General features: G+C 47.8%; 7 protein-coding genes across 12 annotated transcripts in view; 3 read left to right on the plus strand and 4 right to left on the minus strand.

The window, feature by feature from the left end:
- Nucleotides 1-13721, minus strand: part of RHCG (Rh family C glycoprotein) — a 16992-nt gene extending 3271 nt beyond the window's left edge. Inside the window, exons 1-7 of the mRNA XM_020781671.3 lie at nucleotides 13200-13721; nucleotides 8453-8639; nucleotides 7586-7736; nucleotides 5264-5411; nucleotides 4123-4289; nucleotides 1289-1426; nucleotides 429-565 (exon numbers count right to left, since the gene is read on the minus strand). Coding sequence (XP_020637330.3) covers nucleotides 429-565; nucleotides 1289-1426; nucleotides 4123-4289; nucleotides 5264-5411; nucleotides 7586-7736; nucleotides 8453-8639; nucleotides 13200-13389 — 1118 coding nt within the window. The 5' untranslated portion in view covers nucleotides 13390-13721. The remainder of the gene's footprint in view (nucleotides 1-428; nucleotides 566-1288; nucleotides 1427-4122; nucleotides 4290-5263; nucleotides 5412-7585; nucleotides 7737-8452; nucleotides 8640-13199) is intronic.
- A 7231-nt stretch (nucleotides 13722-20952) lies between these two features.
- TICRR (TOPBP1 interacting checkpoint and replication regulator) lies at nucleotides 20953-43655 on the plus strand. Of its 3 annotated transcripts, none has more exons than XM_078381116.1 (23): nucleotides 20953-21048; nucleotides 21863-22671; nucleotides 24078-24366; nucleotides 25449-25690; nucleotides 26342-26588; nucleotides 27132-27261; nucleotides 28092-28234; nucleotides 28419-28628; nucleotides 29082-29215; nucleotides 31111-31211; nucleotides 31797-31890; nucleotides 32083-32162; nucleotides 33563-33802; nucleotides 34540-34636; nucleotides 35251-35314; nucleotides 36603-36749; nucleotides 37500-37590; nucleotides 37716-37777; nucleotides 38264-38413; nucleotides 38910-39055; nucleotides 39255-41469; nucleotides 42064-42183; nucleotides 43271-43655. In XM_078381116.1, the coding sequence occupies exons 2-23, from the start codon at nucleotides 22015-22017 to the stop codon at nucleotides 43384-43386; spliced, it is 5775 nt and encodes a 1924-aa protein (XP_078237242.1). In that variant the 5' UTR covers nucleotides 20953-21048; nucleotides 21863-22014; the 3' UTR covers nucleotides 43387-43655. The 3 variants fall into 3 exon arrangements, with proteins under 3 accessions (XP_078237242.1, XP_020637365.3, XP_072838404.2); XM_020781706.3 differs by lacking the exon at nucleotides 20953-21048 and adding an exon at nucleotides 21104-21171; XM_072982303.2 differs by lacking the exon at nucleotides 20953-21048 and adding an exon at nucleotides 21153-21233.
- Nucleotides 43656-44061: 406 nt separating this feature from the next.
- KIF7 (kinesin family member 7) lies at nucleotides 44062-59954 on the minus strand. Of its 2 annotated transcripts, none has more exons than XM_072982305.2 (19): nucleotides 59811-59954; nucleotides 57812-58195; nucleotides 57396-57596; nucleotides 56406-56814; nucleotides 55331-55868; nucleotides 53415-53549; nucleotides 52873-53070; nucleotides 51683-51858; nucleotides 50824-50927; nucleotides 50120-50272; nucleotides 49668-49870; nucleotides 49311-49508; nucleotides 48597-48722; nucleotides 47879-48055; nucleotides 46844-47059; nucleotides 45786-45992; nucleotides 45423-45621; nucleotides 45190-45336; nucleotides 44062-44842 (listed from the first exon to the last, which is right to left on the minus strand). In XM_072982305.2, exons 2-19 carry the CDS (start codon nucleotides 58137-58139, stop codon nucleotides 44445-44447), a joined length of 4113 nt encoding a protein of 1370 aa, XP_072838406.2. In that variant the 5' UTR covers nucleotides 58140-58195; nucleotides 59811-59954; the 3' UTR covers nucleotides 44062-44444. The 2 variants fall into 2 exon arrangements, with proteins under 2 accessions (XP_072838406.2, XP_072838405.2); XM_072982304.2 differs by having other exon boundaries at nucleotides 53415-53552.
- Nucleotides 59955-60016: 62 nt separating this feature from the next.
- Nucleotides 60017-67452, plus strand: LOC110072952 (ras-related and estrogen-regulated growth inhibitor-like protein). The gene is made up of 4 exons (XM_020781694.3): nucleotides 60017-61580; nucleotides 62946-62999; nucleotides 64052-64128; nucleotides 64553-67452. The coding sequence occupies exons 1-4, from the start codon at nucleotides 61439-61441 to the stop codon at nucleotides 64976-64978; spliced, it is 699 nt and encodes a 232-aa protein (XP_020637353.1). The 5' UTR covers nucleotides 60017-61438; the 3' UTR covers nucleotides 64979-67452.
- Nucleotides 67453-71222: 3770 nt separating this feature from the next.
- On the minus strand, nucleotides 71223-77678 carry PLIN1 (perilipin 1). The gene is made up of 5 exons (XM_020781682.3): nucleotides 76776-77678; nucleotides 76409-76661; nucleotides 74748-74914; nucleotides 72469-72708; nucleotides 71223-71888 (listed from the first exon to the last, which is right to left on the minus strand). Exons 2-5 carry the CDS (start codon nucleotides 76602-76604, stop codon nucleotides 71541-71543), a joined length of 951 nt encoding a protein of 316 aa, XP_020637341.3. The 5' UTR covers nucleotides 76605-76661; nucleotides 76776-77678; the 3' UTR covers nucleotides 71223-71540.
- Nucleotides 77679-83939: 6261 nt separating this feature from the next.
- Nucleotides 83940-89423, minus strand: PEX11A (peroxisomal biogenesis factor 11 alpha). The gene is made up of 3 exons (XM_020781691.3): nucleotides 89288-89423; nucleotides 86106-86221; nucleotides 83940-85052 (listed from the first exon to the last, which is right to left on the minus strand). Exons 1-3 carry the CDS (start codon nucleotides 89410-89412, stop codon nucleotides 84484-84486), a joined length of 810 nt encoding a protein of 269 aa, XP_020637350.3. The 5' UTR covers nucleotides 89413-89423; the 3' UTR covers nucleotides 83940-84483.
- Nucleotides 89424-89466: 43 nt separating this feature from the next.
- Nucleotides 89467-106917, plus strand: WDR93 (WD repeat domain 93). Of its 3 annotated transcripts, none has more exons than XM_072981681.2 (17): nucleotides 89467-89565; nucleotides 90192-90486; nucleotides 91258-91453; nucleotides 91960-92024; nucleotides 92633-92711; nucleotides 93781-93914; nucleotides 94324-94365; nucleotides 95062-95149; nucleotides 95415-95598; nucleotides 96972-97042; nucleotides 97282-97374; nucleotides 98094-98225; nucleotides 98348-98549; nucleotides 99505-99565; nucleotides 99907-100063; nucleotides 101084-101249; nucleotides 103919-106917. In XM_072981681.2, the coding sequence occupies exons 2-17, from the start codon at nucleotides 90226-90228 to the stop codon at nucleotides 104040-104042; spliced, it is 2055 nt and encodes a 684-aa protein (XP_072837782.2). In that variant the 5' UTR covers nucleotides 89467-89565; nucleotides 90192-90225; the 3' UTR covers nucleotides 104043-106917. The 3 variants fall into 3 exon arrangements, with proteins under 3 accessions (XP_072837782.2, XP_072837783.2, XP_072837784.2); XM_072981682.2 differs by having other exon boundaries at nucleotides 89493-89729; XM_072981683.2 differs by having other exon boundaries at nucleotides 89519-89586.
- Nucleotides 106918-139079: the final 32162 nt, after the last annotated feature.

A 139079-nucleotide genomic window follows, 5' to 3' on the forward strand; every position in this document is an offset into this window, starting at 1 on the left:
AAATATAACCCAGTGCTCTTTCGTTGGGTCATTCCTGGTTTGCCCGCGGCTTGGAAAAGTTACTTTTCAAACCGCCAGTCCCAAGGGCCATGTTGGTCAGTTGGAGGAATGGTAGAGCAGTAGTAATTATTATATTACATAACATTAAATTAGCAGTTAACTTGTCTAATCTTCAGCTTTGCCAAGGCAAATCAGGAGTCGCAATGGATTCAGATGGTTTGCTTTTTCTTTTTCCGAACCAAGAAGTTTCGGAATACGCACATTCCTTTGTCAAGGAGTTTCTTTTCCTTCAACAATGGGAACTATGGCCCCACAAAATCCGGAGCGTCCGGGGGCTGACCCCCTGTGTCACCCTAAGCCAACAACAGCAACAAAACACAGCATCCCACAACCACCCTTGAAAAGGGCACCAACCCTCCTTAACTCACCCTTTTTTCCCATACTCTCCTTCCGTGGCAGCGGCGGCCGTGGATGCTCCCACAATGCCTCCGATCAGCCCGGGCATGGCGTGTAGGTTGTGGATGCCACAGGTGTCTTGGATGTGCAGTTTGGATGCCAGGAAAGGCTGGCAGGGAGGAAGGAAGAACAAAGCGGAGCTGTTGAGGAGTGACGGATGGGATTGGCAACCCCCTCTTGTCCCGTGGGGCTTCCCTAGGAAGAGTTCTAGCCTGCCAATGGGTCCGATGCCCTTTTCCAGGATGCTTGATGGTGGCCCTCCGCCAGCCGCCCACCCCATCTTCTAGACCCTCCTTGGCCCTTCTAGCAGTCGGCTGTCCTTTGTCACTTGAAGAGGTACAGAGAGTTGTAGCGTTGTAGTGGGCGGGGGGCTCACTAGAGCTCTCCAGCCAAGAATCCCCAGGGCCTTACAGGACTACAAATCCTAAGAACTATGGGACAGAGCTATGAAAAACTAAAACCTTGTCCAGCTGCAGTCCTTGAGTAGCAGACACACCTACTCGATCTATCATGCACAGAAAACCAGAAGCAAGTTTCCAATGGGTGCATGTTAGTTGAACAGTCAGACATGGTGCTTTTTTGCGAATAAGAAGAACTTGAAAGATTAACCAAGGCAAAAAAAAAAAAACACTGTTTCTTCTGCATTTCTTGCCCTGGGGGTTGGTGACTCTTTAAAGCTGGCCTCCCCCCCAACCTGGACTCATCCAGACAGAACTACAGATCCCATCATCCTCACTAGCCCTGCTGGCTACTGACAGCACAAGCTTCATCTTCATCTCAGGAGGGTCCCGGGAGGAGGCCATGGCTTTCAAAGGCCCAGAGCGCCCCTTACCGTGATATAGACAAACCCCACGGTCGTGACAATGCCACAGATGGCGCCGACAATGAGGGAACCGTAGGGGGTCAGCATCATCTCGGCTGCTGTCCCCACAGCAACCCCGCCGGCCAGGGTGGCGTTCTGGATGTGGACCTGTGCAAAAAAACCACAACCTTCTAAGCATTGAACCACCTTAGGGATGACCTATGGCCCTGATATGTGCATCCTTGCGCATAGTGGGGCAGTCAAGATAACCTTTTTCCCCCATGGGGGAAAAACACTAAATAAGAAATAATAAAGGGGAAAAATAATAAAGAGGTTGGGGCAATAGAGTGACACAGCACAGTAAAACTGGGATGGCAGGATACCTCCCTGAGGAATTTAAAAACCCTGAGGGATGCTTCGCCTCTGCCTGAGAGTGAGACAAGGAAACCTTCCACTCAGCTCCCAAGGTTGGTGCAAGGTTTGTAAAAATGTCTCTAGCCTCCTTTAAGGAGCCCAGCACTCCTACAGAAGGAGGGCAGAAAGGGTGGCTGGTTGCTAAGAACCCATCCAGGGCTTCCAATCCTGAAACAACAACACCGTCCTCCTAAATTGGGGAGACTCATCAAGTGCAATTAGGCAACTGGTTGTGTAACACTGGATAGAGGTTGGGAGTACGATTCCCCACTCTGCCTCCTTGATGGGGGGGGTGGACTCCGTGGTCCATAAAGTCTCTTTCAGCTCTGTAGTTCTAAGATGACAATGATATGAAACATTCCAAATTAGGGGTCAGTCATTTAGCTGGTTGGGACGTGGTGGCGCTGTGGGCTAAACCACAGAAGCCTGTGCTGCAGGGTCAGAAGACCAAGCAGTTGTAAGATCGAATCCACGCGACGGAGTGAGCGCCCATTGCTTGTCCCAGCTCCCGCCAACCTAGCGGTTCGAAAGCATGCAAATGCGAGTAGATTAATAGGTACCATCTCGGTGGGAAGGTAACAGCGTTCCGTGTCTAAATCACACTGGCCATGTGACCACGGAAAGATTGTCTTCGGACAAATGCTGGCTCTATGGCTTGAAGAGTGGGATGAGCGCCGCCCCCTAGAGTCGGACACGACTGGACAAAAATTGTCAAGGGGAACCTTTACCTTTTACCATTTAGCTGGTTAGATCGCTCTGTGGTTTCGATCTCCAGCTGCAGAGCTGGGGGTTGGGAGTTTGATGCCTCATTGAGCCTCCTTGACAAGGGCTGAACTCCATGATCCAGAGGGTCCAACCCAGCTCTGCCCTTCAAAGATGATTATTAATTGGTGCAAAACCTGGCAAATTTGCACACCAGTGCAATGGAAGATTGTTCGCAATGGAAGAAGTCTCTTAAAAACAAGAAACCGGGCCTTCTCGGCAGTGGCTCCTCGCCTTTGGAATAGCCTCCCTTCTGCGATTCGTATGGCCCCTTCGCTGGGCATTTTCAAAGGCCAACTGAAAACCTGGCTATTTAGGCAAGCCTTCCCACCAGCCACCTCTTGATTTATTTTTTTCTTTTTTTCATCTCGAGTCCTTGTCTATTGTTGTCTTGCTTGTTTTATATTTTAAATGATTTATTTTTATATGTTGCTAGCCGCCCAGAGTAGTCAGTGGACTAAATGGGTGGGGCACAAATTCAATAAATAAATAAATAAATAAATAAATAAATAAATAAATAAATAAATAAATAAATAAAGAAAGAAAGAAAGAAAGAAAGAAAGAAAGAAAGAAAGAAAGAAAGAAAGAAAGAAAGAAAGAAAGAAAGAAAGAAAGAAAGAAAGAAAGAAAGAAAGGAAGGAATTTCCTCACCATCCTCCCCCCAGCCAGAAGAAAAATGTTGCATCTCCTCCTCCTCATAGGTGATACGTTACAAGACAAAGCAACATAAATTTTTGGCAGAAAGCAGACAATAGAGACACTGTGGAATTTTTACAGGGCCCATTGATCAAAGAGAAAGTCTTATCCTTTCCCCTTCACAAACCAGGGGTGGCATGCTTAAGCCCAAAGACCTGTCCTCAGTTTTTATGGAGCCCTCGAGGGGCCATTCCTTAATAAGTGTTCTACCTATTAACCTTTTGAGTCAAAAAGTTTTCCCATAACCTTTCAGATACACCACTTGTCCCAGAGAGCTGTGGCCAGACTGGGATTCACAACAGCCAATGTAGACCTTTTTAGCGAAAGACCTAGCTGCCAGTCTGTTTCTGGGCACCCTTGAAAGGGGCTGGCTAAGATCTGACTTGTCTAAAGGACCACATCCTCCAAAATCAGCTTGCCCGAGCTCTGAGATCTTCCTGGGCCGGCCCTTCTTTCAGATCTGCCCTCATTTGGGCCATATTGGCTGGAGACAAAGACAGGGCCTCCTTAGTAGTTGCTCCTGTCCTGTGGAACTCCCTTCCAAGAGAGACGAGCCTGGCCTATTCCCTGCTGTCCTTTTGCCGGCAGGCTAAAAAACCCTTCCGTTCCAACCAGTGCTCAGCAGTTGACCAGCTGTTGAGAAAAGTGCTTTTCATAGGTCGCTGTTCTACTCTTTTTTGATTTGATGCCCATCGGAAAGGTCTTTCACCCTATCGTTTGTCGAGTTGTGTATTCACGGGGTAGACACCCTTTCAGATACCAACAGACAGTTTCACGCTCTTCCAACTTCGGACGTTTAATTGGAAAAACTCTGGGTAAAAGACCCAGGTTCTGCTCTCGTTCCGGAAGACAAGGGATTGTGCACCTATCGGTACATCAGTTGTGACCCTGGACAATGCAACCGCCTGTACAGCAATGGGAGGAGGGCACCTGGAAGCCAAGGGCCACTAACCACCTGGGGAGGACATGACAGCCCCCAGCCTTTTCCTCACCATGTTCAGACTGCCTTTCTTCTGCAACAGGCTGGAGGTGGCCACCGTGGTCAGGACACAAGCCGCGAGGGAGCAGTACGTGTTGATGACGGCGCGGTGCTGGGCATCCCCGTGGTTGGAAATGGCCGAGTTAAAACTGGGCCAGTACATCCAGAGAAACAAGGTGCCTGCAAAAGGAAGCAAGGAGGAGCTTAGGGGTGGCCTCGCAAGAGAGCTTGGAAATGTTCTTTTCTTGAACTACGAGACCCAGAATGCCCTTGCCAGAAACGGCGTGGAGCGCAGGAGACAGAGACCTTGCGGCAGAAGGTGGAGCTGAATCTTTGGGGAGAAAGAAAATTTCTGTACCAGGTACATCAGTCCAGACTTTAACGACACAGATCTAAATAGGATGAACACAAAGCTCTGTTCGTACTAGCATACGATTGCTGACAATCTGGCATGAGCGTGCTTTGTTGTCGTTGTTGTTTTCTGGACTGCCAATCCCAGAATTCTTCCAGAACTCCTCAGGATGAATTATGGGATCCTCATCCCCACAAACACAAATCTGCAGACGTCTAAATGTTGGCCCCCAAAGAGAACGTTATGGACCCCCAGCACTGAATTTGTTTCATTTCGCTTCCTGGTTCCTGCTGCAGTGCTTTCCGGGACTCCTAGTTCTTTAGGAGGTGTCACCCATGGCAGTGGTTCTCCATCTGGGGGGCCCAGATGTTCTTGGGCTGCAGTTCCCATAAGCCTTCCCCGCTTGCTCTGCTGGCCAGGATTTCCGGGAGTTGCAGTCCAAGGACACCTTGGGTTACCCAAAGTTGGGAAGCACCGGTCTACGGAGTCTAATGGGTAGCAAGACTACAACTCCCAGCATCCTCTGGACCCAAAAGGTTATAGACGCCCGACTAGTTCTGTGATGACAGAGGGTTGGCACTCAACCATGCCCAGCTGTGTAACATTGCTTAGGCTTATGTACGTGGCTTTTATAGATGTTACTTGTTCACACACAACACCTCCCCAAAAACCCAGCCATGTTGTCTGGGAAACGCTGGAAGCTGTAGTCCAACAGGAATGTTTTTCCAAGCTGTGTCTCCCACCACCACCACGGAACCAGAAGTCACCTTTTCTTTAAAGAAAGCACAAAACTGACACTGACCAATCATAGAGAAGAGGTCCGAGTGATAGACCGACCCCTGCTTGTCTTTGGTCTGCTCAAGGTTTGGACGGTACAAGACGGCGGTCACGGTTAGCCCAAAGTAAGCACCGAAGGTGTGGATGGTCATGGATCCCCCGGCATCTTTAACCTGCAGGAACAAGGAAGCAAGTGGGTCACTGGTCTACACAAAGGGTCTCTCTCCACATGAGGGATGGGGATGGGGCTCTCCATGACGCTCTCCCAAGCAGAGAAACTGCTCAAGATTCCTCAAAGCCAGAGAATTGAAGGTAAGGAGGAGCTCGGGCACTTAGGAGGTGGTTTACGGACCATCAGGCAAGAATGAGGATGATCAGACAAAAGTTAGGGTGATGTAGGAACCCAAGATACAGATCACTGTTTCCACTGAGAGGAATGTCATTCACACGATGGTCTTTGGCTAATTATCCTTTCTCTCTCTCCAATCTTAACCTACAGGCTCCTTGTGATGATACAGGAGGAGAGAGGATGCTGAGCTCCTTCAAGGAAAAGCTGGATAGATAATGATAACCCTAAGGTGATAACCCTAAGGTTCATCTAATCCAATCAGCTTCCCACCGCCATCATCCAACTCTACAAAGCTGACCAGGGGACACAATCTTAGATCTTAGAACTGCACAGCTGGAAGAGACCCTCTAGAAGATCATCAAGTCCAGCCTTCATTAAGGCGGCACAGCGGGGAATTGAACTCTCAACTCCTTTCCTCCACAACCGGATGCTTAAACCAAAGAGCTACCCAATGGTTCCTGGGCAGAGCTCCGAGGTTGTGAATTGACCGCTGTCTCCTCCTCAGCGTGTCAGTTTTCACGAGAGTTCATTCGTTCGTTTTATTTAAGCAGAGCTCTCTTGCACAAATTGTTTAAAAAAACAAAATGTGAGAACTGCATAATTCCACAACTTGCACAAATAACACAGATTGTGTCACTGAACGAGAACGGCTGCTGTTTTGTTGTGTGGACTCTCAACCGCACTGGGTGGGTTGTTTTTCCTTCTTTTCCTCTGCCAGCCAGGCCTTGCTCTGCGTTCTCTCGGTGCGCGAGTGCCCTTGTGCGTGGGCACACTTGGCCAAGAGACACTTGTTTTGCTTAGAGATATTTTTGTATAAATTGCAGGAATCTCAGCCAAAATACACACACACACAAAAACCTATTCACTGTCTTGTTCTCCTAACATCTTTTTTTAAAAATTGATTCCTTGGTAGGTAGCAACATGTGCAAAACATGTTGGTCAAGGCTGGCGAGAGTTAGAGTCGTATCAGAGGGCCTCAGGCTGGGAGTTGAAGGTGGGGATGATGTGCCTTGGTGTACAAGCCCAGTGCCCAGAACTCCATTCAAAAGCTGTCCTTCCATCCATGCACTAGGAAAATTTATTTTGAGCTTGACTGTTCTATTCAAGCCCTCAAGTCAATGTCTTATCTGGTTCCCTTATCAGATAAAGCGTGTTATTATCTGGCACTCTGAGGCATTTCTTCCTCTCAGACCTTTTGCTCTTCCCCTACCATCAAAGCACAGTCTGCTTGTGAAGCCACATTCCACAAAGACCAGGTTTAGCTGGCAGGGGAGTAGGGTTTGGGGCTGGCAGGCAACCAACCCACCTTGGGCCCTTTCCCCCGCTTCAACCAATCTCTCTTATCTCTTGTTCCCACACACAACGTGCCTTTGTGGCAACCTCTTCCTCCTCCACACACAGCATGAACTGCACCTGAAGAGCTCCGGCCTGCTAGAAGTGAGAAGAGAACCCACAGTTTTCTCCATCAGGTGTTGGGACTACACCAGCCATGCTGCCGGGGACATAGAGATGGGCACGAACTGCCGGTTCGGCTATTCGTGCCGGTTCGGTGGCCGAACAAGTGTTCAAAGCCCCGCCTCCTCCAGCAGCCACCCACTCAGGGGCTTCTCTGCCCTGCCTCCTTCGGGCGCTGCCTCTGAGTGGGTGCCTGTCAGAGGAAGTGGGGTTCTGAAGCACCAGGCACCTGTACAGCCCATAAACAAACTTGCACGAACCCCTGAAACAGGGATTCATGCCCATCTCCAGATGGGAACCATAGTCCAACCCAACAGGACTTTCCTGGATTCCGGAAAGGGTGTGGGGAATCACTCACTCTTTCTCAGTGTTGCCCACCTCACAGGGGTGTTTTGATGATCTAAATGGGAGAACGCCAGCCCTCTGAGATTATTTCAAAGAGGAGGGAGGTAGAAATTTGACAAAAGAAGCTTGATTGTGGCCAAGAAGGCAAGACACGGAAGCCTCTTCTGGTGGTTAACAGTGGAAATGAATAGAACTTACATGGAGGAGGTCCAGCAGGATGTATTCATTCACGGAAAAAAGGGTCACTTGGAACAAGGTCATGATGAGCAACTGCACGGGGCTGACTTTGCCCAGGAGGGCACCGAAGGCGATGCAGACGGAACCCACACAGAAATCTGCTCCAATCATGCTGGAAGGAGGAGGGAGAGCAAAGTACATAGTAGAGATGGGCATGAACCGGTTCGTCCTGGTTCGTCCCAGTTCATCAAGGTGGCAGCACAGGTGCTGCTGCTCCACCTCCTCTGGCTCAATCAGCCCCTCGCCAGGCCCAGAGTGGTCACTTCCGGCACCTCCTCAACTGATCTTCCAGTCCCGGCATCAGCTCAGGCTTCTTTGCCCCGCCCTCTTGGCTGATCTGCCACTCAGAGAAAAGGGGCGGGACAGAGAAGTCTGTGCTCCTGCTCGTGACTGGGAGATCAGCCGAGGAGGTGGGAAAAGCAAGCAAGCTGGTCCTGGGGAATGGCTAGATCAACTGAGGAGTTGTTGTAACTCCAAAAATTAACTTTTCCAAACTTTGTTCTATGTCCATTAGCCTTTGAGTCATCCAGTCCTAAGAGAAGCTCTACTGGCAGGTTAATCTTCTAAGTTCTTCAGAGTTGGCTGTTAGCGTTCATTCTGCCTGTCTAAGAGATCTGTGAAATGCTAAAGCTCGCCTCTCTAACTGCCTCCATAAAAGCCAAAAAAAAAAAAAAAAATCCCTTTACCTCCAACCTCCACATTTGCATGTTAACCTTCAAAATATGTTTTCATCCTTATCTTGCGCTAATCTTATAATCCGATCCAGAAATGGGCTCCTCAATTCTTTCCTTTTCTCTCTTTCTTTGCATTCTGAATGTGGCAACTTACCTTTCCACCCCAATGAGGATCTTCCCGTGCTCAAACGTATGGAACCAGCCTTGCATCAGAAGGGCCCACTGCACGCCAAAGGCGGCAAGGAGGAAGTTGAACCCCACCGCTCCAAAGCCGTAGCGTTGGAGGAAGGTCATGAGAAAGCCAAAGCCCACAAAAATCATCACGTGGACGTCCTGGAAAGCTGTGCGAGAGAAAGAAAGAAAAGTTCGGTCTCAAATTGGCATGTACACCAACATTCTCTCCAACTCACACCTACTTCCATGTTCAACAAACAATTCAGTGTATGCTTGGAACTGGGGCAGACACGAATGTTCATCATCTGGTATCTGCAGAATCACAAGGTGCCTTAAGGACAAGAATGATAAATAATCATGTCCCCCTCAAGTCAATTCTGATTTATGGGGACCCTTTTCAGGGATTTTCCAGGTAGAGAGTACTCAGAAGTGTATTGCCATTCCTTTCCTCTAGGGGCGCCCTGGGGCTGTGCAGCCGGCCCAAGGCCACCCAGGCTGCCTTCACTTGTAAGAGGTTCGGGGGGGGGAGGAATCGAACTCCCAACCCCTAGCACCACAGCGAAAGAGCAAGGAAATGCAGAAAGCCCCCTTGGTTCAAACCAACGGTCCATTTTGTCCCTTTTCCCCACCAAGGACTAACGAGGAGCAAATTAGGAGGAACTCTATCTGTCCTAAGACTTTTTATTTTTCCTTTAAGAAACTATCAGGAAACGTTGCATCCTGGTGGAACCCTTTTTTCTTGTTGCTATGAACTGCAAACGACCCTGGCAAACTTTATTTATGTATTTGAAATATTTTACTTATTTATTTATTTATTTATTTTGGTGTGCCAAAATATTGTAGGTGTTTCCAGAAGATGGGAAAGAAGAAAGAAAAGAAGGAGAAAAGGCAGGAAGGCAGGAAGAAAAAAGGAAGGAGGGCGTGATGCTCAGATCCTCTCTCTTTATTCTTCTTCTGAAAGCATTTTGAGAGCACTCAAGTCTTGGTTTGCCCTTCACGGCCTCCTCTCCATTTTCAAACCACTTGTTTTCGATGAGAGGGACAGTAACTGTCCTTCTGCCAAAAAAAAATTATTCCTCTGTTACTAGGGGAATTTTGTAATCGCTCCTTAAAACGCACTGTTAAAAAGGTCCGGTGCAGAGAGCTTTGTTTTGGAACAAATTGACACTTGCTTATTTTTTTTCTGTCCTCACTTTTGTCTAACTTCACTTTGCAAAGTCTCCTTGAAAAAGAGAAGGGTGTTCTGTTATCACTATTTCTTCCTTGTTCCTCTTGACAAAATGGCATGCTTATCGCCCTCGAGATTCGTTTGACCCGTGGACATTTACATCCAGGTGTGAAAAACACACGGATGTAATGCGAGCATGTTGAGGTGGACAAGCCAGGCTGTGTGGAACCGGGCAGAGGGCCACGGAAATCGCCCGGGGCCCCTGAAGGAGCCTTTTTGATCTCAAGAGGGCTGCTTGATGCATGAAGCAGTTGAGATCAGGGGCAGGCCAAAGGTGCTTTTCAGCGGCTGCAGGACTACAACACCCAGCATCCGTAGCCCATGCTGACTAAGGCTGACGGGAGCTGCAGCGCACCAAAATCTGGAAAGTTGCATTTTGCCAACCTCTGACCTCCCACCTCCTGCCAGTTTCACCCTAGAATCTGCATTACTCTCTTAGACAGTTGAAATTCTACTTTTAAAAATAAGCTTACAGTCATGATGTGTCTTCTGTTTCCTCCCTTTAAACATCCAGGGTTAAGAACAACAGTATTCTTGCATTAACACAAAACCAAGGAGTTAACATTTTTCCCTTGGCCTTGAACAACGAGTTCCTGATTCAGAAGACTAAAGTATTACCACTCTTTTTGGTGAGGGTACTGCAGAAGTTTGGGCAAATAATACACACCCACAGATGCAGTTGTCAGATCAATACACAGCATCGTTCGCTGCCTCTTCGGTATGTCACTGAAGCAGCCGCTTCCCATAATGTTGTCAGATCAACTTTAATTTAATCTCGTCTTAGAAATGAGTTTTGGTACGTGTTTTTGTATGTGCGTGTGCGTGTTTTTTTTAAAAGATACCTCAACTTTAGAACCACTTGCCCGAGCCGTACAATAAAATTCCTGCAATAAAGGTCACAGAGCAAGAACTTTTTGCCTGCCACAAGATTTTTGACTCCAGCACCCAGAATCCCCACCCAGCATAGCCAGTGGTAGAGAATTACAGGTGTTATAACTCCAAGAGTCATGGAGAGCCAAAGGCCTCCCACTCCTGAACATAATATTAATCTTTGTTCCCATGACATGGCCATGAAAAATCTCATAAATTCTTGACACACAGCGCTTCTAAGGGTATTTCAAGTCCCATGATCCCCAGTAAGAAGTCGTAGATGGGTAAAGCCAAAGAAAGATGAAGGGTATCTGCTTATCGATGTTCTCCAGAAACACAACATTTCTGATTCTTTGAATGTATTTTATAACAGGCCAGGCAACCTCTGAGGGGCTTTGTTTCCCACCCACCCCCAAAAAAAGTTTTATGGGTTGCCCCACAGCCTCTCAACATTTCACCTTTCCCTGAAACCTTGGGAGAACTATTTGCCATTTAAATGCAACACATGCGCTCTGGCTAGTCAGAAAGAGGGAGTGGCAGGCTGGTCACTTCCAGATTTTTTTAAAAAAAGAGTCTCCCTCTGGATTAAATGAGGCCTGAAGGCAAAATTACATTTACATAGTATATTTCCTCCCTTCTAAATTCTAGGGTGAAATTGACAGGAGGTGAGGGGGGGGGTGACCACACACCGGCGAGAGAAGGGCCTCTTGGAAGATCTGAAAAAGCAGATGGGAGTTGGGTGTCCTCAACGAACTGGTGGTATTCCAGACCACAAAATCCTGAACAGACTCTTTCAGGTTTTTCATACGGATGTGAAATAGCGTGGGGAATCATGGAACCCTGAGATATACCACAGGCTAATAGTCAAGGGGTTGAACAGGAGTCCCCCAGCACCATGATCACTCACAAAGTGACACTATGCAAGGGAAAACCTCAGAATCTGACTCCTTTTTCATCTGTTATTTGTTCGTGTGTTTTTCTTTGGGCTGCCAAATTTGTCTTCAGAAAGCCACTCACTCACCCGCCTTGACATCAAAGATCAAGCCGATCAATGTATTTCTCTACCCGTCCCTCAAGAGAGCATTTTTTTAATAAACAGCCCAGAGGGGGAGAGAGAAAAACAGAGCCCTGGAAACTCCAAATCCCATAATCCCCTAACCAGACAGCCAGGGGATTTGGGGACTTGTAGTCTCGGGGGTGGTGGAAACACCAACAACCCTTCTAAATTCAGGGTAGGAGGAAGTTTGATGCCAAAATACCACCGCTATCATCTGAAGACCTTTAATGATTAAACAAGATCTGGCTGAAGGCCGGACGTCTCTTGACGCGAGAGCCGAGCAGCAAAGCTTTTCCTGGGACTGATGGAATCAGCCGGTTCTCATCTCGGGCTCGTGTTTAATGGAGTGAACTGGTCTGTTTAGACAGCGGACGCCTGATTTTCCCATGCGTGAGGCTTTAGGACTCATAACACCGTGTGGTCAAAGTCATGGCCGAGGGTGAAAACATGGGATGGAATGGGGGGGAAGGGAATCAAAAAGTACAGCTTGTCCTTCCCCAGGTTCACAAAGCAGCCGTTCCCGAACAAAGTTCCCAAACAAAGCTGGAGCCGGCCCTACTGTTGAGGCTGCTGCTCCAGAAGATGATGACAGTCAAGAAAGGGCTACAGGGAGGCATCTGCTTTGTTATCACAGCGTTTTTCATCACCAGGGAAACGGAGAGGTACTCCCTCCTGGCGAGAATAATATTATTTTTTCCTCGCATGAGCTAAGATAACATTGTTAGCTTGGGATGCGATGCACGAAAGCGTGTTGAACTAGCAAGTGCAGCCGTTTGCGCATCGGCTTCAGGCAGCAAAATGTCTCGGGATGGTCCCAAAGGAAGCCAAAAGATCTGTATAGGCTTTGGAGTTGGGGGGATTGACCTCGTTAGGGGCCGTTTGAGGAATTAGCAAAATATATACCCGGTGCTTTGGATCAAACGCCTGTTGTGATCTGGATCTCTGCAAAAACTATTGTTAAGGCCAAACGGTAAAGATTGCCGGAGCACAGATTAGAGGTACAAAACAAGAGCCTGGGTGTGTGGCATGGGATTAAGGAGGCAGATGGCACTGGGAAGGACTGGGAATTTTTGATCAGCAGGGACAATGGGATCTTCAGAGCTCCCTCACCCCCCCCCTCAGATTTCCTGGCCCCTTCGAGCTCGCTGCCTGGATCGCTCAGTGAGTTAGGAGTTTGATTCCCCCACTGTGTGCCTCCTGGGAGAACAGCCAGCCTGGGTGGCCTTGGGCCAGCTGCACAGTCCCAGGAAGCCCCCAGAAGAACAGGGTGAGAAATCACTTCTGAGAAAACCCTGAAAACGGTTGCCGTAAGTCAGAATTGACTTGATTACTATTACTGAACTTAACTGCAATGTAACCCTCCTGGAAGCTGATGCCCATAAAAAAGTGGATTTTTTTTTTTTTGTAGTAATAATCCATCAGCAAGTTGCTCTCCATTCCTGTCTCCCTGTCCAATGCATCCCCCATTTCTGGCCCACACTTGGATCCCCCCACCCCACCCCGGAATAGGGTGAGCAAGTGAAGGAAGCCCCAGATTCCTGCCGCGCATGGGTGCCATTGGCGTGTACTCACACGGGTATCTGAAATAGAAGTCATTCTCGACATCGCTGGTGACGTTCCCCTGGGCTTTCTCCTTCTGCCAGCCGGCCGCGTCCGCTTCGGGGCTGAAGCGCACGAAGACGCCGAAAAGGACAATCATGGCCAGTTCCCAGAGGATGCACACCAGCGGCAGGCGCCAGCGCATATCCGTGTTTCGTGCCATGGGGCCAGTCCTCACCCTTGGTCTGTCTCCCTTGGCTGGCTGGAGATGGAAAGGAACAGGAGGTGCCCAGGTGGGGAAGGACAACCGTCCACTGATGCCTGTCTGCCACTGGGGCAGGAACAGTTCATCATTTTATGTCACCTTGGGCGAGGTAGGTGTGGCCATGCGGCTGTCAGTCATCCCAGCCGTGCCAGCTCGGGGAGCAACAAGTGGCTTGAACTGGCCAGGGGTGAGCCAACTCTGTCGGTCACACCAGTGGCCAGGGAGGGGAGGTGGGGCTCCTGCCTCCTGGAGCTGCTGAGGACATTCTGTGCGCACAGCATCACAGAAGGATGGGTTCCGCGCTCAGCGACGTGGCAGGAGAGAGAGAGATTCCGTGTTCCGCCTTGCAGCAGAGGGAAGCCTCCCTGGTGGTACCCGATAAGCCAAAGAGGTGGGAGTGTTTTGCGCTGAGCTGGAGGCAGCTCAGAAAAAAAAAATGGGCATGGATGTATCTATTGCACTGCACACTTTACAAGGCAATGTCACAGGGTGTACCAAGCTGGGTTGATGCTCTTTGAGTAACACCATTTCTGATCCTCCTTTCTTTCTTCGTCAGAACCTCACTCCTCCACCAGCGTGAGGAACGGCCTGTTTTTGATATCCGATTCGGTGGTTTCGGATCACGACATGCTTTCTGCCAAAAATAGGTCTGTTAGCCTTTAAGATGTGAAAAGTCTCCAGTTTTGTCTGTGTGCATGTGAGGTGCAAAAAGATTGTGTCTGGGAGGGTGCGCAGGCACCCTAAGAGCGATGCATGTTCATGTATTTGTTGTTGCTCATATGTGTCATCGCGTGGCCTCCAACTCATACATGAGCGATCTCCAAAATATCCCGAGACCTCAGCTCCCTGGATCAACTCCTCCAAACTCAAGCCAATGGCTTCCTTTAGGGAGCCAGTCCATCTCGTATTTGGTCCTCCTCTTTTCCTGCTGGCGCCCCCCAACTTTCCCAGCATGATTGTTTTTCCCAGAGAATCCTGCCTTTGATGTGTCAAAGTAGGTCAGTCTCGGCTTCAACATAAATAAATAAATCACAGCGTATCGGTTGACTCTGTTGTTTATTTATTGAACTGGTTTGTGATATTTTTACTATTTCAGCAGTTTCTTGGTATAACCCATAAAACCAGTTTCAGGCCGCCTGTACAACCAAAAACAATCAGAATGTTTTGAAGTACTTTAAAACAGTTTATAATGACGCGGAAAAACCTGAAGCAAAGTTAACAATGCAAACAGCACAGAACTCACCATCTGATAGCTGGAGGACCATTCATGTATGCGGTTGTTTGGATTATTTAGCTACGCTTGGAAAGTACATTTCAGTTTCCGGGACTGTGAAGTTTCAAAATGTAGGCCAACCTGGCTCCTTCAGGTGTTGTTGAACTACGGTGCCCATTATCCCCAGGCAGCAGGGCCAATGGTGAGAGATGGCGGTAGTTTGATCCAGCCGTGTCTAGTGGGTTCCGTGTCCTCCGGCTTGGATTCAACTGCACACGTTTCTATCAGGAAGAATCTCAAACTTTCTGCCAAGCACCCAGTAATCCCTCTAATTTTCCCACGCTCACCTGACCATTTTATGGGCTCCTACCTTGCAAACCAGCCCATCAGCTTTCCATTCAGGGAGATTTTCACGTCAGAGAGGCCATAGAGGCCTCAGGGCATTCTTTTTAGACCTCTGATCTATTTACCTATAGAGGCTCAAGAAGTGGCAAAGACAGGAACCATATACAGTGGTGCCTTGCTAGACGATGATAATCCGTTCCACTGAAATCGCTGTTTAGCGAAATCATTGTCTAGCGAAAAGCATTTCCCCATTGGAATGCATTGAAACCTGTTTAATGTGTTCCAATATGGAAGAATTGTCGTTGTCTAGCGAAGATCGGCCATAGGAAAGCCGCTTTGCGAACCGCCGATCAGCTGTTTAAATCGCTGTCTTGCGAAGCTTAGGTCCTGAAAATACCTGTTTGTGAGGGCGGAGGGAGCTGTCAAAATCGTTGTCTAGCGAAAATCGGTTTGCGAAGCAGGGACCAAACATTGTCCAGCGAAATTTCCCCACAGGAATCACTGTTTTGCGAATCGCTATAGCGATCGCAAAAAGCCAATGTCTAGCGAAAAAACTCTCATGTGGGGTAACTGTCTAGCGAGGCACCACTGTATATTGCATGCCATGTAGCCAATTCTGGCTACTGGCAACCTAGTTCCATCTAGCTTCATGTTCAGAAAAAAAAAGCTCCTAACTGTGCAAACTCTGACACCAGTTGCACAAATCCTGCTGGAAATAACCCACTAAGCTGGAACGGGAGCTGTCTACCTATAAAGGTCAAAATACAGGATTTTGTATTTTATCACCATTCTCAATGCACTTCTAAACTGTTGCATTCAGCTGCTGTTTTTACATTTAATTGCATTTGAATATTGCAGTTCTCCTGTTTTTAACCACAATTTGGCTTTTAAAGGTTTTGAACGCCCCCTTGGGTCCCCTTGCATGGAGAAGGAAAAGCTGTAAATAAAAACACTGAGTCAGTGACTGCATGAATGCATGCATGCATGAAGACCCGGCCTCTGAAGCAATAAGCTGCAGCAGTCAACAAAAGTGTGTGCCAGATAAAATGTCGTAGACTTTAAGATGCCACAAGACTGTTCGTCGGTCCTGCTATGGCGTCCGGTGTTGCCTCCCAGCCTTTGAAGGCCTCTCGCTACATTTGCAATTTTAAAAACAGCAACAGAAGAGAATCTCATAGCACTCAGGGCGATATGCTGCATTTTTCCCATGGTGTCACATAAAAAAAATAATATAGACATCCTTGGAACAAAAGCTCCTTTACCAACCGAGACAGCTTAACGGAAATGTGACCCTTTTTTTGCAGATAAGGCATGGGAAGGTAATCGCCCTGCTCTAAAAAGATACTTCGGAGGGCGCGAATGTTGCTTGGCGGTTTTTAAGACAATGGGGCGTCAGTTCGAAGAATACATCTGTTGCCATTTAGGTTGGGTTGCGGCAAACCAATAAAGGTTTCCAGATCATCTTCCCTCCTGCCAGTACTTAATTTTTCCTCTGGTTTTAAGCTTGTTTTAGTCTGTTTATTGATGATTTTAATTTTATTGCCTTTTTTTTTTGGACTGTAAACTGCCCAGAGAAGATTTGTCTAGATGGGCGGTATAAAAGCCAAATAAATGAATAAATATTAGGTTGTGTGCCCTGCTCAGTGCGATGGAAGACACTTTTCCATCTTTGGTCATGAAAATTCTTCTCAAAAATTCCTAAAAGTTTACCCCCAGAAAGTAACTTTTGAAAATATCTAGAAAATATCACTTGTTACACACACACACACACACACACACTGTAACCGTGATTTTTTTCAGCATGATTTCATTGAACCTCCGTTTCCCCAAAATAACTTGTTGTTGTTGTTTAGTCGTTAAGTTGTGTCTGACTCTTCGTGACTCCAATGGACCAGAGCACGCCAGGCCCTCTTATCTTCCACTGCCTTCCGGAGTTGGGTCAATTTCCTGTTGGTTGCTTCGCAGACACTGTCCAGCCATCTCGTCCTCTGCCATCCCCTTCTCCTCTTGCCTTCACTCTTTCCCAGCATCAGGGTCTTTTCTAGGGAGATTTCTCTTCTCATGAGATGGCCAGAATATTGGAGCCTCAGCTTCAGGATCTGTCCTTCCAGTGAGCACTCAGGGTTTATTTCCTTCTGAATGGATAGGTTTGTTCTCCTTGCAGTCCAGCGGATTCTCAAGAGCCTCCTCCAGCACCACAATTCAAACCAAAGTAACTAATTATAAGTAAATAGTTGCTTCTGGGCAGCAGATTTAATTGCTACTCTGGTCAGCTTCTCTACATGCAACTGGTGAAGGGTGCCCTAATTTCCCTTTACCTGCAAAATGTCTTGGGCAAAACCTGGGTGCTTTGGAGCATGAAAGATCACACCATGCTGCAGTGTCACCCCCTTCTCTGGTTTTCTTGTACTAGATCCCCCCCGTCCCCCGAAAAAACGCTTGGCCGTCCAGATACCCATGAATTCAAAAATTCTTTGCTCAAGAAAGATTGCCAAGCGTGAATGGTGACTTTCCGTAGCCAACTTTTTCCTGATAGCAAGAAGTAAGGAAAGAAGAAAGAACCACTGATGAATGAAAGAGCAACCGGGACTTGCCACCATCGGGAGAGTCCAGTCGGATCAGCTTCCAGCCCCCCCAGGCTCTGATGTTATCGGCTCTTAACCTAACAGCGTCAATCAACAGTTCTTTAGGGAGCCATATCTTTTCATCAGACGTAACTTAGAAAACAGCAGTAAGGGCCTTTCTTGTTTTCGGTTCCCATGCCTTCGCCAACAAGGTGAATCACCACCTTCTTCAACGTCTGTCTGGGGTCAGGTAGGCAAAGTCTGGTGTGGGCCCCAGATGTATCTGTAATTAAGGAAAGAGGCAACAGTGAGCCGATGCCCTTCATGCAGATGGATAGGGAGTACCCGTAGGTTGCGTGTTCATGAAAGCCGATCCTATAATACATCGATTAGCCCTAAATAGGGGTGATACGTCAGCCAAGGAAGAGAGGGGGTCTCACTGCAAAATTTTGGAAGATGGCATGCCTCTGGCTCCATTGTGGGTCATCTATAGTCCTGAGGACTGCACAACATAGTACAGCATGCACATGGCTTTACTTGGAAAACAAGCATTTGCAAAAACTCATGCTGGAGTAAATCTGTCATCAGTCTTTGTGATGGCATAGGATTCCCAGTTGTTTCTGCGGCGGGAGACTGGAAAATGATTGTGTGGCTTCGCCTAAAGCAGCGGGCAAATGGAGAGCACACACATTTTTGACCTGCAGACAGGGGAGGAATGGCTACGTTATTGGTGTATTTGCGAAGGCTTTCACAGGCCGGGATCTAATGGTTGTTGTGGGTTTTTTGGCCGTGTTCTGGAGGTTGTTCTTCCTAACGTTTCGCCAGTCTCTGTGGCCGGCATCTTCAGAGGACAGCACTCTGTGCTCTGGTGTAGTTGGCTTGGGCTGTCCTCTGAAGATGCTGGCCACAGAGACTGGCGAAAGGTTAGGAAGACCAACCTTCAGAACACGGCCAAAGAGCCCGAAAAACCCACAACAACCACTAGTTATTGGCTTTGTCACCTCTGCCTTATGGGACAACAAAACTCCATTTTGCTTTATTAGCCGCCTCACTTCTTTCCTGAGCCAAGGGAATAAACATTTGGCCCAGTTTTTGAATTAGTCTGTCTGGATCCCAAGTTCTGCACCATCTTTCCCAGAATTCTGTCTTATTTGTAACTTTTTGCTGATTCAATAAAAGTGTCACCCAACCTCAGAATCTGACTTAAAAATTACCCCAAAAACGGCTTGTAAAGAAAGCTAACAGTGGCATCTAGTGGCTAAAAAAAACATAAACAGTAAATTATCCACACTGGCAAATATGGTGGATAAAAATACCCCCGGAGTAAACTTTGTCTAAAAGGGCGGGATAGAAATCTAATAAATAAATAAATAAAATAAATGGTGAAAATGCCAAACATGAATAAAGAGGAAGAAGGTAGGAAATCAAGGACTCTTAGAGTGGATTTTAGAAACATCTTATTCATTTTCCAGCAGTATTAAATGTCCTGGATTTTATATCTATAACAAAAATTCTGGGAGCTGAGATTGGAAAATTTTTTATTTTGGGGTCATATTTGGCTATGATCCGTGGTCTCGATGATCCATAGGGTTCCTTCCTCCTCTGCAGCTCTGAGATAATGATGCTTGTGTGATCCTGCGCACCAACAGTCCAAGAAAATGCATTCTCCCAACTCTGAATCAGGATTTAGACCATGATCCAACCAGAAACTGTACATGGGTTCCAGGAACAAAGCAAGCAGCACCACGTAGCTTTGCTGACTTCTCTCTCTCAGGGTTCCCCGTCCCCCCAAAATAATAAAGAACACGAGGGTAATGGAGGAAAAGAGGCCTGCAGAAGAAATCCATGGATACACACACACGATCAACAAAGTGAAGGTGTGTGTGTGTGTGTGTGTGTGTGTGTGTGTGTGTGTGTGTGCGTGCTGTTGTATTATTGATAGTTGCTGTCAAGTTGCTTCCAACTTATGGTAACCCTATCATGGAGTGACCTCTAAATAACTGCATGCTGTCAAGTCCATTCCAACTTAGGGTGACCTTTTCCAAGGTTTTCTAGGAAAAGAGTACTCAGAGGTGTATTACCCTTCCCTTCCTCTAGGGGCCGCCCTGGGACTGTGCAGCTGGCCCAAGGCTCCCCAGGCTGGCTCTTTTCTGAGATGGCCGGTGGGGAATGGAAGCCCCAACCTCTGGCTCCCTCACCCACTGAGCTAACCAGCCAGCTATCCAAATAGTCCTGCCATTAACAGACCGACTCACTGTTGCAAAATCTAGGCTATAAGTTTCCTTCACCAAGACAATCCATTGAGTCCAGCATCCCCCCTTTTCCCCCCCTGCTGCTTTCAACTTTCCCCAGCATTATCGCCTCGCGTCTTGTCTCGATGGGCCCAAAAATTGGACTCGCTCACTTCTGTCATTTTCTCTTCTACAAAGAGTTCAGGCTTGATTTGTTCTAGGATCCACTTGTTTTTGTGTATGTTGGGGTTTTCCCCCCCCCCTTCCTTTCTAGAGGATGAAGGTATCTACAAACCCCTCCTCCAGCACGATATTTCAATTCCCCCCCCTTATCTTTCTTCACCGGCCTGCTTTCACATCCATACACAGTAAGCTGGAATACCATACCACGTCTAATTGTTATCTCTTGTTAGAGGTCATACGTCCTTTAATTATGTTATTAGTAGCAGTGTGGATAAAAACATCCCACACTATCATAATCAGTCGTGATAATAACAATAAAAATACCAATGCTAATATAATTATTAAAATATTTATAGCAACTATTATTAGTAATTGGTAGCTGTTCTTAATAATGATGATAATAATTATATTATTATCATTATTATTTATTTTTAATAATACTAATGTGGTGTTTTTATACTACATTATTATTATTATTATTATTATTATTATTATTATTATTATTATTATTATTATTATTATTATTATTATTATTATTATTATTCCAATAATAATGAAGTTATTGTAGCCACACTTCTATTCATGGAAGTCCTCCTATTCCACATCAGAAATCAATGAAAGGAAAACGTTACTTTTCGTGGCTTTTTTAACAAAAAAACTAACAAAATTGTGGCATTTTAAACATTTATTTCTTTGCAAGCTATTGTGGATGACAGTCCAATTCCTCAGATACATGAATCCCTCAAGCCCTATGGCCACCGAACGTGAAGGATTCTGGGAGTTGTGGTTCGTAAAAAGGAACTTCCCCCCCTTTCTCTGCCTGAGAGAGACATTCCTCTCTTTAAATTTTAAATTCGAAAGGGAGCCCCGCCCCCCTTGTCCAATCCAATCGCCGCCTTCGAGACGTCCTGGCCAATGAGAGCAAAGCAGGAAGAGACCGTCTATTAAAAACTGGGAGGAGTCTCACCATAGAGATGTAAAGAAGGGAAGGGAAGCGGGGCGCGTTCTTCCGCTTCGAGATCTCGCGGGTCCAAAGCTCCGGCGAATCAGAGGCCCCTGAGCTCTCTTGGGGCGGGAGAGGGTAAGTCTCGCGAGAGGAGGGGGGCCCCGTCGCGCCACCTTAGCCAATGGCAGCCCGGGCGGCGAGCCGCGCTGTAGCCAATGGGAGAGCGCGGAGCGGAGAGCGCCAGAAGTTGGATGGAAGGTTGTCTCTCCGAGGGATCATGGCGGCCGCGGGAGGAGACCCAGGAGGAGGAGGAGGAGGGGGTGGGTGAATGGGGGGCTCCTTTCTCCCCCCCCGATGGGGCTGTCAGATGAGGGTCCCTCAACCCCCCCCCGAGAATCAGGGGTGCAAAAGACCCCTCTGTGGGGGCCCTTTAGTCTTTAGCCCCCCCAGGCTTCCAAAAAGGAGGGGACCCCCGGGAAGGCCAGGGGTGTGTGTGTGTGTGGGGGGGGTAACCAGGGCAACAAGAGGGAGGGAGGGAGGGAGGGGGTGGCCACCCAAGGCAATGGGGGATAAGGAAGGGGGGGCAAGTAGCCAGGAGAAAGGGGGGCAGGTAGCCAGGGCAACAAAGGCAGAGGGGGGGTGCATATGAGAAGTGGCCAGCCACCCAAGGAACAAGAGGGGGGCAGTTGGCTGAGGCAAAGTGGAGGAAACGGGGGCAGCGAAGGACGAAGGAAGGCAGTTAGTAGCCAGTAGCTCCTCCCCGCCCCCCCCCCCGTGTGCTTTTCACCAGCATGAAGAGGGGCTGTGGTGAAAGGGGATGATGGTGAAAAGGCTGCGGAAGGAGATGTCCTTGTGAAGACACATGAAGAGTGTCTCTCCTTCCTTGAAGTGGTTCAAGTTTCAGTTTATATCAGAAAGGTTTTGATTTTTTTCTCTCTTCAAATTTTAGGCTTAGTTGTATCACACTCAGCTTGACCCTTGGATCTTGGACGAAATCGACCTGCTGGTTACCGAGTCTGCAGGGATACGCACGGGCTGCTCCACACGTGGTGCCCAAAGCATCAGCAGCTGGAATTGAGGGCAGTTGGCACCATCACCATCATGACTTGCTCCCACAATGTGGTGTTCTTGTTGGACACTGCTGGCTCTGTGGAGAAGAGCCGTCTTCATTTGTGCACCTTGAAAATCTTGAACTATTTGGGTTGCAGGTTCGGCCTGGCTAAGGTCCGGTGGGACTTTAAGTTCTTTGACTCTTTAGGTGCCCAGGGCAGAACTTCGCAGGTGAGAAGTTTCCGTGAGCTTGGCTCCCGCGCTTGGGAGGACTTTGAGGAAGAACTGGAGAACAGGCTCAGAAACCGAGGCTGCGTTGCACACTTACCTGGCCCGGCACCTCGAGCCACCCTCACTCAGAATATACTGAAAGAAACCTTGCTCGATTACCAGTGGGACCGGCCTGAAATAGCCTCTCCCACCAAACCGGTCTTGAGGAGCCAGAAAAACAAGGTCACTCTGACTGCGGAGAAACCACGAGAAAATTCCCTTTCTGGGGACTTTGTCAACACTGTTTTCCTTTTCTCTCCTTGCCCTCATTCCCAGAGGGAGCTGCTACAGTTTATCTCTGGAAGCCAGGCTCATAGATCTGATGCACTGCCTCCGTTGCATGGTATGGCAGAAAAATTCATTCCTAAGGGAATCCAGGACATGATGGCTAGACAGAAAATCACCCTGTATTGGCTGGACACCTCAGAATGGTTCAAGGTAAGAACATCCAATTATTGGGCGACCTTCCTGTGTATCATGCTGTCACATTTGCATTTCCTCCTATCCTAAACAAATACTGTGGAATTTCTATTTTTACCTCATTGCAGTTGTGAGAAATGTTGGACTGAAGCAGTGTGAAAGGAAAAGAGTTGATGGCTTCCTTGATTATCTTATGAATTTTGGGAATCTCTTCTGCTTTAAAACATGCTAATTTAAAGTATATTTCAACAATGAAATGGTTAATTATATTTAATATTCTTAATTTTATGTATTTTAGTGACATTTTCAATTACAATGTAAACCACTTTGAGAAAGTTCTGGGAGAGAACAGTAGTTAAGATTAAATAAATAAACAAGTACAGTGGTGCTTCGCATTACAACGTTAATTCGTTCCAGCGAAATCGCTGTAAAACAAAAACGTTGTAATGCGATTTTTAAAAGCCCATAGAAACATATTAAAACCCGATTAATGTGTTCCTAGGGGCTTGAAACTCACCGTCCAGCGAAGATCCTCCATAGCGTGGCCATTTTCACTGCCTGTGCAGCGAGGAATCCGTGCCAGAAAAGAGCGGGTGGCCATTTTGTTTACCCGGCGGCCATTTTGAAACCCCCGATCAGCTGGCCGAAAATCATCACTTTGCGATGATCGGTTCCCGAAGCAGGGAACCGATTATTGCAAAGCGAAATTCCCCCATAGGGAACATCGTTTTGCGATCGCAAACACATTAACGTCTAGCGATTTTGTCGTCAAACGGAGCGCCCGTTAAGCGAGGCACCACTGTACAATTATTATTTGAACAGATTTCAGCAATTTGAGGCATCTGTGGATGCAGGTGGCCATGTTTTAGGCAGGTTTTTTTCCCTGCGTTGGCAGGCTTGGGATCATGACCTGCCAAGGTCCAGAGCATCTCAAAAATGAATCCTGAGGCATCAGAACATAGCCAGCCCATACCTATAGGACCTGCTCATTGAGGTAATCTGGTGCTTTGTTGTCTACGTCATTTTGTATGAATCCAGCACCTTAAACCTGAACATGGGAAACTGGCTTCCACTGTATGATCCCTAGCTAAATCATGTTACTAGCTTGTTTGCAATGCATGCATATTAATTCTTAGCTGAAAACGACCAGAAGCAAATTTACAGCCAACGGTTTTAACCGTCCCCTTTAATTTATTTTTTATTATGCAATTTATGTGCAGCATGAAAGGGTTGAGATTTTTTTTAAAAAAGGCATGCAGAGTTGTCTTTATAATAACAGAAACAGTACAACAGGGATTCCTCAAACCCTAATAATTACTTGTATCACACCTTTTCCCTCCTGCCAAAGGGTTCAGGATACTCTGCTTTCAAGCGTTAATCCAGTCCTCTCACTGACATTGAGCTCTCCTGTTTTCTTCTTTCAGCTCCTGGAATCCCCAAATCACATTGGCTACTGGATGTTGGTTGAACTGGTGCGTCTCTTAGGGGGCTCCATTCTGCCCTTGGCCGCTTTAACTCAGAGTTTAAATCACCAAAGAGTAGACCCCGATCCTGCTTCTCCAGTGGAGTCCGGGTCTTCCCAGCCACCATTCAGACCTTGGAGTATTATGAATTTACCTTTTGAGTCCACTTTGGGCTGCCTATTCTCCTCGCCTTCTGGTCTACAGGCTTCCTTTCCTTCCCAAGAAGGCTCGCTGTTCCTCAAGACAGACGGTAATGAAAAGTAATATGTAATTATATCCAGTAAGGAATTCTGTCATGTATTATGTGCATGTTGAGGGGAAAGGAGATTTCATTTTGTTAAATACGTATGCCTTCAGGTTGGCCGCTGAAATGATTCCCGAATTGCAAAGTTTAATTTTCAGTGTAACAGTATTACATTAGTGCAAGCCAGTAATAGCGTTGGTTCCTTAAAGGGCTCACCAAAATCAAATAAAGAAATGCAACATTAAAAGACAGTATTCACTCAAGTAAAGGAAATCAATGGAGTACAGTCTGTTTAGTAGAACAAACGTACATCAGCTGCTGGGAGCCCAGATATTAAAACTACTAATTAAAAGATCTGAATGAACAGAGTGGACCATAAAAAAAGTATAAGGTACAGCTGTCCGGACAGAGAGTTCCATAGTTTGGGAGCTGCAGTCTGTTCTGATTGGAACCTTGTATATCTGGGCAACTCCCCAACTACTTATGACTCACTTGGATTCTTGTTTGTTACTCTGTCCCCAGACCCCAAGTACCACCAGGTAGCCTGCCCTAGGAATAATTTGATTTGGCTTCGGGGATTGTTGTTGGATAGTAGAGTGGACTCCTTGAAATGTTGCCTTAGCAGCCAGATAAATCTTATCAAGCCCTACTGACAAAGGAAGGGACTTGCTAAAGGATGTTACCCAAGGCTCTCTTCATCCTGCAGCTGGTCCTGGTTTCAGAATTGAGAAAAATGCCCTCTAAAACTCAGAGGAACCTTGAGTTCCTGGTGTAATTATTAGCCTGTTAAACAGCTTTATCTAAAACTTTTGAAGTTGCTGCTAGCAGCGTCGTCCTTTCAAGAAGACTGAAAGTTGCACACTCTTGTTGCACCGCCTTCTTTTAAAGCAGTTTGCGATGGCAGTAGAGCGGTACTAACATGTCCTTAGATCGCTGTTTGTGCGAATTTAGTCCTGGATAATGACAAATTTGTTGACTTCTGAACTTTTCAGCCAGAGAGTTCCTAGTTATCTCACCTGTGCTTATTGTCTAGTTTGTTTGTTCTTAGTTGCAAATGCTCATAAACCCCAACATTAATCTTTGAACAGGAGGAGAAGAGTCACGGAGCTGGGTGGTGACCTTAGAGCCTCTCACCTTGGGCCAATGGTGCTTCAAAAGTCCAGTGAACATTTTTCTTAAATGCACGGTGACAGGCTGGGATGCGCCACACGCTGGCTACTTTCGTACGGAGAACTGGGTTGTGCGGGGCAGACAAACAGGAGCATCGGGGCAAGAGGCATTGTTGTTCCAGCAGTTTGTAAAATGCATCCTGGCCCAAGGATTACATATGGTAAGTCTCCACTTCGATCTAAGGCTTAGCTAAGAGCTTCAGTGAGACAAAGGCAAGCTTTTCAGAACTCCTGTACAAGCTCTTGGCTCACCTTGTTTGGCATCAGGCATGGGTCTGGATGATGCCCTGGAATGTCATCTGGCAAGGAGGATCCTGTGGCCTTCCAAGCATTGCTGGGGTTCCTCACCCATCAACCAGTAGAGTCTGTGGTAAAGAGTGATGGGAGCTGTAGTTGAATGATATCTATTTCTACCATGGTTCCGCTCCCTCCATGCTAATCTGCCCCTTGCTTAATCTTTTCTGGGTTCAGATGTCACATTAAATCATTTTTAAACACAGTTTGGATCAGTTGTGGTGAGCCTTCAGCAGGGATTTTTTGGGGGGAGGGTGTCCCTGGTGGCCGGTGATAGTGTTATATTTGAGTTGCAACTGCTGTGAAATTCTGCGGCAATTCAGAAGTATTCAGAGTACGGTCATAAATTTGTACTAAGAAGTAAAGCTGAGCTGTAGTGGCTTCTGAGTGAACTCCCCCTGGATTGTCCCATTATTTCTTGAAGCTGCTGAATGACCCTAAGCAAACAGTGTCACTGTCCTTCAGGGGAATCGGTCTGCCTAACTCCCTTCTCCCACTCCCATCTTTTTCGTTTACAGGTTGCTGAAGTGTCTGCGTCTGGCATTTTTTCTCCCTGTACTGGGATCTTCTCCCCCATCTCGGACGCGACAGCCGTCCTTTCTCTTCTGCGTATTGAGCCAGATGTTGAAGCTGAGAGGTCCCTCCTTCAGGCAGCAGCAGGAGGGAGCATTTCCAAAGACTGTGACTCCAGCCTCCCAGAAATGGTGAACCGTGTGCTAAGTCACAGTTCCGATTGTTCAGAAGGAGGTTCTCCGGCCAGTCCAAGTAAGTTGGTTTGCTGGTTTCTTTCAAATGATGGTTTTCAAACTGGTTCAAGGAATTCCTTCCATGTGATATCCTTGGCTGAGAATCCGGCTATGGGGCATAATGCAGGCTTTGCCACTGTTAACGGGGTATAGAGACTTACAGAGCCTTTCCACTGTCCTGTCTGAACTGAGAGCATGGCCTAAAAGGTTCTGGCTTTAAGAAATCCATCCCCCACTGGCTTTCAAGGAACACATTGAATTGCCGAAATATAGCTTTAAAATCACCGACGGCCTGTCTTTTTAGAATGAAAGCCCTTTCATGTGAGGCAAGATGCACTGAATAGGTGTGATTCCTCTATCTGAACTTTTTCTGCCCTCCTGTTTGCAAGTGTAAGGCTTTGCACCTTTCTCGGGAACGAAATCTGTTGCGTTCAGTGAGATTTAGTTCAAAGCGAACAGGCAGGGACTTGGGGTGACTTTGTTAACAGTAGGAAGATCTATGGCTATTGATCATTAAGTACTTCTCTCTTCTCTTCTGTTTTGTTTGGTCCACATCGAGCAGAGGTTTTATTTCCTGAATGGGCCCATCAGGAGCTGTCCCATACACCCCACTGGAGCCCGGCAGTCCTGGAAAGCTGGTACTCGTTCTCCAACCTCTGTGGAGCCAGTTCCCACTTGATGGAAACGTTTGGGTAATCACTTTGTGCTTGATCGTCAGAGCCGCTCTTTAAGTTTGGGGAGAGCGGGTTTAGGATCCCGAGTGCTCCCTCAGTGGGCCCTGTTAAGATATTCAGTGTGTCCTAAAAGAACTGGTTGAATTTGTTGTCTCTTTCCACGTAGAGCAGATTGAAGGTTAGGCTTTTAAGAATGGAGATGTTTTTAAAAATCAGTTGTGTCTAGAAGTAGAGGTGAGATTTGTTGTTGTTTAGTCGTGTCCGACTCTTTGTGACCCCAATAGACCAGAGCACACGCCAGGCCCTCCTGTCTTCCACTGCCTCCCGGAGGTGGGTCAAATTCATGTTGGTCGCTTCAATGACCCTGTCCAACCATCTCGTCCTCTGTCGTCCCCTTCTCCTCTTGCCTTCACACTTTCCCAACATCAGGGTCTTTTCCAGGGAGTCTTCTCTTCTCATGAGAAGAGGTGAGATACCCTTGCAGTAATAACCTTGGAACCCAATGGAAATGGGAGGGGAAAGCCCCGAATCCCTATCCTTTCCTCTCCCTGACAGATTCTCCAATGCCATCCGGTTGGTGATTAAAACAGAGCGGTCGGAAGAACCTTGTCTGTATTTTCCTTCATGACTTTGGCCCCCACCTCTCCAGGCTGGAATCTAGCAGTAGGGAAATTACCTGTGAAAGAAAGCAGCCCCGTGTCAGCCACAGAAGCAGAAATAAAAAGTACAGGAAAGAGGAGTTTAGGCTCATGGCCACACTTGCCATATGACACAAGCACTGAAAAGGAGCAACTTGCTTTTTAATTGTTGTCCATCATGGTTATTCTGACGAGTCTTTCTCTGTCCAGGTTGCTTCAGGCAGGTTCTGCTAAAAAAGAAGAGGAAGACTCAAAATGCAAGATGGATCTGACACACGCTCTATCAGAATTCTATCAGAGGAAATCTTCTGATCTCTCCGCTCGATCCCATCAGCGAGAGCACAGAAAGAGACGTACGTCCACATTGTGATGATCTTTCTGATGTTCTGAGCGGCAGGACGAACTGTTCCGAAGACAAAGTCCTCTCGCTTTTGATAAATACCTTTGCTTTCTTCACACGTGCTTTTGGGATGATCTGCCGGTAGATTTCTAGGATTGGCCTAACTCCAGCCCTGCTTCTCTTTCTGATTTTTGCAGAAGGAGTTCCCCGGACCCCCGTTAGGCAGAAAATGAAAACAATGCCACGTTCTCTACAGATGCTGAATGCAGCAAGACTGAATGTAAAGGCTCAAAAGTCCCAGCCAGAGGGAGAGCAGCCGGCCGGCGAAAAGGTTCTCCAAAGGCTGTTTCCAAGAAGACCCAATGATAGCGTGGAAGAAAGAGGGAAAATGGCGAAAAGCAAGCTATGTATGTGCAAAATGGGGTCCCCCTGTCTGTCAAAAGTTTGGGGTTCATAAGAGGAGAAGAGAATTTGTAGGAATAGAAATGCTCAGTAAGGCCATCCAAAGAAAACAGGCAGTGTTGATTTGAGAAGCAGAAGGTACTGCTTTAAATAAGGATTTGGAGTTGTGTATCATGATTTGCTTTTATCACCACCGGAGATGAAAGGCAGTTCATGCATCAGCTGTTGGGCTGGAAGTGATCCCAAGGAATTGTTCACACTAAACCCTGAGCTAAGTTGTGTTTCATGCAAAATGTTACTCAGTTTTGGAAAAGCAAAAGTGTCAACAAATAATTTCTATATATTACAAAATTAAGGCATTGCTGTTTTGTGCTGTTCTTCAGCAGGAGGACTGCCTAAAGCATTTAGGCCAAATTCTTGTTTTTTAAACTCTTAATTGGTGTGTGCTTCTTTTACAGGCTTCAGAACTGAGGAAGAGATGCTTTCGTATGTGATTGCCCACTACCAGAAAGCTGTGACTGGTGGAGAAAATATGTTTGCATTCGCCCAGGAGATGGTGACAGCAGTTAACACATTTCAGAAATCAAATCAGGTGAGGCAGATCGAACTGGTTGGATAGGTCTGTGGTTTAGGTACCCGGCTGTGAAGCCAGAGGCTGGGAGATCGATTCCCCACTGGGCCTCTCGGGAGAAGAGCCAGCCTGGGTATCCTTGGGCCAGCTGCAGAGTCCCATGGATCCCCAGTAGAAGGGAATGGGAAATCCACTTCTGCGTAGTCCTTACCTGGAAAGGGTCACCATAAGTCATAATTGATGACATACAATTATTATTAAGGTAGATAGACAAGTGTCTGTTTGCTTTATAAGTCTTTCACTGATTTTAAAAATGCAATTTAACAAGGCACGTTCTTAAACCAAGAGCACTTTTTCCTTTATTTTCATTTCTTCCTCTTGCATTCCCTTTTTCACCTTTCCCAAAACTCAGGAAAAGCCACTCATTTTTCTAGAAGTGAAAGAGAGAGCCTAGTCTTGACTTAGTCCCAGAATGTGCCTCCGGAGGCATTGAATATCAGAGTTACAAACACAAGCGGCCATGTTACTGCTGGGTTTTGTGTACATTTTTGTGTTTCGTCTCTCCTGAGAATTGGTGCCATTTAAAAGGGCCCAGCTAAATGATACATTAAGTGTGTGTTGTGTTTAATGTATCCTTTTGTTTCCTGCCTAATCTTGCTGACAGGGTATTGTTTCTGTCATAAAATGCAAACAAGGAAGTGAGATATTTAGATAATGTTTTTACATGTTGAGATAATAGAGTTGCTATAACTGGTGTAAGAAATTAGGCTTGCAACAAAATGGTGCAGCCAGTTATGCCCTGATTTAGGCTGATCCATTCTGTGTTATGTGGGACGTGCGTGGTGCTGCGGGTTAAAACGCAGAAGCCTCCGTGCTGCAAGGTCAGAAGACCAAGCAGCCATAAGATCGAATCCACGCGACGGAGGGAGCTCCCGTCACTTGTCCCAGCTCCCGCCAACCTAGCAGTTTGAAAGCATGTAAAAATGTGAGTAGATAAATAGGTACCACCTCGGTGGGAAGGTAATGGTGTTCTGTGTCTAGTCGCGTTGGCCACGTGACCACAGAAACTGTCTATGGACAAACGCCGGCTCTACGGCTTGGAGACGGGGATGCGCAGTGCACCCTAGAATCAGACACAACTAGACTAAATATGAAGGGGAACCTTTACCTTTTATTCTGTGTTATGTTCCCTGTTTTCTATTCCCCCCTTGCTCACAAACTCAGCTTTCTGTGGCTACTCAGCATAGACCCCCTTAACAGATTTCTGTTGGTTCCCATCTCACAGAGTTTATTTTTGTTTCTGCTTGATTGCTCCCTCTCTCTGGTTTATATTGCCTCTTCCCCCCTCCCCCATTTCCCTGTTTTGGCCATAATCCCATCAGTATTCATCACCTCAGTCCACTGCTAGAATGAGTGTTTCATAAAGATTTCTTTTTAAAAAGCATGTACCCTTTGAAAAACCGTGTAGTTCTAAATCTCAGCTGCCGAGGCAAGACCAGGCACTTGTTCTCTCTACCGAAGCAGGATACCAACCGCTAATATTTACTTGTTTCAAAAAACTGCCAGTTTCTCTGACAAAAAGTTAAAGTGATGAACAGCATGTAGCACAATTGGGACTTAAATAGAATTTCACTCATAGCATCAAAATGTGATTCCCTGCAGGGAAAAACATGTTTGTGTATTACATGGAGCTTGGTGTGTTTTTCTGATCAAATACCTACCCTTTTGTGTCCCAGAGAAAGAGAAATATTTTTGGTTTCCATCCTTTTGTTTAACATACTGTATTCTCTGCATGGGTCATCTTGGCAAACATGTAGCTTTTCCCTAGCGAAGTGCTACAATTGTGTGTTGGGCAATTATTTCCTGAGCTAGACAGCAAACAGCCTGTGACACTCCTTCCAATTTTATGTCTGCAGGAAGCCGCTGTGAATGCAATCCGAAACAGCCTCTTGAAGACCAGCCAAGCCCTTCGTCAACAACTCGGCGGTCACACTGACAAAGAAATCAAAATAAAAGAGTAGGAGACAAAACAATATGTTTTTGAAACCGTTTGTTTGGGCAGTCAAGGAGCTTGCTGCTGCCATCCTTTGCCTTAAAGAAATCTTTTTAAGTCAGAAAGCTTTGTTTTTATTTGGTGGCCTAGATCAAACAAACCCACCGGACATAAGAGTTCATAGAACCATAGAATGGAGTTGGAAGGGGCCTAGAAGGCTGTTGAATCCGACCCCCTGCTCAGTGCAGGAATTCAAATCAAAGGATATTTGCCAGGGGGGTTATCTAGATTTCTCTTGGAATAGTCAGATATGGTCCCCAGTTTGGTTCAACAGTAATAAAACAGTAATGAAATCTGAACTCTTAAGCAATTCGAGTTGCCTCTCCCAGTGAAGGATCCAGAACATTGTTTTTATCGGTGATCATAAACGTAAGTCCCATCTGGCGTTTGGCTTTCCTTCTTCAAAGGATAGCAGTTGCAAAGGGTCACTTTCCCGCATGCGTGGGCTGTTTCTGGGTAGCTGCTGTCGCTAATTTGCATAAAGGATATATAATTAGCCATGGAGAATAACTTATCCGCCTCGATCTCACCTTTTCTTTTCCTTAACAGGTGTCAGCTCCAGGTATATTTACGCTTGGAGATGTGCCTCCAGTGTCCATCTTTGCAGACTGACCCAGATGGGACAGAAGAACTTGTGGAAGAGGTAGGCCCATTCATCTGGGTTCTAGAGAACAAAAAGTGGCATTCTTTTGTCAGGTGCCTGCCAGATGTGCTGGATTACGGCTCCCATCATCCATAACCAGAATGGGAAAGGCAGCCCAATCCATCCGGTAGGCACCAGATGGAGGGTGGTTGGACCTTTTTGAGCAGTTCTGTCCCCTCAACTGTCTTGCAGGTGACAGAGATGTTACGGATACTGTGTTTGACTGAAGACCCCGGGTACCTCGCTAGGTTTTTGGAAGAGGTGGTAGACACGTAAGTGCTTTTTGCATGCTACTGAATTATTATTTTAATTTATGGATTGGTTTGCGAAACAGTGGGCACAGATAGATATCACAGATCCTGTTATCCACCTGGTGAGAGAACTATGTAATCATTAAAGTAGAGTTGATGGATGTTGCAGGCTGCTGATTTAAGATTTGACTATCCGTCTAGCTCTTTCTGATTTTTACTGCTGCTACACTTGATAATCTGTTAAAGCTAAACAAGTAACAGGGACAGAAAATTAGTACAACTTCTCATAAAGCATCACAAAAAGGACAAAAATTCCAAAAATAAATATATAAATTGAAACATTTAATTTTAAGTCGGTGGGGATACTTCACATTATATCTAACCTTTGTTCCCAATGAATTTGGTTTCTTTTTGCTCATTTTTCTAAAGCTGCAAAATACAGCCCAGATAGTACTTGAGTCTCATCATTATTATAGTCACAGTACTGTATTCTTTTATTATCTGACTTTTCAGGAATTGGGTTTAGAGCTTGTTATGCTTCCATGCAGTGCTGAGTTTTTTAGGAATCTCTGAGAATTATAATGTCCTGTGGTCTTACCTTTCAATCAACCCTACTTCTGAGTTGCATAGTTATTTTACTGAACACACAGTGTGAATTTTAGCTGCTTGATTGAATACCTAGTTGTGTAAAGGCTTTCTAGCTGAGCTGAATTCCTTCTTTTCTGCGGAATTAACTGAAACCAGATAGTTAAGGTTGTGTTGTACAGATGTGGAAACATGTAATGAGTATATATGGCTTTTCTGTTGATTTGATCTCAGGCCAGTACGCTTTCCATAATGATCACAACCATTCTGATTGACCCTAAATATAGGAATGTACTGATAGGAAATATACAGTGGTGCCCCGCATAGCGAGGTTAATCCGTTCCGGATTAACCATAGCTATTCGGAAACATCGCTAAACAGAATAGAAAAACCCATTGGAACGCATTAAACTTCATTTAATAAATTCCAATGGGCCCCAAACTCACCGTTCAGCGATGTTCCTCCATAGCGCAGCCATTTTCGCACCCTCGGTAAGCGAGGGCAGGGCGCGAAAGCGCTGCGCATGGCCATTTTGGGTCTTCCGGCGGCCATTTTGGAACAGCCGATCAGGTGTTCCCCCGACATCGCAAAGCGACTTTTGCCCAATGGAACCATCGGTATGCAATTGCATTAGCGATCCCAAAAAACGGATCGCTATGCGAATTCGTTGTTAAATGGTGCACTCGTTATGCGAGGCACCACTGTAGAGGGAATATCACTGTTTTAACTGTACGAACTGTGCCAGTATGGCTTGCCAAGGGTCCAAGCCATATTGGTATGATTAGGGTTAGACTTTCTGGCATTGCGTCTTCGAATGCAATTCTTGTTCTCTGCAGGTATGTGGAATCCATGCCCAAGCTGCTCGGAGACTTGTACTACAGCTTGGGGACACAGATTCCCCCAAAGTTGGCCTCGGTCCTTCCGGCAGACCTCTTCAGTGACGATTCCATAAACCAAGAAGGCCAAACCCCAAGGCTTCCGGCTTCCGCTGCCTCCGTTCCCATTTCTAAACCGGCTTCCTTAACCGATGATGCTCATCAGCTAGAGGAGCTGCGCTCCAGATCGGCCAAGAAACGGTACCTGCATTTCAGAGCAGGAAGTAGTAGCATTGAGTTAAAATTAGACTTAAGTTGAGTTCCATTTAGTCAATTCATAGAAGGTGATACATGAGCATATCTCCTTGTTTTTGATGAAATGTTCATATCTTGTATTTTCTCTGATTGAAGTTTGGGGAGATACGCAACAAAATAATAAAACCCTGGAAGTGCCAATATCAGGAGAACGTGGCCAATAATGTCAAACAGTGTTTTGGGGATTTTCCTATCGGGCATTCTTTGTAAGTTTGATTATCTATGAGGACAGAGTTCTAGAATAAGTTATAGGGCTTGGTCGACCTGGCCAGTACCAGCCTGAACTAAATGTGGTCCCTAAAATAAGCCTCAGAGGTCTCTGCTGGTCTGGCACCCAGGATTCCACAGATCTTTGGAAAGTTACTATAATTTTCAGAAAGCCCCAGCCAGGAAGGTGTCAGATCCTGCATTCCCCCCCCCTTCCCATTACTTCCACTTTTTCTAACACTGTTTGACTTAGCAACGAAATTACTACTTAATATACAAAACACAACCAATCTTTTCCACGCCCAGTCTACTTACAGTTGGTTTTGGAACAACTTGGATGACGTGCGTGAAACTGTTAGTTCAACAGTTGAAAGCTAGACATTCTTGTTCAAAGTGGTGGGCCCACAAGGCTGGCTTTCTCAAAATGATAGTTGAGATGTTCCTTCATGGCTTAGACATTTATCTTATGCTTCTAGAAGGAGTACCCTAGCCAGGCACCGGAGTGTGACAGAGGCACCCCAGAACTTACGCCAGATAGAAGTTCCTCAGGGACCCAAGAATCGTAGTAGAAAGGTGAGTTATTTTCCCAAGAGCAAATAGTTAATAATTACATACTGCTTAGTTGATTCTGACTTAGGGTGGTGGCCCTTTTCAGGTTTTCCCCGGGTAGAGAGTACTGAGAAGTGTGTTACCATCCCCGTCCTCTGGGGGGTGCCCTGGGGCCGTGCAGTTTGCCCAAGGCCACCCAGGCTGGCTCTTCTACAAGGCATTTGATACGGGGAAGCGGTGAGAGGGGGGCTCACACTCCCAAACCCCTGCCTCTACAGCCAGATTTTCCATCTCATTGAGCTATCCAGCCAAAGAGAGTGTTTGGGATGTTTTTTTTTTAAAATGCGGAACATTTCCCCCCACAAAGAGCAAAACCCAAGACCAAACCATCTTGTAATGTGTGTAAGAGCTATAAAACCACTATATCACTTTGTGCCCTCTTGTTGGACTTACAAAAGTCTTGGTAACTGTGATGTTACACAGGTTTGCCCCACAGATATTTTAATTAGATTTTTCGTGGAACTCAGAGCTCTGTTCCATATAAATGTCTTTCAGTTCTCAGAGTTAGCTTTCCAGAGGAGACCTATCAGTCGAAGGAACTTTGAAATATTCTTAACACGACGGTATTATTTATTTAGGACAACTCTCGCTCATGTGTTATTGCAAAGACAGAACCAGCTCCACAGAAGGTAGCGGTCCAAGGTAAGCCTCACTTCATTTCCTTAGTTGGATCACAGAATTACAGAGCTGTCTGTTCCAACCTGCTGCTGCTTTAGGAAATCCACACTTAGAGCATGTCTGTTGCTTTCCACGGAAGCTAGTTGAAAGAGAACTAAGCAGTGGGAGCTTTCTAGAATTATGCAGGTGTAAAGTACCAGATGATCAATTCTAGCTTGTGTCTTTCCTTTGTCTGGAAAAATGCTTTATCCCTCCTAAGTTAATTTAAGAGTTGAAGGGAAAATGCTAAAAGCCAATCAAGGTGTGCTGGGGGATAACTTGGTAGGTGTTTATCCAATCTTGCAGTGTTAAATACAACCATATACAGTGGTGCCCTGCTTGACGACGATAATGTGTTCCAGCAAAATCGCTGTACAGCGAATATCGTAGTAAAGCGGAATAAACCCATTGGGATGCATTGAAAACCGGTCAGTGCGTTCCAGTGGGGGAAATACCTGATTGTGCAGCGAAGATCCTCCATAGGGCGGCCATTTTCCGATGCCTGTAAAGCGAAAATAGGTCAGCAATACAGCAGGGAGCCATTTTGCGAACCGTCGATCAGCTGTTTTTAGATCGTCATTAAGCAAAAAATCAATTCCTGAAGCAGGGAACTGATTGTCGTGAAGTGAAAATCCCCCATTGAATCATTGTTTTGCGAGCGCTGTAGCGATTGCAAAAAAACTCATCGTTAAGCGATTTCCTCATCAAGCGGGGTAATCGTCAAGCGGGGCAGCACTGTATATATAATCTTCCAATTAAATATCAAAGATCTAAGGCTAAAATTTGATTATGAATCCCATCTAGAGCAGAACTGTTGAACAAATTGAACTGCTATAGGTTTTGGCTTATCAAGTTTCCATTGGTGTCATGAATCTACTTCAGTTGGGGGGATACAAATTGGAATCGAGTCTGATCTCCCCATTTAAGACCTTGGCGGTGATTTCTGGCCGTTAAAGGCCCACCACCGCCACCATCCTGAATTCTTCCCCAGGTCAAGAGGGAATCCAGAGGGAGCCTTAGAAGTTGCAAAGGTGTGAAAGGAAACTTAATGAGCTATAGAAGCCTGCAGCTGATGATGTCATCAATTAACTTGGGTGTAACTTTATGCAAGAGGATTTTGGTCGAAATAATCTGCCTTTTTACAGTGTCTCTCTCTTTTTTTTAAATGAACCGAGCCATCTGGATTTTAATCTGCTTGGGAAAGGACTCATTTTCCCCACTATGCTTATAGTCAGCAATAACTCATATTCTCTTTGCTTTCTGATGGTTTCAGAAGTAACAAAGGTGCGAAGGAATCTCTTCAATGAAAAAATGCTTTCCCCAGGCAAAAGATCCCTGGCAAAAATTCCTCGAAGCCAGTCGGTGTCTGCTTTGGAAGGTCTAAAACGTAAACGTAGCCAGTCTAGCGGGGGCGCGAGAGGTAAGAGATGACTGTATGTGAGCACCTAACGGCTGAAATAACCGCCATGCTGTCTGGCGTTCTTCCTCCCTCTTTCTTGATTCTGCTGCCTTTCGTGTATAAAGCAACTGTGTTGGCTTCTTTCCAAGTCAAAGCAACGAAACTGTTACGTTCCCCAAAGAATCTCACCCTGCGATACACCACCCTTGGTCTCTGAAATGCATGAATGAATCAATGAATGGGCGTAATAGAAGGGCGCAGGTGGAATGCATTTCTCCTCAAAGACTGGGGCTAGAGTTAAGAACCTAGGATGGATCTGTGGAAGCAAAGAGCGGGATGTGACTTTGGCTCGACGTGAGCTTTAGACAAAGCATGGGGAGATCCTACTTCTTTTCCAGTTGATTCCAGACAAACGCTTTGCTAGATTTCTGGATGGGAATCTGGGCTCACAACTTCCAAGAAGAACTTCAGACGCTCCCTGCTCGGGGAGCCCTTGTATCTCAAAAGAGATTAGATGAGGAGTTCATGATAGGAAAGCAGATGCCATGCCTAGTTCCCTTTCCTTTGCTCTGGAATGAGAACAGGGGAGAAGATCTGGAGGGTCTTTCTACCTCCGAACAGTCCCTTTAAACAAAACAAAGCAAGGAATCTGGAGAATTTGAAAAAATGTGCATGGGACTAGACAAAGTACAAGCAAACCTACCTCTGAGGTAGCATTCCTTGGCTCAGCGTGGGCTAAGCACCACCTTCCTGTTTTGACTCTTTCTTCAGGCAGTCACAAATTACTGACCAAGAGTGTGGCGGAGACCCCACTCCACAAGCAGATCTCAAGGAGGTTGCTATACAAGCAGATCAAAGGCCGGTGAGCGACATCTGCCAGTCCCCCTTGGTGGAAATGGTGCTGGGGGGGGGCTTGGTTTTGGCTTTCCTTAATGAGGAGTCTCTGGTCCCGTTCTGCAGAATTTAAAACTCCGCTTTGCTCCGCAGGTGTTCGGATCCCGGGCCCGAAGTTGGTATTGTAGAAGAATCTCCCGAAAAAGACATCGCCTGTAGGTGGTCTCTCTCTCTCTCTTTCGTTTCCAGCCTTGGAGGGGTGGCGGGCGCTTTGTAACCGTGATCCTCTGGACAAGACAGGAGATGGCATGCTAGAGGCTGTCAGGGGGTGGCTTTTCACTTCTGACGGTGGAGTTGGAGCAGCCCACCAGGGGCTGGTATCCTGCTCTAGCTGCTGTGTTCTGTCGCTGGCCTTCCAGGCTGGCACACCCCTCCGCCTGCTTTTCTTTCACCTGTCCCGGTGGGCTGGATCGCTGTAGGAAGTGGAGGACAAGCCACAGAGCAGAAGCTTGCTCAGAGTTCCCCTTCCCTGCCCTATCCTGATGGAGGATGAAAGAAAAGTTTGATGTAGATTAAGTTTTTATAAAGTAAAGACTGCAATCCCTCCATTTCCCCTTGTGTCAGGACTACAGGCTGAGATTCACCGGATGTGGGTATAATCCACCTTGACCTTTTCCCCCCTTATTCTGACTGTCTGAAAGGTGGCTTAAGAAGAAGTCCACAGATCAAGCAGCTGCTACGAGACAGAACGCGCTCTGGTTCCTTCTACAATGCAGAATCAAGTCAGAGGAGTATACTGCAAAGATATTCTGTGCACCGAGAAGCAGCAGGTGATCAGGAGAATGTACTAGGTATGAAGCCACGAGAGGAAATCAATTGCTCTCAGTAATTTTGCACTCCTTTTCTCAAATGGATAGGGATATATACACATTCTCTCTCTCTCTCTCTCTCTCTCTCTCTCTCTCTCTCTCTCTCTCTTCTCAGAAGGAACATAGATGTTAATCCATATCTGCTAGGTGGCTATATTTTAAAAATGTTATCTAGGCCAAAAGAGACGGTTCAGGACCTAGGGTGCATACTCATTTGGAAGCTTGTATCAGTTTATGAAGTGATTGGCTCCTTTTGACTTACCAAGCTAGGTGAGCAGCATGTGCTCAATGTGCATTGGGCATCCGACCCCCTTTTCTTTCGAATCAAGAATTTAATGTTGGAAGCGTAGCAGAGAGCTGGCAGTAGGGGAGACAAACCCCATGTGAGGTTATAGGTAAAGTGGGATCCTCAGGGGTTTGACATGACTTTCAGAAGCTGATGTGTGTCCGTACCTGTCTTATACCTTTCTTTAAATAGGCTTGGTGTCGCCTCCTGTAAAAAAAGCCATCCGGTCCCCGAAGAGTCTCCTCTTTGGAGCCGTTCTTGATGACTTTAGTCCTGGGGGGAAGGACTCTTCCCAGACAAGCAGAACACTCTCCTCTGATCAGCCTACTCTTTATGCGGTAAAGACGCCCTCCTCTTCGTTCATACCTGCCTCTCTACCGGCTTTTTCAACTCTTGCTTCTAGTGCATAGCTTTTAAGTATGTGATGCTTGGGCTTGATTAACTTCCTGACTATAAAGCGCTTCAAGATGCCGCTTATCCATTCTGTTCTTCTGTTCTTATCCCAAAGAACTGGTCTCTTTTCCTTCTCTTTCCCAGACACCCAGGAAAAGTCCTTTTCGGTCTTCCCGGAGGCTCACGAGCCCCCCCAGTGTTACGCTGAGAAGGTCTCCCCGAATTCAACAGAAGGCCGAGCCTGTGCTTTGGAAAACCCCCGCCCGAAAGTCTGGGGCAGCAAAAAGTCTGGGAGACCTCTTTTCTCCTTGTAGGCAGAAGAGCAAGTCTTTGCCTGAATTTGTAGGAAGTAAAGAAGGCAATCTGGCAAGAGAAGGGGTTTCCTCCCCCTCCAGCATGTCAGCACACCAGCAAGCCTTAGGAAAACCGGAGAGGCGGGAGGCCCTGGACGACGTCTTTGCTTCCCCTGCAGGTGCTTCTGATTCTGCAGCCGCCCCGTCGGCGTCCCCGCCTCCATGCCTCCTCAACGCAGAGGGGAAGTTCCTCTCGGGACTTCAGTCTCCAAGGCGCTCCCTGAGGGTGGCCCAGAAATCAGCCTCCCCGACCTCTGCTCGGAAACAGATCCTCGCGTCGGAAAGAGTGATGCCTCCAGAGCGGCCTTTCCTGGCAGGGTTGGACTCTGGGCCCTCGGAGGTCACGCCCACCGTATTCAGAGGTGCCCCGTCAGATCTGTCTTCCCGACCAAAGAGCACCAGTCCTGCTGGAGCCTTTTCTCGGGCAGGTGATGCTCTTCTGCTACCCGAGTCTTCACTTTGGGACCAGCCCGTAAAGACTGCGGCCGCCTGTGCCCTCTCCCCCACTGGGGCCCCAAGAGCCCCAGCTTCTGTATCCAGAGAGCCCCCTTTGAGACCCGAAAAGGGCAACAGCCCCTTGCCCGCAAAAGCCCCCCAGTCCCCTGCCTGCATAGCTGTAGGTGACCTGGACCTTTCCAAGCGTCATGAAGAATGTTCAGGTAGGGACAGCCCCAGTTTTTCAGCTAAAAACAACCCCTTTGGCAAACCTGATGATACGGAAAGCCTGCCGTTGGTGGAGAAACCTGGACAGACAGTGGAGGCACTGACTTCAAGTATGAGGAGGGATTCAGGAGGAGGCACGTCTCCTGATTCTGCCTGGAAAAAATATGGGCTTCTCCAGGATACCGTAGTGATGTGTGAGCGACTTGATGCTTCCTCTCTGTTCAGGAACGGCCTCGCCTCGAGCCCTCGGGCAAGCCAAGGCAGAGAGGCTTCACCGGGGGCTTTGCCAGCAGAAAAGGTGGAGGATGGAGAGCCTCTAGCGTTCCGGAGCCCACCCGGCTGCAGCCGGACTTCTGTGCTTCACACCCCGAAGTCTAGCTGCCGGACCTACACGCTGCGCTGCACGGCAGACCGAAGGCAGCGAGAGGCCGCCGCGAGGCTGGGAAACTCCGAAATGACAACGACGGCAGCGTCCGGCACGCCCCTGGCTGCTCGAGCATCGCGTTCATTGGCCGGCTCTCCGACCTACGAGGTTGAGCTCATGATGCAGGCCTCTGGGCTGCCCAGGCTCCGAATTAAACGAATCCCCTCGGGGTCGGCGCCGGAACCTGAGAAACCGAAAGGAGAGGAGACTAGTCTGACTCAGGGGGAGCTTTCCCTGAGCTGCTGTGGCCGGCATGCAGGAAGACAAGCGGACCCGCCTTCTGTCTCACCCTCCTGTGTCCACTCTGCCCACAGCACCCCTGGGAAATTGGGGACCGCCGGGCAGACCTACATATGCCAGTCGTACACACCGACACGCTGCGCTTCGTGTGCCGCCTCTCCGTCGCAAGGCAACACTGGCATTCCCTGGACCCCTTCCCTGAGGCAGAAAGGAAAAGTGACTCCGGAAGCCATCAAAGACTGGCCTCGGCGGAAAAGGGCCGGAGGGGGCTGTGGCAGAAGTGAGAGGCAGGCAGGGGCCACGGGGGAGACCACCGCCTGGGAGGTGGCTGGAGTGAGGACCGCCGAGCCCTTCGGCGGTGGCAGTAAAGCGCTGCTCCTGGGGGAATTCGAACTCGAAGGCGTTTATCGGCTGCCAGACCAGTCGCCTTGCAGCGACACGGAGCCCAGCGGCGACGAGGGCGGCCGCGGAGAGACCTCTCACCTCCGCTCTCGGAAAAGGGCCTTGGTGGAGAGCCCGTCTCCCCCGGAAGGGGCCGCGCAGGAGGTGAAGCGGTCCTGCCTAAAGGCAGCAAGCCCCGGAGCGGCTGCCCATCCCAGTGAACAGCTCAGCCTCGGGAAAGGGCCGGCGTCTTCCGACGGGACTGTCCGGGAAGCCGAGGAGGTCTTCAGCTTCTCCGGTACGTTTGAGCTGAAATTCAGGGAATCGGGGGACAAGATCTGGGAAAGATGAGGATGCCAATGGGAGCCTGGAAGCGTAAAAAAGTCTTTAACCACTGAGCCTTGTGGCCGTGTGGTTAAACTGCAGTCCTGCAGCCAAAACTGTGCTCATGACCTGGGTTCACTCCCAGGTAGCTGGTTCAAGGTTCACTCAGCCTTCCATCCTTCTTAAATCGATAAATTGAGTACCCAGCTTGCTGGGAGGTGGATGCAGTCTACAGCCTGCATAATTAAGTTGTAAACCCCCAGAGAGTGAGTGTTTTAAGCGCTGTTGGCTAGTATATAACAGCATACTTTGCTTTTTCTTTCCTCTTAGAACTACTTACACTCTAGAACCACAGGTTTTATCCTCACAAGTTGGATGGAAGGCCATGACCTCCAGGAAGGGCTCCGAGCAAAATCTTTGAATGCCATGGCTCTTTGATTCCCTGAACATTCAGCTGGCGTTGTTCCCTCCTAATTCCCATTGCATCGCCACCCGCAGGACTGGCATCTCGTGGGGTAACAACTAAGAAACAGGTCCCTCCTTTGAACGTTGTGCTCTCTTCTGCCAGGTTTGACTTCTCCCAGCTCTTCAGGGAAGAGCAGCATCTCTGCTAGTGGCCTTCGGGCGCTGACCGAGTCTCCCCTTCTCTATCAAGGCCACCCTGCTTCCTTGAAAAAGCATCCTGCAGGTAAAAATACTTCGCAATTGAAGGAAAGAATAATCACGTGCCGTCAAATGAATTTTGACTTGTGGCCGGCCTTTTCAGAGTTTTCCAGGTAGAGAGTACTCAGAAGTGTGTTACCCTTCCCTTCCTCTAGGGGCGCCCTGGGACGGTGCAGCTGGCCCAAGGCCACCGAGGCTGGCATTTCTCCCAGGAGGCAAAGTGGGGGAATTGAACTCCCAACCTCTGGCTTCACAGCCTAATCTACTGAGCTATTAAACCCTTAAGGGGGAGCCTGGAGTTAAACAGCCAATATCCTCTCGCTAGTCCTAATTAAGAGTCAGTCCATTGAATGGAGTGATGTCAGCACTTATGTAAATCCAGTTGGGTTGATAAGTGTATTGGTTGGGGCCAACAGGATGCTAGCCAGTGCGTTTAAAACAAGCCAGGTTTCCGCCTATACGGGAGTGGATGGGCTTTACAATAGTTCCTGGAGGTGCACAGGAGAGCCAATAATTGTGGGTTCAATCAATCTCACCTCCTTGTTCTCCGGTGGAAAAACCCCCACCATTTGACCTCTCTATTCAACCAGGATTCACAGATACAAGTTATAAAGCTGCCCCCCTGCTCTTAAACATGCAGTCTGAAAGATGACAGAGAAAGCCGAGGTTGGAGAAGGGGGGAAAAGCAAGCTTCAGATCTGGTTCTTTGTTCCAGATTTCTTAGAATGGGAAGTTGGCGTGGAAGCAACTCAAGGACAAAGGCTGCAGGCCACTCTCCTTAGCTGGTGGAGCGGGCGGGGGGGGGGCGGTCTGGCTTCCCTGGTTGTCTTCCCACAGCTGAAGCCTAATGGAATGGCTGCCCCCAGGGGGGAAAAGGGGGCAAACGAGGAGTGTGATGGACCCAGATTTTCAGAAGGGCCGATAATGTCCCTGCTTCCTTTTTTCCTCCCCTACGACAGTAGCCCACCCTGCCTTAGATTAAAGCCTTTGCTCTAGCGGGTATTTCCATTGATGCCACCAGCAGCTCCCTTAAGGCCGATCTCTTAAGAGGTGTGTGTGCTGATCCTGCCCACCCCTGTGGCCACTTTTCACGCCCACCGTTTCCTTGACAGGAGAGGACTCCGATGTGTTTGGCGCGGCCGGCGAAGATTGGTCTCCGTTTCGTGGGGCCGTCACCCGAAGGCGTTCCGTCGCCCGGACGTATTCACGGAAAAGGCTTCTCACTTGAATGGCGAGGCTAGATGGGCTTGTGACTCAGGAATACGAAAAAGGAGAAGGCAGAGCAGTTTGGCGAGCCTTTGGACCTCAAAACCCAGCTGTCCCTGCCAGCTGCCAGAGAGAGAGAGATAGAGAGAGAGAGAGAGAGAGAGAGATCCGCTCGGGAACTGAACGGTGGCTTCAGCGCTGGAAACACCTGCCTTTTATTCTGCTCTAGAACCAGGGGAAGAAAGAGGCCGCTGGGTGCCACCAGCCAAAGTGACTTCAGCAGCATAAAAATCTGGAACTGGGCCACTGTGTGGCCTTTGCAGGACTCCAGTAAGCCAGTCTTGTAGATATTGGGGAGCAGATGGGGCGGGGGGTGGGGGGAAATCCACTTTTAGATGCTCTTTTGTAAAATAAAATAATTTGCTTTGGTCAGGTACTTATTCTTAATGGCATTTTGAGAAGATCTTGTTCCGGGCTCTTCAGATACTAGTCAGAAAGCCAATTCATATCCTCGTTTTGTGGGTTTTGCCGCAACTGGGTTTCCCCTGCGAGGGATTCTTAAGCCAAAATCCAAACTACCGTCCATCCAGGTGCCAGGTCCATCTCAGCAAGGAGTACAAACGCCGTACTATTTTGGTCCAGGCTGTGACCCGTTCACTGAAAGGTACGAGGAATATATGAAATACAGTAAACTAACTTACAAAAGGATGTTGCTTTATTAGAAAACAATAGTATAAAAGGTTATTTAAAATATTTACACAGTTCCTAATATCATTTCATATAGTAAACACTCTGAATAGCTTCCCCACGTTAGACAAGCGTCTTCCTTGGGGGGGGAGGCACCAGGATTGTAAATAAGGACACCTACTGTAGAATTAAAAGCTCCATCTGCTTCTTCTCGGCTCCTCCTTGATCCCAAGAGGGGAGCAGGGAAAAATAAAAACTCCAGGCAGCTCCTATAAAAGGCTTGTTAGCTCCAGGGGGACATTAGCCCCTTCAGGGACTGCTGGTACAGGCTGGTGTATTCATGCCTTTGGCAAGCAGCCTCCACGACGTGTCAGCTTTGAGACGGAGCAGGGCTTAGAGGGGGTTTCTCCTAACATCGATGATTTCCGGGTAAAACAGCCCAGGGACAACATTTGGGCCGGCCCTGTAAACTTCCGTCCGAGGTTTCAGAAGTGGAGCGAAGCTTTGCAGGACGGATCCTTCCTTGGTCTGGCCAGCTCGGGGCAGGAGATCAGTCTCTTTCTGGTGAACATCGTCCGGTACTAAAGAGTGGACGCTCGCAAGGGAGGTTCGCCTCCAGGTGGACGGCAAAGGCGCATTGACCGAGCCTCTGGCCTCTTCTCCGTTCCTGGGTCTTCTCTCAGAGGCCTCCGTCGGCATGCATGGCTCCAACGGAGCATGGCCGCTCAAGTCGTCCTGTCCCCGAAGTGAACCACGCCGGTCCCCTGCAGCACGCGGGATTCTTTCCGTTCCTGTTATGAGAAGAGAGGCCCATTCCAGTGGGATGGCTTGGAGCAACTCTTTGCCTGGTCACGAACTCCCACCCTACAGGAGGACCTCCATATTTTTGGGGAGGGGGGATTGGCTCCAAGCCCACCCAACGCCCACCGATCCTGAAGAACACAGGTCACTGCAAATGCCATGCAGAGCAACGGCCTCTGGTCCTCTCTAAGCAGCCCGTTCTACATGTTTCTAGGATTGATCTTTTAATATTCAGATGGTGAAAAAGTGAATCAGGGGATTCTGCTTGTCTATCCCAAACTAGGCTTTGGGGGCTAGAGATTTTGCAAAAGGTCAGGTTCTCCGAGCACCACCTCACCTCTGCCTTGACCCTCCAGCTGGTTCAGGCCGAGTCGCTGGCTCAGCTCTTGGTTTGCCTTCTGATAATGGGCCACTTCCTGTTCCAGTGCCCGGATCCTCCCTTCGTACCGAAGGCAGCTGCTGGCCTGGCCTTCCTCCATTTGCTCTGCGAGGAGGGAACCCATTCAGATCGGGGAAAGGGGCGACCCGTGAGAGGTCGCGCCCCGGGGGAGCGAGGGGAACCGTACTTACCCCGGCTCTGCTGAAGCAGGAGCTGGACCTGCTGCTGGTGCTCCTTCTGCTGGCGCGTGAGCTGCCGGTCCGTCTCCAGCCGCTGGCGTTCCACGGCCACTTCCAGCCAGAAGACCATCTGCAGCTGCTCTTCCAGCTGCATCTCCAGCTCGGAAAAGGCCATGTGTTGGCGGTGCTGATCCTCCCGCAGAGTCACCACCTAGCCAGGAGGGGAAAAAACAAATAAGAAGAAAACATAAGCCTGCACATATAGTCTCTCCAACACTTCCAGGAGCCTCGGGGCAGTTAAACTGCAGCCATGCAGCCAAAACTCTACTCAGCCATTCGGCCAAGTCTCATTCCGCCGACCGAGGGCACACGTACCTTATCAAAGTACTTGCAGAGCAGCGCCCGGGTCTCCGAGGAAGAGAGGTAGCTGAGTTTGGCCATGAGGTTCATCTCGCACTGGGACAGGAGGCTGGCGGACGAGCGGAGGACCCGCTGCCGGCAGGTGATGGATTCGTTCTTGTACTCAATGGCGGCGTCAAGAGCCTCGATGGCTTCATCCAACTGGAAGAGGATCCGTTCCTCCTGAGCGAAAGAAATATCCAAGAGAACCACATGTTTAAGTAACAAAGATGGCGCTTCTTACTATAGGAATTTTTCCAACACACTATTTGTTCATTCTGATTTGCCATCTAGTTCTTTTATTTTTATTACTGGACATCCTGCTTTATTTATGTCTTTGTGGGTGAAGCTGAATACAGTAGTGTGTTTTAACCTTTGTTAACCTCCCAGAGCTGTACGTTGGCAATGAATGAATGAATGCAGTGGTGCCTCGCTTAACGGGCGCCCCGTTTAACGATGAAATCGCATCGCGACGAAGATTTTGCGATCGCATTGCGATGTTTTAAATAGGGAAAAATCGCTTTGCGATGATCGGTACCTTGTTTTGCTTACCGATCATCGCAAAGCAATGATTTTTTAACAGCTGATCGGCGGTTCCAAAATGGCCTCCGGGTAAAAAAAATGGTTACCCGCTGTTTTCTGGGACGGATTCCTCACTTACCAGGCAGTGAAAATGGCCGCTGTATGGAGGATTTTCATTTAAAGGTGAGTCTGAAGCCCATAGGAACGCATTGAAGGGGTTTCAATGCATTCCTATGGGCTTTTTAATATCGCATAACAACAGAATCGCTTTGCAGCAATTTTTGCTGCACCGATTATCGTCGCTACGCGAGGCACCACTGTATTTTATGTCATCTTTCTCCTAAAGGATTCAAGGGGACTTACAGAATTAAAAGAAACAAAGTTAAAAACACAGGCAAAACAGAATAAAAAACAACACCGTTAAGCGCCACACCCGTCGGATGTCCCACTAGCGTGGCTCGCTGGGTGTGCCAGATGCTTTGCACACTTGGCCACGAAAGCCGCCCACTGACCTCTGGGGAGAGCAAAGTCCCCTGGCGCAGCTTGCTGTCGATCTCCAGCCTCTGCTTGAGCAGCTGGTCCTTCTCTTGGCGCAGATTCTCGATTTCCTGGCGGATGTGCTGCTGATCATGGGCGCTGCCGTGGCACAGCTGCCCGTTCTTCTGGGTGAGCTCTTTCTCCAGATCCTCCAGGCGGCTGGAGACTCTCAGGATGTCATCGTTCAGGGCCTGAGCCAACGAGAACCCAAAATCTGGTTGGTGACGCGGGCACCTTTAAAGTTCTGGATTTGGACCTCTTACGAAATAAACCACAGAGAATCTGGATTTGTCTAGCTGGAGACGAGCTGTGCGAAGGTGACCGAGCAACCAGTACATCTGATCATTCACAATCGGCAGCAGTTTGTTCGAAGGTGCCCATTATGTTGGCCCACCTTGCATGCATGGAGGTGACACCATCCAGTGCATGACAATGCTATGCCTTTTCTCCCTTGCTAAGAAAAAAAGTTATTACTGAATTTTTCCATGTATAAGACTATACTTTTGTCTACAATCTTTAGACTAAAAATTGAAGGCTGTCTTATACACGGAAGTAAGCTGAGAACATAAACGAGTGGAGGGGAAAGCAGGGATCAAAGCGATCCTGCAGCGCTTTGATCCCTTTCCCCTTACACTTGCTAAGCCCCACTTAGATTTCTTAATTTTGGATTAGAAAACTGAGGGGTGTCTTATACATGGGGGCGTCTTATACACGGAAAAATTCGGTAATGTTTTTGCAAATAAAATCAGGAAGCTAAGCAGCAGTGGATAAACTGCAGTCCTGCAGTCGAGCCTCTGCTCACAACCGGATTTTGATCCTAAAGGGCTCGGGTAGACAAGCTCAGGACTGAACTGGCCTTCCATCCTTCCAAGGTCAGACAAATGGGTTCCCAGCTCGCTGGGGGGGGGGGGGGGCGGCAGCAAAGTTGTTGTTTCCATAATGAGGTTGTGCACCCGCCCAGAGAGTGCGGTAGCACAAGAAGTCAAAACAACCACAACAACACAACCCACCTGGCTTGAGCGGAGCCTCTTGTTCTCAAGGCCGTTCTTCTCCTGCAGGAGAGCCTCCTTTTTGGCCACGATGGCTTCCCGTTTGGTCAGCTCGTCTTCCAGTTCGGTCAAAGCCCGGCGCTGCTCCAAGGTTTTTTCCATCTCCAGGTCCAACCATTTCTTCTGTTCTTCGATTTTCTGTTCGGAAAGGAGCCGGGAAGAGGAATTGGCCACCGGTAGCCCAAGCCGATGGGGGAATATGAGTTTTGCCATGACGGCTTCCCGAAAAAGGGGGGGGGCTATCTCCCAGGAGCCCCCGTGGGCCAGCGGCACAGTCTTCGGGGGGGCGAGAAAGGAGGAAAGGGGCCAACCCTTCGGAGTATTCTCTACCTGGAAAACCCCAAAAATGGGTCACCCTAAGTCAGAATTGACTTGATGACACAAGGCTTCCAGGGTGAGAGAATTAAGGCCTTTTTTTTTCTTCATGACCGAGAAAGGGATTCGAACCCGGGTCCCCTGAGTCTTGGCCCCTCACTCTATCTGCCGCACCCCACTGGGGATTATTAGAGAGATGCTCCAATTTAAGCCACGCCAGGACTGTCCATGCCCCACCGATTTCGGCCTTTCTGGAACAAGGATGTCGAAACGGACTTTCCTCCTGTCGTTTACGGGAATGCTTTTCCGGGGGAAGAGACGCCCCGCGTGGGGAAAAAGGCGAAGGGCTCGGGCGCCGTCTTACCTGCTGCTGCTCCAGGCTGATCATGGAGTCGTTGCTGCCGCTCCGGCGCTTCCTCTGAAAGGCCGCGACCTCCTCGGTCTTGATGCGCAGGATCTTCTGGTGCTGCTCCTGTTTCAGCTCTAGCTCCTGAATCCAAAAAAAGAGGAGAGGATCGTAGCTACCCTGGGTGTTCCTTGCAAGCCGCTCAGTCCTGAAACCCCTGGCCCGACAGACGTCTGCCCTTCGTAGAGGGTCACGTCAAGAAAGCAGGAGCTGTCTTAGAAGGGGGATGATGCCCTCCAACAGCTCTTGAAACATGGCACCTGTAAAATACTTGGGTGGAGCTGAAAAAATGGTGCACATACACAAACACACACACACACACTCTCAAAGGGCAAAAGAAGGGACAAAGCAAGAAATAAGCCTATTTTAGAAAGTGTCGCCGGTTGTGTAACTGTTCTAGATCACTGGTTCCCCACCTGGGCTCCCCAGGTGATCTGGAACTACAACTCCCAGAAGCCTTCGCCACAAGTGATGCCAGCCCAGGATTTCTAGGAGCAGTCGTCCCAGGCACCTCTGGGGACCCCAGATTGGGAATCCTGGGGCCAGGGAAGCCGTCTCAACTGGACCCAAAGGAAGCCAACAGAATTCTCCCCCACCCCCTCTCCGGCTTTTGCGGCTGCCTCTCCACTGGCCTGGGCGCCTGGGAGGGGGGAGCCCCACCACCGCCACTACCTTGACCCGATGTTGCCCTTTGTGCATCTCCGCCTCCAGGCGCCGCTTCTGCTCCACCTCTTCCCGCAGCCGCCGCTGCAGCTCCCCCTGCTGCCGCCGCATCCTCTGCACGTGCCGCTCGAGTTCCTGCAGGCGCGTCTCGTTCTGAGCCGAGAGGGAGACCAGCTTTTCCGCCGCCTGCTTCTTCTCTTGCAGGATCTGAAACGGACGGGCAGGCGATGGTTTCTCTCTCTCTCTCGCTCTCCTCTTGGCGGCCCGAAATGAGGCGCCCTGCCAGGCCGAAGCGATTTCGGTCCTCCCTTGGCCCAACTTTCCATAATCAGGACCCCTCTCAGCTGCCTCGCTCTCCGCACCCACCTTGGCCTTGCTCTCCGCGGCCGCCACTTTGCGACGATATTCCTGGAGTTTCCGCTTCTCGGCTGGGTCCCGGGGCTCCTTGCCCTCCAGCGCCTGCAGCTGCCTCTGGCTCTCGCTCAGTTCTACTCGCACCTCTTCGGTCTCTAACTCCAGACTTCGGATCTTCTGGCAGTACTGCTTATTCATGCTCTGGGCGTGCCTGCCTGGAAGAAGCCGACCTCGGTGTCAGCCCCCCGCCCCGGGGATTCATGGAGAACAACCCCAAGGATCGAGAAGACAGTCACAGGTCAAGCGAAGATTACCTTTCCTAAGCAGAAGAGCTATGTTGGAATGAGCCCCTCCCCCCCGAGAACCTCTCTGTATTTGGCCCTGGGGTGCTAAAAGGTGCACCCCAAGAGCCACAAAGCACCCCCTCCCCATTCCAGGATCCGTCATCTCCTCGTTTCAGGCACCTGTTTTGACGAGTTCAACAATCAGGTCCTCTTTCATGCGGATGTTGATGGCCAGTTCCCGGATCTTCTGGTGGGCCTGAAGCAGCCGCCGCTCGGAATCCTTCTCGGAAAAACCTTCTCCGAGGTTGCCCACCTCTGGTCTCCTGCAGCCCCCTACAAAAAAAAAAAAAAAACCCAAATAAAACAGAGACGTTTCGTCACACAGCTTGTGAAGGGGAAAAGGGGTTAAATCTTGAGGTCCACAAACTTAACGTTCCATCCCCGTTTTCTTAAGCTCAGACGGCGCTATCTTATCTTGCCTTCTGGTCTCTTCACACATGCAACAAGAAAAGACCCCCCCCCCGAGACGGAGCAGCAAAGAAGACCCTGACAGAACCACACGAGGGCTGCGGCACGGTGGCCCCGCATCCTGCGAGAACCCCCGGAGATCACCGGTCCAGGCATCAGCCAGAGGGCCAGCCAGGTCTGTGGTCCTTTAGGGACCAAACAACCCAGTTCCGCCCCAAACGAAACTGGGAATTATGGAAGATTTTGGTGGCACAACGCTTTGCTTTCAGGATCGCTTGGGTCTTTATTTTCCTTCCCAGAATTCCAAGAACGGAGCTAAGATTCTCTGAAAAAAAAATTGGGGGTGGTGGTGGTGGAACTCTGCTTCCACCAAGGTGTCCAAGCGAGAAGCCGAAGAGCCGCCTTCTCTGTCCTACCTCCGGAGAGTCCTGCAGGTTCGATCAGCGCTAAGTTGCCTTTGCTCCATCTCCTGCTCCTCTCGGGGGACCACTCCTCTTTGCTCCAGGTGTGGATCCCGTTTCTACAAAGGAACAAGGGGTTCTCCTTAAAGCGGCTCAGACACCCATCAAGCTAAAAAAAAGGGGGAGCTCATTAGCTGTCTCTGGGAACAAGAACAAACCATTTAAAGGGACTCTTGGCCCTCCTATGTCTCTGTTTAAATCATACCAATCATGTGCGGTCCAGTCCATTCTGACTTATGAGCGACTCTTTTTTAGGGTTTTCCCAGGTTGAGAGAATTCGGAAGTGTGCTACCATTCCCTTCCTCCAGGGGGAGCCCTGGGACTGTGCAGCTGGCCTAAGGCTACCCAGGCTGGCTTTACTCACGGGAGACACAATGGGGAATCCAAGTCCCAACTTACAGTCACCCTAAAAGGGCTTTCAAGGTAACTGAGATATTTAAAGACTGGTTTTATCACTTCCACTTCAGTGAATTTCCATGGCCGAATGGGATTCGAACCATGGTCTCCAGTGTCTTAGTCTGTTGCTGTAACCACTACACCATACTGGTTACCAGTAGGTCTGTTGAGCCAGCAACACGCCTTTATATGAGGGTGTCCCTCCAGTTGCTGGCAGACTGCAACTCCCATCAGCCTCAATAAGGTCAAAGATGAGGGATCATGGGACCTGTAGTCCACCATCTGGAGTCTTGCAAGATGAGGTCGTCCCCAGCCTTACTGGAAACCTTTCCCTGGGGGCTCAAGAGAGGGAACCCATCAGTTTCTACTTGCCCAGAAAATATATATTTTTCCCCCTTTCATCTCCGCCTCTGCTTACCTGCGCTGGTGAAGAGACCGCACCTGCTCACACTTCACAGACGGCTGCTCCGAAGCCTTGTCCAGCTCCAGGGTTGGTATCCCATCAGGGCCCACGGAGCCCTGGGTGAGCCTTTGATGGTAAAATCCAGTAAACTCCAACAAGTCTTCCCCATTGGAAGCAGGAACACAGTGGAGCTGTCAGGAAAGGCAAAAGGAATGTTAAGCGGATACATAGTGTGGTCTCCAGTGTCCTCTAGTGGCCGGTTCTGGTAAGTACATCATGAAAACATGCATTTCTAGGTTTTTTTTTTCCTTTTAATGTTTTCAATATTTTCAGACCACATATAAGTGAAACGATGGGCACGGAGCCCATGAACATGCACCTCCTGCTGTACAGTATATCGGTCAGGAGAAACTCTTGACTGAACATGGAGCATGCATTTTTTTTTCTTTAAACAAACAAAAGAGTGGGCAGTACCTTTTACTGGACAACTAAAAAAAAAAGTAAAGTAGTAGCAAGCTTTCAGGATGAAATCCACTTCTTCTACACTTTTTCTGCTCTCCATGAAGGAGGCGTGCTTAGCCTGATGAAGGGGAGGTCATCCATGAAAGCTTGCTACTTATTTACTTTTTTGGTGGTCCACTCAAAGAAACCGGCCACTTTTCTGTTTGTGTCATCTTGGGGACCACATGACTTCATCCTTGATCTTTTTTTTTAAGAGCAGGCAAGGCTACCGTATTTTTCCATGTATAAGACTATACTTTTGTCTAAAATCTTTCGACTAAAAATTGAGGGTTGTCTTATACACAGAAGTAAGCTGAGAACAAAAACAAGTGGAGGGGAAACCAGGGATCAAAGCGATTTTGTAGCACTTTGATCCCTTTCCCCTTACACTTGCTAAGCCCCACTTAGATTTCTTAATTTTGGATTAGAAAAGTGGGGGGGGCGTCTTATACATGGGGGCGTCTTACACATGGGGGCGTCTTATACATGGAAAAATGCAGTACATCGATTCTGCCTTCTTGTGAAAGCTCTGCCCTCACGCCTCAAGCAGAGACGGTCACTGGCTGGATGCAGGGAGGGCTGGAAGCTTCCCCCTGAGTCTGACAGGACCGCCTCTCAGGTTCACTGGCAGGACTCCACCCTCTGCCAGCCTTACCCAGGATCCTCGCCACGGTCAGACAGAATGCCACAAATAAGTCACAAACCTTGCTGCCGTTGCTCTGGCCGAGCCTGAGCCGGGGGCTGACCCAGTCTGTGTCCACGGGAGCTGTGTGGGGCCTCTGGCCAGCCTCCACCAGGAAGATGTTCTGCAGCAGCTCGGAGGCGTCCGCCTGAGGCCTCTCCTTCTGCAGGGACTTGTGTAGTTCATAGATGACGTCCTGTTGCTCTCGCAGCTTGGCGCTCTGAAAAGGAACCGAAACGATGCAGACATCATGGCCCAAGAAGGCCCTTCGTCTGCCCCGAGGGACCCATCAGGGCATCAAGTCCACCAACCTGGACAAACCACGCCCCCCAAGGCTTGTCAGAAGGGAGATCAAGTGGCTCACAAGAATAGGGTGAGAAGGTGGACCACCGGCCATCCCAGGAGAGCAGAAGCAGAAAGAGAAGACCCTTTAATGAAAGCCCAAGGGAGGCAAACGAGCCTGGAAACAGGGTAGACGACGCCTCGATTCCCAAATCACTGGACAGTGAAACATGGAGGGAGAGAGAGAGAAAGAGGACACTTCCCTCCACACCCAGGCGATACCTGGATTCTGTACTGTTCCATGGCATCTTCGAGAGCCGCAAGGAAATCCCGGTTCTCCTCTTCCAGGCGCTCAATGTGCCTCTCCAGCCTCATCACGGTCTCCTCGTGTGCAGACTCGGGTCCTTTTCTAGGGTCCTGCTGGAAAGAGCGGAGGAGGTGACCCTCTCTCGTGGGCTTTGGCTAAACACAACGGATGCCTCTGTACAAGGAATATGCAGCATCCGTGCGGAGGAAACCCTTTGGACCGTCCAGTTGCAGAGAAGGGGTTCCTGCATCCGGAGGAATGACTGCACGCTAAATGAACTTTTTTAATCCCGCAAGAGAAAGGAGCCCGTGGCAGGGAGACGATGGCTGCTAGACCAGTTCTAATTAGACGCCGAGGACAAGGGTTGTTCAATGAGAGAGGCAGCGCCCTCGTCTGTGCAACTGACAGTCAAGGATGGTTTCCCATCACTTGGATCTCTTTGCTTCTGCAGAGCGAGCCATTTTTCAAGGACGAGTTAACTCACTGAGCTATCCAGCAATTCATACCCTGAGTCAATCTTACCTTATGCAAGTATGTCAAAATCTGTTTTTTTTTTCCTTCATTACTTGAACTCATATATTTAATTCAGAATAAAAAATCTATATAAATCAGCCGCTGCACAGGGCAATTTTTTTACTTATATGTAAATCTCATGGCACTTTGTGGAATTTTGCAAAGCCTATGAGGTTTATAACTGGATCTTTAATGTTGCTTAAATGTTATATTCAAATGCATTCGCTATTCTATTCAAATTCATTCAAAACTTCATTTGGAAATTATGGCTAATGGAATATTAAAAAACCGGAAAGAGGTAAAATCTCAAGACAGCAGCCTTCAAAACAAAAAAGGCCACTAACAGCTTTGAAAGGAGATAATTTGATGAGTATTTATTCATTTTGTTATTTTGTCATTTTATGAATCAAAGTTTACTAATGGAAACCTTCTCCACAGGAGAAAAAAATTACCAGAGAGGTGAATTCTGCTGTCATTAACCTGACCGAAGTGGTTTATAAACGGCTCTGGGGGGAAAATGTTTTTTTAAAAGGTGATGTCTGAATGATGTTTTAAAAAATCCACATCAAGTTTCCATCACCTTTCTAAGCCTTGTGAATGTTGAGTGCTTTTCAAAATTCTGTTTCCTTGCTAAACTTTTGTTCTGGACCAGCATTATGAATGTGACAGATAATAAATGCCCAGGGTGGAGAAGGGGGATCAGCTGAATTCTCCTGTCTTATCCTCTGAATCTGATGTGTGTGTGTGTGTGTGGGGGGGCTATGGATGACAAAAGCTGAACTAAGAACCTTCCATAAGGAGATGGGGGCAAGCTGGACCATAAATAAGGCTGACCGCCAAAGAATTGATGCTTTTGAATTGTGGGGCTGGAGGAGGCTCTTGAGAGTCCCCTGGACTGCAAGGAGATCAAACCTATCCATTCTGAAGGAAATCAACCCTGAGTGCTCCCTGGAAGGACAGATCCTGAAGCTGAGGCTGTAAGAATTTGGCCATCTCATGAGAAGAGAAGGCTCCCTGGAAAAAGACCCTGATGTTGGGAAAGTGTGAAGGCAAGAGGAGAAGGGAACGACAGAGGACGAGATGGCTCAACAGGGTCACCGAAGCAGCCAACATGAATTTGACACAACTCCGGGAGGCAGCGGAAGATAGGAGGGCCTGGCGTGCTCTGGTCCATGGGGTCACGAAGAGTCGGACACAACTTAACGACTAAACAACAACCCCCAAGCTAAACTCACCGCCCTAACTATGTCAACAAGCCAGCCTCGAAATAAACAGACTCCCTGCCACCGAGACTCCGTGGCCAGTGCTGTGGGGTCTCACTCTGCCTCTTGGCAAGAACCCCACCAGGAGCAGCCAGGTTCTCCCCTCCCAGTAGTACCTGGGGCTTGGTCAAATTTGAATTCAGTTCTCGGTGGGCTGGATCGTCCGCCGAAGTGCTCTCGATCCCGCTGTCCAGACCCGAGGCGGAGCTCAGTTCGCTCCTCTCACCCTCCACGGCGCCCAGCCACTCCTTCACCCGCAGGGCCTGATCCACCGTCAGGCGGCCACCCCCCTGGAGCTCTGTCAGAAGTCGGTAGGCGGCGTCGGTGCACGTCCGGTAGTGGCGGCATTCCGCCTGCAAGCGGCCGGCCGGATCCCCCGGGCTGGGCTTGGCGGGGGCTTCGGAGCGGTTGATGATGCGGGTCTCGGAGCGGTGCCGCCGCTCCGAGGCCGTCGGCAGGCTCTTGAGCCGCAGAGGCAGCTCCTCCAGATGTTCGGCCTCCTTGCGGCAGTTCACCACCGCCCTGTTCTTGATATTCTGAGCCCGGCTGGCGTAGTTCAGCGTGGTCAAGCTTTCGTCAAAGTCGGAGGAGGAAGGGCTGAGGCAGGCGATCATCACGGTCTTGGCATTGCCACCGAGGGAATCTTTCAGAATCCTGCGGCATACAGAGATGGGGAAATCAACCCAGGAATTCCCATGGCGGGGAGCATCAAAAGAATCAAGACTGTTCCAAAGTAGCAAAAAAAATGCTTGCGTTTATTGACTTAAAACATTTTCACCCCACTTTTCTCCTTAAAAAAGGACCCAGCGTGCTTTAACATCACTGAGAGACTGTATTTAAAGCTAAAAACAATGACTATAAAGAGAAAGCCTACATCATTGAAAGACAATATTCAAAGCTTAAAAACACTAAGTCTTGAACTTTTAAAATATTTTAAAATATTAGCTTTGAATACTGTCTTTTAAGGATGTCAGCCGCCTTTGTATACTCATTGGTTTTAGCTTTAAATATGGTCTTTTAAGGACGTAAGCCGCCTTGGGTCCTTCTTAAGGAGAAAGGCGGGATAAAATATTTAAAAATAAATCAGGAAACTGGCCAAGCCATCAAGAGAGGAAGAAAACGACAAAGGCCGGCCGGCCGATGTGCTAGCTAAAGCAAGCCATGGGGGATGAAGCGAAGGAGTTATAGTACCTTGTAATTTTGGAATCCCGGTAAGGGATGTGGCCGCTTTTTCGGCGAGCGTCCCCCAAAGCGCTGATGACGTTGCCCAAAGCCAAGAGGCTGGTGTTGATCTGGATGCTCTCCTTGAGCCTCTCCCCCGTGCTCCCCATCTTCACCACCCGCTCCGAGCCGGCCAGGTCCACAAAGTGAAATTTGGAGGCGAGAACCTGGCCCGAGGCCGGGATGGAGGCTTTCTCTTGGCTGGCGAGGCGCCCGGGGCTGCGCCGCTGCTCCATGGTCACCGTGAAGACGGTGTGGGAGCGGCTCGACTTCCGGTTGAGGTGGGTTGCCCCCGTGTGCCGAGCCGCGTTCCCCATCTCCAGCAGGCTCAGGACCTCGTCCAGACCCTCCACTTCAGTCTCCTTCACCCCATGGAGCACTGGAAAGGGAGAGAGAGAACGAAGATCGGTCAAGGAGGAAACGCATGAGAAAAATGGTTCGGAAGGAAGGAAGGAGGGACCAGTGAGATGTCTAGACTCTTTGACACCCGGTCAGAACAAAGGGAAAATGAGAAACTAACCTTTTGCCAAGAAAGGGAAAGCATGCGAGGGGAACAGGAGATGAGGCCCACTGGCCCACTGTGTCTGTTTTTAGCAGCTATGGGTTCAAATCCCACCTCTGCCATTTGTTCAGCCTTGGACAAACCATCATAACCTCTGAACGGCAGAGCTGGAAGGATCATCCAGTCCAGCCTCTGTCAAGAAGGCACCCAGTGGGGGAATCAAACTCCCAACCTCTGGCTCTGCAGCCAGATCAGATACTCTAGGCTAGGAATAACTATCATCTTCCTCACAGGAGGGAGAAAAATGGCAAACCTATCCACAGATATGGCTCACTTTCTCTCCCGAACGGTATCATGCCTTGGCTAAGAGCTAAGGCAGATGAGGGTTAGGGTCTAAGCATGCCTGGAGGGTCACAGAGTCAGCATTTCCAAGAAAAGCGGTCAATTGTCTTTTTTACCAATGTTGCCCTTGCAATCCTCTCGGATCTGGATATCCTTGCTCGCCGTCTCCACCTGCAGCAGGTCCCGAAACTCTTCTTTGTACACTTCCAGATAGCAGATGCGAACCGTACAGTCCAGCAGGCTGTTTTCATCCATGAGTTTGAAGGTTTCGGCCATGGCTCGTGGGATGATGCCCTGCTCATCCTCGTTGATGGCAGCTGAAAGGGAGGGAAGGAGGGAGTCAACGGCTGGAAGGGATGCCAGGAAAAACAAGGGAGAGAAAGCTCAGCCCTCTGCAGGGTTTGCTCATTTCTGTTGATGAGAGGTGGGCATGAACCGCCAAGCTGGAATCAACCCAAAAAGCAACTCCGCTGTGTCGGAATTTCCACACCTTATCAGCCACCCACCAGTTGAACTATGTCCTACAACTCACAGACACTGGCTTCTCCAATGGTGTAGGTCTTTCCGGAGCCCGTCTGCCCGTAGGCAAACACGGTAGCGTTGAATCCTTCGAAGAAAGCCTCCACCAGCGGTTGGACGCAGGCCGCGTACACCGACTCCTGGTCCGACGCCTCGGTGAAGATGGTGTCGAAGTGGAAGTGGCGATTGCGCCCAAGGGTCACTTTCCTCGCCTCCGGGTCAGCACTGAGACATGTGTGGTGGCCGCGCAGGCGCTCCTTGGGTAGCAGGGGGCGAATGCGCACAGCCACCCGGACAGGGGTCTCCTCGGCGGACGTCTGGGCCTTCGCTTTCAGGCCCATGGTCGGCTCGAAGAATCACGACAGCCATCAACCAAGCAAGGGCACCCTCTCCCAGCCTGGGACACAAGCGGAAAAACAAGTCAAATGAATAACAATTATGTGTCGTCCCATCAATTCTGACTTGCTGTGACCCCTTCCAGGGTTTTCCAGGTAGAGCGTACTCAGAAGTGTATTACCATTCCCTTCCATTAGGGGCGCTGTGGGACTGTGCAGCAGGCCCAAGGCTACCCAGGCTGGTTCTTCTCCCAAGAGGCCCAAGTGGGGGAATCAAGACCCAAACCACTGAGCTATCCAGCCAGCAACACTCAAATTAGAGCACATAATATTGTCTCAGTAAAAAAAAATAAACACACATGCACACACACACAAAGGAGAAAAAATTTGCAAAGTCTCACTGGTCACATTTTTACATTACATTAAGCACTGTCTGTCACATCAATGTTGTCTTTTAAATGTTGAAACAAACCAGAGTTTGTTTCCCCCCCCCCCCACCTTCTCCCTTGCTCCTTTCGTCAGCTTCTGTATTCAAGACAGGCACTGGAGAAACAAGCCTATGAAAAAGCCACTTTTCCAAAGTCAAGGATAACAACAGCCCCGGTTTAAACCAAACCAACGCTTGCAAGCCAACCCGAAGCTGCCATTTCTAACTGTCTTTTTTTGCCCAGCTAAGGAGAAAGACCGAATTTGTGGCGCCATGTTCGGTCACCATCACAAATTTAACAAATTCGCTACCAGGTTTGCTTCCTTGTGCGGACCGGACGGTCACACTTTGGTTTGACTTTTCTAGGCCTCCTAGGAGCCTGAGGAAGTCCAGCCACCCCCGATTTATGCGATGGAGTAGGGGCACCCCCCTATATAAAACTGACATGGAAATGGCGAGTGGTTTGTGCGAATCTGATACAGAAAACAACAACCGAAGCGTCCCAGTGGCAGCCCCAAATTATTCTCTACAACAGGTTTCTGTAAGAACGTTCTGTGACCCTTTTATGTTAAGACCCCCGGGGGAGTCTAAATACAAAATGCATTAAAAATGGGAACCTAATATACAATAAAAGCGAGACAATATCCGAAGGGGCCGACGTCCGGCCAAGGCCTGCCTGTGCCACTTTGGCAGATGGAACAAAATGAAAGCAAGGGAAAAGTTTTTGCCTGAGTTCACTCATTATTGCTTTTAATGAGTCTCGATCCATGCCAGCAACTCACCCGGGTGTCTTTCTGGCAGCCCCCCCCCCCCAGCATCGGGCAAAGCTCTCCTCCAGCACCCGATTTTGCATGCATTCCTGATTCCCTAAACAGCCCCCCATGAACCAACTTTTTGCACGAATTAGAGAAATCCCTTCTCACGTTGCATCTGTCCATGCAACCCTTGGGAAAACAGGATCCCCTTTCGTTTTGGAAAAAAAGGGGGGGGGTACAAGTCAATTTTGCTACCCGCCAGCTTAGGACCAGCCACCCCCCCATACTGATGCAATAAAGGAGGCGGGCGTTCAATTCCCCCCCCCGGGCGCGCATCAGTTTCCCCAAAACGCAACCCAGCCGGCCATGCAGGGCTCATCCTGGACGCCCCCCCAGGAGAAAGAGGGCAGAGAGGGACAGAGGAGGAGAGACTCTGCGCATGTTCAGAGGACCTGAATCCCCCCCCCCCGCCCTGGCTGTTGCTCGCCTGCCTACCTCCCTTCCCGCGGAAGCTCCGGAGCGCCGCGGAGAGCATCACAGGGGGGGCCGTGGGGTGGACCGCCCGCCCCCCACCGCCCCAGATCGGCGCGGAGAAATGGCGTCAAAAGGGGGCGCCTCCCTCCCTGCCAGGCCGGCCTCCTCCTCCTCCTCCTCTGGCCCACCGCCCGCAAAAGAAAGGGGGCCGGGAGATAGGGAGGAGCGTGAGATGGGAGCAAGCTTTGGGAACCTCCCTCCTGCTCTCTTTTTTTTGGGGGGGGAGGACTACAAGCCCCAGAATGCGGGCCTTGGCGGCGTCGTTTCCCCTCCGGGCTGGGTGGGATCCGGCCCCCTCGTGGGCGGGGGACGATGGGCTTGGGAGTCGTGCGCCAGGCAACCCGGGTCCTGGCCGCCAGGAGCGCGCAAAGGCGAATCGATTTCTTCTCCGCGATACAATGTTGCAAGAAAGCCGGGAGGGCGAGATCCAGCGGGGCTCTCCTTTACTTCCGAGTAAAGAGCCCAAGGCCTGCCGCGGGAAGCCTCCGCTCCTCTCCCACCATCGAGACGCCTTCTGTCCCATCTTTCACTGTTCAAACGTGATTCTTTGCTTTCTTTTCCTGGGTCCCGCCTAACTCTGCGATTCTGAGAGGACGAGGATGATCGTTAATGGACAACTCAATAGCTCAGTGATTTAGATAATCTGGCTGCCGAGCCAGAGGTTGGGAGTTCGATTCCCCCACCGGGTCCGTCCTTGACGGGGGTTGGACTTGATGATCTTACAGGGTCCCTTCCGATTTCTGCAGTTTCAAGATTATTATAATTAGCTGTTGAAAATTAGCTTTACCAGCAGGCGAAAGTCCGGGCTGAGCCTTAAAGGCATCGTGCAATAAGATCGTCCGAAGAAAGAAAATAGAATTAGATAAAGACTGCCTTTTTAAATTAGATTTTTGGGACATGGGGCGAGTTTGAATGTATGGAAGATGAACCATCGGTGGAGAGAGAGCCCCCCCCCCCAGCCCTGAGAAGCACAGATCTCTATGGATCATGCCTCCCACAGGTGCCTACTGCGAGGCTGCTAGTCTCCTCGGCAGTAAGCCCAGCCGGCTTCGATTAATTTCCAAAGATAAATCTGGTGGCCTCTTGATGCTTTGTTGCGTAACATTTAAGTAAACACACCATTAACACTACAAAATGATTTAACCCCCCCCCATACTACGTTATAGTCATCTGTAACTGAGTTGCGCTAACAGTTACATGTTGGTAGTTACAAGTAACTCGTTCTGTGTCACTTCAGGGCTCTGGCAAGTGAAAAGAACTGGGTTTTTTCCCCCCAGTATCCTAAATGCAGGGATAAATTTCCTGTGGAGTCCCTGGTGTTGATTTCATGGCGAATAAAATTAGTGTACTGGTCTTTTGTGTGTGTGTGTGTGTGTTGTGTGTGTGTCGTTTTTAAAGGGGAAATCTTTTAAATCAGTTGCAAGCTCCCAGGAGGGAACCCCCTTTCCGTTCATGAAGAATGGTACGACCCATGCAAAAGACAACTAGATTTTCCAAGAGTTGGAAGAGACTCATTCGCTCTCAGGGAGAAAGAGCGAAGGAAAAAGTCAAGCAGCGGGCAGAAAGAAGCCCCGAACCAGCTTTCCTCCATGGTTCTCCGGATCCCCTTGCGGAGAAGTGCCAGCTTCACCCCGGACCACCACCAAGCCGGGGCGGAGGCATCCCCACCGGGGCCGCTGAAGATGGAAGCCAACGTGGTGGTGCTGGGCGCGGACCGCGTGGGAAAATCCGGTGAGCCGCTTCTTTCTGGGGCTTAAAAAAATAAAGGGAACAAGGAAGGGGGTCCGAGGTAGACCCACCTGGTCTCTCAAGCGGCCGAACAACCCTCCGAAGGGCAGAAGTGGGCAGATCTCGGGGGAGATGGGGGGGGGTTTTCTCTGCTGGATCTGTGCATCAATGCACATTGGACATGTGCCACTTCAAGGACACGATTCCCCACTTCCCAAAAGAAGAGTGAGAACTGTCTCGGGGGTTTCATACCCTCTGTATGTCTTGAAAGACATTTCCTCCCCTGCCCTGGGTTCTTTTAGCGGGAAAGGTGGGATAAAAATATTCCAAAGAAATCCATCTATTAGGTTTCCTAAAGGATGCGAAGCAAGGAGGCGAAAATATAAAAGTAGCTCATGCTCTTGCATGTAGTACAGAATGTATTTTCCGCCACCCCAGCCTTTGGTAATATAGTGGTTTTGATGTCTGGTTAAGTAGCCAGAGGTTGAGATTTTGATTCCCCCACGATGTCTCCTGGGAGAAGAGCCAGCCTGGGTAGCCTTGGGCCAGCTGCACAGCCCCAGGGTGCCCCTAGAGGAAGGGAAGGGGAATACACTTTTGAGTACCTGGAAAACCCTAAAAGGTCACCATAAGTCAAAATTGACGTGACAGCACATCATCATTATGGTTATTAATGTTATCCTTACTATTATTACTACTACTGTAGTTTTGAGCAATATGTGCATCCACAGTATTGTCTTTATCACTACTCAGAGGTCAATCCCACCAATTTAAATGGGGTGCATTTCCAAACATTATAAAGCTGAGGTTTGCAGCCTGAATTCCATAAAGCTGAACCCAAGTGGAGTGGCTGTATCTGGTACGACATTCCAGATTGGGTGCAATATCAACCGAAGACTCAGATGCGAAGCAAAGGGTTCCTAGCAAATTAACAGCCCTATCAGGTGTTGTTCTCACAAAGTGCTAATAAATTAGCAGCTCTGTCATATGTTCCTGCAAAATCTGGTGCATACAGAGCAGATACTACGGTGATGTGGGGCTTTAGTTCTGAATCAACATGCATAAGATGAAACTATAAACATGCATAAGATTCCAGTCTTCAGTCACTGGAATTTGAGCATAAGGTCATGATTGCAAGCATATGGACTGAACTGCACAATGTTTGTTTGACTTCCAAAAGAAAACCTATACATTTCCTGCTGCAGAAGTATATGTTGACGAGGCTCATATTTGCCAGGCTGATTTTCCGTATAGCGCCCCTTTTTCCGCTTATCCCTTTTCTTAGCTTCACAACAGAATGCCGTCATGTCCCAGACCCGACAAATCTGTCCTGTAAATCAGTAACACAACACCTGCTCTTTTTCACAGCTTTGACAGTGCGCTTTCTCACCCGGAGGTTCATCGGAGAATACGGAAACATGGGTAAGTGTCGTGGGTAGACCGGCATCAAGAGATTCATGCTCGTTTGTTTTCTCTTGACTTTTCGGGAGAGAGGGCTGGATGGTCCAGGAAAGCAGAGAAGTCCGCTCTGCAAGAATTAATTCTAAAACAACAGCTGGATTGTTTTTGTGAGACGATGAGCAAGCTTCATCATAAGCTTCCCAAACCCGGCATTAGAGGTGTGCGTATTTGTGTTTGGGGAATACAGTTCCCCCACATGGCCTACATAGCCACAATTTTATACGCAAAGAGTTGTTTTCTTTTTCACAAAAACTTCTGGCTTGAACACATCCGACTCTTCCTGAAAAGCAAATACCCCACGGATGTGGCACAAAGGCTGATGTTTGTGTATTAGCCTACAGCCGATTGGCATTAGCTGGTTGCCTACCGCTAGGACGTTTTGGCAGTCAATGCTTTGACACGGCTGGATCATTGTTATTAATTCAACCAGTGGCATATTCTTTCCCTCCTTTCATTCTTTGCCCGCCCTGACAATGATGTTCATCGTCTGCATGAATCTGCAGCCAAAACAGTACACCCCATGTATCTGAAGAAATGGACTGGAATTCCAGAAAATATCACACCGAACTAAATCTGTTAGTCCTCCAGAGGCTGTGGAATTTACGAGCTTACAACAGCAGAGCTGGAAGTGACCCCCACGGGGGGAATCAAACTCCCAACCTCTGGCTCTGCAGCCAGAGACCTCAACCACTAAGCTATCCAAACTGGTCTTCTTTTATGTACTTTTGCACACCATGTCCAGAAAGGTCTGTTTCCCCATAGGCAGTGCCACCATTGGTCAGCCTGTCTCTGGCATCAAGGCTGAGGGCCATGCAGCTTCATATGTTGTGTGTAATTCGCTCAAGTAATACGCTTTGTGGGGGGGGGGGGCAGGAGGTCTGCTGATCTCTAAGAACCAGAGATGAGTGTCAGTTTGCAAAGGGAACAGTAGGTTCAGGATGGGAGAGCGCAAGTTTTCATCCTTTGGGCATGGCTTTCTGGCAGTGAGAACTTTTCTGCTTTTCCCCACCCAGAGTCTGTCTACACCCATACTTTGGCGCTAGAAGGCAGAGAGGTGGTTTTCCACATCTGGGACTTTCCTTGTTCACAGGTGAGGGCGTTCGCCGGCGGGATCCCATGTTATCTTCTTTCCTACCTTTGCTTCCCACCTTCGAACGCGGTCACCCTCCACAACAAATCCTTAGAATAACCTCTCTCTCTCCCCCCCCCTCTCCTTTGAGGATGGGATAAGAGTCTAGAAAAATATCATTTCTGGGCACAGGAGCCCTATACGAGGGCAGACATATATCTGCAGGCCCATGGGGGGGGGGAGCTGTTTCGGCACCTTCTCAGTGGACAAAATGTAATTTCTTTAAATACTCCTGATTTGTTGCTGATGCAGGGGTTAAACTGCAGTACTGCGGTCAAGACTCTGTTCATGAGTTCTGTTCCATGTAGCCTGCATAATTCATTTGCAAACTGCTGAGCGAGTGCTCTTAAATTCAAAACTGAGCCCTGTTGGTCTCCCCCTTCAGGAAAAGGCAGAGGAGAGCTCGCCGGGGGATAAGCGCATCCAGTGGGCCGACGGCTTCGTTCTGGTCTATAGCATCTGTGACCGGGCCAGCTTCGACAGCGTCCAGCCCAAAGTCCAGGTCATCAAGGCCGCCAAGGAGGGCCCCAGCCAGGAGAAAATCCCCATTGTCATTGTGGGGAACAAGCGAGACCTGCACCACCATCGCACCGTCTCCAGCGAGGAAGGACGGCTCCTGGCCCTCTCCCTGGACTGCGAGTTCTATGAAGTATCGGCTGCCGAAGCCTCGCACGGGGCCCTCCTGGTCTTCCACGCGCTGGCTGAGCGCCTGTGCGAGGCCAAGCTGGCCCTCAAGAAAGGGACCGGGATCCGCAGCATCGTCAAGAGCGTGTCGGCCGTCTTTGCCCGGAAAAGGACGGACTCGATGTAAGACGGAGGGAGGACCTGGGGACGGCTCGGCCTCCCAGCCTCCTCCACTCAATGGGATTTCTCTTGTGTAAAATGATGCACCTCCTTGTTCTCTTAACCCAGAGGGGAGAAGCTTTTGGGGAGACCTCGTGGCCCTTGTTTGGCCCATGGGGTGCAACCACACCCCCAAAAAGGGCAAATGTTATGAAAACTCCCACAATTATCTGTTCCAACTTCCATCTTCATATGGGGGGGCTATTTTACTGTAAAAGCACTACCCCAGCAACTTTCCAGATTTTTTTTTGGGGGGGGAGAGGCCCACAGAGTTCAAAAACAGCCTAGGTGGCCATGTGTGGCCGTTGACCCCTGTCAACTCCAGCATTAACCGTACCCCAAAATTAGCAGGCTGCAGGATGGCCCGGCCGAAGAGGTGGTGATACAGGGGGCTGCCTGGATGTCCAGATAACCTGCAGTCCTCCACCCTTTCCCACTACCAGCACCTCAAGAGGGTAGGGCTTTAAATAAGAATCCATAGATGTTGGTTGGTTCCTCTCTTTCCCTCTGAAGTGGCTAAACTGCAGTCCTGCAGTCAAAACTCCGCTCACAACCCGGGGTTCAATCCCAGGTAGCTGGCTCAAGGTTCATTCAGCCTTCCACCCTTCCGAGGTCAGTAAAATGACTACCCAACTTGCTGGGGGCGGGTGGGAGGGATGTGCAGCCAGCGTAAGTCACTTGTAGAATGCCCAGAGAGTGCTGTAAAGCCCCTACGAGGCAGTATAGAGGGGGCACCGCTTCCTTCTGTTTATCTGAGCAAAGTGTGTTGCCGTTCTGTTCAAATGATATTTTGAAAATGGCTTTTAATTTTCATATCCATGCATGTCGCTTCTCCCCACCAGCTTCCAGTTCTGCCCTCTTGCTTGAAAGGAGCCTATGCGTTTTATGCAAATGATTTTTGTCTACTGACTCCTGCTTGCAGGATGCTTATGGGGCCACCCTGGTAGGCTGTTCTCTTAGCTCTGTGGCTGCTCCAGTCCTTCCCTTATTAGCACCTTCGAAGATGCACCTTGTCAGATGGATTCTTCCAGCTAAGAGATAACACTCGATGCCAAATTTCTCCTGTCACTTCTGGGTTGTTGGATTTTTTTTTCCCCTTGCTTGCTGGAAGCCCGAGTAACAATTGCGGGGTTGTAATGCTGTGAGTAAATGCCTGGAACTCAGTGTCCTACATGGCGGTTCTCCCTCCTTCTTGATCCTTTTCCTGACAGCCTGGCAGTTGGTGAGAGAGACGTTGGCATTTTCCCAGGATCTTGTGTGGGTGTGGTAGATCTTAAATCATCCTGGGTAGAAGCTATGGCTTGTCTGCAGCTGAAAAATTATCCCCAAGGGCCTCTGACGGTTGATAAAAGATACAAGCAACAGGCAGGATCTGACTCCTCAACAGAAGGAAGGTTATTTTGCCGGTAGATCTCCTGAGCTCTGATTTCTAGAGCCACCCCTACCGTGAGGCAGAGTTGGGGGCCACGGCCTGAACTGGTTCTCCTGAATTTCCTGGCTTGCTTCCCTCAGCAAGATCCTGTCTTGTTACCTCTGTTGAAATAAGATTCAGTTGCCAATCTGTTCATGTTTTGTCTGGGTAACTAAGGGGTTTTTTAAGCAACCATCACAGAACAAAGCAAATTAATTAACAAAATCCAGAACAAATCCCTTGTGTGACACTCACATGCCACCCACTCTTATGCACTTTTCTAATTACGGGCTATCTATAATGCTTGTTCCTGCGTTCAGTTGCACAGATTTAGGGGAGCGGGGCGAGGACATTTGCCATGGCCTGTATCCAGTGTGACACTCATGGTGGTATTAAGATATGTATCCCTTTCACTGGGCCCACAGCCTTCTCCACGTACTAGAGAATTTCCCAGCCCTGCAGAGCAGGAATGAAAGATTTTGTGGGGTGTTTTTCTTTTTCTTTTTGGCTTTCTGCAGGGGGCTGTCTCACTCCTCCTTGTCCCCACTGAAGCTCCTTCTGCAGGTCCAAAGACTGCATTGAATACTGTCCTATATCTCACTCCATCCGAATTTGTAAGGTTGTTGTGAGAGCCTCCAGTACAAGAGAAAGGTATTACAGATATGAGGGGTGGGAGAAAGCCCCGTGGTTTTGCAGAAACACAAACCCCCCCTTTTTTTTAGACTGGGTGAGGAGTGCCCTGGGGGGGCAGAGAAGAGAACCCCAGAACAACTCCATGATAACTTGGCACGTTCTTTGCTCACCAAATGCTGAGTGGCCTTTGAGGAGAAGAATTTAAAAACAGGAAAAAAGAGAGATTTACTTGATCATCTTTCTGTATTGATCTCTTGTGAAGTTCTTATTGGGCCCAAACTTTATATGGGTTGATGCCCAGGGTGTAAATAAAATCAATATTACCTGTTTTCTCAAGTAAATTCTGTGCTGGCACTTTGAATATGTGCAAAAAAGGAATAAAAAGCAATAGATATCCAGAGGAGATGTGTAGGATATGTTGCATGTGTTTTGTTTTTAATCGTCTACAATGCCCAGGGCAGTAAATACATAAGTAAATAACCTCCATTGAGCTGGCTCAAAGAGTATGCTGGCTAAGAATTTGGGAGTTGTAGTTCCAAACTGCAGTCCAGGGGATCCGGAGACTGTCTGCGGAGAACAGGGGAAGGAGAGGCTCAAGGGGAGCCATCTCAGCTAAAGTGGCTCCTTTGATAAGCCCTGATTAAGGGAAGGGTCAGATTCAAACCAGAATTTAGGGGGTGGATGGTGTTGCTGCAGAAACTGAGTAGGGTCTTTCTTGAATCCCGGGGCGTGGTTTCCTCCACTGGTCAAACACCCCAGGCGGTCCTTAATTCTGCCCTTTAAGACAGGGCAGGTGAGTCAAACACCTTCCAGAGGCTGTTGGACTACAATGCCCATCAGCCCTAGTCAACGCCACTGTGGGTCAGGAATGCCAAGAGTTGCTGGTGTCCATTCCCAGAAGAGCCACCTTTTCCCCGCCTGGGGGTTCAGCAGACCTTCCAGAGGTACCCAGCGGTGGTGAGAGTCGCCAGAGAGGTTTCCTAGTTCATGTGCTGGTTTCCCCCCACATGGGACGTGGGTGGCGCTGCGGGTTACACCGCAGAAGCCTCTGTGTTGCAAGGTCAGAAGACCAGCAGTCGTAAGATCGAATCCACGTGACGGAGTGAGCGCCCGTCACTTGTCCCAGCTCCTGCCAACCTAGCCGTTCAAAAGCATGTAAAAATGCAAGTAGATAAATAGGTACCACCTCGGTGGGAAGGTAACAACATTCCATGTCTAGTCGCGCTGGCCACGTGACCACGGAAACTGTCTTCGGACAAATGCTGGCTCTACGGCTTGGAGACGGGGATGAGTGCCGCCCCCTAGAGTCGGACACGACTGGACTAAATGTCAAGGGGAACCTTTACCTTAACCTTTCTCCTACAGCCGTCACTCTGCTAGGCTGGCCGGTTCTGTCATGTCCCTCATCAGCCTGGATAAACGGTTCTCTCTGGCCACTGACAACATCATTGCGGGGGCCCTGGTTTACACCACCACGGTGGGGATCTGCCGCCTATCCTGTATGCACAGCAAATGATTTGCCACCGTGAAGTCAAGAGGAGCCTGTCTGGAGATGCTGGCAAGTCCATGTGCAGATAGTTTCCATCGCTTGAGGTGCAACCTGATGGTGTGAAAAAAAAGCCACAGGCTCTTCTCCCCGACACAAAACAAAGCTAATTATGGCAAAAGACCCAAACGGCGCCTGTTGTGTCATACCTTTGGCATTCTTGCCAGCCTTTGAAAGAGAGAACAACCCATGTTATAACCATCCCAGTCTGGATTGTGCTGGCAAATCTTGGGAAAGTGACTTCTGGAATCTGTCCCCCAGAATCCTCCAGGCAACATGGCCCTCAAGGAGGGGGGGGGTTTCTGGGAACATTTGTCCCCCTGCTCAAAAATCAGAACAAAAAGCAGACAAGAAGTCAATGTTGCTCTTTTTTTTCCCTAGACTTTCTCTCTGGGCCCCTCAAGAGGCAGCTCTGCCTTCTCCTTTAAAAGGGGTGATCCTATATGCAAAGGGTCAACAGAATCAGAGGAGAGTCTTCTGTCTCGAAGTGTCCTGTGCTCATACAAAGGGTAACCATCAGTCCTGGTCTCATGTAAAGACACAGAAGATTTATGATGATGCTGATGATTGATCTTAGAGTGGCAGAGCTGGAAGGGACCCTATGGATCATTGGGTCCAGCCCTTCTCAAGGAGCCCCAGTGGGAGGATTCAAACTCCCAACCTCCGTCCAAACCCTTGAGCTATTCAGCATTTGGACCAAATTGGACCACCTCACATAAAAGAGTTTCACAGTAGTTTGGCCAGAAGAGGAGACTCCCTGGAAAAGACCCTGTTGTTGGGAAAGTGTGAAGGCAGGAGGAGAAAGGGGACGACCGAGGATGAGATGGCTGAACAGTGTCTGCGAAGCAACCAACATGAACCTGACACAACTCCGGGAGGCAGTAGAAGACAGAAGGGCCTGGCGTGCTCTGGTCCATGGGGTCACGAAGAGTCAGACACAACTTAACGACTAAACAACAACAACAACATCATGGAGTGGAGTGGGCAGTTTGTGGGATCAGGCCCCCAGCAGCCTCGGGTTTTGACCCAGTGATTTTCTGTCTGCATTACAAAGCAGAACCACCCACAGATTTCCGTTCCTTGAGAAACAGGGGGTTTCTGCTGCAAAAAGCATACCTAGAACACCCAATCCAGAGGGTTATTTAATGGCCCAGGGATGTGCAGGAGACCCAGAGACCCAAACGCCATTCCTGAACCACCTCCGGACTTCCTGCCTGCCTGCCAGCCGGCTGATAAAATGCACCGTGCTAGCTTTCAGGTCTCTGATGTGCTGTTCTCCGGCGTCTCTGAACCAGGTGGCCAGACAGCAGCCTAGAGATCTGCTCCATGTAATGTGACATTTGGCATCTCCATTCGCAGGCGGAGAAGCGGCAGGCACGGCATCTCCCACGCATTCCTTCTGCGGCACTTCCGTGAACTCCTGTTTTCTTGCTTCTTCTCTGCGGGGGTCTACCGGAGAGCAGGAGCCCAGGGCCCTTAAAGCACGGGGGAGGCAAAGGCTAGCGGGCAGAGGAGGAAAGAGATGTCGCAGCGGCTCAAAGTGTTCCAGCGTTGACTCACCGGAGTGCGCACGGCCCGCTGGCAGGTTCTGAGCCCAATCCCCAGTGCGATGCCTGGTTTCACAGGAGGCGAGAGTGGGAGCAAAACGTCTTCCTGTGTGCGTGGAAGGCTGATGCCACTGTTCAAAACAGACCATCTAGGGACAGATGGAGGGGATCGTGTGAGCGGCGTTCCACTTCCTGTGTTCTTCATGTTCCTTTCTCCCTCCCTCATTCCTGGCTCATCGGTTAATTGGGTGCCATCCAGTCCAAAGAAAACACACTCCGTCTCTTTTGGGCTGGCCAAAGGGGAAACGAGGACGCATGAGAAGCACCACGATCGGATCCAGAGCCTTGCAGTGCATCCATGGGATGCTCAACCTCGGCTCAGAGGGTTATGGTTAGAGACGGGCATGAACCAGTTTGTCCCAGTTTATAAAGAGATGAACCAGGACAAACTGGCTCAACCAGCTTCCCACCAGACCCGGCATGGTTGCTTCTGGCACCTCCTCAACTGATCTTCCAGTCTTGGCAGTGGCTCAGGCTCTCTCTGCCCCACCCACTTGGCTGATCTGCTACTCAGAGAAAAGGGCTGGAGCAGAGAAGTCTGTGCTCCTGCTCGTGACTGGGAGATCAGTCGAGGAGGTGGGAAAAGCAAGTAAGCTGGTCTTGGGGAATGGCTGTCTGAGCCAGAGGAGGCAGGGAGGGGAGCAGCATCACCTGCGTTGCCGCCTTGACGAACTGGGACGAACCGGTTTGCACCCATCTCTAGTCACGATCAATATTCTGTCGTCGTCCCACCGCATGAAAGCTTCTGAAGTTCCCATCAGGAAAAACAGAAATCTCAAAATTGAAAAGGTACAATGCCTACCTCTGGATGACGGTTAGGGAACTGCCTTGCGTATCTCTCTGCCACAGCTTAGAAAAGTTACTTTCTTGGACTTCCCTACCACCATCAGCCAGCTTGATCTCTCTCTCTCCTGTTTCATCCTCCTCCTCATTTCATTTAACATCTTGTGTTATCTTTCTGGCATTTACTCAAGTTTATTTCTCTTTGGAAATAGAACATCAGTGGAGTTCGATCAACATTTTGCGAGTATGGTTTATTTACAAACACACTGCTTGAGCGTAGGTGGCAGCCCATAGCTTAAACACTCAGACGGATCAAGGTTCACAGTTCCTACATCGTTTCCAGCAAGAGAACTGAGCCCACAAGCAGGGTATCAACTCAACAGAATCTAAAAATGAGTGCACCATCTCAGAAATGAAATTTCCTGTTCTTGTTTCATGCGCGGATGGCTTCTTGGCTAGATGGGACGTGCTAGAATTGACACGGAAGGAGGTCTACAAAGCCCACCAGGAGAGCAGCTTAGAAGGCAAGGTTTGGGGGTGCGAGAGCAGCTCAGTCTTTCTTGAAGGTGGCACCATAGAGGCCGGAGTAGTGAGCCCTCATATAGATCGCTTCGGGGCTGAGCCGGAACAGCCCCTCGCTCCATCTCCGAGGGCCAGCCCCCCGCTTGTCCGGCGAGAAAGCAGAGGGGCCGGACACGGCCTGTGGAGTGGGCAGAGGGTCATCAAGGTTGATGAAGGGCAGGGGGTAGTGGCCACGGCTTAATCGCCTCGCATCTCGTATTTGGCCAGGGGCCCCACCCTCTGGGACCAGCGCGGCTGGCGCCTGCTCTCCCGTCGACTCCGGAGGATCCATGGTCAACCCTGGTGGGTCCTCTGCTTTCTCCTTGGCTTGTGGAAGCTACAGAGATGGAAGGGTTGGGGGGGTAGATGGAGAGAGGGGGGCACACAGAGAAGAGGGGGGTTCAGCAGAGCCGAGCCAAGCTTTATAATATCTCAGGTGAACGTACCCCCCCCAAAAAAAAAACCCAGCAGGGACTCACCCACTGCCCTGCCTTAGGTTCAGTCTCCCTCCCCACTCTTTGCCCACAGAGTGGTGCTTGCAAAGTCATCAGAGGGGGGAGGATCGGGGCCACACCTCTGTGCCCTCCTGCGGTTTGTGTGAAAACGCTGGCTTGTCTGTGTGTATGCTTGTTGTGTGTACATATAGATGGGAAAGGGCCTCCAAGGCCATCAAGGCCAACCTCCCGCTCAAGGCAGGCATCCACGTCAGAGCAGATCAGAGAGAGGGTGGTCCAATTTGAGAGGAATGGACACTTTTGCTCCTGCACACATCCTTTGAATACACACAGAGAGCGCTGGATAGTGCATTGGGAAAAGGGGCATGGAGACCCCCCCCAAACTCTTTCCATTCCACCCTGCTCATGCCCCCCTTTCCCCTTTCCGCTACTAAAGGAAGGAGGAAAGGCAGTGTAACCTACACGGATGCAGCGAGAGACGGATCCCAGGAGTTTGACTACGACACTCTGAAAAATTCCTGGGTTTGCTCCCGTCTCGGATGCAGCCTCGCGCAAGGAGGAGACGCGGAGAAGCTGCCCGGTGGCGTTCCATGCAAGGGACGGGGCGTTCTTCACGAGCAAAACGGTGGAGAGATAGGCCGTCTGTAGGTTCTGAGCCAGGCTGGCCAGGAACGGCGGCTGCTCAGGAGAACCCTTTACGGTCTAAAAGGAGAAGATTGGACATGGAAGAGTCGGGTGGACTAAGCCCGCCTGCAATAGATCTAGGCGGACATCACAAGGCCTCTGCCTAGGAAGAACTGGCTTCGCCAAATCAGAGGCACACGTTTCTCTACCTGACCCAGCCGGGATGAGCAGTCTTCATTTTTCTGCTTCAGGAACCGCCAGACCTCCCTCCCCGACTTCCCCTGGCTGGAGCCAGACCATCGCGTCAGGATGGCTGACCTTTCCGAGGTCAGTGATCGTGATCTGAGATTCTGGGGCAGGCCTGTTTAACAATCCCATGGTCCCCATGGGGAGACAGCTCCAGTTTTCTCCTCCTTCTCCTCCTCTCCCTGGATTGTGTGAATGAAAGGCAGGATGAAAACGCCTGCGGAAACCTGGCACCGGGTTTGATTTCCTCCAGGCACTACTTTTGAGGTAGGTAGGTAGGTAGGTAGGTAGGTAGGTAGGTAGGTAGGTAGGTAGGTAGGTAGGTAGGTAGGTAGGTAGGAAGGAAGGAAGGAAGGAAGGAAGGAAGGAAGGAAGGAAGGAAGGAAGGAAGGAAGGAAGGAAGGAAGGAAGGAAGGAAGGAAGGAAGGAGTGGATGGAAGGAGTGGATGGATGGATGGATGGATGGATGGATGGATGGATGGATGGATGGATGGATGGATGGATGGATGGATGGATGGATGGATGATAGAAGGAAGGAAGGAAGGAAAACAGTGGGGAGAAAGCGGCATTGAGAAGCAGGAGGAGAGGTGGAAATTGAAGTGGGAAGAATCAAGATTACATTCAAGGGAAAACTGAAACAGGAATGGGAGCCTGGAGGGCATCATTCCAGATCTGCCAGGGGAACTGCCCATTCTTCCAAGTCGCCTCCTGGAGAAGGAGCCCTGTGTGGTGCATGGCTCTTTCCTCCAACTGCTGCCACCCCCAAGTATTTGCCGCCTGAGGCAACTGACTCTCTCTGCCTATTGTCAGGGCCGGCCATGGCGTGACATAATCTGAGTGTTTGTCTTTAAGGAGCTCCATAAGATGACTCTTTTCTTGGGGTGTGTGTGGCTGCAGCAAACTAACTGAGCACCCCCACCTCTTTGGAAAATGGCTTAATCCTGGCTGTTAAGGGGCTGCAACCGGAATCCGGTGAGACACCCAAAGCATCGTTCCTGGTGGTGCTTGGAGCTAAGCGCCATTCCCTGGAGACAAATAACCAAGAAACAGGAAGCCCCCCACCCCCCAGAGGGGAAGGGGCTATGAGAGTCTAGCCACGGATGGTTCCCATGCATTGAAGCCCCAGAATGTCAGAAGGCAGACTCTGGGGAGGACGGTGCGTGGTCTTCCTCCCCTTCGATATCGGGGTATCGAGGGAGACTCTGTGGCTTCAGGAAGGACATTAATAGAGGCCATAAATCAGTGGAGAGGGAGAGGGAACTAAAAGTAACCTTATTTATTTTTCATTTCTCTGCTTTATTTATAATCCAGTCTTTTTAGCCCCAGTGTGAGATGATGACCCCAAGATACAGGCAGCAGCATTCCTAGAGATCAAAAGTCTGCCCTCCAACTGAGAAAAGCTGACTCAACGTGTCGGAAATCCTGGTCTTGGTTTTTTTTTGGCTTTCAAGGAAACGTGGAGGGTTCTCGTCCCAACTGAGATCCACCCACACGGGGAGGAAACGGGCAAGAAATTTTATTTGTTTCTTTATTATTTTATTTACATTTATTATTTTATTCCCGCTCTGGGAGACTAGAAAGCCTGGCACCATGTCCTTCCCCAAGGGGGCAGCATTTCAGACGGTCGGGACGGGACGGGACGTGGAAGATCTGGGTTCAAGTCCATGCACAGGCATGAAACTTAGTGGGCCACTGACTTCCTATCCGACCCAACGTGCAGAGGAGAAAGGGAAAAGCGAGACGTAAATCTAACAAACAAATAATAAATAAATTAAAAAAACCTGGCCACTTTGCACTGCATTCAGGAAGGAGGTGGTGGCCGAGAGAGCAATCTCTCCAGAGCTAATAGAATTGTAGCCAAGGCTCCTTACCAGACCAGGGATCCTTGTAGCCATTGCCCACCCTCTGCCTGTGGCTACCTGGATGGTCTGCCACGTTTGTTCGTACACATGCCGGCAAACAGCCCCCGCGAAGGCGCTTGCTTTCCCAAAGAGGGTGGTGGGAGATTCCCCTTTTGAGGACCCTGTGGGCTCGTGAACTACAAGAGAAAAGAGAAAGGAGAGGAGAGATGAGCAAGAAAATTCATTCATTTTTACTATTAATTTTATGAATATTAACTTGAGGTCTTTAGCTGTTTTATTGTCAGTTTTTATTTCAGTCGGGTTGTTGGCGGAATGGGAATCATGATTGTTTTTGTAAATTGTGCGATTATATTATATTGCATTCTGTTTAACTGAACGCTCCGTTGTAAACCATCCAGAGAGTGATATGCACTAGGGAGCGAGTGGGCAGGTGGGCTGGTTGGCTAGCTGGATCTAACAAAAAGAAGGGTCTAAACACCCAGAAACATCGTATGGGGGAGGGAAATGCCAGCCACTTTTAAGGTTGCCCACTCCTATGGAAGAGCAAAAAGACGAGGCATTTCAAAAATTAAGAGTGAATAAATGTGTGTTTTGCACAAAATGCAAATTTTTTCCATGTGCAGAAAAGGAGCATGTCTTGAGACCAGCTTGTTCCCGCAAAAGTACACACAAAAATAAATCTGTTAATGCACAGATGCCATAATTCTTTTTTTTTTTCTCCTTTCTCTCTCTCTTTTGGTGGTGGGGGGTGTCGTATTGTTCTTCTATTTTTTTCACCCACCGGCTGCCCAGTTTTCCGAAATTTGCACAGAAGCGTGATTTTTATTTATACTCTTAGCAAAGCTCAGTTAAATGACCCTTTATTCTAGGCTTCAGATTCATTTCCAATTGCATGAAGGAGAACTTTGCTATTTATGGTGCATATTAAAAACAAATAAACAAATAAATAGTGTGAATTGAGTTCTAATAAGTACCTAGAAAACTGAGTGACCAAAGTGTCTCTCTGGTGCCGTCTGGTGGAAGCATTGCCTTCCAGCACCTTTGACAATAAACCAATGCATAGTTAAGTCTGATGCAGCTCAAGAAAAAGAAAGAAAGAAAGAAAGAAAGAAAGAAAGAAAGAAAGAAAGAAAGAAAGAAAGAAGCAAGCAAGCAAGCAAGCAAGCAAGCAAGGAAATGGAAATGGAAAAACCTGTGTTCAGGATTCTTGCATAGAGATCCTAACTCCAGTTTGTTTCGGGTGTTTGAGAAGACCCAGCTTGAGCCTGAAAGCAGGGCTTGATATTAACCAGGATCTCCAGCTGAACAAGATGCATGAGAGCAAGAAAACAAGAGGATGACAAAGCAAGAACTGTGACTACGCTTATGGTTAATATCAAAATAATCATCATCATATGCCGTTGAGTCTATTCTGACTTAGAGAGAGCTGCAGCCCAAGACAATCTGGGCACTCAAGGCTGGGAATTGCTGCCTACATCGTGCCAGCCCTCTGGTGCAGAGAAGCATCAGGACGGATGGGCATCTCATGATTTGGTGACCGTGGGTGCATAGAACAATAGATGGGTCTCTACTTCTATTTCTTCTAGGCCAGGGCTTCAGGGATGGGGCAACCTGGGTTCCTCACGTGGGTGCATCCGGGACCTGAGATTGTCCACAGGCAGGGCCAGTACCTGATTGCTCCTCAGCCTTTTGAAGGAAGAAGTCGATGACATTCTCCAGCTTGCCCATGGCAGCATCTATTCCAGCTTCAGCGGCCACGCTCACTCGGCTTCTTCTCACGTGCTCCATGGTGTCCTTCATGATGGTCTCTGACTGCTCGTAGCTGTCAGAAGCCGCTCCCCGGAGGCGGTTGAAGAAATCTGCCATGGCGTGCGTGGCATTACGGATGAGGGCGGAGATGGTCTCCTTCAGATCTGCTGTCACCTACGAGAGGAAAGGTCAACAAAAATGAACCATGGAGGGACCTCCTGCCAACGGTCAACGGACCAGACTTGGGGGGCAAATTTGATGAGGCCGGTCCTTATGAGCATCCCTTACTTTCTCTATAGGCTGGTGCAGGGCAGGAATCCTCTCTTCCAGGTGATCCAAACCTTGACAAGCGAGATGATTGGCCACTGCGACTGAACCAAAGGAGAGAGGCTATCAAACAGGATGTAGCCACCAACAGAATTCCTTGTGCACCCCCAAAATCTTTTCTGGACACCTGAGAAACCTTTGGGAGCCTTTCCCCCACCCCAGGAAGATGCTGCATTTCTGTAATTAAGTACCTGCCCAGCCCGCGACTTATATAAATCAGGAAGTAGACAGATCATTTACAGAGGAAAATGGATATTCTCCTGAAATCAAAGTTCAGAAGGATGCTGTTTTCAGCACTGGAGGGGGGCATGCATAGATATTTGGGGTCTGCCTTGTTTCTTCACAAGCTGTCCCTAAAAGAGGGGCTCTCCAATGCTAGGAGAGAGCCAGGCTGTAAGAAGAAAACCTTGGATGGAGGAGAGGAGGCTGGAAGGATCAGTGCCTCTTAGCTTAATTAACATTGAGTGCTCCCATCTTCTGTTTTACTGAAGGATGAGGAAGAGAGAAGACAGAACCAGGTTGGATAACCATGATGGGACCCCCCCCCCCCTTGTCATTTGGCTTGGGAGGGGGAACTGATTAGGAGGAGGAGGCTAGAGTGTTTCTTCAAATTACACCCAGTCATTTTAATTTCCCAGAATGCCCCTGTCCATGTCACATTGCCCCAGAGCCTTGTGGGAAACGAAAACAATAGCTGCTTTAGCGTTCCCATGCAAACTCGAAATGGACTCCAGGGCGACTCTCCTGGCGCTGTCCAGAGTCCTGAACGAGGAGGTGGCTTGCAATCGAAAAGAGGGGTCGGTCCTAAACTGTGCCAGGGCCCCGTCCCCTCTTTGAAGCCGATGTGGGGTGCTTTTGGACTGGGGCAACCATAGCCGTCTCCTCAGACATGGTTCCCTCCCTCAGACACCCCTTACGCTGAGGTTCAAGCTTCTGTACAACGGGCCTGACGCTCCAGGTGGCCAAGGAGCTGGCTCTCCGGAGGCCCCACTCATAGGCTTCCCACACGGTGGCCATCAAGGGGTGGACCTCTTTGGTGATGACGCAGAACCTCTGGAGGTTGATCCATGCAGAACGGACCACAGGTAAGTCCAGGAGCCTCTGCCAGGCATGGCTTTCCTGTTGAAGGAGGAAGACGGGTAAGGGGGGTTCATTTGACCTGCACACAAACACACAGACACACCCACACAAGTACAAAGGCCAACACTTCCTCTAGGTCACCACCTGCTAGAAAAACCATGAATGGGGTCCTCTCTTCTTTGGTCTTTAAGGAGGTCTATTCTCTCGTGTTACATCTGTATATATATATATATATATATATATATATTCCTACCAAAAAAAGACCTGGAGGCTGTAATTATGGCTCCACTTGAAAGATAAGGATGGGGTTTCAGTGGGAAAACATCATTTGCCACATGGGGGGGGATACCTTTTCTTGAAATGCAAAATCATCATCATTGACTTCTTACCCGCATACTGTACGTACCTTGGGGCTTTTCCCGTTCTGCATGACCTCTTTGGCTTGGCTTGCCATCATTCAACATCAGCCTGTAAACCGAAGCGCAGAGAGTGAATTCATGTGGCAGAGATTCTCCCAGTGTGTCTTGCTGTGAAGCTATGAAAAGAGTCTAAATGTCATGTCTGTTCTCCCATACTACGTTGTTGCTGTTATGTGCTGTCAAGTCACACACCCCCGACTTATGGTGACCCCATCAACAAGGGATCTCCAAAATGCCCTGTCCTCCACTGCCCTCCTCAACTCAAGTTTGTGGCTTTCCTTTCGGGACTCATTCCATCTCATCTTTTCCTGCTGCCTTCAGCCTTTTCCAGCATGATTGTCTTTTCCAGAGAATTTCTTACTACCCTGGAACCCAAAAGCTTGAGTAGCAGGATCTTTGCAGAATATCTGTTCCTCCGGGAATCCGTAGGTTTGCAAATTATCATCAACATTTCCGTTATTGATAGTTAAGCCTTGTAGCACCATATACTTCTGGTGCTTAGCTTATCAAACAATGATCAATTGTAAACAATGTGTCTTCATAACATAAGGTATTTGGCTAATTGTCCCTCATTGTACATATGTGCACTAACCTTTTGCTTCACTACCTAGACGTACTACTTTTCTGGTTCGAGCACACCATTATTTTCTAACATGGTGTAAGCTTGTGACTTTGTGGCATTAAGTAATTTTTGCATGTTGTAAAGTCATGCACAACAGAGAGTACTGTGCTTCAGTCTTTGGCATTTCCAGGTAACAACAACAACAATATTGGGGCTTTGGGAACAAGATCAAGAAATTTCACACAGTATTATAAGCAATTGCACGTCTCAGAAATCATGCCATCAGAACTACATAAAAAAACACAGCATTAGGAACAGCATACATACTGCACCGATATTTAACAGATACTTAGGCTTTCGATTAAATCTTGTATCTGTTGTATAATACCAGTCAGACTTGAAATTTGAAAACTCCAGATTCCAGCTGCTTAGAACATAACAGCAGAAGAGCCCTGCTGGATCAGACCAAGGCCCCATCTAGTCCAGCTCCCCGGATCTCACCGTGGCCCCACCAGATGCCTCTGGGAGCACACGAGACAATGAGAGACCTGTCTCCTGATACCCCTTCCCCTGCATCTGGCATTTTGAAGTCCCTTCCTTTTAGGCCTGGAGATTAGACATCCCCATCATGGCTTGTCATCTGCGATGGACGTTTCCTCCAGGAATCTGCCCAATCCCCTTTTCAAGGCATCTAGGCCAGATGCCATCACCACATCCTGTGGCAAGGAGTTCCACATGCTGGGTCAAGAAATATTTTCTTTGGTCTCTTCTCACTCTCCCAAAACTCAATTTGAGTGGATGTCCCCTGGTTCTGGCATTGCTTGAGAGGGGAAAGACCTTCCCTCTCTCCACTCGATCCATCCCCTGGATAATTTTATACGCCTCCATCATGTCCCCCCCCGGTTCCTTTTCTCTAGATTAAAGAGGCCGAACACTACTTGACAGGTCTTAACTTTTTCCCTTCCCTGGCTTTCAAATTTTGCCCCATCTACCCGTGAAAAAGTAGTTACAGAGGGCTCTAGATTTCAGTGATCCAACCATGTCTTTACACAACTTTTCCCCCTGTTCAGAATCACGGGGCTCCTTATGCTTGTCTATCCCAAAGGCAAATCTTTGCATTGCAAAATGCATCAGCAGCACCGAAGCGTAATGTGAATTGCAAAGATCAGCTCCACGAAGATTCGTCTCTATTCCTACAGCAACCTCCTTGTACAACCACTTCATTATTAGCACAGGTACTCACGGGGCGGTGCAGCCGTCTAGCTGCCTTGAACAGGGAGTGCCAGAGAGAGAGAGGGAGAAACCAGCGTGGCAATCCTGGGACTCTTCTGACAGAGGAAAAACTAGCCTCAGACAGTAAGGCTAGCAAGCTCCACCTTCTGGCTAAAGAGATCAAATCGCCAGCCAAGCGCCGGTGGTATTGGGCAAAAGAACTCCCAGGGACCTGAAGAAACTCCAAAATATTGGCCAACTGGAATCTTCAACTAACTCAGGGTCACAGAATCATACAGTCAGAGTTTGAAGGGAACACATAAGGTCCTCTAGACCAACCCCAATCCATATGGAAGTCCAGGGCTGAAGCCCCCCTGATGGCTTCTGGTCCAACCTTTGCTAGGAACCAAGAGTCATCCACCGCTCTCCAAGCCTGCCTGCCCCATTCTTAAAACAACAGCTACTTTCAAGACATTTTCCCCTTCTAGACAACGGAATTTGCCCTCTTATTTGACCCCACTATGGGACGTGGTGGCGCTGCGGGTTAAACCGCAGAAGCCTCTGTGCTGCAAGGTCAGAAGACCTGCAGTCGTAAGATCGAATCCACGTGACAGAGTGAGCTCCCGTCGCTTGTCCCAGCTCCCGCCAACCTAGCCGTTCGAAAGCATGTAAAAATGTGAGTAGATAAATAGGTACCACCTCGATGGGAAGGTAATGGCGTTCTGTGTCTAGTCGCGCTGGCCACGTGACCACGGAAACTGTTTACAGACAAACGCTGGCTCTACGGCTTGGAGACAGGGATGAGCACCGCGCCCTAGTGTCGGACACGACTGGACTAAATCTCAAGGGGAACCTTTACCTTTTAATTTAACCCCACTGCTCTGGACTCAGTGGAATAGCGGGGGAAAAGATTGATCTATCTTTCATGGGTCTGAAGACGACATCCACCCAAGATCACAGAGCCTTCCCTTTGCAGAGGGAGTTCTTTAAGCGCTGAGAGAGGTCGGATTGGCGCAATGGGAACTTTGCTCACCTCCCGCAGCTTCCCTTTGCTGACCTTTGCTTCAGTTCTCAAATTGGTCCCACTGAGGCTTTGTTAGCAAGTCTGATTGATCAGAAACCGAGACCTGCTGGAATCACGTCTCTGGAGCCGTAAAATGTGACCTCACCTCGAACGCCGTGTTTCTTTGGCCCAGAAAGACACATCGCTTCTGGACAGACGTCCGTTCTTGTTTGTGGGATAGAAGGCGTGACCAACAACACTAGGTAGCTTTCCAGACTTTCTTCTATATTCTGTATTTAAGGCAGAGCAACTGCATTGAGGGAACAGGTCACTGGATCCCGTGGGCCTTGGGTCTAACCCAGTGGCTTCTCGTTTCACAAGCCAGGACACACACACACACACACACACACACACACACACACACACACACACACTGGATAGAGTCCAGAACTGGAAAAACTAATGTCTCAGTAAGAAGGCACTGAGATTCCCATCATGTTGAGTCAGCTCCCATTGAACATATATATTCAGAAAGCACCTAAATATCAAAGCAAAACCCCATCTGTGTACAACCAGGGGGTTTACCTCTGTGTGCCTTTCCAGGTGAACCTCCCCCCCCACCACCCCCTTCAAAGTTGCTTCAATTTTGATCCCAAAAGCAAAACACGTCCTTCATCATCTGATAATCCAGGAAAGCTCACATTGCAGTTAATCTTAGTCTTCAAGGCCTCACCATCCTTTCATTTAAAAAAAAATGTTTAGCTTTGTCTCACGTGCCAGAAAAAAAACAGGTACTTCACCGCTGATGCTTCTCTCTCTTTTTTATTATATAGCGTGCATTTTGGCACTGCATTTCTGAAGAGACGTTTGAGGTGCAGGTTTGTGAAACGTGTTGCTTTGTTTGTCAAGGTGTGTGACACACACCGCCCCCCATAAAACTGCGTGTGGACTGTGCCTTTAAAAAGACCACCTGCCAGAGTGGGACGGGAGGTGTATGAATGACAAAGCCCCCTCCCAGCAGAAAAAAGCAGCCAGGGAAGAATGCATGCCCCTTTCTGAGCTTCAGCAATCAAGAGACATTTGGCGTTTGTCTCTCACTTTTAAGTCATTTGGTTTTTATGGTAAACCATAGATTCATTGTTTCAGAGCCCCATTTGAGATAGTTGGTAGCCATGACCCCAATTCCCCAGGTTTGGCTGTCCTGCACCATTTATCCATGGCGTCCTGGGTCACGGATGATAGACTTCCATTGTTAATGCGCTCCACTGGAATGCTAACCAAGACACTGTTTGAAAGGGTGACTTTTAAAGAGGAGGGCACCCAAGCAAGGCTGGAGGTTGGACTCAATGACCTTTTGGATCCCCAACTCCAGAAGCCTCTGATGGGATCTCACGCCTTTCTTCACTCTGCTCTTTAGCACCTCCGTTTCTATAGCCCATCTGTTTTCATTTCCCACTCCTTCGTTCTGCACCTCGCCCGATTCTTGATCTTTGCCACGGATTGAAGCAAAAAAAAAAAAAAAAAAAAAAAAAAAAAAGCCTGCAATCCAGCAGGGAAGAAAATAGAACTCTCCTGACTCTGGGGGAATGAGTCGGAGTTGTCTTCAGACAAGCAGGGACAAAGGGCAGTCACCGTGCTAGAACTTGGCCATCCATGTGAACTGGGTACCGGCCAGACCTCATACTTGGAGGAAAGGGGTAAAAAAATCCCAGTACAAATGCTCTTTGTCCTAGATAGAAGGGTTGGAGTAGAGCACTTCGGTTTAAAGATTAATGGAATATATGCCTATAAATTATTCTCATTATAGCATTAAAAAACTGGGCTTTGACATGGTTTGAATTCGCTTTCGCACCGGAGTTTATTTCAGATCTCCTAACTCTGTACCTCTTTGGTTCTTTCCCGCCCTCCGCTTTGCTCATCCTTGCAGGCAAGAACAGAGGCGGACAGATTTTGAAAAACCCTCCTCTTAGTCTGGGAGCCTCTATTTCAATCATCATTGCCAAACTGCAGAACTGGAAGGGACCTTATGGGTCACTGAGGCCAGCCCCTCTCAAGGGGGCACCACGGGGAATTCAAACTCCCAACCTCTGGCTCCCCAGACAGAGGCCTAGACCCCTGAGCCACCTAGCAGCTAAGAGTAGTTAAGTTGACAGTGCTTGGACTGTAGCCAGCCTTCACCAGTCTTCTGGCTGGGGAGGGTGGGATATGTAGTCTTAACAGGGCAGCCAGTTGAGGGGAGTACCCTCACACAGCTGAGAAGGGATTGTTTTCACCCACCGAGGAAGGATCGCCAAATGCCTTGTGCGTCCTCCACAGCCCGGTGCCTGGCTGAGAGCAGAGGCCCAGAGAGAGATGGCCACTTCTTTCTCGGAAGAGCTAGCGGTGCCATTTAGCAGACAGATTCTGGGACAAAAGACACCGGAAAAGAAACCTTGTAGGAAATAAAACGATGCAAAAGCCTCTGTGAGGATCGAGGTTTCGCCCACAGCCTGCTCTGCCTCAACCCTGACAGCGGGATTTAAAGGCTTCAGCCTCACCAATCCAAACAGCAAATGGATCTTGCTTTGTGGCTCGTTCCACTCCGCTTGCTTAACCAAAGCCCACACAAGTTCTAGTTTAAATCCCCCCCCCCAAAATGCGTTTGACGAGAAGAAACAACAGGAGAAAAGCTGGCTAGATAGGCCGGGCTTCCCTTCCCATGGGGCTCCGTTCTCTCCGTTGTCTAACTCTCGCCTCGAACTCAGAATTGTGCAAAGCTCTGGGACCCGGCACGCCCCGGCCACCCTCTTACAAAACAAGGCCAGAGGCAAGAAGAGGACACAGACGAAGAAGCCGCTCGTTCCAATGCAAGAATTACAGATGTTTTTTACTGTCTGCCTCTACCCGCCACATCTCCTCAGTCATGTGGGTCCCCTTCATGGAGACACATCATATTTATCCCCTACATTCAGACGGAAATCTGGAGGCTGGCGACAGTTGTGTAACCTTTTTCACTGTTATATAGTTCAAAGGAGATGGTGTTCAACTTTTTTTTTAAACAGCCATCCATGAACACCTTCGCCGACAGCCGTCCACGACCACATCCTACAAAATTAAGACATCACTTTTTCTCAACATTCAAACTTAAATCTTGAAGCCAGTTACAGCTCCTTTTTTTTTTTTTTTTGCTTTTTCTGTTGTATAGTCCAGCGGATGGTTTGCGTAGTCTTTTATCAGCCCTCACTGACCACACCCTCCTCTTGTCCCAGAACGACGGCCTCCAAGCAACACTCTCCTATTCGGCAGGAGTCGAAGGAACGAGAGGAGACGGATCCGGTTGCAGAAGTCAAGCAGCCTGGATGGAGAGGGAGTAGCTGCTCTCCAAGAGAAGAGGCCATCGGAGAAGGTCCAGAGTCAAGGTTTCAGCTTCAGGTGTGGTTTGGTGACTGTCAGGATCCCAATGACGGAAGAGATCAGGCCGCAGAGCCCAAGGACGCCGGCGTTGGTCTTATAGAGTCCCAATTCATTCAGCGGACTGGAGAGATCACAAAGGTTCTTCACCACGTCCAGCAAGAGGGGAGGGTGGTCCTTCAAGGTGAAGTAGAAGAACGAGAGAAGAGGCTGGAGTCCTCCCGTCACTCGGGGAGACAAGGCCTGGATTCTCTGGCCCTGATCATCTCTCTCCTTTCCCGGTGCCTCCGTTCGCGCCGCCCGCTCCATGCGCCAGCCGAGTTCGTACGCGTCCTCGGCCAGGTTCATCACCAAAGAATAATAGTAGCACTTGGTCGCCCGGCGCCGCCACTTCTTCTGGTCGACGTCTGAGAAGAAACCCATGCTCACGAGCCACAAGACGGTGTCGCAGACGAAGTAGAGGGCCCGGTTCAGGTTGGAGGCCACCAGGCAGAAGCGCGGGACGAGATTCGGCAACTGGGTGGCTTGCCTGGCAGCCACAATGGCGTGGACCGTGTTGCCAAGCCGGAACACTGCAAGGGAAGCCAGGATGGTTTAGGAGATCCCCTCTGAGGAGGACAAAGGTCCAAGGAATTAAACAAGCTACCTATGAAATACTCCAGGACGGGGGTGACCGGTCCTTTCTTCTGCCTGCCCTCGATGGGGTCAGAGCAGCTCAGCCAATAGCAGCCGGCGGGACTTCCGTGACCAGAGACCATCTGGACCAATCACAGGCAGGGCTCTTACCTCTGTTACCTCCGCTGCTGGTGCAAAAATCCCCAAGCAAGCGAGCAATGCCACTGTTCCTGCTCACTGAAGCTTTGGGAGACGAGATCATTAAGATCCCCAGGGAAATTGCAAAAACCAAACCAACAGTCATGTCTCAAGAGTTGATCTGAAGTAGGATGACCAATTAAAAGGGAGTAAAGAAAGAAAAAAGGCCCAGTTGGGCACATCCCAGAACGTACCATGAACGGATAAAAAAATTCAGACCTGTTTTGCTCAAAGGAGTGCAAAGTTTTAGGACTTTACACACAGCACATTACTGTCCCTATTCATACACTAGAGCATTTATTCACCTTGAAAGCCCATTCTTTTCTCCCATGAGCTTATCCTTCTCGTCTTCCCCCATTGATCTATTTTTCCCTTTTCCTCCCACCTTGAATGATTGTTTATTGTTGTCAATTGTTGTTATGTTTTAATTGTTTTTTTTAATTCCACTTGTTGTGAGCTGCCCAGAGTAGTCAAAGACTAGATGGGCAGGATATAAGTATAATAAATAAATAAATATTGTTATCCTCACCACACCCCTACGAGGTAGATCTACCTAAGATGTTGTCTAGCGAGCACCATGGCTGAGTGTGGGTTCGAACCCCCGTCTCCCAGTCTGACAATCATGGGACACTGAAGCAAAACCCGGCGGGCTCCCTCCAACCAGGGATTCCCCACCAACCCATCAGTGCAGTGGGGCTTACACCGCAGTAAGCAGCTTCCCCCACCCACCAGTTCTGGAGGCCACCCATGGCCTTCTTCCTGCTCCTCCTCCTCCTCCTCCTTAGAAAGTTCTTGGAAAGCAACCCGCTTACGTTTTCGGCCCGAACTCATGTTCGACTCCAGACGCTTGAGCTTCATCACCACTTCCTCTCGTCCGGGATTTTGCTCCAGGAGGTAGTGAAGCAGCATGCACGAATACTGCGCGGCCCTGGAGAGGGGCAGGAAAACACAGACAGGGCGGTTCATCTCCCGAGCGAAGGCAGGCTTGTAACCGAACCGAGGAGGACAAAATGGAGGTGTAAGGAAAAGGGGCGTCTCTACGGGCTGCCTGATAAGGCAGGAACAGCCTCGGCCTCCGGGGCCTTTCCTTACAATAACACCTTGCATGCAATTTCATATTGCTGAATTTCAGGCTACTCCAGCAAAAAAAAGGGGGGGAAATCACATACAAGTCTATATTATAAACCAGTTCCTGACGTGCATCTGTTTGCAATCTTTAGGGGAAGAGTACGGAAGCTTAAATGTTTCTAAATAAGCTGGATGACGGAGTTACGCGCGGTTCTGCTGCTTCGGGCTTAAGAGGACCCTAATAAGGTTTTCAAAATACACGTGTTGTTCAAAGAGTGATCGACCGGTGCAACTGGCCTCACAGGGAGTTTCCACAGCTAAGGCAGGGATTTGAACTCAGGTCTCTCAAATACTAGTCTGCCATTCCACCCAGGACCCCACACAAGCTGTAAACCCAAATAGGGTTGCATTATTGTATCTCTCGGGAGCAGTGTAAGTGAGGGGGGGGAAATGCAATGTGGAATTGCTAAATCCAAAACCCTGCTAACTTTGCTGCAGTCCAGGGACAAGTTCAGTGTGCAAACAATTTCAAATCTGCTTCTCATCCCAAATGTGGGAGGGATAGGGTGCATGCAGTCTGCTTCTTTTTAGGTGCTGTTTTTAAATCCCTTCCATCCGTGAACTACTTTGGGGGTTCAATGGGGACACGTCAAAGGAATGTCTTGGTGTATCCAGACATATAATTAGAAGGATTGATGGAAGAGTTGCCGTTTGACCCCACGGGGAGGAGATTTCTGAGGGCAGAATTCATTCTGTGGTTCTGAAACAGAATTCCGCAATCGCCTATCATCTCTGGGGTATTTGGGGTGTTATTTTTTTCCAAAACATCTCCCTGTATCCTGTCTAAGCTCCAAGTCTGAGTCTTTGGTCCATGTCCCTACTGAAAATAAGCTTTTTAGCCAGAAAAAAGGGAGGAGTGGGTGAGTTTTGAGTTCGAATCATGGGGGGGGGAGAGAAACACAAATTGAGTCACTGGTGTGACTTAAACCTGAATTGACAGCGAGTCCCATGACTTAAGTCCCCATCCCGGCCTCATAGTATGTTCCTCCCACAACTTATCCATCTAGACAGGATTTGTGGTTGGAAAGCCGTGGAGGCCAGAACATCAACTCATTCAGAGATGCCCCCTGCAGCCTCACCCCCTCCGTGGAAAGATATGCCAGCAGGTTCTTAAGAGTCTTGTAGCTATTGCACAAGTGCAGGCTGGTCCCAGCAGATGATTTCCTAACTATCCTCCAGAAGACGGCGGGGGCGTAGATGGTATGTGGCTCGGCCCTGTCGGTAGTTTCGAAACTCCAGTCCTTGAAGGCAAGGCCGGGGATTTAATCTGCCAGACCAGTTCAACTCCCAGCACCGGCCGTTGTGCAAATCCTACACACCCACTGGGATTCGTCTGCCTCCCTTCCCGGCTTAGATTTTTGCTTCTGTTCACTGAACAATAGAAATACTGTTTCCCTGTCTTTCTCTTCCCCCTGTCAGTCATGCTTCAAACTGTCACGATCCACAGTAGTGGCAGTTGGAAAGATGGCTTGAAACTCAACTGCCACCCTGAACAAGAGGAGACCTCTTGAATCTGTTTCTGAGTAACAGCCCCACACGTATGCAAGTCCGATTAGTTCAACCGCCGACTCTAGTTTGGCTCGGCAACTTCGTTTAGGCGAATAATTGTTATTTCATCGGAGGCCTCCTTGAAACCCACTTTAATCAAACCAATAAACGAGTCATCATCTCTGGAACTCTTCTTCTTACTGATGGTACAAAACTGGGGGGTTTGGGAGGGAGATGCAGAAATCCCAGTATCTGGCCAGATTTTGCCAAATAAAAGAGATCCATCACATCCCACGGCTTGGAAGCCATAGTTCTATTAATCCAGTTGCCAAAAACTGCATTAATTTAAAAACATACACACACACATCATGGCAGCATTTAGATCACGTGCGACTCCTTCTGAATTTTTCGGAGCAAATCCAGAAAAGGAGTATGAGGTTACATGGGTCATTCAAACAACATCTAAACCCCCAAAATCCACAGGTAGGCAAAGATACTTTTAGTTTGCCATTAATGGACTTTGATCCAATTTGATTACAATTATTGTCTTTGCCTCCTTTCTTCCCTCCACACCTCCTTCTTCCTTGTATTTTGGGTCTTAGATGTCACACAGAAAGCCTGAGAAACAGCAAGGGTCCAATACTATCTATTATGTGTGTCCTTCTAAGGCCCTATTTGTACTGAATAAATGGGCTTATTAGAATGACTTACAAACCTAAATATCTATAAACATGCATATGCTTATAGGAGTGATTTACCAGAGTTTCAACTTCTGCCTTCTTCAGTTGCTTCAATAAAAGCAACATGCCTTTTGTTCAGACCCAGTGAAGAAGCCCAAGCCAAAATGTTTTGCTTACATATTTTTGTTTGTAAATTCATCTTACAAGTGTATCTATATTTCAGCGATCAATCTCAAACAGATGCTGGGGGGGAAAAAAACTTAAGCGAAGCGCTGTGTGGGTCGTTTCATGCTCTATTTAATTAATAATCAAGGCAGGGTAAAAAAAAGTTTAAAAAATGTGAATTCGGAAGTTTGGATTTTCCTCCGCTTCTTCTGATTTGCGCCTGGACTTCGCCAAGTTTCAAGCCAGGGAGAGCAGAGTAAAAAAAAAATCTGGCTGCATGAGAGACAGGAAGATTTGGGGAACGGTTATTACAAAAAAGTAACTTCTCCGCGCGCTGAGCAGCGGAGGTTCAAAGGAATCGGCCCGTTGAGACGCTAGGGAAGTACAGTTTCAAAAGTTTCCAAAAGTTTTTATTTTTGTCCAAAAGTTTTTATTTCTTCCCAAAAGTTTTTATTTTGGAGGTGGGAGGGAAAGACCCACCGACCCACCCGCGATCCGGCCCCAATCCCCTCCTTACTCTCCCTCCCCCTCACCGAAAAAGCCGCTCCCGTCCCTGGGTCTGGTTCGTGAACCGCACAAACTCCTCCATCATCCTTTCCCGCAGGGCCGGCCAGCCTGGGATCAAACGCGGACCGGAACTCCCAAGAGAGCGGGCCATCAGCTGAGGAGGGGGGCGGGGCAAGAGGAAGCCACGCCCCCACCCTCACCACCCATCCCCCACCTCCTCCCTGCCCCTCCCCCTCCCTCTGCGGAAGTATGTCGCTTCCGGAACCGAGGATACTGTAGCAACGGCGTCGTTGTCGGAAGACAGGTGCGCCCCGGGCGCGGACAGGTGTGCGCGCACCTGGAGGCGGCGGGGACAAGGCTCAAAGGCAGGGATGGGACAAGATCGAGGGCGCAGTTTGGGGAAGTTACTTTTTGAAACCCAGAAAGCAACCTCCCAGAACGGACACTGGAAACTGTAGTCCAAAAAAAGTAACTTTTTCAAATCATAATCACTGGTATCTTTGGTTGTTATGACCCTGTCTGGATGTGAAGAGGGTGGGAGAATCATGGAAGGTTGCTTTTGAGAATTACAGTGCCCAAAATCCTTCCATGGTCATGTTTATTGGCGGTTCTGGGAGCCGTAGTCCCAAAGCTGCTTTTTTTTTTCAAGCTCCGGCTAGGACGCCTGGGTGTGTCTGGGGATGATGGGAGTTTTAGTCCGGTGCATATCAGGGGAACTGGGTGGGGGAGAGCTCGAGATGTTTGCTAGGAGTTGTGGTCCAATGTATCTGGAGAGCACTGGGCTGAGACAAGTGGGGTCAGTGTGTGAAGACTAGGTGCAGAGAGATCTGAGTTCAAATCCCCACTGACATGGGAAGTTTGCTGTGTGAGTGCCTACTCTTAACCTAGCCTGCCAATTGCATGTCATGGCAGAGTTTTCTTTGCCTTTAGAATTGACCCACCGCCGGGCTGAGGTGCTGGAAAGATGCCGGTCTTCCTTCGGAAGCAACCCCTGGAGATCCCTCTGCCCACAGAAAAGGATTGGATTAAAAAGGATGAAGAGGAAGACCTCCTGAAAGATCCTGATGAACTCCGTCATTTGCCTCAGCCTGTCCGGATGGTCAATAAACTGGTGACTTTTCTGATCGACCGGGCCTGGGACATCATTGAAGAGAACCGTCGGCTGCAGGCGCCGAAGCAGCAAAACCTTGCGCCCACGCAGTACAAGCCTTCGGCTGAATTCCAGGTAGTCGGGGGACTCCCCGAGACAAATTAGTCTTTGGGTAGAGAAAATGTGCCATTTCTTTGGAAGGGCGTCCATCAAAGACAAGAGAAGACAGGTGGATGTTTATGTGAAACATGGGTTGAAATGACCTTGGACTACAGATCCCATGATGCTCCACTCCAGAGGTTCCGTCTGATGGGCGAGCACCTAAAATGTGGCTCACCTGGGAGAATGGCCTAAACTGGAAGACTCTGGAGCTTAGCTAGGCCTAGCTCACCCGAGCTTCCTGTTCAGAAAGGAAGCTCCCAGCAAGCACTGGGGCAGGAACAGGAAGCTTGGCCTGAGTTAGGCCTAGCTATGCTTCAAAATTTTATCCCAGGTGAGCCACATTTCGGTGTTTGTAAGGGGTAGGTTGAATTTCTAGAATCTGAGAGTACGATCCTCGGTAACTCATTGCAATGAACTTTTTGCTAATCATTCTATCTTTCCCCCAATAACGAAGGAGGTAACCTGCGAGGATTAAAAAGAAAAATCGGCTTCAGATTAAAACAAAAAAGTTAGAGTTGAAGTTATACCCGACCAAGCAAGGAGATGTAGACCCCCCGAGTAACGTCTCCATAACAAATCGCTAGTGGTGTAGAAGAGCTGAAATAAAACTTGATAGTGTCCATTTGCAATATTGTCTTACTTTGCAATTAAGTAAATGATGATGGTGATGAGGTTAAGCCTCATATGATCAAATTGCTGAAGGGAACACTCAAGTCTTTGCATTTTTACCCCCCCCCCCCCCAGATATCGGGAAGAGCCAACTGCTTAGTCGCCAGCGGTGGATACATCTTTGCTGGGCTTTCCACCGGCCTTTGCGTCTTCAGCATAGCTATGGGCGAGAAGCTTTGCGCGTGGGAGGCAGCCAAGCTTGAGATTTGCACCATCCAGGTTTTTGAACTTGGCGGCGGCTCTCATCTCCTCGGGACAGTGGATGAACTGGGTAAGTTCTGCAAAGCCCTTGCTAACGTTTTTTTTTTGGGGGGGGGAGCTCCTCCCAACTGGAAACAGATCTCCCTTATTGAATAGAATAACCGAGTCGAAAGATAAGGATCCTTGAGGCAGGAATCCAAATCAAAGCAGATTTGACACAAGGTTGCCTTATTTTCTATTGATGGCTCCAGTGTTGGAGGGCTCACCGCCTCCTGAGGTCACGAGTTCCGTTGTCGTACTGCTCTAACAGTTAAGACGTTTCCCACAATATTCACCTTCCATTTCATGGAAAGGGAAATGAAGCAGAGAGAAGGAGCTGGTTTAGGTTTACCTAGTTGCTGCCCCCCCCCCCCCCGAGTGGTGCCATTAAATAATATTTAATGATCTTCGAACTGCAGAGCTGGAAGGGACTCGATAGGTCAAAATTGGCACGAACTATGTCGGGGAAAGAAGATCTCCGATGGGAAGGAAAACAAGCCCTCTGTTGACCGTGACCACTTTCTTTCTCTGTTCCAGGTGTGGCCCACCTGTTTTATTTTCTCAAGGAGAACCTTTTGCATATCAAAACCATAAACGAAGTGGTGAGTCTGTCCGTCGATTGAAACGGTCAGGTGTCCAAAGGTCTGCTCTTTTTTGGAAACCCCCGTTGTCCGCTCTGTTGTGTGGGCACTTGTTTGGATGCTGCAGGAGCTAAAAGTCACTTCATTTATCTAAATCTAGGAGGATCCATGCCATGCCTCGTCAGGAGCGTGTTAAGTTCGCCCTGTCTTATCACAAGAACTTGGTGCGGCTTTCCAGATTTTGTTGGACGCCCATCCTTCTTTGCTAGGGGCTGATGGGAGTTGTCATTGAATAACAAGTGGGTGGTCATGTTTTCCCGCCTTCATCTTACTTGGAAGTAAAGGCCACTGATTCCACTGGAATTTATTTCCGAAACCCATGTGCTGTGGAGTGTTTTTTTCCTGTCATGTTTACTTGGAAATGTCACATTTCATTCTCGGGAAAGAGTGAAAAAGAGCCACTAAATCCTCCTCACGGGTTGATCATTAGCATTAGAAATCTCCAAGCGGCGGGGAACATGATAAGCATACATATCTTCTCATCTTCCACCCCATGGACATGCAGGCCACCTGCTTTCATTTCAGGATGACTGTTTTCCTCTGCTTTTTTTTTTTTTTTTTGGAAATAGGAAGACATCACTAAACGGACCGTATGTGCGGCGATGGAGATCTCCTACGGGGCCGATTACGCCGGCTTCCTTCTGCAGGGTAAGTCCCAGCTGACATTGAATGACAGCTTGCAAAAGTTACTTGGTTGGGTTGCGGCTGGAGATGGGCACACACTGGGAAACCAGTGGTTCGTGATGGTTCGTGGTTCCTCACAAACCACCACGAACTCCCTGGAAAAATGGACGGGTTCACAGTTCTTCCTTTTTAAAAAAAATTATCTATTCCTGTGGGAAGGGAAGCCTACTGCCTTCGCCACTGGACTTGCTATTTCTGCGCATGGGCGAGCCTATCAGCCGATGCACATGCGCATGTGCTGAGATAGACGGCCTAGCTCCTGGAAGGGGTTGGGCAGGCATCCATTTTGCCGAAGCAAAACAAAGTGCCAATCGGGGGGAAAAAAGGTCTGGCATTTCATTTCTTCAAAATGGGTTATGCCAATGGAACCTCGAACTGGGCTGGTTTTTTGTTCCCCCGGTTCATAATTTGGTTTGTGCTTCTCTCTCTAATTGTGACTCCTGGCACCTATGAGTCATCCTGGTGAGCGGGCTGCCCTCTCCGTTAGACCTCTCCGTTAGACAGCCAGTGTAGAAGGATGGAGGGGGGGCATTGTAGTCTGCTAGGATCCAGACACATTGCCCACTTGTATAATAGCAGAAGAAACAATAGGTAAAAGGTAAAGGTTCCCCTTGACATTTAGTCCAGTCGTGTGTGACTCTAGGGGGTGGTGCTCATCCCCGTCTCCAAGCCATAGAGCCAGCGTTCTGTTTGTAGACAGTTTCCGTGGTCACGTGGCCCATGCGACTTAGACACGGAATGGTGTCACCTTTCCACTGTGGTGGTGCCTATTTATCTACTCATGCTTTCGAACTGCTAGTTTGGCAGGAGCTGGGACAAGCAACGGGAGCTCACTCCGTCACGTGGATTCAATCTTACGACGGCTGGTCTTCTGACCTTGCAGCCCAGAGGCTTCTGCGGTTTAACCCGCAGCGCCACCCACGTCCCTAGAAGAGACGATACAGCAACGGAATTAAAAATCCACAGAGGTTGGTTGTCTGATTCACTAACTTGGTTGCTTCATGCTTGGTTCTCTCCTGGTCTCCCCACGCAGGCAACTCAGAAGTTTGGTTGGAGATCTACCGACTCAGGATGAAGGACTGGCTGAAGGAGGCTGAACAAGCCCAGGTGGCACCGGCTCCGGCAGCATCTCCAACTCCAGGAAGCCAAAAGCAGGAGAGAAACCAGGTGGTGTTCAGGAGGCTGAGAACAAGGTCCCTCTGAGGCTCATGGTTATGAGAGGCTGAACATTCCCTTTTTAATGGTTGAGATGGTCTTTAAAATTTCCAGGGCGGTTTTGATTACGAAGACTTGGCCTCAAGCTGTTTTCAGATTGTTCCGGGAGCTGAGCACTAGGCTGCACAGCTAAGGGTTGGGAGTTCGATTCTCTACCGTCTCTCCCAGGAGAAGAGCCAGCCTGGGTAGCCTTGGGCAAAATACCTTTCTTTGCTTTCACGGCTGGTGGTCAGTGCTGGGTGGCCAATTCTGGAAGCTGTTCTCTTAAAAAAAGGCAAAGTTCTGCACTGAAAGTGTGGTTGTAGGTGGCGTTCTTCCGGCTTGCTTTGTAAAACACGTGCCTTCTTTTGTGGTTCTGCAGCAAAAGAATTTGGATGTCCAAGGACCAAGCCCGGAAGAGTTGGTGAGTGGTCCGAACTTTGAATTGTCTTGAAAGGCTTCAGTGTTCCAGAGACTGAATTTGAAAAGGAACCTGAGGTGTGGTGTACCAACCTCCCAGTTTCAATGCCCACAGATCTTTTTTTTGTTGTTGTTGTTGCTCCAATTGCGGTGAGTAGATTGCCATGCCTGCATGCTGTTCCTGCTTCTTGTTTGCCAGGAGAAATGTGTAGAGAGTGCCCAGCACTCCTTCGAAGTCTTTCACTGGTGAACTGTAGGCCCCAAACACACATTCAGAGAAATCCGTTTCTAGAAGGAGTGCTCTCTGAAGTTATGAAAAAGGTGAAACTGTGAAAAACACGTGAAGTATCTGTATCATCTGGGTTATCTCTGGGATGTGGATTTCTTTTTCAAGTCTTATTCTGGAAACACACATAAGAAAGGAGATCACACTGGAGAGAAGATGTTGTAAAGGCAGGAATAACCCTTTTCTTCGAATGGATGTTCTAGTTTAGATTTAGATGAATGAACCGGGTGGCGTTCCAGGCTCTTGCTCACTTCGGGTCAAAATAGCCTCTTGATCGGCAAAAAACGGTGTAAGAGGGAAAAGTTTGACTAGGAGGCGTCCATTTTGCCTGAGCTTGGCTGGGTCTGAAGATCTCATCGGGTAGCAGGAATGACAGAACTCTGAGAGCAATGCTCCTCCTCTCTTTCCTTGCAGGATTTGCAACAGTTCCTAAGCAAAGTTGAATCGAAACTGGTGCCACCTCTTCTGCTGCTGAAAGTCAGGCCCCCCAAACCACTTGCAGGTCAGCACTTCCCCCTCTCCTGTTTTTCTAACATTTTTGAATGCGTGTCTTGTTGATAACAGTTTGATTTGGATTTATGTAGTCCAGGAGGCCCAGTGGGGGGAATCGAACTCTCAACCCTTTGCTCCCCAGCCAGAGACCTAAAACCCCTGACTTCTCCAGGCCCATCCCTTAGAAATTGTGGACCCCAAATAGGAGAGACTGGAATTAAATGGGGACTTGGGGTGGGGGGTTTCTAAACTGTGTCTCCTGTCTGCAAACGCAGGAAGCGTCTTTAAGAATCCTTTTGAAGCCTTGATGAAGAGTGATGATGGCAGCATCCTGGGCTTGGGGTACAATCCCATGATCAAGGACTGCCACTGGGAACACCAGGAGGCGATTTTTAAGAGCACTTTCCAGCAGTATCTGGAAGCAGAGAGCGATGAGGAGAGCAAAGAAGAAAAATCCAGGTTGGGAAATACCTGTAATGTTCATTTCTGTCTGCCGGCCTGGTTGTTCTGCCAAATTCATTTCTCTCTGTTGGAGGTGAAAATGAATAAGTTTGCTGTCAGGCCCATCTGCAATTTAAGTTTTATGTCCTTTTTTGATAGTGGTCAACTGTGTTTATTTGAATTGGAAACAGCCCTTGTGATTCCACCCCCCCCAAATGGGATGTATCAGTACTCTTAAGTACTACAGCTGATTGTGAGTTCCAAACAGGGTAAACCCAACCATTCAGATACCATGGTATTTGTGGGGAATCAGTTCCAAGCCCCCACCCCCACGGTGGATCGCCAAAAAGGCAGAAGTATCAGATAGTATACACTGCATGATTGCTGGCGCTCTCTCTAGTGGCCAATTCTGGTAAATAACGCCTGGAAATACATATAAATACATACAGTGGTACCCCGCTAGACGATGACCCCGCTGTACAACAAATCCGCAGGACAGTGACTTTTTGTGTTTGTTCGCAAAACAACGATTTTTCCGGCTCCACAAAATGGCTTCCCTTTGCAAAATGGGTGTTTTTGAGACAGAAGCTTTGCAAGACAGTGATTTAAAACAGCTGATCGGCGGTTCTCTATGGGCGATCTTCGCTAGAGAATGAGGTATTTCCCCATTGGAATGCATAAACGATTTTCAGTGCATTCTAATGGGGATTTTTTTCCCCACATGACAATGATTTCACTGTACAGCGATTTTCCTGGAATGGATTTTCATCATCATGCAGGGCACCACTATATTTCTGAGCTTTTTTTAAAAAAAATTCAGGCAGCGGTTAAGTGAATCCGTGGATACAGGGACTCTAACTGTATTTTAATGGGACCACTCTAGCTAGGACTAACTATTGGACTTGGGGTTAAATGGATAAAATGAAGAGCAGTGTCCTTTCATAACCCATCCCAGAGTGGGTCTATACACCCTATAGCGGTAGCAGGTCTCATCCTGCAGTAACTGTCCATCCTAAGGACTCCTGGAAAATGTAGTTTGGTGACACATCAAGAGTTCAACAGGTCCCCCAGACAGTGTGTGTACTGGAGGAGGGCGGCATACAAAACTAAATAAAATAAGTAAGTTGTAGTTAGTTGTAGTTAGGTCAAGTTAATTAGTTATAGTTACTTAGTTAGTTTCGCAAAGGATTCTACCCCCCCACACTCCAAACTACACTTTCCTGGTTGCTGTGTGATGGAGCTGTAGCAGGTAAATAGGAACCAAACTGCTGTAACCGTCTAGTGCGGGCGCACTGCTGGTGTTCGTGGCTTTCTCAAGGTTTTTGAAACTCATGTCTGGTTTTTAACGAATTCTGATCTCCCTCTTCCCCCCACCCCCCACCCCGTTTCAGCCACGCCATGTTTCATTTCCACCTACCTGGACGCACCTTGTCTGCCGGGGCCGAAGCCAAAACCGAGCCAGGTGAATCCCGCCTCTGCGTGTGGCACGTTGTCGCGCGGCCGGAGTTCCTATGGCGGGTTGGTCGTTCCATTGCCCCAAACAAAAGAAAGCCAGGACTTCTGGAAGGGAGTGTGATGGGGGCTGGCACTGAGGAGATGTTTTTACTCCTGATTCAGGGCTTCCTCGGTTTGTGCCTAGTGAGCCGCTGGTGTCTCCATCTCTTCCATCTTTAATCGCTTCCTATTGACCCCTTTCTTCAGAGATCCCCGTTGCATCAGCCTTCAGCGTTCACTGGAGCAAGAGCCACCACCTCTGTTTTTATCTTCTCAGCCGTCCACCAAGGGAGAAATTAGGTAATCTGATGCTGATGGAGATGCTCTCACCAATCACCCCCAGCATTTTTGGAACCACCTTGTGAAACCACCCCAGGAGATACTCTTAAGGAAGACGCTCTCTGTAGAGCGAGGATAGAGAAACACAGAGCCCAGCGCTACCTTCTGGGTTCGAAACTCATTTATCTGCATTTTGAACAAGAGGGGGCCTTATGCAAGCAGTAAAGTGGTCCAGGGGATGCCAAGCAGTTAGAGATGGGTTTGGGTTTCAGATTGGTGGGTGAGAGAGGAGCTGCTTTCAGTCCCCAGAGAGGAGATGCCCCATTGTCTGAAGCTACCACGCTTCAAGGTGCTTCAAACAATTAAGATGCAGGTGGGAAGACGGAGATGTTCAGGGGACCACCCCTCCCCTGTTTCCACCATCCCTCTCCACCACATTGGCCCAAACAAGAGGCCTTGGTAGGCTGAACACAAGGTGCAAAGCTGTACAATATCCACCCAGTCCTGATGTTTTTGGACTGCAGCTCCCAAAAATCATGGCCAGCACAGTTGGGGGTGAAGGCTTCTGGGAGTTGTAGACCAAGAACATACTGGATCAAAGGTTGGGAACCACTGTTCGAGAAACTTAACAGATCTGGTTGAGCAGTCACTCCCTTGTGCCAGTGAACTCTTTGGAGATCATCACACTGTCCTGTCCTTTCCTACAACCCCATCATTAATAAGGTCTTCCATCCTTCTAGATTCTGATCCGAAACCAGACATTGTTTGGCCGTGTGCTGCCCCGATTGCATGCTCAGCTATCACGCCTTGCTCTTCGTACCTGGCTTTCGCTTGTGAAGATGGGACCATTACCGTTTGGGATGTGTTTCTGGGTGAGCTTTCTTTCCACCCGCCTCTCCGTCAGGTGTTGACTGGGTCGGGAGGCCAGTGCACATCCTTAGCTCAAGGGAGCTCCTGTTCTTCCCATTAGCCTGAACTGTTTGTGCTTTCCTAGGGTGTCCCTTATCTGTGACGGTGCTTCCAGAGGGCTCTGTTATACGAAGCATCCAGTTCATGCCGTGTTCCTCGCCATTTCAAAAGAAATCACTTTGTCCCCGTAATGACCCAGTGCAGCTTCTGGTGTTGATCCTGGATGGGACTCTCCACCTGATCACGCCGGAGGCTAAAGGATTTGACACCAAACTCTTGGGAGGCAGGTGAGATAAGCCTGAGAGCTCAGACGGGTGCCCTAATCCTTGCATGGTAGGGTTTGGAAGGTTCAGACAAGGAGGAACTCTGTGGCCAGATTCTGTAATCCAAAGGATATTTACTTCCGCAAAAGATTTGCCATTGAAAAAAGTGCTTTATTTTTAATTTTTTTCTGAGCGTGGTCTGGGGTTTAAACTCCATGATGAAAATCTTGCTCACTGGCGTGATCATGGAAAGGCAAAAGTATTTTCCTGCCGTTGCCCAACCGGTTGTGAAATCAGGCACATAACTGGTTGTGTGACTGATTGCACAAGGAATAACCCGTGAGAGGGGAAAAGATGCCAAAAGATTGTCCTTGCACACACAGATTTTTCTGAATCGGATTTTGAACTGGGACTGCTCGTGACCTTGTAGAAGACTGAATTCTTAGGTCATCTACAAGGTGGTTTGGAAGCTTCTAACAAAAGTCCTGGCACCTTCACAGTATTTTGCCCTGAAAAACAAGGATTTGTAATGCATTCCTTAAAAAAATGAAATGGAGGCAAAACTTTGAACATCACTGCTTTTTTCTTTCTTTTAAAGGCAGGGTTTAAAAAAGGGGAAAAAATAGACCAAGCACAGTGACTCTGTAAGATGCCTCTATTGGAAAGCAATCAAAGAAACACTTCTGCAGATTAGCGTTCCTCCTCTCTCTCCTTATCATCTCATCACCCCCGTCTTGTTTTCCATCAGAACCAAAAGACTCCTTCTACCCAAATTAAAATCTGCCTCTCTGCTCTCAATTATATAGAGAGATATATATAGCTAGAGATATGTTTGTGTGTATACACACACACTCTGTGTGTCTATGTGTGTGTACATACACATGCACATTTATATATATACACACACACATACAAACGTACTATATATATGGTAAAGAAATGCACCGCCAGCAACATAAGCTGGCTTTTCTTTTTTCAGGCCCGAAGTGCCTAGCGAGATGATCAGCGCAGTGGCTCCTATCCCCACCTTGCCTGATGCAGTAAGTGGGCTCAGATTCTTTCCTACAAGATCTCCGGTGGTGTTTGAACACCAGAGAAACAGGGTGCAAAGGTATAATGAGTCAAGAAGGTACCGTCTTCCCTGGACGGGCAACGGAAGGCAACACGCTTCGAGATAACTTTTAGTAAGACTTCTTGCGGGTGTGGAAGACATAGTCCAAAAAACTAACATTTCCAAGCTGTGCTCCGGCCACCATGGAAATTCTAACCTGCCAGGGAAGGATGCCAGGCCCACATCCTGATCTCTTCCAAGAAATTAGGTGCTATTAGTTTCAACTGTAGCGTTGGAACGAGTATGAGTATGAGCGTTTCATTGTTCCAGGTCCTGATTTTCTTCTGGGACGGTACCGTCAACCTCATGGATGCTGCCACGGAAGAGAACGTTTGCCAGTTCATCATGCCCCCCTCGTACAAAGTCGGGTCTCCTTGGCAGCCTGTCTTTTCTGTGGATGCCAGTGGGCAGTGCCTGGTCCTCCGAGGTAGGATGTTCTCCATCTGTGACAATCCAGGAAAGGTGGGAAAGAGAATTTGTACGCGACAAACTCTGGTCTTGATGATGTCTGTCACTTTGGCTCTCACATCTCTCTGTTCTTTGGGGTCTTCTTTCTTTTCCCCCCGGCAGATATCCTTTGATTTGGATTCCTGCCTGGAGCAGGGGGTTTGGACCCGATGGCCTTAGAAACCCCTTCCAACTTAATGATTCTAAGATGATCCTTTGTGTGTGCCATCAGGTCGATTTTGACTGATCAACACAGTCGTGCCCCGCTGGACGATTACCCCGCTCTACGATGAATCCGCGTAACGTTGAAGTTTTTGCGATCGCTTTTGCAATCGCTTCACGATGTTTAGATGGTTTTTTTTTCGCTTAGCGATGATCGGTTCCCTGCTTTGGGAACCGATTTTTTGCTTTACAATGATCAGCAAACAGCTGATTGTCAGGTTTCAAAATGGCCACCAGCTGAAGAAAATGGCTCCCCGCTGTGTTAGGGATGGATTCCTCGCATTACAGGCACCAAAAAATGGCTGCCGCATGGAGGATCTTCGCTGGACGAGCAGGTATTCAGCCCATTGGAATGCACTGAATGGTTTTCAGTGTGTTTCAATAGGTTTTTTTATTTCGTTTGATGACGATTTCGCTCTACAGCGATTTTGCTGGAACGAATTGACGTCGTCAAGCGAGGCACCACTGTATTAGAGAATACTCAGAAGTGTATTACCATTCCCTTCCTCTAGGGGGATGTCCTGAGACGGTGCAGCTGGCCCAAGGCTGCTTAGGCTGGCTCTTCTCCTGGGATGCACAGTGGGGGAATCAAACTCTGAACCTCTGACTCCACAGCCAGGGATCTATGTCCTGAGCAGTCCAGCCCGCTTACAATTGTCTTTACATGGGCAGTTTTTCTGAAAAGGGTTCTGCCCTATATATATATAGGCTTTAAAGTTGTGCTTCGAATGCCTAGCGGGTGGAACATATCAGCCTGCTCTTTTCTTTCTACGTGCAGGAGAAGACCGGTCCGGGGGTGCAAAGGCTGAAACGGAGTCCCTCGTGCTTTTCGACTTGATGTCCTGTCCACCTCTAGAGTCATTAGCATCCAAAGCTGAGCGTCCGCAGGATCCCTCGGCAGATCTCCCCTGGGACAGGCGCTGTGATGTTTTCCTAAGTGACAAGTAAGTCTTTCAAATCTGAAAAGATCAGGGATTGTCTGGTCAGCTTTGTTGCTCTGATTTGGAGAGGGGGGGAAGTCGGCGGTTGCTTCGTTGGTGGAGTGAGGAGACTCTCTCCCGAGATCCCCCCTCTCTGGCTTGCAAAGAACTGAGCAGCCAGCTGATCAAACAAAAAGTCCTGTCATGTTTGCTGGCCCTCTCCTTTTCTGAATTATGCTCACAAGGTCTCATAGGAAGAGCAAACACTTTATTGGTATAAAGGTTACCCAGAAAAGGCTATCAAATACCAGACTTTGCGCTACATAAGCAGTCTCCCGAAGACGTGATGCTCAAGAGTTTAGTAAACATTCTATTTATTTCCTCTTCCTGTTCTGCCCTCCCTTTCTCCCCATGCAGGTAGAATATTAAAATGTTTTTTTTTTTTTTGAAAAAACAGATACGTAATTTAGAATATTCCAATGCAATTCAGCATTTAATAATAATAAAATTCCAGAAACTGGAAAACCCTTGAAAAGATTTAAAAAAAAAAAAAAAGCCAACAGAAGTTCAGCATCTTTTTTTTAAGAAAATCCTCTTTTCTCCCCGTTCCATTTAGTTACTTAAAAAAAAAAGCTTCACTAGAAAATCTTTGCCTGCTGGCAGAAAAGCAATCACAGATGAGGGTGGATAGCTCGGTGGGTTAGACATTTGACTGTGGAGCCAGAGGTTGGGGGTTTGATTCCTCCATGGGGCTTTCCTTGTCAGGGGCTGGGCTCACTGATCCAGAGGGTCCCTTCCAGCTCTGCAATTCTAAGATGATGATGATGGTCACTTAGAAAGGAGCAGCCCCCTACCCCCTTAAAAAATCATTCTTTTATGCTTTTCATCAGAGGAAACCATCAAGGGCAGGGCCTCCCTTGAACATCTTGAAAATGAACCAAGTGGTATTGGGGGTGAAGGTACAGCAGAAGGCTAAGGGAAAGAGTAGCCATCTCTACAGGTGAATCTACTCCTCAGTCCTTGGAAAATCCTGGATTATTACATTTATCCCCAGCAGTATATTCTCTGGCCGTGCGTTTCTCTCATAGTCCACCAGATGTCAATGCAACAGTGAGCTATGAAACTGCTACGCATGATCTTTATAAGAGATGAATCTGTGGGTCCCCCCCCTTTGTAAAAAATATATATATACCTATTCTGTTCACCTCTTCAAAGTGCCGGACAGTAAAAACAAATTAAAAATGGCAAACGGGGAGAAATCACTCCCGGTCTCCCCCCCCCCCAGCTTCTTCCTTCCTCAAAATAAATCAAAAAGCCAGTTATTTCTGAAAGGGTGATGGAAACAATAGCCCCCCCAGGGAAGGGAAAGAGGAGCTGAGCGGTTGATCTTGAATGCTTTCCTGCTTGCCGTTTGTCCAGTCGAAACCACCTTCTCAGCTTTTCCTTCTGAGGGATTTGAAGGAGGCTTCGGGAAAATCACGACGGGAAAAGTGGGTGCTGGAAAGGTGGCTATTTAGAAGTGGAAAAATTATGGATCAGGGAAGGAACTCCGGTTTCCATATTCTTTTAGCTGTGAAACAGTTCTGTCCTTCATCTCATCTCACTCTACCTTGAGGGAAAGCCGAACCGTTCCCAAATTCCACAGGCCGGCCTGATTACGGACTAGGCAGGCTGAGGGATTCTGGTGTTGTGGTCCATTCCACCCGTCCTCCACTTCTTATGCGTGCACACAAAGAAGTTGGTCCACAGCTCAAAACCTGCACGCCTGGCTCCATTAGAGGTGGCGCTTGCGGAAGGTAGATAGAAAACTCTGAGGCTTGTAGGAAATAAAGCCTCCTCTGGCAGAAATGATCAGAGGCCTCTCCGGAGCATCCTTTTGCCAACAGATCTCCAGGCCTGTCAGCCTAAGGTCTCTGCCCCCTAAGATCCACCAAAATGGGGGGGAGGCGGAGAAGGGATGGGTTGAGGGAGCCGTGGCAGGTCCAAACTTTCCGTCAACCACCGCAAGGATGCCGCCATTTTGACAGCCACCAATTTAGGCCAAAGGGAAGGTCAATCCGTGGCATTGCCAACACGGCTGATTTGGAAAGAGTTGGGCTCCATCACCGCTTGAATTGGCAAGTAGCCCAGGTAGACCTCAGCTGTCTGGGCTCATTAGGGTTTGGCTCCGGGAGCCGTAGGACACTAAAGCGGTAGGGATGGTCCCTGAGGTCTTTTCTGCTAGGATGAGCGTTGTGTGGCCGTCCAGGGGTTGCTGAACTGCAACCACCGCCAGGCTCCACAACCACTTGGAGAATCAGGATTTCTCTGCTCTAGGGTCTCCCTCCAGAGCTTAGCCCACCTCAGGTTGGGAAGAATGATGTCAGGCTGGGGCTGATGCAGGAGAGGACCAGTCCATGCAAAGCTTCTGAGATGCCACCACGTGGATCTTCTCAAGGAGCAGGCACCTCACCTTTTGGATTGTTTGTTCCCTGACTTCAGTAAGAGCGTCTGGAAAATGCCGAAGAGCCGAGCGGCGTGCTTGGCAAACCTGCCCTATAAACGCTGAGCGTTATTTACAGCATGGAGGAGCCCCATCTTGAGTGGCTCCTCAGCGCCCGGCCATCTGGCGAGGAGCGAACGAAGCATGACTGAAGAGGCCCTGTCGTGGAGAGCCCAGGGAGATGGCCTCTCTGTCTTTGTCTCGTTGCCAGCTTGGAGCGGCTCGCCACAATTAGCAGCCAGATGCCCGAGTGCTGGAGTCAGCTGCGGGACCACGCCGCCGCCTTGATGATGGGGAAGGCCGAGGAAGAGGAGGAGCCTCCGGGGTCCAGGTGAGCTGGCCGCAGGTTGCTCGAAGGCCGACTGTCCCTCGACCGAGCCTGCCGTTGGCTGTTCTCCGAAAGACCTCCTGGCATGAAAACTCCAGTGAGGCTGGGGAGGGGGGGCACTTTCTTGCCGTGGGTCTTTCCAGAAGCTGTGTGGCCTGCCAAAAATTTCTTTATTAAATAATAATTTTAAAAAAGGAAAGGAAGAAAGAAAAAGGGTCTGATTATGGCTGGCAATATACCTTTGTTTTTCTTAAAAATATTGATGTTGGATGGTGCAAAACACGCACACACACAAACTCTTAGCCTGTTTGAAAGGTGAAACAACTCTCATAGCTTCCAAGAGTGGTAATTCCCCTCCTTCAGCCTGAAAAGAGGCCAAATATGAAAGCAGAGGGATGCATCGGGGACTATGATGATGGGCGGGGCTGTTGCTTCCTGGGTTCCTCCAGCTACCTACATGGGCACCACCCTAGAGAGGTCTAGGAAGCATCAAACGCTACCGATGCTGTAGTTTCGCCTTGCCTGTGCTCATAAAAATCAGCGCCTGCTTCTCTGGTTTGGAGTCTGCTCTTAAATCAGCGGCTTGTCACTGGTTATCGAAGATGAGTAAGGCTTCGTCTGGGAATAGCCGAGCGGAAGGATGTAAGAGTGAATTCGTACATAAATTGCAGCTGGCTTGGATGGCGTTTTTTGCCATCCGCTCAGGAGCGTCACAAGTTCCAAATCTAGGCACTAACTTCTTTTTGCCTTTTGGACTTGTTCAAGTCGCAGCTGTTCTGAGTCCTAACCAGCCTTCAAGGGGGGGAGAGGTCTGGAATCAGTGGGTCACACAATGAGTTCCTGGTTCGGGATAGAGCGCCCGTCTGCAAAGGCCTTTTTGGGCTCGGAGGGCAAACCTGCTAATTAAGATCAGAGCACATCAAGGAGGAGGGGGAGCAGAGATGTGCCGAAACTCTGGAGTTCCGGGTTCCAAAACGCAGACGAAACCTCTGTAGGGTGATTTCATTTGACTCGTCTCCTCCTCTTTTCAGTCCTCCTGAATTTAGGAATAGGGCCAGTATTTCTCCAATCCACTCTTACATTCTGCCAGCAATCACCTTAAAAATAAAGGTAGTCTTACTGCTGCAAATAAAGTCTAGATGTTGTCTATTAAGCGACATTATTAAGAAAGACTTCTTATTGCTGCTATATGCTGTCAAGTCACAACCAACTTATCATGACCCTAACAGGGCTCTCAGGGTAAGTGAGACATTTAAGGATAATTTTTACCAGTTTCACTCCCCCAGTGAGTTTTCCATGGCTCAACGGGGATTTGAACCCAAGTCTCCTGAGTCCTTGTCTCATGCGCTGTCCACTACACCACACTGGCTAGCCAAGGGAGATACCTACCAGCAAACCATTCCAGTTTCAGGACATTTAATGGTGTGGCTAAAGATATGATGATTTCTCCCTGACTGTGACCAAGATTGAAAAAGAATGTTTGATCAAGATGAAAGGACAAACCATGGTTTCCCACAAACCATGGTTTCCCACAAACCATGGTTTCCCACAAACCATGGTTTGCCACAAACCCAGGTTTGTAGGGATAGGGAAGTGGAAGTGCACTGCCCTCAGACTCTTTGCCAATTATTATAATATTTAATCATGGCTAGCTGGGAGTTACATGTGAAACACTCAGCTCGCCTGGGTTACATCCTTAAGGAACGCTCGTCGTAGCAGTTGGTTCACTTCTTGATGCATTATCACCATTTGCCTGAGGTATCGGAGACAGACTCACATTTATCATGTCTGAAAAACTTGTTTATGACTTCGAGGTTGCTGCTTTGGAAGGCGAAGTTTTAACATCACCGTTGTTCCAGCAGAGAGCACTAAAGCACCACCGGCTGATGTAGCCTCTATTTCATAGAAGCCAGAACCGGCCACTGTTTCTTGTATTGAATTGGGAGTCCTCCACTCTTAAGGTTTAATCCACAGAAGAAAGATCGAACTAGATTTTAAGGGGAATGAGAATCCCCCATTTTTCTTGTCCTAATAGTGAGATTTCCTCATGCCTGATCAGAATTGCGTGATAAGCCCTGTATCAGAAATGGCTGTGACCAATTGCAGGTGAATGCATGCTAAATGCAAGATACATAGGTGAGCAAAACCATAGTGTTTTTCTTTTATTCAAATGTTTGGTTATTTGGTTGATAAGCTAAATATTGTTTCTTTGTAGAGCTCCTTTCACAAGGAACCTGGGCCAACATGCCCTTGTCTTTCTCTTCATAAGAGGGAAATGTGATTTCCTTTAATATATATAACTGCAGAATTTACATGTGCAAAGCAAGCCATTGTTTACATTCCAGAAATAATCCTGCTTCTCCTTTAAATATGTGTTCACAATAGCACCCATTTTGCTGCTTGAGGGAGCACTCCCTCTAGTCACGAGCCCATAGGTGACCTTTTTGTTCCACCAGCTTTTTTTCTGTTTTAAAGTTTTGAGTTTTACCTCCTACTTTTAATTGCAGGGAATTCTCTTTTTTTCAAAAAATTATTCTTTTTATTTGATTTTTTTCCTTCGTCGTATTGTTCTGCTTTTCTGGTGGCCGTCACCCATTTTCAGCCGAAGGGTGATTAAAAAGTGAATGAAGTGACTCAATATTATTTAAATAAGCCTTTCTGGCTATAACAGGGCTCTCACATCTCTACCAGGGAGGAGATAATGGCTACAGCAAACGCTTCCTCTCTGTTCAACAGTATTGACGCTATATTTAATATGAGAAAAGGTTATTACAACATTATCTCAATTGTGCCCGCTTGCTTCAATCCACAATGCTAAATTTTAATTAAAACTGCCAATGTTTTCCTAGGTTTTCTTCTTTTTGCCATTTCAGGCCCAAGTAGCAACACTCTGGCTTATAGTTTGACTTGCTTTTCATGATCGTTTACTAAAGGAAGAAAGCAAACACAGAAGTCTTTGGGATTGACACGCACAATGTGATAGGCATATGAACTGTTTTCTCAAGGAAGAGCAAATTTAGCCAACTGAGTTGTTCACACCTTCTGTTTCCTCAGCATTATTTATTGTCAAGCCAAAACCTTCCATTAGAAGTCTGATTTGGCCACTTCATCTCACTCCACTGTCTCAGATTTTTTTCCATTGAAGATCTTTTCCAAAACAGCCAAAACTGGCTTTGTAGCCCCATCAGGAAGACGTCAAGGCAGCTCCGTGCTGTTCCTCCTTTGGCAGGGCCTCCGGTCGCATCAAATAGCTGAGAGTTTGGTTTGGTGTTGAAGGAAGGAGTTGAAATATCTGAACTGCATTCTCCAGCCATCCAATAATACAGTGGTGCCTCGCTTAACAATTGCCCCGCTTTACGGTGATCTTTTTGCAATCACAATTGTGATCGCAGAACGATGGTCTAAATGGGGGAATTAAATATATATAATGACATAGGTGGCCTAGTCTAGCGGCTTCTGCAGAAATGGACAGATATGGCCTGCTCTTCTGTAGCCTAAGGAGTAAAGACCACATTGGTCTGGCTAAATCTCCCATAGATTCTTCCTTAGCGACTGTGGAGGAAAACTTCGGAAGAGTCATACCAGCTTGACAGATCCTTGGGTGACCCATTCACAGCTTGCCGGAGCCCACGGTCACAACAAGGAGAGGATCTGAGCTGGAATCAGTTTCACCCAAACACTTGCATCCAGAGGTGGGCCAAATGCAAGGTGACACTGTTTTTGAGGGGATACTGTGCCTCGCTCACTGTTAAAGCTGTCGAGTTAGTGGGTCTACTCTAATTGGAGGTAAGAATTAGACTTGGGCTTTAAGGCAAGCCTAGATTTGCTACTGCACGCTGTGTGGAAAGACGGTGGAACCTTGGGTTAGTCTTGTTTTCTTTAAGAATAACCTCCACCTTGCTTAAAGACGGTCGATCTTTCACCAAAAAGCCTTAAAATCCCGTGTTTGCTAAAAGAAATGTATTCATGACTCCAGTTGAAGTCTGAGACAGGTTAATCTATGTTCCCGAGGAGGCTGTGTGGTAGCATTTTGGAAGCTGATGAGATCCTGGAACTCAAGCGGAACACGGGTAATAAAATCATTCCATTTTGTTCAGGAATGCAGAAGAAGTGTGCGCTGGGAGTGAGAGACATAAGTTTTCAAGAAAAATAATGGGATCGGTTTGTCACTTGTCTCCGATGATGGGGAATGCAATATTTTCCCCATTAGTTTACACAGACCTCTTTGGAAAAAAGAGGAGGGGGGAGAAGAGAAGGGTCATATGTAAAAGTTAACGGAGCAACTGTAAAATGAAACACCCTGGAGTTCAAACTCTACCCCCAAGGAGGGCAGATGGGGGGGGGAGATTTTGCTCTGACATCGAGTGACATTTAAAAGGTGGTAGTTGTTTTTAAAGAATAGTGTGTTTGCTGCTGGTAGCAGCTGTTTTGGGATGGTTCTACAACTTCCGATCATTGGCTGTGCCAGCTGGGGCAAATGGGAGCTGTAGTCCAAAACCCACTAGAGGGCCAGGCAAAAGGGCAAATGGATCCTCAGTTGTTCGGATCTGCCTTCGAAACCCGCTCTGTCATGGGCAGAAGATTGAGCATGCAGTGGCAGGAAGATCCTGGAGGTACCAGGTCATGAAGCTCAGAATCTGGGGGAGGGGGAGAATTATTGGGCTCCTCCAGTTCCCCATGTCTGGAGATGAATTGCAAGGTGGGCAGCACTGGGAGAGAACGTTTGGGTTTGGTTTGTCAGGAGATTTCAAATGCTGAGCAAGCGTTTATCTCTACCGATTTCCCAGCTGGCAGAAGAGTTCATAGGTAAGGGAGGGAGGGAGGGAGGGACGGAGGGAGGGGAGGAACATTGGCAAGCTTTTGGTACCAAGGAGCAAGTCCTAAGTCCCTATTGAAAACATGGTGTTTTACCTCCCCCTAGAAAAAAGGGAGGGATGGGTGGATTGCAAGCTGAGTCTGAGTCCTGCTGGGGGGGGGGGAACCAAGTCAAATTCAAGTCACTTGTGCAACTAAAGTCCAACTTGACAGTGAGTTACACAACAAGTCCCCATCCCAGGCAGAGAAAGAGACAGACAGACAATATTCCCTCCCTTCTCTACACTAGGGTTTCTCCGAAGACTGCTTAGGTCATGAATGGAAAGTGCTTTGAACGCCGGATATAAAAATGGACAGGTCCACTCAAAATGGGGAATGGCACTGAAAAAATAGACCAGTTTCTGATAACCATTGATTGTTTATGCAAATGAGGACCCCCTAAGCGCTCCATCGCTGCACTTAAGATTCAGAAGAATATTCTTTTTATAATATTGAACTTTACTAATGGATTTTAAAGCGACTGTGGCTGTGTAGTGAAGAGAGGATATAGCTTATTACCTTTCTCAAGGTCTTCTATCATTCCATCTCTACGTGTGTGCTATCTCTCGAGATTCCTCCTGATTGAATTTTCCTTGTTTTCTCCCCTCTCGTTTCTGCTATAATAAAATAATATTTATTTCAAAAAGGAATTAATGCTAAGTTATTCAGGCCCCTAGATGGTTAAAGCGTGTTTATTTATGTATTTATGTTAATATTTCTAGGCCACAGTTCCATCCAGAAACCTTCAAAGCAGCTAATGAGATTAAAAGCTCTTTTTTTTCAAAGCATAAATAGAATACAGCAGGGAAACAGCTGATCAAATATAATAACGGACAACAACACATCGGCTGGAACTGAAAGGGAAACAGGAGAAAACAACAGAGTTCATCTCCAAGGTTGGATTAAATGTGATTAAGCAATAGTGTTAACCACTGACGTACCAACAGGAAACAAGGATTTCAGGACCATGGACAGCACTGGAAGTTGTGAATGCTGAGTCCAGACAGATGAGCAGCTAACGCCTAAGAAAGAGAAATTAAAGGAGTGATTGCCATTGAGGGCACACCTCAGACTAAAAGCCGAAACAGCCTGGAATTAGAACCGAAAGGACATGAATGTTGGAGAGACATGATTCAGGCAGGCTTCCATGTTTGAGAAAGCCTGGATGTCATGATCACAACATTTCGGACTAAGGCAGAGACAGGCAGCCTATGAAAAGTGCTGAAAGCACATTAGTGTTGGCAAGACGTGATTCAGGTGGGTTATCATGTTTGAGAAAGCTGGCCATGAAGGAATGCTAAGGTCGGGGTCCTGAAGACCAGTGATGAAGCAGGAATTAAATATCGGGGAGATACACCTGTGACAAACCCAGACCTACTGGGATCTGTCACACAGTTACACTAAGCTGCCACCAACCATTCCCTGTAAGAAGTCACACAGACCAGGGATGGATTTTTAAACAATAAACAGAATAAGGTTTATTTAAATACACACAGGGAAAAATAAACAATCAGGTGAATAGGATAAAGTAACGTGGCTTATTCTCACTCATACAAGCATACAGTTTGGTTCACCCAGAACCCTTAACTTGAAGCACAGACCCTGAACCTATCAGTTCTGGCTAACCAACAGACACCTGAACCTATCAGGTTGGTACTCTGACACACAGAAGTACCCTGTCTGACACACAGACTCCCACAACAGCTTCTTCTTCCCAGCTGCTGCTTCGTCACAACCCAGTGTCTCTCACAGTGTCTGTCTCAGCATCTCCCCTCTCACCACACAGGCATCACATATTTATACAGTACAGCCCCTCCTCCTGATGTCCCGCCTTCCACTCCCCCTAGGATGGAACTTTCCCTCCAAACTCATGACAGACAGGTAACATCAGTGCTGTTATGTAACACCTCCCCTCTTTATAAGTTGTTTTGTAGGGGGAAAGCTAACGTGCTTTTCACCAAAAAACAACCTGTGTAAAATACACAAAAACAGTTATACATACCATATAATACTTACTTATCCTTACACTCTAAGTTAACCATAGCAATTATGCATTTAAACATTTACCATCTACATTACATCAATTTACCTTTATTCATACAAACCAATTCAAAAACCAGGTACATTTTACTTTTTGTCATCAATATATACACATATAGTCCATGTTCTTTCGCCGTCTTCATTCTTCAGGTCTTCTTGATAAGGCGTCAGCAACACAGTTCACTGACCCTCTGACCACCTTCACTTCAAAGTCATAGTCCTGTAGGTTTAAAGCCCACCTCATAAGTTTGCTATTGTGGGTTTTCATTGTCTTTAACCATTGCAATGGTGAATGGTCAGTACACAGAATAAAATGTCTTCCCCAGATGTAAGGCTTGGCCTTCTGGATCGCATAGACTATGGCCAAACACTCCTTCTCCACGGTTGCCAAATGTCTCTCACCTTTTTGAAGTTTCCTACTCAGGTAGGACACTGGATGCTGGTCACCATTCTCATCCTCCTGGCACAGAACTGCTCCTACCCCGCTGTTAGACGCATCGGTGTAGATGATGAACTCCCGGTCGAAGTCTGGAGCACGCAGGACAGGATAGTTGATTAACGCCTCCTTCAACCTCTGGAACGCCGCCTCACAGTCGCTGGTCCACGGGATGCGGTCATCAGCCTTCTTCCTCGTCAGATCGGTCAGCGGAGCCGCAATCTCGCTAAACCTCGGGATGAACTTTCTGTAGTAGCCCACCAACCCAAGAAATGATTTGACTTTTTTCTTGGTGTTGGGTCTAGGCCAATCACGAACAGCTTCTATTTTGGCCTCCAGGGGTTTTATCATTCCTCCCCCTACCATGTGACCCAAGTATTTTATTTCTGGGCTACCCAGCTGACACTTGCTGGCCTTTACTGTTAGCCCTGCTGCACTTAACCTCTGCAGCACTAACTCCAGGTGTATCAGGTGATCTTCCCAGGTATTACTGAAGATCCCTATGTCGTCAATGTAGGCCACTGTAAAGTCACTGAGCCCTGCCAAGGTCTGGTCCATCAGCCTTTGGAATGTGGCTGGTGCATTTCTGAGACCAAAGCTCAGGACTCGAAACTCATAGAGACCAAAAGGGCTGCAAAAGGCAGTCTTTTCTTGATCCCTGGGATCAATTCTTAATTGCCAATATCCCTTTACCAGGTCCAATGATGAGATGAACCGACAACCCCCTATGGTTTCAATCAGGTTGTCTAGCCTGGGCATTGGGTAGGCATCAGGAGTGGTTACACGGTTTAATTTCCTGTAATCAACACAAAACCTAATGCTCCCATCAGGCTTGTCCACAAGGACTATCGGAGAGGACCAAGGACTAGAAGAGGGGACGATTATGTTCTCCCTAAGCATCTCGTCCAGCTCCTTCCGCACCTTGTCCCTATAGGGTCCCGTTACTCGGTATGGGGATACTGCCTGCGGGGGTGCATCCCCTGTGTGGATCCGATGCATCACTCCCTTCACTATCCCCGGCTTGTTGGAAAACACCTGTTGATATTTACCAAGCAGCATTTTTAGTTCTTGCTGCTGGTCTTGGGTGAGTGCAGGACTGATCTTTACCTCCTCTGGGTTGTATTTTACTTCCCCTCTACCCTCCCAGAAGGGTAATTCCGCTTCCTCACTCTCAGCTGCTTTTATCGCAAATAAAACCCTCTGTTCCCCTCTGTAGTAGGGTTTTAGGGCATTCACATGAACCACCCTCCTTGCTTGGTTCTCCTCCTGCTCTATTAGGTAATTCAGGTCTGACATCTTGGAAATGACCCTATATGGTCCTGCCCATTTGAGCTGCAGTTTGTTCTCTCTGCAGGGCCTAAGCCAAAGCACTTCCTCCCCTGGGTCAAAGTGCCTCTCTCTAGCTTTGTGGTTATACCATGTTTTCTGTCTGACCTTCTGAGCTTGCAGGTTTTCTGCTGCCAGCTCTAGATTTCTCCTTAGGTCATTCATCAAGGTGTCTATGTATGTCACAACGTCTTGTGGGTCATCCTGGGTGATCTGCTCCCAATTTTGTTTGATCAAATCAAGGGGCCCTTTCACCCCTAAGTGTGCAGCAGACATGTCAGAGTGACCCCTTTTTAAGATCATGGGGCGATACTTTTCAGGTACCACCAGCTGACTTCTGATCCCATCTCCCCCTTTTGAGATATTCCTCAGGGTTTCTCTATATAAAATCCCCTTTTTCTCCAGAAATCTCACTGGGGTTTCAGGTGTTAGCTGGGCGTCAGTCACCTGTTCAAAACACTTTTGGAGAGTGGCGTCTGCCTTTTGCTCCTGTCCAAATCTGCTGTCTGTGGTTAAGGTTTCCACCACAGCTTCTGAACTCCCCTCTGCTTCCGACTCTGGCTCATCATTACCCCCCTGAACTGTCCCTGTGGTGGCTTGTGAGCGTGTAATCACTAGCACCCGTTTCACATGTTCAGCCAGGTCATTTCCCACGAGCACGGCTGCTGGCAGAGTCGATGAAATCGCTAGCCGCCAAGCTCCCCTCCAGCCTTGAAAGTTGACAGGTACCTCTGCTACTGGCAGAGAGATTACCTGCCCCTCAATCCCTGCCACCTTTATGCTCTCATTTGGGATTATAAACTCCCTAGGGATAATATCTGGATGGCATAGGGTTACCTGGGAACAAGTGTCCCGCAGCCCCCTATACTGACGGTCAAGTATTCCTACGTCCACCCCTGCTGTCTCAAACAACTGAGAATCTGTTTTCACCAGCAAGCAGCGTTTTACCTCTATAAGAGGACCATTTTCCTCAGCCTGATCAGCAGAGGTAGCTGTTCCAGACTGAGTAGCCATGGCAACAGGCTCCCTCTGTGACACTGAGCCTTGCTCTTTCTGGACACAGAACACAGCTTTTGGCTTGGTCCCACTAGAATTCTGAGGCACCATTCCTTTTAGCTGCTTTAATTTCTCACACTCTGAGATTAGATGACCCTTTCCCTGACAGAAATAGCATTTTCTGGTGTATTTTGATTCTCTCTCATCTTGTTTTGGTTTTCCCTCCAAAACCTGAGGTCTTGGTTTCATGTCTGAGGGCTTCCCTTCACCATGGGCCCCTCCCCCTTGCTGGCTTTTCCCTGGTCCCTGAGAGTACTTGCTGTAGGTTTCTTTGGGTTTACCCACAGATTTCCCCTCACCCAAGGGCTTTCTTATTTGGGAAATAAAATCTGCGATCTCTGCGGCTGCTGCCACAGATTTCGGTTTCCTTTCCCTCACCTGGAATTTCAATTCTCCATGCAGGACTGAATAGAACTGTTCCAGGGCTATCAAGTCTTTAAGCTGCTCATAGGTCTCTATTCCCTCCTGCGATAGCCATTTCTCAAGCAGCCTCACCAATTGGGCCCCCACTTGGGTAAAAGTCTGTTCTGGTTTTTTTGTGAGGGACCTGAATCTTTGTCTCAGCTGCTCTGCATTTATCCCATGTCTGGCAAACACCAGTTTCTTAAACTCTGCAAAATCTTTCATCAGTTCCTCAGGCATCTCGGCATAGACCTCAGCCAGGCTACCACTGATTAAAGATCGCATGATGGTCATCTTCTCAGTTTCCCTCACTGAGAAGTCCACAAACGCTCTTTCCACTAAGGAAAAGAACACCTCAGGACAATCTCCCTTGTGGTACACAGGGAATTTCTTCAGGTCAGCCTTAGACAATTGGCCTCCCTCAGAATCCCTATTGTTATTATTGTTCTGGTTCATCAGTTCCAGTTTTCTTAATTCAAACGCCATTTTCTCTCTCTCCAATCTTTCCTCCCTCTCCATTCTCTCTCTCTCTAATTCAAATTGACGCTGTTTCTCTCTTTCCCTTTCCTCCATTTCCCTCACCCTCAGTTCATGCTGTTGGGCTATGAGTATTTTTCTGAGTTCTGGGTTTTGCTCTCCTGTGCTGTCACCTTGCACTGAGCCAAATTCATCCTCAGAACCTTGGTCAATCTGGGGGTCTTTCACTTCACTCATTTCTGCTACTTGGCTTCGAGTCAAGGGCATAACCCCCCTCAGAACAGGCTGCTTTAAAAAGTCAAGCCTCAAAATAAAACGACCACTTTTTTCCTTTTTGCCTCAGAACCAGCTCTCCCTAGAGATTGCTGCTGTTCTTCAGCACTAAATTTGCAACAGTATCGAGTCAGAGCCTACCCCCCTCTGCTGGGCCTCTCAGCTGGCAAGCTAGCTCGCTGTTGCTACGCAGTTTTTCCTCAGCTTTTTCCCGCCAAAACTAGGCTGCCTCAGAGCACCTCAATCTAAGTCTCCCCAGTTGGCACGTTCTTCCACTAGCGCACCTCCCCGTGAGGTACACCCAGAAGATTACCCACGCGCCTCAGACTGTCCCTGACTAGACCCCCCCTGCTCTGGGCACACCCGCCAAGGCTTTGCTGGACCACTGGACAACTGGACCAGTCGTATCCCACACGCTGGACACCAATCAATGTGACAAACCCAGACCTACTGGGATCTGTCACACAGTTACACTAAGCTGCCACCAACCATTCCCTGTAAGAAGTCACACAGACCAGGGATGGATTTTTAAACAATAAACAGAATAAGGTTTATTTAAATACACACAGGGAAAAATAAACAATCAGGTGAATAGGATAAAGTAACGTGGCTTATTCTCACTCATACAAGCATACAGTTTGGTTCACCCAGAACCCTTAACTTGAAGCACAGACCCTGAACCTATCAGTTCTGGCTAACCAACAGACACCTGAACCTATCAGGTTGGTACTCTGACACACAGAAGTACCCTGTCTGACACACAGACTCCCACAACAGCTTCTTCTTCCCAGCTGCTGCTTCGTCACAACCCAGTGTCTCTCACAGTGTCTGTCTCAGCATCTCCCCTCTCACCACACAGGCATCACATATTTATACAGTACCGCCCCTCCTCCTGATGTCCCGCCTTCCACTCCCCCTAGGATGGAACTTTCCCTCCAAACTCATGACAGACAGGTAACATCAGTGCTGTTATGTAACAACACCTTCTGAAAAATGTCAACATTTATAATGGCATTTCTCTGAGAATGTGAATGCTTGGCTCAAATTTGGAGTTGACAAACAGATTTGTGGTCACTGATGTGCTTCTATTGTCAGCCAGGGAAGCATCGATGCTCTAAGAGTGACACGGGCCTCTAATTTTAAACACGAAGATGCCACGGGGGAACACACTCCCCTTCTGAACCAGACCTCCAAGATTAGGCTTTGACATGGCTACGCCTCAATCATTTAAGCCACTTCATGGTGGCATTTCGATATTGCTTTGGAATCAAGACATTCTGCCCAAGTAAATTGCCTATTAAAATATATTTTTCAGTTAAAGGTCAAAACAACAGATTGGAACCAGCTGCCGCCGCACAATTTCCAGCCACCTAATAATTTTGCATCTGACGGCATTCTTACGTTTCCTCCAAATGAATGCCTCCCGTCGACTTTTATTTTATATGCCGGAGCGCTGATTAGCAGCTCTATTCATTAGAAGGGCTTTCAAAAATGTTAACGACCAAAGAGCTTTGTCGTTGTTATTGTTTTCAAAGACGGGATCCGTTCTGTGTTCAGCCACCAAGATGCACGGGGTGTAACAGGCCTGGCATCGCAAGGGGAAGTCCAAGGGTTCGATAGGACACCAGTGGGGGCCATTGTTTAGTGGCGAAGGCTGACGGGAGTTTTATACTGAGAACATCTGGGGACACAAGGTTGGGAACCAGTGACCGATGGAATAAAGCCTCATTTCATGGTTTAACTCTCTCTCTAACTCACTCACACGCAAACACACTGTTTTTCAAAACTGTAACTGATTTATCGCCAGTTTTCTTTGTCCCATTTTGGAGCGTTTTTGCTGGTCTTTTGGGGTCTCTCCCCTAGACCTCTTGAGACTGTCCATCTCACATTAACAAAGTTGTCAGCCATCATCTACACATGATTGCCAACTGATCCTAATCAAATTTTGGAAAAGTTTCTTCTTCTTCTTCTTCTTCTTCTTCTTCTTCTTCTTCTTCTTCTTCTTCTTCTTTTGGAAGCTACAGTTCTTCAGAAAGCTGTAATTTCTTGTTCTCATTCTTCTCCTTCTTCTAGAAGTTGGACTTCTCCTCCTCTTCCTCATCCTCTTCCAGATAGATTCTGGGGTGTCTGTGGTCCCAGAAAACATTTCTAAGATCCGTTCCCTACATCTTGCTTCCTCGGTGTCTGTGTTCCTGGCCTTCAACATTTCACACCTTTGCAAGCAGGCCTTGCTCCTTGCCGACGTTTGCTTCTCCTTTTTCTTCCTCAATTGATATCTAAGGTGCAGAGACTCATCTCTCCCCCCCCCAACCCCCCGACCTTGTAAAATTCCATGTTTGCTGCCGGAGCTGTATAAACATGATCTGTGCCCGGGGCTGGCACACAGTTTTCTCTGTTGTGACAGTGACTTCGCAAGTGTTTTCCAGCACATTTACAAGGAACAGGGGGGAAAAAGACAAAGAAGGAATAACAAATAGCAACTGGGCAAACTCTAAAAATACCGTGAGGCAGAGAGATGGCATGGTGGATTCTGCGCTGCAGATTCCCCTGGACACAGACAACGTCCTCTGTTGTATTTGCAGCTGGCAGTTGGGAAATATACAGGACGGATGCCAAGAGAGGCCTTTTGTGAAGGTGTGTGCACCAATCAGACACCCAGGCGGGATGGAAATGATAAATCATACATATTCACGATTGCTTTTATCTACCTCTCCAGAAGACCAACCTGCACGGCGTCCTGGACACACATAGACAGAGGAGGCAAGAGGGCGATGCAGGAACACGCCTCCTGAGTTGCTCTACCGTCCCTCTTTAATTATTGTGCCACATCTACTTTGGACTAGGATCTAAGCCCTGTTGAGAGGGATCCCTTTCAGGTTGAGTGCATAGCGGGCTGCAGCCTTAGAGGTGTCACCTTGAGATTTATTTATTTTTCCAGGTGGATCATTCCATTTTGGAGAAAAAGGTCTGGCATAGAACAGCCCTACCTGATCAAGCCAAAGGTTCATGTTGTCCAACATCTGGCTTTCTATACTCACTGAAGCTCTAAGAGAGAGATGATGGATGCTGGGACATCTTGAGTCAGTCTCTCTGGCTGGCAGCCGTGGATGCTTTCCTAACCCTTAGCTGGACATGCCAGGGCTTGGTACTTTCAACATGTGAAGCATGGGCTCTGTGACTGTTAACCCTTTCCAATTCAGCACCTGGTACTCCCCGGTAGTCTGTCATCCAAAAACTAATAAAGTATTAGTTTTCCTTCGCTTCCAAGATCACACAAGGTCGAGCGCTCTCCGTTTAACATGGCGGCGTTCCAGTTTGAGAGTTGCACCAATTTATTTAATTTCTGCTGGAGGGGGAGAGGGAAAGACACTCAAAAGTTGCAGCTAATAATGTTAACTGGCAGAACGCAAAGCCAAGTCTTGCTTAAAACACAACATAAAAGGCACTCAATTAAAAACAGAACAAGAAAGCTAGAGCCGTCAGTTGAATGGCTAATCAGCTGTAAGCTGTATCACACAGAACAGATTACTCTTGAGAAGTAGGCCAAGTTGCAAGTGATGTACTCTGCCACACACATACCTTTTATGCGAGAGAGGCCACAGAGAGCGAAAGACAAGAAGGCGCAGATGGATCGTGTTGGAAAGTTTGGAATTTTGCTTAAATGCCTTTCGCTGTGTAGCAGAAGTGAAGGGATTCACAGAGCAGAATTAGCTTCAAGTTCTCAAGAGTAGTCCACCTCTTTTTCTTCATAAACTGGCATTCGCTGCCTCAGTAATTCACCCTGAGACATTAGTAAGAGAAAGAATACAAATGTTTCATTTACTTACAGTTGAGCAGATCAAACAGCAAACTAACAAACGTGATGGATTTTCAGCAACAGACTTCAACAGACACGCTGACTGCTTCCACCAAACAAAAGAGAGAGGGGACACAGAGTAGAGAAATGGGGCTCTCTTTGAACTCAGAGGCAGAAGGGAACTCTGGGTTAATGCTTGGTTACTGGAGACAGCATGTGAAGTTGTACAAACTCCAGCATATCAGACTGGCTAAAGTTGGGAAGCTGGCTATGCTGGCTGGGGGATGGTGGGTTTTCATTCCTTCCTTCCTTTAATCCATCACTAGTGCCTGCCTTCCTTCCTTCCATTCCATTCCATTCTTTTTCCTTCCTTCCTTCCTTCCTTCCTTCCTTCCTTCCTTCCTTCCTTCCTTCCTTCCATTCCATTCCATTCCATTCCATTCCATTCCATTCCATTCTTTTTCCTTCCTTCCTTCCTTCCTTCCTTCCTTCCTTCCTTCCTTCCTTCCTTCCTTCCTTCCTTCCTTCCAAATGTTTGCCATAAATCCCCATTTTAAGGAGAAACAGGCCAATTTTATTCAGTCCTTATTTAATTAATAAAACAATAACGTAAAAATTACAAACTGATGGAGAAATAGGGCAGAATGATATTTTTTAAAATCAGAAAAAAAATGCACGTCTTACAGAAAATGAAACAAAAGAGGCTGAGATGCTTATCCCTAACCAAAGGTTGGCAACGTGTGGCCTTCTACTTGTTGTTTGCCTCAATTCCCAGCATTCCTCACTGCTGGCTCTGTAAGATAAGGCTGATGGGAGGTGTGATCTGGTGAAACCTCAAAGTGACCCACTCTTGCTTTCCCTCTTTCACTTGACAAAGCATCCCTTCACTTCACCACTGCTTCCTCCCCCTCCATCCTGTGAATTTTAGGCTGAGGGTGACCTCAGCACCCTTCAGAACAGTTCCCAGATCTCTGCTGTCTTTTGCAAAGGCTGGGGGTCCAGGCATGCCCTGCGCGCCTGTCTTTCCCACTGTGGGAGATTGTCTCTTTCTGCTTAGTAATTACAAAATAGAAATGTTGCTGCTGTCAAACGAGATAGTACACCTCATGCATCAGAACGCACGCTGCTTAAAATCAGGCTGGGTAAAATAAAGTGGCTGAATATGCATTGATTACACTTGCAGGCATTAATCACTTTGAATCAAACTGGAATTCTATCAGGGTGGCAGAAAACTCACGGGGAGATCAAAGGGAGCAAAGGATCTCTTGGCAAAGCTGGGTTCAAACCACTTCTGGCAACAGTTTGTAGAAGCAGAACGTAGCTGGCGGGCAGGGGTGTGGGGGTTTTCCAACAAGGAAAGGAAACCTCAAAAACGGCTTCAGAAAGAGGACTGGGCTTACCTGATGGTCCCAAACTCAGAGGAACAGTTGGGTAGGTGAAATGGAAATCTGGGAGGAGTATAGAAGAATATCTTGAACAGAAACACACTGTACCGTAGTGGCTATTGGTGGGTGCCTCCTGAATGAACCCATCTAAACCCCATATAAGGACCTCCAAGATCATGAAATTTTGTCACAGTGAGTTCCAGACCCAAGCGAAGCGAAGTGGTGAGCGGCTAGTGGCGAAGATCCATTCTCTTGTCTTCCTTCGGGAGGGGTAATGGTTCTCTGCCTGCAAATTCAAATGCATCTTTGTATACGATGGCCTCTAAGAGGCACTTTTATCAGCAAATGCTGCAATAGACAGACCTTTTTCCCCCCTGGCAATTATATGGAAACGTTGCTGATGGGAAAGAGGGCCAGAGGGTCAGTATCAAATGCTATACATCAGTGGTCCCCAACCTTGGGCCTCTAGATGTTATTGAACTACAACTCCCAGAAGCCTTTGCCATCTCCTGTGCTGGCCAAGATTTCTGGGAGTTGAAGTCCAAGAACATCTGGAGGCCCAAGGTTGGGGACCACTGCTATAGATGACATGTAGCGGCCAGTTTTCCCAAATACACTCTGGAAATGCAGATAAATATTTCTGGGTTGTTGTTTTTATTAAAGATTTTCAGCCAGTGGATTAGTGAATCAGGAGGTCCTGATCCTGCAGATAGCAGGGATCCTGCTGTACCTTTCAGCCAAATGAGAACACCGTCACCTTTTGAGCCTCTTTTTAAGTCTGCTATCCAGATGCTTCCCACTGTGGGTAATAAGCAGTGTCAAAGTCCCTGATCCCCCTCTTTGGGGGTCTTTTAATCTTTATGGCAGACTTTGGCCCGGACAGTCTTTCAAACAGACAACATGTGGAAAGAAGGACTTTCCCCTACAGAAGTCCTTCAGATGAGAGGCTGGCTTCCATAAAAGAGGCAAATTCAGTTGTACCCTCTTCCTGTGAGCAAGGCAATGAGATCAGCTGCAGAAAAAAAGGTGGAATTGGGTGTTTCTTGAAGAATCGATGCATTTGAATTGTGGTGCTGGAGGAGACCCTTGAGAGTCCCCTGGACTGCAAGGAGAACAAACCTCTCCATTCTGAAGGAAATCAACCCTGAGTGCTCGCTGGAAGGACATATCCTGAAGCTGGGGCTCCAATATTTTGGCCATCTCATGAGAAGAGAAGGTCTCCCTGGAAAATACCCAGATGTTGGGCAAGTGTGAAGGCAGGAGGAGAAGGGGATGAGATGGTTGGACAGGGTCATCAAAGCGATCAACATGAATTTGATCAAACTCTGGGAGGCAGTGGAAGACAGGAGGGCCTGGTGTGCTCTGACCCTTGGGGTCACAAAGAGTCGGACACAACTAAACAACAACAAGGTGTTTCTACAGTTGTCCCAAGACCATAGAGTGAGTTCTTCAAGGAGCTGGATTTAAGACATCGCCCTTTTTGCCGTCCAGAAGCCATATCAGCCTTGCTGACTCCTACCAAGGTTCTCAGCCATATTTTCGAGCGCATGGCTAAACCCTAGGACCACGTTATCTTTTGCCAGTAACTGGATCTTGTGGGGGTCTTTAGGAAGTTATTTTTGTGGGTTTTTAGTTTCAGAAAAGTATTGGCTTAAAAAAAAAAAATTTATAAGCTACCTGGTGGTCTTGGCGCAGTAACACACTATGATTTAGCTAAGAGGAAGAGAGAACGAAAGCAAATTTTGTAAGGAATGCTTTTCTTGGACATACGAAAGAAGGCTGGGCAGTGTTTCCAACCAAGCAGCTGCAACCAGGCAGAAGCAATCACCCTTTCCTGGAGAGATGATTACAGATTACTGAAAAATTGGTCAATTTGCAACAGGACTTGGAATTGTGAGATCCGAGGTACAGTAAATCTTGATACACTGTAAAGAAATAACCTCATGTTAGCCAGTGAGTTTATATCCACAGAGGCAGGACTCTGGTGCATGAGGCATGTTTGCGACATTCACTCCCTTCTTTGATTGATAGTAACCAGGAGAGGACGGAGCCATATCGCTGATGACCATGGGCATCATGGCCACAAAGATACACATCTCACAAACACGCACACAGAGAGACAGAGGAGCTGCACTTCCACTTATAAATGGTGCCTACTGGGCACCTGTCAACCAGTCTTGGAAGACAAGTTGGGATGACAGAGATAGAGAGCCATTCTAACAACATGTATGTACTTAACGTGTCTGAATTATCCGTTCATGGCCTTCTGCTCGCCCAGGTTCACAACACGATCGGTCCAATTTTGAACGTTGCAAACATTCTTTTCAAAGAACTGGAAGGCCATTTTCAGGAGGCGGTTCTTCAAGCCAGTTCTCAAAGCCAAAGGCTTTAGGGGGGCAGAGTTGTTCTGATTGCCCCCCACCCCATCCGACACCCAAGTTTAGCCATGATGGAACCATGAGAAGCAGCACCCTTGGGAAGACGTACTTTACTCCAAACATTGTCCCTCCCCCTCCCCCGTTTCCTGCTCTCCCTTCAGAGGCTGGCCTTTCATTATGGATATAATAAAAAAATCACCATCATCTTAGAACTGTAGAGCTGGAAGGGACCCTATGGGATCATCAAGTCCAGCCCCTGTCAAGGAGGCACCGTGGGGGAACTGAACTCCCAACCTCTGGCTCTGTAGCCAGATGCCTAAACCACTGAGCTCTCCAGGACATCTATATCTTGACTTTGAGATGCAGATGCCTTAAAATAACCATGTCCTGTTGCATGCGGACCAAACCAGTCTCCTGCCTTGTTCTTCTGGCTCAGCTGTCCTCTCTAATTTTGCCCTCCAATGTAGCAGTCTGTGCTTTCTGCTTTTCACCACGTGGCTGCAAGTATTTTAACTTCTTGCATTTTGTTTCTGATTTCTTGATCTTGATTCATTGGCCTTCATGCTTCTTCATCAGTCCCTCTCTTGATCCACTTTGCTGATAAACCCCCAGTTTCAATTCCTTTGCGATGGTCTGTGCTGCAGTCCAGATGTCCACGCTGTTCAGCTGGGCCTGGACCCAGTCCTTTCCAACCCACAATCCGATTTTAAGCTTTTGTTGCACCTTACCTGCTTCTCTTTTACAACTGATACAGCCCAGCCCATCCCCAGCCCAGCTGATCACATCCCTCACGTTCTCTTGGCTTTTGCTGCATCGTTTTTCCAAAGCAAATGTTTATCGACCCACTATCTCAATGAATTATAAACTACAGGGCATGTATCCCCAAGCACTAACTTTGCGAGGTCCGGGCCACTGCGTCGACTGTGACGAACAGCCAAGTCCACACGCCGCTTCGTTCCATTAACCCAGAGATGGCCAACATGACGGGCTGCTCCAATTAAGGCCGGCTGTGTCCCCCATTAATACAATACGAGACGTACAGAAATGACTCACCTTCGTGTGTTATGTTCAAGCTGGCATGTTCATTTACCAGTTAAGTTTCTCCCCCCCCCAATGTTCTTTTGACTTTCTTATCAAAATTATGGCGGGACGGCATGATTTATAAACTCGTGGGTTATTGGTTTATAAGAGGTTCATAATTCAAAGGGAGAAGACATGAAATATTGAGGGGGATTCGTTTGGAAGGTACTAATGCTTTCGTTATGTCATTATTCATTTTAGGATACGTGGCCATTGAGGTACATGTAGATATCATTCCATCTAGAAACCTTCTGAGTAATGACATGAAGACCGATCTGAACCGTCTGGGGATCATGGGAGTTGGAGTTCAAGGCCAACCTAAAGATTTTTCTAACAGCTGCATGAAAGGAAAAGAAAAGCAAGCAATCTATGCTGTAAGTCCATGTTCTTCCCGTAAATGTTTGATGTGTTGGTAGGAATTCTTGCTTCCACCCCACCCCAATGTTTCGGCCTACATGTCCCATCAGCCCTACCCAGCTTAGTCGGTGGTCAGGCTGATTGTGCAAAGTTGAAATATGGACCTCACAATTTCCTCAAGAGTGGCTTAGCACCTTGTTGTTATGAGCATTCAAGTTGCTTCCAACTTATGGTGACCACAGGTCATCTCCAAAACTTCCTCAACGTCCTGCTCAGCTTTGTCAAACCCATGCTGGTGGTTTCATTTAGTGAGTCAATCCCTCTCAAATTGGGTCTTCCTCTTCTCCTGTCGCCTTCCACCTTTCCCAGCCTGATGGTCTTTTCCAGGGAATCCTGCTTTTTTAATGATGTGCCCAAAGTAGATCAGCCTCTGTTTCATCATGTTCGCCTCCAGAGAGAGTTTAGGCTTGATTTGCTCTAGGACCCACTTGTTTCTCTTTCTGGCAATCCAGGGTATCCACAAAGCTCTCCACCGATACCATTTTCAAACAAATCAATTTTTCTCTTATCAGCTTCCTTAACTGTCCAGCTTTCACACCCATACATGGTGATCAGAAATACAAGAGTGTGGACGACCTTGGTCCCCACTATCATCATAGTGCTTATAAATACACCATTTACAAAGAGTGCTTCTCTGTTCAAAGGGCTGGACCTCGAAGTTTCCACTAACAATAAAGAACCACAGGATAGGAGAAGAGGTGCCTTGGATTCAAGACATAGGCTACACGCAGGCCTCCGGGTCATCGCCTTCTCGCTATGGCGAGAAGGACCATCTTTCTGTCTGAATGACAGCAGTTATTTCTAAATCTGGATCTTCCTAAACCAGTACATGGCTTTAAGAACTGCAAGCTTTGCCAGCCATGATGGGGTTGATTAACTTGGATTCCTGCCTTGAGCAAGAAGTTGGACTCAATGGCCTTCCAGGCTTCTTCCGTGGCAGTAAACATGAAGGGAACCAAACACAACTTTTCTTTACTCTTTTTCTTTTGTCTCGCAGAAATCCAGTTTTGCCCCTGAGAAATCTCCTAGATTCTCTTCAGTGTGGAAAAAAGGCTAAGGAGGTAGGATCGCAAACACTGGGTGGTGGGCGCTCCAACGCTGGAGGCCTTCAAGAGAAAAATGGGACCACCCTCGGCCTGAATCTGCTTGGCTTTGGATTCCTGCCTTAAGCAGGGGGTTGGACTGGATGGCCTTCGAGGCCCCTTCCCACTCCACGATTCTATGAATCAGACTGAGGCAAGTTCTTTTGAGAAGCCGCTCTCATGAGGAATCTCAAGGAAGTCCTTGGCGGTTTAAGGACAGGCACCTTGAGTTCTGACAGACAGCCAACGCGGAGGCAAACTAATTGCCATGTTGAAGCTCCGAGCCAGTTTTCCAGGGTCCTTAGACCTTCTGCTTTATAGAGGAAGACAAACAGAGCGAAGGCATAATCTGCTTATGCCAGAGGATGAAATGAGCTCTTGGCTCGGATCACCTGCTTAATTTGCTTTGATTGAATAAACTTTGGAAAGAAAGTGCCTCTGGGAAAGTTAAGACGATCCGTCTGCTAAAGGTGACAACATTCCACTGGTTCCTCGTAGCTCCCCGTGGTCTTGCCTTGGAGTTTCAATCCCTTCTAATTTTGCTGACTCTCCTCCTTCCTGTTCCCGGAGGGAGGCTGTCTGCTTCCCGAGTGTGGAATTTTTTTTTTACCAGTCACCTCCTGGACGATCCACACTAAATGAAACATGGAAATGAAAGGATTGTGGAAGCTTAAAACAAGAGATTTCTTGATGGTGGGCTTTCGTGATTCACAGCCCACTCCCTCAAGCTCTAAACCACACCTGTTCGTCCCTTCCTGTTCCAACCTGCCTTGTCTCATGATGGGATTTGATCTACTTTGGACTGTACTTAATTTTGTTGCTTGGACTATCGTTGTGCTGAGTGTAGACACGTTCGATCATGCGTTGGCTTCAGCTCTTCTCTTCCGGGTTTAACAAGACCTTGTTTTGGACCTGAGCCTTCTTCTCTGACTCTACTCCCAGGTTCGCCTCGTCCAGATGGTCTGCTTGCTATCGGCCCTTGCTGGTATGGGTCTGAGACCATTAAGACTTTTAGGACCCTGTGACTGGGACCCAGTTTGCCCACAAATAGGACAAAGGAAGGAGACCCTCTCTCAGCCTACCTAGGAATGATCAACCACCACTCCAAGGGACGTTGAGTTGCCTTCATCTCTACTGAGCCCATGATGGGCAGCTAAAATATTATAGTTCTGAAGGATTCTAGGATTGGCTTTTTGAAAAACTGGCTTTTGAACCAGTTTTGGGATGTGTTTTTAGGTTTGCTTTTTAAAAATGAATTTTCAGAATTGGTTTTGAAATGTCTTTCACTTTTTTGTTGACTATTTTGATCTGCCGTCAACCTCCTTTCAGCGTATCAGTGGGCAGAAAGGCAATGAACAAATGTTTTACTTCATCCTCGCCACCCTCCTCATCAGAACCAGAAGCGCAACCCCAAAACCGTTTCAAGGTTTTGTCCAACCTTTTGAGCTAGAAAGGGGCATCTAAGGCCCTCTGATTTGGAATAAAATTATTATTTTGCACTGGTCAGCTATAACCAATACATACCAGCCCAAACTTTGAAAATTAATTTTCTAGATCAGTGATCCCAAATCTTGGGTCCCCAGATATTCTTGGGCTGCAACTCCCAGAAGTTTTTACCATTCATTGTGATGCTTGGAGTTGCAGCCCAGGAGCATCTGGAGACTGAAGGTTTGGTAACCATTGTTCTACACTACATCTCCCATACTCCTGTTACCAGCAGGACCACTGGCTTTGATAGCTGGGGGGGAATCATCCCCCGAATGTAATTTTCCTGAGCTCTAATTATTATTGCTGCAGCAACTACTGGTGGTGGTGGTGATGATGATGGCAACAGAAACCAATTATCTATTGCTGACACATTCTTCTGCTCGAGGCTGGTGGTCCAGACCATATCCCTCTCTGATCTTGACGTGCGACTGGCAGATGTCCATCAGCTGTGAGTCAAGCTCACACCCCCTCGGGATTTTATTGCAACAAAATACGGCTCAATAAGAGCTCCGGAGTCAGAAGGGAAGGCGGTGAATTATCAGCTTTGCCACCTGTCTTTCCTGGAGATAATGTCTCTTACCCAAGGAGCTTGACACCTCACCTCTTCTTGACACTATATTTAAAGCTGCCATACGAGAGGTGTAAATCAGACTTTGTACAGGGACTGGATGGATCGATTAAACTTCCCTGGGTGTGATGAGAACTTTTGATAGGATTCCCAGATTTGTTTTGGAATACAGTTCCGTTGCCGGAGCTGCGAATGAGCAGGGATAAATGGGAGGCTGTAACTGTGAAAAGGCCAGTGTTTTGTCTTTTGATTTGGCAAAACAGGTTGCACAAATCAAACGGTGGACCAAATCCATAATTCAGTTTGTGCACATCTCTACTCATGAGATATGTATTCCCTGCTTTGATCTATGTTCATAATAGGAGTCCAGGATATCTTGTGGGTTTTTTTTATCTACAGTGCCCGAATTCTCCACCAGTTTAGCCATTGATCCGATTGGTTAATCACCGGCGTTGTCGTCTTAGAACTGCAGAACTGGAAGGGACCTTATGGATCATTGAGTCCAGTCCCAATCAAGGAGGCCCCACGGGGGAATTGAACTCTCCCCAGCCAGATGCCTAAACCACTAAGCTATCCAGCAGTTCTTAGAGGTGTGTTCCTTGGGCAATCCCATGGGTAAAATAAGCCCCTGCTGGCCATCCAGTGATCTCTCTCTCTCTCTCTCTCTCTCTCTCTCTCTCTCTCTCTCTCTCTCTCACACACACACACACACACACACACACACACACACACACACACACAGAGGAATGCAAAATGCAGAGGTGAGGAAAAACGTGCTACAGCAAAAAGGCCACCTCTGGAAGCAAAACAGGCTTAATTGCAGGGAATATGTATTTCCATCAACGCCCAACGAAACCCAGAAGCTAAAATTAAGCAGTGGTAGTGATAAATTGGAAGGAGAGGTAGTGATGAATTGGAAGGACAAACCCTGAAGCTGAGGCTCCAATACTTTGGCCATCTGATGAGAAGAGAAGACTCCCTGGAAAAGACCCTGATGCTGGGAAAGTGTGAGGGCAAGAAGAGAAGGAGATGACAGAGGATGAGATGGTTGGACAGGGTCATTGAAGCGACCAAGATGAATTGGACCCAATCCGGGAGGCAGTGGAGGACAGGAGGCCTGGCGTGCTCTGGCCCATGGGGTCACAAAGAGTTGGACACAACTTAATGACAATAACAAAAAGTGATAAATTACTCAAATAGTAGAAGAAATATTGTAGCTTAGCCCAACTTGGAAGGTGGGTGGTCACTTCCATGATCCTGTTGTGTACATGCATGAGGCAATTGTAGATGTCTACCTTTTCACACACAGCACAGGGAGAACCCTTCCCCGGTTTTAGACGACATCTCTGTGATGCCAATATGCCACCGCTTCAGAACGCAATGAGAGGATCTATTTAACCAAATAAACATTATCAATTTGGGGGAGGGAGAGATATAAATGGGAACAAGCCCCAGACTGTAGCAATCAGCTCACCTTAATTAAAAACTCAGACTACTAATACGAACGTTATGACAACCCTTCCCCAACAATTGTTGGCCACACAAAACAGTATTGGGCTCAATGTCTTGTCATTAATTATTCGCTTCTTACTCAGGATTTAAAATGGAGAAGAATTCCAACCAACTCATTTATCTTTAGCGTGCCTGCCTGTTAGCAGGTATCTTAACAAAAGCCACTTCAGCTTTAATAAATCCAAGACAAAGACAGCTCTTAATTTTCCAGTTGGCTACACCGATTCTTAATTAAAGCCCAATTCTGTGGAAATTGGTTCCCCGCCCCTTTTCCCAAAAGCCTCCTGTCAATCAAGCCCTGTCAAGTCTGCGAACAATAAAGAGTTGAAAGAAAAGCATTATCAGCTCCTTCCAACATGGTGCCCTGTGGATATCTTGAACTACAGGGCCCATCGCCCTTAATTATTGACCCACACTGGCTGAAGGGGATGAGAGAGGTTGCAACACTAGTGAAACCGGGGGAAGGGGTCTCCCTGTACTGTGTGTGAAAATGGTCAGCACTTGACCATTGCCAACAATGGTCAAGATTTTGGCTAATTGTTCAACCACTTGGTCAATGGTTCTCTCAAAGAAATGGTTGGAGGCGAAAACCCTGCCCTGAAACGCATCTCAAAAATAAAAGAATAAAAATAGAACATTCTCCTCTACTACTGGTAAATTTGTGTCTCTGTACAGTAGTACAGTAAACCTTTATTGGCATAAAACAGTGCGGACAAGGAAGTAAGACACAAGGGGAAAAGAATCACAAGGTGAATGAACATAGTCAACCTTAAATGATAAAATACATAATTATGAGAAGCAAGTCATGTGTCTCTGTTTGGAAGAAGGATATGGATTCGCTGAGGCTTCAACAGGCGCCCTATAACTGGGCAGCCTCCCCTCTAAAGCTCATCAGCTCTAAAACAATGGCAGAAGAAAGATCTCCTCCTGATCTGTACATGGAGGATCACTCAAACACCCCACCCGACTCTTTTCCAATTGAACTCTACTGTTCCCTCCATAGGGGTGGAGGAACGAATGGATTTTGGCAGCTGAATCTCACTGTAGACTCCTCTCTCTCTCTCTCTCTCTCTCTCTTCCTCTGGCATCCATCATAGTGGCTTTAGAAAGATTTCCCCAGGTTTGTGGGAGGGGGGGTTTCCCTCCCCCATCCTCCTCACTTCCATCTCTCCCTGCAGCCCGGACTGCTGATGGCAGAAAAGCGAGGCGCGTCGGGAGAAAATTGAACTTGTCTGTCAAAGCAAATTGTCGTGCTGAAGCCGGTAAGGCTGACACCTTGTTTTGTTCACCTTGGGCCCCTCGAGAGCGGACTTGATTGGGAAATGTCAGGGGACAGTCAATCGGGTATCCATCCAGAGCGATACAGAGATCAGACGCAGACATCGGCCGGTGATATCATGGGACCCAGATGTGAAGGCTTGAAGCTCTCGGACCTTTTGATTAGCGGAGATGGCAATATCACCTGTCAGCTTCTTTAGGATCGACGGTGATCCTCAAAGCAGAGGGAAGGAGATGGAGCTCCTCAGCAATCATATGTGGCCGGGATCTGTCACAGTTCTAAGGCTAAATATGGCCTTAAAACTGAAGCCAGTGTGGTCTTTGAAGGCCAGCGTGGCCTTGTGCGGACCATTAGGACTAGAGATGGACATGAACAGGAAAACTGGTGGTTTGTGATGGTTCGTGGCTCACCACAAACCACAAATTACGAACCACTACAAACCCTTCAAAAAAATGAAGCGGTTTGTGGTTAATATTTCTGGTTTGTGCTGGGGGTCCCTTCCTGCTCCTGCCACGTCTTCCAAGGGTGCATCCTCAGAGGCAGTGGCAGGCTATGCCATATCTGTCAGCTGTGAGCATGTCACCCATGGCAGAAGCAGTGGCGGGAGCACATAGGCAGAGACGAGGGGGCAGGCACGCAACCCGTAGACACAAACATACAGATGCATTCCCGTTTATCTTGGGGTTAAGCGCAATGAGCCGTCAAGCCTCTTCCCGCTGTACAGTGGTGCCTTGCTAGATGGTGATAATCCGTTCCACTGAAATCGCTGTTTAGCGAAATCATAGTCTAGCGAAAAGCATTTCCCCATTGGAATGCATTGAAACCTGTTTAATGCATTCCAATGGGGAAGAATCGTCGTTGTCTGGCGAAGATCCGCCATAGGAAAGCCACTTTGCGAACCACCGATCAGCTGTGTAAATAGCTGTCTTGCGAAGCTTAGGTCCCGAAAACACCCGTTTTGCGCGGAGGGAGCTGTCAAAATCGTTGTCTAGTGAAAATCAGTTTGTGAAGCAGGGACCAAACATTGTCCAGCGAAATTCCCCCATAGGAATCACTGTTTTGCGAATCGCTATAGCGAAAAATGTCTAGCGAAAAAACTGTCATGCAGGGTATATGTCTAGCGAGGCACCACTATACCACCTTATGATATTCTCATTCCACACATGAAGTGAACGGGTCTGGAGGATTCCACACCCTCACTGGAACGCAAGCCCCTTTTCGCCGGTTGGCTGGTTATTTCCGAAAAAGAAGCCAACTCTCTGTGTTGTTGGGGTTGTTTTTAACCTCCTCTAAATGCTTCCTCTGAGGTAAAATTATCAGTCCCCTGAATGGAAAGCCATTTTCAGTAAAGGCTTGTGATGATATCGCTTAGCTAGAGACTGGAAACCTCTTCGCCACTCAGTTTCAACGATATCAAAATAAATAAATAAGGGGGAAAAAAGAAATTCAGCCCCCAATTACCTGTATTTAGAATTTTATGAACTCCAAGTTTTCACTCCTTGGGAAAATGCCTCGTGTATACTTCATTTAGATGTGTTATTACGTTCAGCCTATTGCTTCCGAACAGTACCAGCATAACCATCTAATATTTTCTCAGCCTTCCTGTGGGCGAACGCCATTATTAGGTCTAATTAAAAAGTCATAAAGATCCAAGGAATATCCTGAATTGATTGCTCCTGATCGGTGCCAAAGGTGGGATTTGTCCTAATAAAAACAGCGGGTGGCCCACAAAAAAAAAAAAGCACTGAAGTGAACAAATAACAACCAGGAAGTCATTAAACATATCAGATAACAGAAAGCTGGAAGCCCCTTGCCCCGTCGCCTAAGGAGCAATGAACCGTAGGCTTGTTCCAGCTGATCATTCCAGGTTAAAATAAATGGGGAAACAGGGACAGTACAGGAAAGAGAGTGGTTTCTTGGTTAAGCAACCTTAGAAGCTGGTTTGGCAGCATCCTGCCTAGGGCGGTCACATCCAGCAGTCGCTCAGAATCCATCTAGATCCCAAGGAGCTCAGTGGTTTAGGTCTCTGGCTGTGGACCTCGAGGTTGGGAGTTCAATTCCCCGCTCTGCCTCCCCAACAGGAACTGGACTCGATGATTCAAAGTGTCCCTTCCAGCTCTGCAGTTCTATGATGATGATGATGATGATGATGATGATGATGATGATGATGATGATGATGATGATGACGACGATGCCCAATTTCAGGAGGACAGAAAAGAAGAAAAAGAAAATGAACACCTTCAAGAGAGATCTGTTCCCTCAAATTACAGTAGAGGAGGAAAGAGATAAAGTCCCGTGATCAGATCCAATTAATTAACACCCAACCATTGTGTGTGTGTGTGTGTGTGTGTGTGTAAATCTAAATTTGAAATGCAAAAAAAAAGAAGACATTCTAATACCATACATCATCCAGTCTTTCCCATTCATTCATGTGCATGTTCTCTAGAAATCAAGTGCATGCCACTGGCTGTGCTATTGTGTAAGTTCTAGTTCTATGTCACCTTGGTGCGCACCCTTCAGCCAGGCCAGTGGGAGCTTTTATTTCAAGGTGCCAAAATTTTTCACTTCCAAAGCCATGATTCCCAACCTTGTCTCACCCGGGCTTTCTTGGACTGCAATTCCCAGAAGCTTTCACCACTAGCTGTGCTAGCCGGGGTTTCTGGGAGTTGCAGACCAAGAACCTTCGGGTTTCCCAAGGTTGGGAAACCATTGCTCTAAAAGATCCTGCCCACATCCCATCACGTCTCTTAATCATCCACCACTAAAGCGTGTTGCACTGAATGGACACTTTGAATGAGCAATATCTTTCTGTTACACCTCAGATTCTGGACGGATTTCGTTCCAGGAACTCACCAAAATCCTCCAGATTAATATCTTTACACTCCTAAATAGGGCAAGTGCTTTGACCTTCTGAACTCATTGCTCCAAGCGATCAGCGTAAAATTACATCTTTCTAAAGACATATATTGTACCCGTTCCTTTCTTTCTCAGATGAAACTGCACATCTGTTTTTGGCCACAGGTAGAAAATTCATTTATCCTTGCAGGTACCTCAATCCATAACAAAATAACAAAAAGACAAGTTAGCCTCTTACATTGTACCTTAATACTGGTTTGCATTTTCTTTGCAAGCCTTATGCTCCGGGAAATCCATTCCTCTCCACCCCCGCCTCCATACTAAATAGTTCATGCTATGCTTGCTGTTCGCAAAAAGCACCCCCCCTCCCCGTCCTTGTCCAAAACCCAGTGGAAGCCCCATGGGTCCTGTGAGTAAGCTAATATATAATCCATAATCCAAATCTTTAAAGTAATTTAGTGCGTTCCCAGTTTACTCAAGCATGCCAGCGGGTATCAGAGGGACCTGTTGCTTCCAGACCGATTCGCAATCTTGTTCTACCAGCATGTGAAGCAACAGCAGAAATGCCTGTTTTACAGAAGGCCTGCCGAGGACAGGACCCACTAAATCATGGCCTCAGATCAGCATGCCACAAAAAAAGCAAAGTGTGCTCCTTATATACCACCCCACAGCATTTAAAGCACTCCCTGGATATTTGCAATTTAATTTTGCAGGCTACACATTACCCCCTTCCCCCAGCAAGCTGGGTACTTGGTTTACTAACTTTGCAAGGATGGAAGGCTGAGTGAACCTCAAGCCGGCTACCTGGGATTGATCCCGGGTCTTCAGCAGAGTTTTGACTGTAAGTTTTGACTGTTCTGCAAGGCTCTTACAAGCTGGTAAGTCCCTTGATATTGAACCCTCTTCTTCCCATTAGCTTAATTCAGGTTACATTGAATACTCTTCTCATTTTGATAATCATCTCAAAATTAGCAGATTGAATGCAGCCAAAGAGATGGCTGGTGTGTGTGTGTGTGTGTGTGTGTGTGTGCCTATGATGAGAAAAAATGTCTTTTGAGATGCTTGGTGCCCTTTTGTTCTTCTTGCTACACTTGTTTCTTGGAAATATTTTCCTCATTTGCCCTCACTGCCCTCAGTAAGATTTGTTCACACTGATACAGAATCCAATCAATGACCCCAACGTGTTCTCTTTGTTAAAGACCTCACTGATGTCATTCCTTCATATCAAATCTAACATGACATCATTTAACCAAACACAAAAGAGAAGGACAGAGGGGGGAAAGAAACAGGCTTCAGTGAGGGCTCTTCCAGAGGAAGGATTTTGTTTCCCCTTAAAGGATTAGGTCATGCACAAGAGTTATTGATATTTTCCCTACCATCCATACGACGTTTCTTTTGTTCCGCTTAGACCTGTGATGTGTTACTCTTTTTCTCCTTTTTTTTTTTTGGCCCTCCTAAAAGCATGGTCTCAGTTTTGCTTTTGTTTTTATTGTGTTGCATAAAGTGGAGTAAATTACTGGGAGATTTTTGTTCGGACTTTATATCTAGGATGAAAGCCCGTCAGCTAAAAGGTTTCAATTAGTAGGCGAGGTGAGGCGAGCAAAGGAAAGGAAAATGGGATAGTCCAGCCCCAAAGAAACTCCAACGGACAAATGGATGTCTTGGATATTTCTTAAAGATTTGTTAGAGAAAAGAAGTGGAACTTTAAATAGGCGTTTGGGTAAAAAAAAAATCCAGTAAATCCTTTGGTGTCAAGTGACCTTAAGGGGGATAGAAGGGACAAATTCTGTGTCTGGAAGAACCTAAAGGAACAGTGAGGACAAGTGACAGCATGATGTATGTGTGTGAAGAACATGAAGAACAGGAAACTGTCACCAAACAGCAGGAGAGGAGTTGACATATTCAAAGAAGCGAGTGTCCAGCCCTCAGGATTTCAAAATCAGGGCAGTCACAAAACTCTTCTCTGCTACCTCATCATAGATTTGATGCTTTTAAAATATGAGTTCTGGAGGGTTGTATCAGGTTGAAACAGTTTCACATATGCCTCTGGTCTCTCCTCTTTAAAGACCAGCCTCAAACCAACCACAGCAGCTAGAGGATGACAATGGTGAAGGAGAATAATTGTGATTTGCCCTGATCAACACTGATAAATTTGCAAATATTTAGAATAACAAAACCAAGAAATAGTATTAGAAGGCCTTGATTGAATACCAAGATGAACCAAGTGGATAAGACAGAATGTTTGGTAAAAAAATAAGCTTTGAACGTCAGTAAGGAGTAAAATTCAATACTTGTGAAAACAAAGGAATTTCTGTTGATGCCATTATGGAAATTGAAAGGGAAGGTCTCCAAATCTTTATCCCTCCTCCTTTAATTTCTTGTGCAAATTCCTCTAGCCGATCTTCATAACGCATCAGGTCCAGCTCTTAATGATAAAGGCAATAAAAATCGCGTACTTAACCCAACTTCGTTAAGCAAAATCAGGAAAGAGACCATCCCCGGATATGTCCACCAGCTTAAAGAGTGAAGTGGGCATATGACAAATATATGAACAGTTAATTAACCTATATTTCTTGGTAACCACAACCGGGCTGTCCGGAAGCAATTTTTCCGATATGCCATTCCCACTTTGGTGGAACGCAAGCTTGTTTCATTGGGATACCCAGTGGATGGTTGGATGTCAAGAAGCACGCCGTGTTTCTCATTGGCTCTGACTGATGGATGTGCAAATTAATTTCCCTTGGGCTTTCTAATTCCTGTTTCCACATGCTTCCCTGTCAGCAATGTGATTACATTCTGACAGGCTGGACAACCTGGTCTGTGGAATTAAAAGAGACACTTGCTTTCTTTCTTTGCATTTATGAGGTCGTTTGGCCTCCATACTGTACCTTGGACCTTGTCATGAACTCTGGCTCAATTATCTCCACTCTTGGTAATCAAGATAGTTGCTTATTGTCTGGATTGCAAAACACCAATGTTCGTGAAATGTTACTTTATTGGCCGTCAAATGCCAAAGTTATTTTCCATAACTCAATCTCTCCTTCTTGGGTGGTTATGAAGAAGGACGAAGAGCCAGGTAGGAATGGCAGAGTATTTCAGGGCTTGGGGCTGAATCCATTTCTCCTGCGTTCCTAAATCTATCTATCTATCTATCTATCTATCTATCTATCTATCTATCTATCTATCTATCTATCTATCTATCTATCTATCTATCTATCTATCTATCTATCTTTCTTTCTTTCTTTCTTTCTTTCTTTCTTTCTTTCTTTCTTTCTTTCTTTCTTTCTTTCTTTCTTTCTTTCTTTCTTTCTTTCTTCTTTTGCATAGTGCTAAGAGAAAGAGGAAGATGTACTCCTACATACACCAGTGCAGCTCACATGAACTAGCTAATGGACATTGCCACCCAACAAGACAGGAGAGAGAAATACACATGCTCTTGCATGTCCGAATGCTCCAGTGAGAGTTACTAAGGATTTTGTTCATGCCACATTTTAAAGAAGACATCCACAATATGCCCTGCCGGGAGGAACAGATGTACTTTCATGAATGTATGTTAGGGGTTGGTTGTTTTATTTATTTGTTTGTTTGTTTGTTTGTTTGTTTGTTTGTTTGTTTGTTCGTTCGTTCGTTCGTTCGTTCGTTCGTATGTTCGTTCGTTCATTCGTTCGTTCGTTCATTCATTCATTCATTTTTAAGCATGAAAACAGAGGTCCCCAAAGCTCTGGATCCTTCCATGCATTCCAAATCATTTTTAAAAATGCTCTCCCCATTGCCAGTGCATTTAACAACAACCACAGCAACAACCGCAGCAATAACGGTATGCCATCAAGTTCGAACTTCTGGCAACCCTTTTCAGGGTTTTCTAGACAGAGAATACTCAGAGTGGGTTTCCTTTTCCCTTCTTCTGGGGTGCATGCTGGGACTGTGCAGCTGGCCCAAGGCTACCAGGCTGGCTCTTCTGTCTAGAGGCAGAGTGGGTGATCGAACCCCCAACCTCTGGCTCTCCAGCAAGAGACCTAAACCCCTGAGCTATTCAGCCAGTTGATGCCGAGCTTCAGATTTTAATATTTTGGACGGTGTAACAAACTGTCTGAAGGGTTCAGGGAAGTCCCAGAAAGTAGCACTCTCTCCCTCCCTCCCTTCCTCCCTCCCTCCCTCATATCCATAGAGCAGATCAGCAGTTTGCAAAAAACGTTCACTTCCCAGCTCAGTAATAGCTTGGCAACAGACTGCTGCAAAACCTCAGGTCATTTTTGCCAGCGTGTAAAATTGAAGCTGAAATATTTGTCTTGCTTCCTGTTTTTTTTGTTTTGCTTTTTTTGTTCCGTTTGCTTTTTGTTGTTTCCATCTTGCGGGGGGGGGGGAATTGGGTTTGCTTTCACCCTCTCCGTGGTTGCCCTTGAATGCAAGTCAAGGGAGAATGGGGAAAAAAAACAAAGAGCACGGGGGGGGGGGATGCCCCATAGACAGGGCTGTGGACTTGGGGGGGCAATTGGGAGGAGGACTGGAAACAGAAAGACATTAAATGCAGAGAAGACAAGGCAGAGCTGAATTCCGTCTGTTAGTTATTGACTTATTAATCTATAGCATTTGTTAATCGCTTCTCTCCACAACAAGGCTCCCAAAGTCATTGGCAATAGATAATTATTTTTGAAAGGAAGAGATGTTAAGCATTTATTAAAAGTAGATCCTGGCATTCTTTTAAAATGGACTGCTCTCTCTATGTGTCTGTCTGTCTACTTATCATAGATGGGGACATGACTGTGCTGTCAAATTAGACTTAAGTCACACCAGTGACTTGACCTGAACTTGTCTCTCTTTTTTTTCCTCCAAAGTCTGGGACTTGTAACTTGGAACCTTCCTTTTTTTCTGGGTGGGGAAAAAAAACTTGTTTTTAATAGGGACTTGGGACCAAAGTCTCAGAGTCAGGACTTGGGACCAAAGACCGAAACTCAAACTCGGGACTCATATACACCGAGGGCTTGGTACAAAGTTATGGTTTTAGCTGTCCATCGGAAGTGTCAACAGAGGTGAGAACAGCTTAATTTTGACGCCCTGCCTTTCCCTCCTAGAAACTCAAGACAAAATTATATAATCTCAACCACTCCATTTTCCCCCCAAAGCTTCAACAAAGGCAAAATCTACCATCTGATTAATTAACTCTCAGTTTTTTCTTTCCTCGGCATCCCTCATTTGCATATCACATTTCGTCCATTCCTGGAACATACTTTTTCCAGAGTCCATTATATCTTAATGGTCTTAACAGAGATTGTGAACTTCCCTGTAGACCTCATCAACCTTCTGCGTGGTTTACCCTCACCTTCAGAAGGCCTGTATTTTTTTTAAAAAATTAAGAATATACAAGCTCTGTTCATCATTAAAAAGTGGAGATGCTGTAATCTCTCAGCTTCCCAAGGGGATAGCAGTTAGCAGATCCTGGGCAAACTGGTTTGCCCACCAGAGGTTGAAAGACTAAACATTTTTTTAAATGCCTCTAAAAAGGGGGTATATATAAAAAATGAGATTGTGAACAAGATTGCAGCTTCAGGTCTAAAATAATGACTTTGGGGGGAAAATGTTTCTTTGAAATATTTGGTGTGGGATTTCACTCCCCCCCCCATATCCTTAAATGTTTAGAGGCAGCCGGCCACCAACAGCATGACTGGGGTGGGAAACCAGGAAGCGTCATTTTCTCCAGCCTACACAACCCCTGCAAAATTGGAGTTATCAACGGCTCTCGTCTCTCTCCTTTCTCCTGCTTGGAAACAACCTCTCCAGTGCCACAAAGACAAAATCTATTTGTCTCAATGTCATCTCCCCTTTGGTGAGGCCCGGGATCTTCCTTCCACTTCCTGTTGGACCACAACACCCAGAATCCTCTAGCTGCGGGAACCGAATTGGTCATCTCCTCCACTTTAAAAAAAAGTAGCAATAATCCCAAGAACTTTTCTGAGTTGTAGGGTTTATAGAAGCCAGTTTTAGGCTGGAAAAAAAATCCTTTTAACTGTTAGAGCAGTACGACAACAGAACCAATCAGGACGTGGTGAGCACTCCAACCCTGGAGGCATTCAAGAGAAAATTGGACAACCGTCTGCTGATTTAGATGCCGGCCTTGAGCAAGGGTTTTGGACTTGATGGCCTTCAAGGCCCCTTTCCAACGCTGTGATTCTAGGATTCTAAGATTCTGTGAAAAAGAGAATACTGCTCTCCAGAAATTCGAGGGCGACACTGTGTGCGTCAGATTCACAGAAAGGTTTGCCCGTGTAGGCTTTCTCCCTTGTCCCCCCCCCCCCATAAGCAAAAGAAACCCATAAACACTTTAAGCCCGTCCAATGCTTC

This window comes from Pogona vitticeps, chromosome 12, assembly GCF_051106095.1.
Source record: "Pogona vitticeps strain Pit_001003342236 chromosome 12, PviZW2.1, whole genome shotgun sequence".
Lineage (NCBI taxonomy): Eukaryota > Metazoa > Chordata > Lepidosauria > Squamata > Agamidae > Pogona > Pogona vitticeps.

Excerpts from the sequence above, each read along its gene's own strand:
- TICRR (XM_078381116.1), top strand. The coding sequence starts at position 22,015 with ATGACTTGCTCCCACAATGTGGTGTTCTTGTTGGACACTGCTGGCTCT. Across the intron at positions 24,367-25,448 it reads GCTGTTCCTCAAGACAGACG|GAGGAGAAGAGTCACGGAGC; the intron begins GTAATGAAAAGT and ends ATCTTTGAACAG. Across the intron at positions 35,315-36,602 it reads ACAGAAGGTAGCGGTCCAAG|AAGTAACAAAGGTGCGAAGG; the intron begins GTAAGCCTCACT and ends TGATGGTTTCAG.
- PLIN1 (XM_020781682.3), bottom strand. The coding sequence starts at position 76,604 with ATGGCAGATTTCTTCAACCGCCTCCGGGGAGCGGCTTCTGACAGCTAC. Across the intron at positions 74,915-76,408 it reads AAAGGCTGAGGAGCAATCAG|TTCACGAGCCCACAGGGTCC; the intron begins GTACTGGCCCTG and ends TTTCTCTTGTAG. Across the intron at positions 71,889-72,468 it reads CCGTCTCTCGCTGCATCCGT|CTTCCACAAGCCAAGGAGAA; the intron begins GTAGGTTACACT and ends CCATCTCTGTAG.
- LOC110072952 (XM_020781694.3), top strand. The coding sequence starts at position 61,439 with ATGGTTCTCCGGATCCCCTTGCGGAGAAGTGCCAGCTTCACCCCGGAC. Across the intron at positions 61,581-62,945 it reads GGACCGCGTGGGAAAATCCG|CTTTGACAGTGCGCTTTCTC; the intron begins GTGAGCCGCTTC and ends TCTTTTTCACAG. Across the intron at positions 63,000-64,051 it reads CGGAGAATACGGAAACATGG|AGTCTGTCTACACCCATACT; the intron begins GTAAGTGTCGTG and ends TTCCCCACCCAG.
- WDR93 (XM_072981681.2), top strand. The coding sequence starts at position 90,226 with ATGCCGGTCTTCCTTCGGAAGCAACCCCTGGAGATCCCTCTGCCCACA. Across the intron at positions 92,025-92,632 it reads TCAAAACCATAAACGAAGTG|GAAGACATCACTAAACGGAC; the intron begins GTGAGTCTGTCC and ends TTTTGGAAATAG. Across the intron at positions 94,366-95,061 it reads GACCAAGCCCGGAAGAGTTG|GATTTGCAACAGTTCCTAAG; the intron begins GTGAGTGGTCCG and ends CTTTCCTTGCAG.
- PEX11A (XM_020781691.3), bottom strand. The coding sequence starts at position 89,412 with ATGGCCCGCTCTCTTGGGAGTTCCGGTCCGCGTTTGATCCCAGGCTGG. Across the intron at positions 86,222-89,287 it reads GGACGGGAGCGGCTTTTTCG|GGCCGCGCAGTATTCGTGCA; the intron begins GTGAGGGGGAGG and ends GCCCCTCTCCAG. Across the intron at positions 85,053-86,105 it reads CATGAGTTCGGGCCGAAAAC|TGTTCCGGCTTGGCAACACG; the intron begins GTAAGCGGGTTG and ends CTTCCCTTGCAG.
- KIF7 (XM_072982304.2), bottom strand. The coding sequence starts at position 58,139 with ATGGGCCTGAAAGCGAAGGCCCAGACGTCCGCCGAGGAGACCCCTGTC. Across the intron at positions 53,071-53,414 it reads TGGAACAGTACAGAATCCAG|AGCGCCAAGCTGCGAGAGCA; the intron begins GTATCGCCTGGG and ends GTTCCTTTTCAG. Across the intron at positions 48,056-48,596 it reads TCAGCCTGGAGCAGCAGCAG|AAAATCGAAGAACAGAAGAA; the intron begins GTAAGACGGCGC and ends CTTTCCGAACAG.